The sequence below is a fragment of the Pagrus pagrus genome (genome assembly GCF_965226575.1).
Source record: "Pagrus pagrus genome assembly, chromosome: 21".
Lineage (NCBI taxonomy): Eukaryota > Metazoa > Chordata > Actinopteri > Spariformes > Sparidae > Pagrus > Pagrus pagrus.
In genome coordinates, this window is record NC_140208.1 from 18,253,694 (window position 1) to 18,374,559 (window position 120,866).

Genomic DNA, 120,866 nt, shown 5'->3' on the forward strand with positions numbered 1-120,866 from the left:
GCTTGTGCGTGTTTCTCTTACAACCGCTTCGACACGTGGAAAAATCCAAAGGTAGACAACCCTGCGGTGTCTAGTTGGGTTTCCCAGCTACAAGTGGACACCCACCGTTTGGAGGAGGGCCTGAGTACACGGTCAATTCCCTCAAACTTCCAGAGAATCTGACAAGCAGGATCTGACATATTGTTTGCGATGAACAGACAAGTAAACAAAGCTGTCGTGCCGAAAGTGTTTTGGAAATATAGTTTTGTGTAATTTAATTCACCAAAACCCCTTAACATGGTCACATTACTGGATTTCCCTCCAATAAAACACAAAGAGCACAGATCTCAGCATACAGTACATGCACACACATACACATTCAAAACAAACCAACCACTAAACTGTTGTCTACATCTCTGCCTCATAATGACACTGTTTGTGCATCCTCATAAGATGAGGAAATTGCATGACATCAAGTCTGATTGGACCCATGTCTGTAATTGTCACGTCTGTGTTGTTGCTTTTGGAAGTGTTTCTTTATTTTTTCATCTTTGTTTCTGACCGTCTTACTTGTAAGTTGTGCTGTTCAGAGGATTATGTGTGGGGTTGCAGAGGAAGCATCTTTGTTTGCAAAAACAGTGTGATGCAACTGAAAATAAGATAGATACTTATAGAGACTTATTGTACCAATTTAGCATTTTGCCGACTGCTACTGTGTGACATAAGCACGGGCCTGGACAAATGACAATAAATTATCAATGCAGTGATACATACAAACACAGTGTTACATAAAACAGCATGACTCTCCACAGAGGAATTAAACATTTAAACAAAACCGAGAATTTATAGAGGAAAACAAATAACAAAAGCAAATGTGAAATTACATTTCAAAGTGAAACAAATGACAAAACCCAAGGGAAGTGTACAATTATGTAAACCCACCATTCACACACACAGACACACAGGCACTGTTTACAGTAATGTGAGTCAGTAATAATCCACAGTGGAAGGTTCAGTCGGCCTCTGAAGCAGTCGGGGTTTTCCAAAGTCCACAACATCATCGGTGTTGGAAAATTACTGAAAAGCACCAAATGTTTTGGTGTGGAGTTCACAGCCAGGTGGTTCAAATTCTGTGGAAATCTCTGTTTTCAGCATGAGATGTGTCAAACCACTCTCAACCCTGACCCCAACCCTGACCACAAATCATGTGAAATCAATGAAGTAAAGATTCGATAACTTGGAGTATCACTCATGTTTCCTGAAAGATTTATTGGGAGCCATGAGCAGCTAAATTTAACTGGCCAGTGTTATCAATGTCGGACCTTTCAGTACTGTTCATATGACTGATGTGGGAAAAGTCTTGGGCTGTGAAATTAAAACAATGGGCTGAAAGAGACTAAAATGTTCAACGCAGCTCTGAGGGGAAATGTTGATAAGAGGTCTTAATTGCCTGCGGGCTGATCACTCTTGAATGGTAATAATAATAATAAGTTTATTTGTAGAGCACTTATCAAAAGCTGCGTTACAAAGTGCTACACAAAAACACAATAATAATAATGAAATAGAGCCGTGCAAGACTTAAGAAAAAATAAACCTAAAAATGCCTTTGTAGGAGATCCTGTCGATAAAAATAAGTCTTATAAAGTGATTTAAAAGAAAACGTTGATGTAGCCAGCTGTAGTTTCTCAGGCAGGTCGTTCCACAGCCAAGCTGTTCTCCTTGTCTTGAAGCGTGAGCTGGGAACAGTCAGCAGGCTCCTGCCTGAGGAGCTTAGGCTGCGCACATGTTGGTAAGGGGACAGCAGTTCTGATATATATTCTGGGGCCAGGCCATGAAGGGCTTTAAAAGTAATAAGTCAAATTTTAAAATCAATCCTAAAACAAACAGGCAGGAGTAGTGTGTTCCATTTTCTCGGTTGTTGTTTGGAGTCTCGCTGCTAGATTTTGATATAAAATATTTATTTTTTTTGATTAGTGCAACTCAACAGTTCAGGAAAGACTCCTGTACACTTACTCTTAAAGATATAATATGTAACTATCCCGCATTAAAATGCTCAAAACAGCAGTACCTGTGTTTACATTTTGTTGAGTTTGTGTACTTACATTACCCCAAATGTTTCCAACAATGTTCACACCCATAGAAAACTACAAGCTTACATCAGGAAGGTTATTATCAGCAATAGTGGTTGTTTAACAGTGTTCAACACCAGCGGAGCAAGTGTTTATTCGCCCCAATCACCTCTGTGAATCACTGCTGCAGTCAGGTTGCTAGACAGGAGTGAAGTGAAAATCCACTTTCTACTTAAGTTAATAGGTAATCCCTGAGCGCTCCTCCCATCTGTAAATGGTTGCACGTCAGAGCAGAATGCGTTATGACTCTGGGTGTTTATTCCTCCAGAAGTTCTGGCTCTGCACTTGGCTCTCTCCTCCAGAGCTGACCAGGTTTGAACAGCTGCAGTGGCCCTGCCCTCCCCACACAACACTCTTTTGTTTTGTTTTAATAAAGAGACCCTTAGTGGCAAAAAATTCATATTGTGTGTTAAAAAAAGAGCCAAGCTGCAAGACATCCGAGAAAAGATCATAGTGTGCATGGTCAAGATCCAATATATTAAAATATCCAAACATTTAGTGGTTAAGCAGTGCATAATTTGCAAAAAGGCATCATGATCAAGACTCATTTATTTAGAGAATAAATCCAAGTTTATTTTCATCAACAAAATCTCTTTCAGTTTGGGAAAAGTGCCCTTCATATTAAATTAAAAATAATCAGTACAATATATTTTCATTGAAATAGCGTCAGTACATTACAGTAATTAGACAATTTACATGGTTTAATTGAAGTGGCACCTCTGAAGCGTCTGTCAAATTAACCTGTCTCTGGCCTGTATTGGATTACAGTTTTAAAAATAATTTGAAGATGCAGAGCCAAGAAAGCATTACAAGTTTTCCCCGTGTAGCAGCTTATGGATGGTCAGAAACAGTGAATACGGTCGTATAAACTCAGATTTAACTGCAAAAAAACCACCACTGTGCTTACAGGACAGCTTTCCATCTTTCCAGCCGGCTGTTTGCACTCACACCAGTTTCCCTGGATACCGGGGGCATCAAAATACAGGCACAATGACAAATACCAGCATCTGTGTGTGTGTGTGTGTGTGTGTGTGTGTGTGTGTGTGTGTGTATGTGTGAGTGTGAGTGTGTGCGTGTGTGTGTTGGGTCAGTGAGGTTCAGTCTGGGCGGTAATGTGAGACCAAGATGAAACACTCAGCCATCAGCACATTCCTATGGGCCTCGGTTTTCTTCAGCATGGAGAGAGAGAGGAAAGGAGAAGAGAGAAAGAGAAAGAAAGAAAGAAAGAAAGAAAGAAAGAAAGAAAGAAAGAAAAACAAAAGAAAGGAAAAGAGAAAGGACTTCAGAAAGACGGGAATATTACAGAGAGAGAAAACCAAGCAGCAGTAAACATGTCAGCTACTATAAATGATGCAGTTGCCTTCAGGGCCGTTCGGTAACAATCATAATCTCACAGCAAAAACTCCTCCACCTCTCATTTGTATAAGTCTGTATACTGTTATAGTCTTTATATAATGATATGCTTTACGGAGGCTCTGCACAAATCGGCCTTCAGCCCCGCCTGCTTCATGATGGTGGTTAACGGAGGAATTTACTTCCCACAAATATTGTCTGAAATATCTGTGAACCAGACTAGAAACAACGCGCTGCCTTCAAATCACTGTTGTGATGTGGCCGCAGAACCATTTAATAAATCTACTTAAAATCCTGTGCACCCAGACTTTTGTTTGTTTGTTAAAAATTCTTCATTCTTTGTTTTTTTATATCCAGGTCAACGAGTGTAGCTTCAACATGGCCTCTCAGACAGTACAGTTTGACTCTATACTCATTTCTGCCCATGTAACTGTATTGCATTAAGTATAATGACAGCCTGTAATGATAACATTTTATTTCTGAAGTTTGTGCTTTACCTTCTTTACACTCTATTAAACTTATAGAGATAGTCAAAGTTAACAAATCTGTTGTGGGTGTTTATTCCTCCAGAAGGTCCGGCTCTGTCACGACTCTCTACTCTGAAGCAAGCCATTCTGACAAGGTTGATTTGTGAGGGTGGTCTCTGTGACACAGTTACCATCTTAACGACACCAAATACTCACTTGCTAGCATGGACAAAGTGTTTGCTAACAAACTAGCTAATAGGTGTAAAAGTAGTTGGGCTTTTATCCACCAGTTTTTATGTGCAATTAAAATATATATATATATATATATATATATATATCGCAAAATCTTTACAGTGAGCTGGAAAAGTTTGTGTATCAATCAAAGCAAAATGCAACAGTGCAAAGGCGTGGCACCTTATTAAAAAGTTAGCGCAACATGCTGTTTCTCTTGGTGAACAAACTTCTAATATTCCCATAATGGTAGTGAGTCTTTCGCATATTATGTATATGTATATTTTTTCACATTATTTTCTTGAAATTTGGCTAAAGCCCAGCTAGATTGTACAACAAGTGATTCCAGTTGCCATAAAAGTGAACACACTAGCTCTGTAGCCAAATGTAGCCTCGCTAACTACAGCAATGTGTTGCTTTCACAGTTGTCTGTATGTAGATGCTAGCGTAGTGACATTACAAGTGGATGTAATACATTTTAAAGTGCTTAATTTGTCATATATCATCCAATCTTACACTCATGCTAACTAGCTAGCTAGGATCTGTGCTAAATTAACTTATTGACCTTTTGCAGCATGCTATGTTTGTGCTGACCGCGCTAGCTGACTGTATTACTGACAAGTGCACATCTGTTCTTATTCAGACAGTAAATACCAGAACAGAAATAGAAGAAAGCCTCCAATCTATCATTCCTCCACATAACTCAGCAGGACTCAGAGACAAAAGCTGTGACCCCCCCCTCCCATTGACTTTGTAGTGCTACATATTTTACCATTTTATTTTAAGTGTTCGAAGTCTGTCTCAAAATATGTCACAGTGGAACAACAGAAGTAGTGTCATGATATGCATACTTGCCAACTCTCCCGATTTCCCCAGGAGACTGCAGTTTTTCATTGCCCTCTTCCAGTTTCCCCCGGGTCACAATTCTCCTTTATTTTTTACCATTTCTTACCATTTTTCACACTTTTTCCCCTTTCAGTTATCAGAACCTGTTTCTGGCGCTGTACAGTGTGCAGTCTGTTCTGTTCTGTTGCCCCTTGTCCTCCTCAGTGAGTGAGAGACGGCCAGAGACATGGAGAGGAGGACGAATATCTAGGCAATTGTCAGAGAGAAGGGTACCTGTTTCCTACATACATTTGCATGCAAATTCTGATTATTAATTCATTCATTTAGTGTCCAAAAAATCTATTTCTTGCTCACCAAAGATGATACTTTTAAGTGATTTTTCCAGTATATAGGGATATTGAATGAATGAACTGGGGATTGATTTTGGACAAGGTTGAGGGGATCCATGACTTGTCTAGTAATCAATAAACTGAAATCAAAATACTCTCTTCATGTGCAATTTTCTCTATTGAGGACAAACCTCTACTTGAAAGTGGAATGCAGGAGATATGGTTTGTTAAGATTTCTATTTCTAAAGTCTTGCACTGAAAATGGGTCAATCCGCAAAACGCTCTTATGTGTCATTAACTTCAGTGGCAACCTGTTCCTGCTTCACTTTCTATCTTCAGGACAAGCTTCAAAGACTTGGCAGTGACTGTCTTGGGAACATTCTTAATACTTTTTGACACTGACGATAAAAGCACAAATGTGTTGAAAGTGCATGGGCTTTTAAAAAAAAAAAATCTAAATAATGTGAATATTTTCACAAAGTTAATGCTGTTCTCTCTGCCATCTCACTACATTGAGTTAGCTAGATACGCATAACACTGACTGCAGGTTTACCTTCTGCTGGCACGAAGCCGCCTGCTGAGCAGCAGGAGAGAAACAGAAACAGAGCAAACGCTCCAGGTATTTTATTTTATTTTCGTGACGACAGCAGTTTTTTTCCCAGTAACAAAGTACTTTCATGAAAAACTTTTATGAAAAACTGACTATTGCAGAACTAACGATTTACGTAACTCGTTACAACAAAAAAGTAATCAGAGTACTCTAACGGATTACTTTGTAACAAGTTACCTCCGACGCTGTCCTTTCAAATAATCCATCTCAAACGTCAGTGGCGTTGGAGAGTGTGAATGGACGATTGCACGCCATGTTGTTCAACACATTTTCATAAGAGCCCAGCAAGAATGTGATGGGCAGCTACAAACTTAAAGTGGTTCAATGTGTGGCCTGGATACACTGGCACTAAAAAAATCCTCCATTTGGAAGCAGCCAGTAACAAAGACATCATCGTGAGGCTGTATTTCCATGGGTTTATACCAGTGGAGGATATCAGACTGTATCTCCGTGTAAGTATCTGACCTCAAAAGTAAAGCTTTTAATCTTTATGCCCCACAATTTGCGACTTAACGAAGCCTGACCTCTGCGCTTATGTAATTTGAATTTGTTGCACCACGTCTTTTTTCGGTAACCACTGGCAACCATGCAAACACAATGTGACAGACATCTCTCTCCATGATCAACATAATAATTTCAGGTCATTATGGTGTCACGGTCAAAGAATGCCACTTCAGAGCGCTGCAGTTATGAACAAACAGGATGTGTGTTTTTGTGCTACAGTGAGTACAGTGTTTGTCTCTCAGGAGCATTGTGTAAAAATACACTCAGATAATACTGAAGTTCACGGAGGAGGAGAGGAGGGGTTGGTGGATGTGATGCTGTTTTTCTTTCTTTCTGCCTCGTTCAGGACCGTCTGCCTCATTTTCTCCATTCTTTCTCCATTTTTTCTGATTCAGCCCACCCCTCCAACATCCCACATCCTTCTCCTCCTCTGCATGCAGCGGGGGGAAAAAACGCAGACTCCTCAGTAATTACCCAGCTGGAACTGCTCATGAGGGCTACTCTGACTGTATTAAATTCATAACTGACCAGAGAGACAGATTTCGAACACTCCTCCGTCGCAGTTTGTGTTTTTATATACATTAGGTTACATGTGCGACACCTTGATTGTCGGCTACAGAGGACGTGGGAGGGGCGGGGGGGGGAGGCGCTCGGATACACTTCACCACGCTTGCTTTCGGGTCCAACGGTGACGTTATTTCCTACCTCATTGCTGTCTCTTTTGACGATTTGGGAGGTAGAGGTCGAAAGGTTAGAGTTAAGCTCGTGACCGGAAGGTGGCCAGTGGTGAACCCAGCACGGCAGTGGAAAGAAGTATTTGGGGAAATTCACTGGAAAGCACCGTTCCATCCAACAGAAAAAGAAGCCTCAAGGGGATTAAAGGATGAGGAAAAATCCTCCACAGGGAGAGCACTTTTCTGGTTCTCTCATCCATAACAGGCTAGCTGGGAGGAAGTGAATGAAACTTAAACTGTCTGTGTCTCACTTTAACTTCGAAAGGATTCAGTTTTTACTTGTCTTGTCTTGGGTTACTCAAGTACACAGTTATAGATATAATCTAAGATTTCTGCATTGTAATGTCTAAAAACTACCAGGCCTTTGTTATATATTTAGTTGAGTTGTGTACGTATATTATCCCAGATGTTTTCAATAATGTTCAACCAAGAGAAATCCATGAGTTTAAGGGCTCACATGTAGTTTTTCCCCACTCTAAACAGCCAGATTACTTTACTGTACATCAGCAGTAAGCAAGCAAGCAACGTCGTGCTCTGAAGTCAGTCACTGAACTCAGCACTCACCTAAGACTCTGGTTCTCTCTCTCCTTTTTACCCCGTCCTCTCTGTAATGATGTGAAGTATATTTCCCATTCAGCTCCAGTCAGCAGTCAACATTACAGTGATCAGTCAGTACCCGACGTTGGAGGTCACGTCTGCGTGTCACTGCTGCATTCAGGTTGATAAATGGGAGTGAAGATAAATACAATTTTCAATCCCAAAAGTTAAAAAGTAATCTCTAAGTGCTCCTCATGTTGGCAAAGAACTGTGATTCTGGGTGTTTATTCCTCCAGAAGGTCCGGCTCTGCACTGGACTTTCTCCTCTACAGAGGGAAAGCTGTGAGCAGCTAACCAGCCTTAGCGTCAGAAATTACATATTGTGCGTTTAAACCTATTATAACTGATTTTTTGGCCACCTATGGGCAACAGACACAAGCTGAACTGTGAACTGAACACTGCATATTATCAACTTTGAAGTTGAACTATTGACAACACTGAGCTGGCATAAGGTAGCATTAATATTAATTCCAACGGTACCTCTCATTTTAGGTTTGATTTTGTCTTCACCAACTTCTGAAGGAGAAGGTTTTTTAGCTGCTCAATGCTCCACTGTGTTCACCATTTAGTCGCTAACTTTGTACGTCCAACGTTGATGCTATGCAGCTTTTGTACTGTGGGTTTATCAGAGCCCCCCCCCCCCAAAAAAAAATCTTCCTGCTGTAGCCAAAAATGCTGCTGATGAAAACGGTGAGAGCGAACCCAAACTGTAAGGTGCGGCCCAGAAACCAAAACAAAAGGTTGGAAGACGCTAAAAGGCTCAGTAGATCTGAGAGGAACTGCAGAGTTTTTTGTGGGTCTGTCACTATGAGTGACACCTTTCACATTACAAACAGACATTTGATTCCTTGTTGATATAAAGAATTTGAAGCGTGCAGCTTTAAACATGAAGGAGCAAACATGTTACTGCTGTCAGACTCTGACATTATTTATCACATTTAATGCCCCAACATCTTTTGTTAGTATTTTTACTCTGTTTATGAACTTGATAAACCCTCTATGAACTTAAGAGATTATATGTAAGTTTCTGCATTTGCCCTAATTGGATTAAGTCCAGTTATTAGTGTCCCAGTGAACATTCTTGTGGATTTAGCTATGTAAACAATAGATATGGTTGTGAGTGCAGAATGTCTGCCTCTTGCACAGCAGACATTCTGACGTGCCATGGGTCCAGTTCCAGGGTCCTACTGTCAAAATGAATGTGTGGGTATGTACAGGGCTAACTATGAATGGTACAGTTATTCACTGTCCAAACCTGCAAGGGTGGAGCTGCAAAAGGGATATTAGACAGGCGAGACACTGACTCCTGTATTACACATGGGACCAAGCAGAAATCACACACAGAGACTCTCTGGATGAAGCTTGGAAGTCAACCTTTATTGATAATGTTTAAAAAAAAAAGTCATGTCAACCAACAAGAGAAAATCATATACGTCTTTCATATTTGCTTCAGTACTGCTGTTTATACGTGTAAAAAACACATAACATAACATATTGTATCTCATCTTGACTAGGAATGACGGCGAAGGCCACTGCAGCAGTTCCCCTCCTAACTCTGATCCTGCATCAATGCCGCATTCATTCTTTCTTAGGGGTCAACCGAATTAACACACAAAACAAAAACGTCTTAAGTGTGTCAAACAGTAATTCTTTGAAACCTAAGAGGTTCAGCAATCTGAGCAATCAGTGGAACATCTACAGGCCACATTTGTTTGCATTTCCATCAGAGCAGAGATAGAAAACAAGGAAATGCTGAGTCAAAAGTAATTATACTTTGTGTTTCTATCTAAATGTGTAATGATGTGGCAAATTCGATATTAACATTCACTATCAAGGCGTCATTGATAAATCCGATGAGATGATGACATCTGCTTTAGTTTTATTCCTCAGAGAACTTCATTCTCTCGGCAACATTGGATGAGCAAAGGGAGGAAGTGACACAAAGGTGCAATTTGATGGTGCAGGAAAATTAGGATGTAGTACAATATCATTGCGTTGCTGGGTTAAAGAATCTGTAAACAGTTAACGTTTCTACGGAAAATCTAATTCCTAGATGTCTCACCTTAAAGGTACCACCGCTAAACAAACGGGCATGTTGCCTCAAATCCAATGTGTGACAGGTGCAACACCTTGCCATATAAATGAGATCTGGTGTAGTTAAGTATAATTATCGTTACCACAAGTCCATCACCAGCATGGGAAATGTGGTCAAAAAAGATGCTAGAAATTGCGAGCAAAGCATAATTGTAATATTTACGTCCAATTTCTTTATGGTAATTATAACAAAGCAGCACAATTTGATGATTGCGACATTTGAGGTAGTACCTTGTCACAAAAACATGTTCTACCTCAACTGAGCTGTGTTGTGATTTTAACATTTTCGGTGAAATATGAAGTTAATCTTGGACACAACATATGCACCTTTTCTTTTAGTGCAGCTTCAAGGCACTGAGACTGATTCTGAATGCTTGTAGTAACACAACGGTACACGACATAACTGAATGACGTACATCAAACTGAAAGTATAAAAAAATCAAACAAGAAGAAAATTCCAGAAGGCACTGGATATAAAAGGAATACCAGCATTTTTCAACCTCTTTTCTACACCCTGAAGTTAAAATCTCAAAGTTGTTTTCGTTTCTAGTCATTGCTAGCCTTGCTTACAGCGTCTTTTCAGCTGCTAGCAAGGAGCTTTGGATCACATAAAACACACAAATATATATATAAAAAATATATTTTATGTTTTTTAATTACGGAGCATTAAATGTACCTGGATCACTTTTAGTTTCAAATGTTTTTCAGTGTAGCTGAGAGGTTGACAAACACTGGTAAGCCATATATGACTTTTAACTGGCTAGCTGTTGTGTGTCTAAATTCTGCGCACAGTGTCCGTCTTGGCGGTTGGACACCTTGTCGATATTCAAGTACTCTCCTCTATTTCTCTCGGGGAGTAAAATAAATTAGATGCTCTTTGAACTGCCCTGCAGTTGCAATGTGACAGGTGATGATAAACTGAAGACATAAAACACACATATTGGTATCAAAGTACAGTATGAGGATTGTGTATAAAAAAACAAATGTGAGGAGAGACGTTAACCTGATTTCTGGTTGCTTGATTTCATACGTTTCCATGTCCAAAAAAAAAGTTGCCCAACAGTCTATGTGCGCAGATACCAAAACAAAAAAATAAAACAAAAAAATATACGTATATTGCTGTACTCTAAATTCAACTACATGAAAAGGGTGGTTAAGGACAAAATCCAAAGCCTCAAAGATATCGACCAACATAACATTCAAAAACACATCTCAAACACATATTGTAAAAACATACCTTCCACATGACGTCTGTACACTTCCCTGTCACTGAATGGTACAAAAACTGAACCACAAAATCGAGTAACTGTATACTTTGTGTTACAGGGCTGGAATTTGTTGGGTCAGCATGTTTTCTAATAGAAGAAACATCACAAAAAGGTGAAGAAAAAAATCATTTTGGCATTGAGAACATGTAACAATGTCCAAAATTCTTTTTTTTTTAGCAAATCAGATATGTTAGCAACATGACCAATTGAAATTGCTTTCACCGTCACAGCAATGGACAAACAAACCAATCCATTCTTCTCAAAGTTCTCAGATTTTCATGTACAACCTACTTTTCGCCTTAACTCTTGACAACAATGGCCAAACTCAGTAGTTGATAAAGACAACAAAGAAATTTCATCCATTGCATAATGCTTCTGTGGACTTCCTGTCCCTACATGCTTTGCTGTCCAGCAACAATCCTCCCTGATCTCACACGTGCCAACAATAAGTAAAATATTTTCCCCGAATAACCCCGTTCATCCTCGGTATGGGACAGAGTGTCAAGTCAAACCGCTTGTCAAAATCAAGCAGATAGTCATGGCCTGTACAAAATGACTTTTTCCAATTTTGGGGGGTGTTACATTCTTTACTTTGTGCCTAAAAAATGGAACAGAGAGCATTCAATTTCACTTCTTATTGCAAGTTTCCCTTCTATTCCAACATTTTTTCCCTCCAGAGTTTATCATGCTTGACATGCATGATAACGACAACGACTTGAAGGTCGTCTTGACACTCTTTCCCATAAAAGAGGAGGAGCACAGGAGGACTGGGACTCAAAATACTGCTGGTCTTTGGCTTATAGCAGGAGTATCTGTGGCAGCGAGGACCACGACCTTCAAACTGAAGGAACTGGTCAACAGAGCGATAAGTCTGTGATATCAAAGCGGGTGCGTTGGGGGGCGGGAGGGGTTTGTCTGTGTGATTCAGGGTCGAAGGCTGGGTGGGGGACGCGATGGCGGTGGACATGGTAGCCCCGGGGGTGTGCGGGCGGGCGGTGGCCCTGGTGGTAGCTGGCCTGATGGTGGTGATTTGGGAGGAGGGCTGCTCATGGTGGGAGATGAGGACGCGGTTCGGGTCACAGGGCGGTAGTCTGGTGGCGGGGGTGTGGGTGTGTGGATCGGGGTGCGAGGTTGGGCCTTGGCTGCCGCTGACTCCTCTTTCACTCTTGTGAAGTTGATGCATCGACCCTGATGGAAAGAAAAGAGACAGAGGATTAAAAAAACAAGTTTTTGCTCAAACCTACAACCGATTTGATTGAAATACCTGCAAAAGCAATGACATTCTCATCAGCCTCAGGGGTACTTTTAGTACCAATTCGCAAACGTTAGCATGCTAGCATGCTAAACTAGGATGGTGAACGTGGTGGACATTAAACACCCACATGTTAGTGTTGTCATTATGACCATGTTAGCATGACGTACATTGTAAACATTAAACCTGCTGAACACTTACATGTCTCTTAGACTTGCTGGTGGTAGTGTTTCAATGATTGTGTTAAAAAATCATGATATTTTTTAATCAGTGAGGGATTTTAAAAGGATTTCAAGAAAAGTTGAAAGTATGTACTGAATATGTATGACATTAAAGGTTTGATTATGAAAAAATAACTGATATCTACAGTAAAAATGTACACACAGGAAGACACTTTCAGGTCCAAACACACACAGGTGTCTCATCTGATGCACATCTGGGCTAAGAAGGCAGTGACAATGTGTGTACTGTATATGCGCATATGTGTACAGCCAGCTGGTGTTCCAGATTACACTTAAATCCCTGCTTTGACGCCCCCACTCCGAATGATCCAGGTTAGTCCAATGTTCTGTCCCGAGAACTGTGACTCGCTTACCAAAGTTCAGTCAGTCTCATCAAGAGACCATATCGAGAAAAAACAAGATAGGGAGGGGTTGGGCTTAGCAGCTGGGGCTGGTGGGTTTGTGTGTGTGTGGGTGCGGTGTGTGTTTCGGGGTGAAATGTTGGAGGATTTTTAACAGTGTAAGGTGACTCATCAGACTGTAAAACACATGAATTTGTCACGGCAGAAATCACATTTTACTCCTACGTTACTCGTAAAATATTGCACGAAGCATTAGCCTCACCCGAGTTCACAGAGGTCGCTGTCACCATAGTAAACTGAGAGCTGCACTGTAGTTGCATGTGGTTGGCAGCCAGAGTTGAGTGAAGTAATGTTAATCTGTTAATAACCAGTATCAGTGATTGGAGCTGCAGGACCATGGTTGGTTGGAGTGGAAAGTGGAACAGGGATTGATGTTCCTCAACAAGCTGTGAGAAATGAGCTCAGCTCAGTCCATCTTAAAGAGAACTTCACATACTGCACAAAGTGTTGTACTTTTTTGTTTTAGACAACTTTTTATCTGCTGAAAATGTCTAAAGCGCAAAAAACAATGAATAAATGTGAGGCAAAGGCAACTTTGAAGGGAGTCTGGACCACGTTTGGACCTACATAGTCGTGTAACATAATAGAAGAAAAAGAAATACACAATGGAATTAGAGTCAGACAGAGGGAACGGGGATATTTGAAGATAAAAATAGAAAACAATACCAGAAAGAACAAAAATGAACCTAACTGAATTGAGGCAACGCTCCAACATCCCACTCTAAACTTTTGGCCTCTACTTCAGCGACCACTCTTGTCCTCTTCCATTTAGAGGATTCTCTACATCTACCGCAGACAGACTCCTCTCTAACACATACATACAGCCACATGGAGGCAACACTCGGCATAAAATCTCATTTAAAAACAGCCACAAGGGACACATTCCGATCATCCCGACGAGTAAATTAGCTGCTGCGAGCAAAATACAAAATGTTGAATAAACAGAGTAGAAAAAGACAAGAATCTAGCAGCGACCAGCAGTCTGGTCTGTCACCACTTATCCAGTCTGGCATTCCTAGACATCGATAAAGCCAGAATGAGGATCTCATATTCTTGAGAATTGTTTCTTGCCTCATATAAATACCCACAAAGAGCGTTGTGTAGAGACTGCTTCCTTTGTGCAACACGCAAAAATATGCTAAACTAGACTAGCTTTCAATCCCACACAGGATTTATTGTGAAACATTTTTCTTTCTCAGTTGTTAAAGCTTAAGCTGGTCCGGGTGACTAGTTGAACCACAGTTGTGTAAAAAAAAAGCATTTAGTTCCACAGAATAGCTTCCAGTGTTATTGATGGGAAATGTACAGAAAGGGGAATTTCTTAATGTTTTAATATGAAGAAGCTCAGCTGGAAATGTTCTTATGACACTATTTTGTTTGTTCATTCATACAAAATCAGAGGTGCAGAAATGAAAAATCAATGGAACTTGGACTAAACAAATGAGATGTAACTTAATAAATAGCGAGTCTTAGAGATGGTGCTAGGCAGGCTAGCTCTGTGCCTTGTTTCTGGTCATTGTGCAAAGTTAAGTTAACTGGCTGCCGACAGTAGCTAGCTTCAGCCTTAGCGTACAGATACAGGAGTGATATCTCATCTAACTCTTGACAAAAAAACGTGAATAAGCGTATTTTGTTGAGCTTGTTGAGCAAATAACTCCCCGTTGTTGCTGTTAGATTAATGAACTTTATCTAAACAAGACATAAGGTGTGAACCTTATTGCAGGTTTATCAAAAGCAGTTTGATACCCACATAGATGTTTTATTTTAAGCCCAGCTTGGCTTCCTGTACATCATTCTGTTAGCACCCAGCTGCGGTTTGAATCTATGAACATTTTCCTGGATTAAAGAAAACCACGCTTGCTCGTTCTTTCTTGCTGACCTCCTCCACTGTCTGCAGTCTTACCAAGGTCATAAAATTGTCTAGGCCTGACCAGATGTATATGTCTATGTGTGTGTGTGTGTGTGTGTGTGTGAGACATGGTCAGTCAGTTGGTGGAAAGAGCCCTGGCAGTTGTCTGACTTACTGTAAGGTATTACCTCATGTCCTTTAGCCGGCTAAATTCTTCCCTGGAGAGGCTTGTGTTTATGAGAGAGAGAGAGAGAGTGTGTGTGTGTGTGTGTGTGTGTGTGTGGACCAGCTCTCCCTCATACAGTACACTCTGACGTCAGCGTAATGGATGTGGTTTGGTGACACACACACTCTCATAATGCCTAACTGCAAATTCAAATGTAGATAACTTAATCCTTGTGAGGTTCACTGTGGTCTATCATGGGCAATTTATGTGGTAATGTGTTTATACATATAAGGTACACACACACACACACACACACACACACACACACACACACACACACACACACAAGCATAATGCATGAACAAACAAACACACGCAGCCACTGATGCTGTACAGAGCCTATGCTAAGCAAACGTGCAGAGGGGTTAGTGAGTTCATTGAAGGGAGAGAAGAAAAGTGTGTGTGTGTAGTAAGGGGACTACAGGAGAGGAGATCAGGAATCATTGGCAAGAATCAATGGTGATATGCTGCTGTTGCTATGTTGCGATGAAAATTGACGATGGCAACAGAATGAGCGATCAAGAGTCCGGACTGTACTTGGCCTCATGTGAAGAGTGAGTGTTCCTATTAATTTGAAAGTCTTCCAGCTTTGCGAGTGAGACTTTCCTCTGGTATGGGTGGGACTGCATGTGGCACCAAATAGCTTTTCAGGTAACACATAAAGTAAGGAAATAGGTGCCCCGTGCTTGTTTCCACTCTTTTCCCTTTGAAATAAAACCTTACACTACCTGGAAATGAGCCGGCCCGCTGGCCTGGGAGATGTTTCTGTCGCTTCGTTACAAACCACAAATGACTTGAGGAGGCGACATCATTTGAGTGGAAAGAGAGGCTCGATTTCTTCGAGAAAATAAAGCTTGCGTCATGCAGAGATTAGGTAGGCAGCCATCACTAAAAGCTGCTCTGGGTAAGTGAAATTTGTTGACTAAGGAAATCAAATCCGAGATCTTTTTTATCTGACTGCCAGTTTGTTTTGGTAAAGATGTAATCGTGAGCTAGTCGTGACTTTTTCTCAGCTCATTTGTCCAAGGGAAAGCTAAAAGCAAATCTTGCCTCTGTACTTGTTTGCGCTGCCAAGAAAACACTCTTAAATGTGGAATTCCCGTTAAAAAAGATCATTGGAAATTTTCTGCTAATAAGGCATGATTTTAACTCGCTCTTGGGACCGGGCTTGATCAGCGGGAAAGTCGGCAGTAGGAAGAAGAGGGAAGGGGAGAAAACAACTGGAAAAGAAAAGAACAGATAAGTGATGGCAGGAAACAAGGAAAAGGGAGTAAAGAAAAGCAGATGAAAAGGAACAAGATGCAGTTATGTTCCCAGGGTGCATTGCTTCCCAAATGTATCTTCTAAGGGTTAGGGGTTTGACACAAACACAATAGCAGGCTTAATGTGTGTTAGAAAACACTGAACCTGTGAACATAGGATTCTGGGAACATAGGACCTTGGGAACTTAGAACCCTGTGAAGTTGTACATGCTAACATGCTCACAATGACAATGCTATCAGGTATCATGTTTACCATGTTCACCATCTTACTTAAGCATGTTAGCAACACTGGCTAATTAGCATCAAACACACCACTAATGTGGCTGGAAACCAAGCAGCCTATGGAGAACTTGAAGTTTATATTCCTTATTTATATGGTTAACGTTGAATTACAAAGTGCCCGTTGAGGCCAGTGAAGATGGGAATTATAAGGAATCACCACATAAACATTAAAGTGACTTTACTGAATGTGCCAGAGGGGTTTAAAACATCCCTAGAGAGCTTTCTGTACTCGGTGAACTCCCATCTCCTCTCCACATTCAAACCAAACTCTTATCTGTGGCTTTCTGATACAAAGACTCCGGCATTAAAACTAAACCATGTGGCTGATCTCTGAAGATGAGAGAATTTTTACCAGCTTACACACACGAACACATCAGAAAACACTCCTATCGAGCTACAAGGAGTGTGAGCTGTGGTTCTGCTTTCTATCCGTTTTATGGTGTCTAATGTGAAGCAGGTGTGAGAGCGAGGCTGGCTCAACAGGATGGAGATGGGCCAACGGAGGTGTTCGCCAGCAAAGGAACACCAGGAGTGAATGAGACGGAGAGACAGATGGAGGAAGGGAGGGCAAGTTGAGTAATGGGTACAGATGACTGAAGCATTTTTAGGCTCGAAACACAAAAGGCCCCGTTTTTGAAACATAAGGTTGGATTTTTAAGGATTTTTTATGGCTCTGAGGTAAATATTCCCACACAAGGATGGATTATCACACACTTGAATATACTGTATTATCATCATTTCTTTTGAGAAGCAGGAGTTCAGAGGACTGATATAGAGTTTTGTCACATGGTGCGACACTAAAGATAAATATTAGCAAAAGTGAGTGGTTTATCTGCCGCTCTTACTGATGTACCACCTCAGAGGAATGTCAATTTTCATATCATCCCTTTTAATTTTGGCCAAAAAAGAAAAGAAGTTACTTTTATCCAGTACCCAATGGACCCAACAAAAAGGATTTGAGAAAAACGTGATGCATGAATGAAAGTGGAAAGGAACGGTGAAAGAAAGAAGAGGGCGATGCAGCTGTGGGTCACCACAGGTATAAAAAACTACAGGAGGGAGGAACAGAAAGCTTAAAAGAAGAACTGGGGAAATAAATTTGAGAGGGTGTGGGTGAAAGTATTTGATGAAATGAAATATTTCCATGGTGCACCGCTGAGACACTCACATGATCCCCAGGCTGGGGTCTCATCAGAGAGACCTGGTCGTACCCGCGGCGGAACAGAGCCCAGATAGCGTCCAGTTTACCCTGAACAGGACAGAGAAGATGGAGACTTTAAACAGCTGGCAACATCTAGACACCAAACTCTTCCACACTTGAATCCTGAATACATCCTATTAATACTGATTCTATTGCATCAGCAAACATTTGGTCTGTGGTGCTCGGTCGCGTTCCTCCGAAGCCGAGAGTCTGCAGGTTTTAATCCCAAACAAACACCACAGCAGCTGATTCCACTGATTGGTTCCTTCCTCTCGGTAGAAGCAGTGCTGATTAGTCACTTGGTCAAATCTTGGTTCACGTCTGATTAATTGAAGACACATGAACTTAGAGGGGAACTCCCGTTCCTTACATAAGGTGTGAGATACTGCTGCCGTGATGCATTTACTGGAAGCAGAAAGTGCTGACTCCTGAGCCTCAATGACAGGAAGTACATATCTTAAACTAACCACAAGTAATTAAAGGATCTTTAATGTAGAAATACAGAAGTGCACTGGGGACCCAACACACAGTGACTAGTCAGTGTATAAATCCACCTTTTCCTGACACTCACTGTAATGTATGAACAGTGTAGAGTTTCACTGAGTCACTGCGGTGCTGCTTTAAGGCCTTTAAAGCTGTAAGGTAGTGTACAGATAACAGTGTAGACTACTGTATGAGAGGCCAGTGTTGCTACACAGAGCTGTATTGTGGTGTACGATTAAAGCCCAAACAGCACTGACGCCAAGTCTAATGAAGTCTCTCTGTCTGGAGAATATGTTATATTACTTTGGCTATGTATACACAGTGATAGTCGTGGAATTTTGTGCTTATGCAACTAATTATACATAAATATGACCAGAAGAGACTTTATTCCTCCCTGCTGTCTTGTGAAAACTTAGCAACGCCACTAGCGGTGCTTTTATCAGGCTACTCTGCGGGTTTGAGAAAATTCCTCCAACCTCAGTTATTTGAAACTCAAAAATGCACAGCGGTCAATCTGTAAACACTGCGCATTTCTGAGTTCCTGAAAAGCTGATGTTTTGCTAAAGAGCAGCAAGGATGGACTCAAATGTTCTGTATGAATAAGTCCACTAAATGGCGACATCCTAGTGCCTCACTGTCTGTTGGTCCTGAGGGAACCTGAGTGTGTATTTACCCGGATGGGCGTGTACCACTTCCGGTTCTGCGGCGCCTTCTTGTTGTGAGATTTCTTAGGTTTGGGCTCGAAGGGCTCGTACTCCTGCTCGGGCATTTTCACCACAGCGTTCTTCGGCTTCTCCAGCTTTGCCCCCTCCTCTGTTGAGCCCTTCCCTCCCCAACGCACCTACACACAGCACACAATATATAAATATACAACAAAAAAGAAGAAGTGAATTTAATCTAAAGTGGTTTTCATCATTTTTTCTGTAATCTCGTCACCTCCATCCTCTTGATCCCTCCAATTCCTCTTCCTCCGTAATATGAAGCATCCACAGTGGGCCACTTCTTCTTGGGCAGGCCGTCTTCATCATCTGACTCCTAAAACACAAATAATCATAATAATAATCATCTTCCATATATTTTCTAACTCTTATTCAGAGGCTGTTCATCATGAACACTCACTGCAAGTCTCTTAAAAGTGTCAAGCACTGGCAAATACTACTTACTGAGGACACATGATGGAAACCTTTGATGTGTGTATAAACTGCTGCTAATTATTGAAATGTAAATAAAATAGTTTTCAGGTACATTCTTTTTGATACTTTAAGTTATTCTTGCAATATTGCTGGTATTTTGGAGTACACACGCTGTAAGTCTGTCTATCTTTATGAAGTGGCTCTCTAAGCAAACTTCTGAAACGTCACATTAAAGAAAAAAACCCCAGAGAAAATGAGAATAAACTACTTAATGCAAAGCACAGATTCATCACAAATTGGTGGTATAGATTCCACAGTGCATGGCTGTTATAAACAGTAGATGAAGTAGAGGTCGTGAACTCGACTTCTTCTTGGCCATCTGCGAGGGAATGTGGGAGTTAATCTAGCAGTTGGAATCTTATGGTAATATCAGGGAAGACACTGACAGCTGAAACAGCAGCTGCTTTTTCTTTGTCTCCTTCTTCTTCTCTTTGGGTGGAAACAGCTGATCAGTGATGTTAAATGTCAGAACTTATTCAAAACTTCTTAACTTATTTCCTCCTTGCGAATTTTGCAGTTTATATCAACCTTTTCTAATGTGTTACTTCAAAAAGTGCAACAAAGTACATACGGCTACTGACTCAAATAAATCAACTGCACTACACTTCCTGTGTTTAGTTGATTGTGACGAATAATTCATTATTGTTGCTTTTAAGAACTTTACTATACATATCAGACAGACACATTTTCCTGTGGACTTGGTGAGTAAATATGTTTGTGTTTTGACTCACGGGCTCAGGAGGAGGTGGAGGAGGAGGCTCTTTGATCACCTGTGGAAAAACAAGTGATATGACATTATTTAGCTTTTCACAAACACATTAATCACATCAGTTTTCTCTTTGTAAGGACTCCTCAGATGCTCACTGGTCTTTCGGAGTTTAGAGGACACCCGCTGAAGCTTGAAATAATTGTAATTTAAGTGTTGCTTTTTATAATCGTCCACTTCCTGAATGTAGTGCGAGTTTCTTACCACAGTGCAGCAGAGCGGCCAGAACCACCACATGAAGAGCAGGGCCAGCAGGAGGAACAACACCAGCAGGGTGATCAGGAGGATGGTGCCGTCAAACTGGAGAGCACACACACGCAGAACAGTGTACTAGACATTAGGTCTCCTTTAAAGATGATGGTAAACAGGAAGTATAATCATACTTCTATGACGGACTTTAAAGGCTAAGAGAAGCCTTCTGATTCCCTTTCTGTGTCAGTTCTGTCACTATAAATATTCATGTTTTTGTTTTTCTGATGACAGTGGTCCGTGTAAGTCGTGTGATCCCTAAGTGAATCCATCAGTCACTTTGCTCGCTTTAATCCAGGCAGGCGTCCTTGAGTCAAACATGGTTCCCATTACAGACCACAGATGAGGATCACATGTGGTTAGACTTTCCCCTATCTATCTTGTGGCAAAGACGTGGGAGGATTTATCTGAACTCAGCAGTGGGGTCCGTCTTAGACAGACCATCACGGGAGCCAAATGACTGTATCTTAGAAATGTACCCATCAGCACAGTTTTCTATAACAGCTGACAGGCAGAATTTGCGAAGTAATGGTTCAGCAAACATGGCAAAAGTTTCAACAGTGACCACATCTGCGTTTTGTCATTCCCACATATACAATATGTGTGTTTTCTTGGCCTATATGCATATTTTGTGGACTAACTACAAAAGCTAAAACTGTAGAAAGTAGCACTTTGGGGGGATTTGTGGAGGGCGTTGCAGGGGTTTGTTTTCATTCTCCACTTATCCAGACTTTATTGCACCAGGCCAACTCATCCCATATAAGCAACTTGTCGTGCCTCCTTGAGCCTGGTGTGACTTCAGCCTATATGGTTTAGTTTAGTGGCGAGAAGCAGCTAATTGCAATGGTATGTCTAATTGAGCTCTGTATATCACGAACCACAACACAGCCTTTTAAATTCACAGTATTTTCATCGATGTGATGTCACACGGACTGAGGGGGAACAGCTTCAAAGAGCATGGCCCTTTTTTGCTCAGTGGGATTCCTCTGTGGCTCCGCTCCATATGTTCCAACATGCGTTTTTATTTTGTTAAATTGCTTTAAATTGTCTTAAATTGCATCTTGCTTAATCTCGGTTTTACAGAATGAAGCTCCACCCTGCCTCACACTGACACAGCTATATATGCACCTGGGAGCTACAAGAGTCTAAATGGCTGTTACAGGATGTTTCTCTTTCACTCGCACAACCGATATGTTGAGAGTGAACCGGCAGCCTCACGGTCATGAACCTGCTTCTCTGACATTTGTCTCCTGCCACCTCAGGAGGGTTCAGCCAGTCTTTTTTTTGGGTGGATTGCTACTACTAACCCCTGTGGTTTGGCGCCCCCAAAAAGAGGGGAAAATAACAAACCTGAAAGGGACGATGAAAGAGATAAAGAGGGTGAGGAAACTGACTGCAGAGAACAAAACAACAGACTTCTAGGAAAAGAGATGAGGTCGGAGAGGGCTGAAGCAGCAGAGAGAAGTGGAGTGGAAACCACATGCAATACAAGAAGACCTGGCAAACCTCTTATATTAAAAACATACTTAATCTCAAGAGGAAATCTATTATTCTGTTTTTAAAGTAGAGAGCTTTATACGATATTCTCAGGGATTTTCAGACATAGTCTATATTGTACTTTTCTCAAATATAATTATTTATAATATGGTCTTTTCTTGCTGTAACTTTTTTATAATTCAGAGTTCTGACCAGGACATTCAAATTACATTATTTAATTAGATAGCAGAATTTGCCTATTTAAACAATAGAATATCATGAACAGTGTAATCCCAAAAAAAATGTCATCATGTAAGTAATCAACTGGGAAGGTTTCATGGTGATATGGATGAGTGAAATTTTTTTTTTTTTAACCTTAATCACCTCTGCTTAAAACAGTATTCATCATCAGATTAGAGGAGACAACACTGGCATAGACAATAGATTGAACCTACTCAGGTGCAATGAGTTTACATTTTTATTTCTTACTGTTTTACAAAAGGAACTGTAGAGAAAATCCCTTTCATTTGTTTTAGCCAGCAGACATTTTTGAGAATATTTGTAAAATTAGAAGAGTTTTGATGCACACTCATATGATGCTACTGAACCACACGTTGAATGATAAATTATCTGCAGTACTACTACAGTTTAAAAAAATCATATGAAGGGAAATCTGTAATCTTATTCAAGCTAACGGTGTGTTTTATTTGGTCTTCTGTTGTTATGACTTCTGGGTAAACATCATATGATACGTCAGAGAGCGAGGAAGGAAGTCAGCCAACGTGACTAAACATAATATAGAACATGACCTGTCTGAGTGACATCAGAAATATCTCCAGCTGCAATGGTTGTTGTTAAACAAAGAAGACAACAACTCCCATGATCCCACACTACTTCCCTAGATCCTCAAACTAAGTCGTTTTGTTGATTGAGAGACCCCTAACAGAAAAAAATGCATACTGTGCCTTTAAATGCAGGCATAGGGGACAAACAGCTGCCACTTACACACTCTGTGGTGGTGATGTGAACGTTGCTGCTGATGAAGGACAGACCGTCGTTCATGCTCACTTGTAGATAAATCACCCTGAAACAAAACAACACACACAAACAGGATGAGTATGTTCTGAATCTTCATACTGGGATGTAACACAACAAGCATGTTTGGAGCGGTTTATTTAGTCTGAAGCATTTCCTCCTTCAGCTCAGTTTGTTTGACCAGAATGATGTCATTTGAACTTGGGTTCACACCAAATAACGTCACCGAACCGCCTGCAAACTGTGAGGCGGTTTGTTAGAAGTGAGAATATGAACCATCAGGAAACAACCACGAAACACCCGGGATTATGAGCTGAGAACAATGTGATGTCTAGACTGACGCTCGCATTCAGCTATTTAGTCTAAGGTTACAGACGCTGGAAGCAGCTGCCAAAATGTCTAACCTGGCAGGAGAACATGCTACCAGAACTGTATCCAGAATATGAGCTACTTGGTGAGTCGATTGACTGTTGTTTACGAGCCCTGTTTAACTTGTAATTGAGCAATTTGAACCCAAATGAACCGAACACAAAAGTTTTCCACTGTGGTTAAGAACGAGAGAAAAAACAACAAACTGTAGGTGTGACTGTGTGACCCACTGAGCCACACAGCAGGCACGGAGGCCAACGAGGGATAGGTGATGGACTTGAAGAAAATGGAAATGGAAAAAAATAAGACACAATCTGCTGATTGAAAAATGTTGCTTTTATGAATCTGGCAGGTTGTGTGTTTTTCCAAGACATGACACCATGATAATTGAACTCTCAGGAATGAGAACAATCTGCCACCTCATTAAATGCAGTCTATGCCGTCTCAACTTGGAGCTACCAAATTATTTCTTTGTGGAATCTAAAATACAGCAAAGAAAGACTTCAGTCAAAACATGCTTCTGCCCATCCGTCGGTCCAAACCTCATCCACATCAAAACACCTCTCAGGAATATTTCTGGAGCTGTGAGTCTTTCTTGCTCATCTGAACTCGTCCTTCTCCGAGTGGGGAACAACAATTCTAGGAATTTCACGTGACCTCCACGGGCCTCTTTTGGGAGTCTGTTCTCGTTCAGATCTTCAAAACATTCGGATGAAAGGCATGCGTTTTAAACATGCCCCCCCTCCGTTCTTATTTGGTGGAGGACCAGGTGGATGTGAATGAAGTCTGACAGATGGAAAGCAGGCTGTGTGACCGATAAACCTGTCTTTACTCTGACTCAGAGAGCTGTCTGTCTGGTTTGAAGAAAAAGGAGGGCGGAGGGAGAGAAGAGTTGGTTCAGTGGATGAACTTCATGAACAACTGCATACCATAAGTTCTGAGAACAAACAGATGGGAACTAGGGGATTGGAACTTCTTTGGGTCTTCAGGCTAAAAGGGGGTTTGTGTTAATGCACAGTACGGGTGAAAAAACATCCTTCAGATTTAAGTGAAAAATGATGTACGCAGATTAGACAACTACAGAGTTTGGTATAAAAGGAAGAAGTAAAACAGTAGTGACAAAGCATTGGAAAGCATTTCATGATGAATTTAGGTTTTTATTACCAAAGCAGCACCATTTAAAAACCACAGTGGATCTTAATATTGTTGTAGAACAGGCTGATTTATTTTCATTGTTAACAATTCCCAACCAAACATCAAAGGCAGCAAATGTGTGAGTCTTTCGGACCTCCCTATCCTGTCTGCGGAAAGGGAGGTCTGTCCGCACTAAAGACATAATTATTTTAAATTAGGTCACAAATATATAATTTTGTTTTAAGTTATTTCCCAGAACAGCTGGGCACTGGAGTTTTTAGCCAAACAGGAATAAATATAGTTTTATTATTTGTTGGGGACTATTTTCAGTGGAGGATGAATACAGATTTGTTTCTTCTTGTGAGTTTGTATGGTTGATGAATGTGGGATAGAGTCAAAATAAAAAACAGTGCTCATGTGTTTTTCCTTTAAAGGCAGCTGGATTGATGGATGACGCCCAGCGAGAGAAGCGATTGTTCATTTGAAAACAACAGTGGAGGTTAGCGTAGATGCTATAACATCAGTTACATCAGAACTGGAGAGGATTTCATCATTGAAAGAAGAGCGAAGATGCAACCGAAGGCTTTTCTCAATGGAAAACATGTTTTCACTCTTCTCTTGACTGGCTGTAGTAAGAGTTTGATTTACCAACTTGCTCTGCTGGTAGCTTTCTCCCACTCCGTCATTTGTTTTGTTGATCTGATTGGCTGAAGTTAGCCAGTGATCGATGGTAATAGGCAGATGGTTCGTCCAATTAAATGCCAAGTATTTTCTGAAATGTCCTGCCCTTTTCTAAACACTGTCCAAGTGCCTCTTACCAGATGGTTCTGTGTAACAAACAAACATCTGGCGCGTCAGGTTACATTGTAATGAAGGAACATGTTTCATTACTTTTGGACAACAATATGACGATGCGCTACATTACTGGATATTTCTGTCAAACAAAGCCGAGAATCCTTAAACATGACCTGGACAATCTAAAGGACAACTGTATAGTAAAGGTGTGATGTTACTGAGAAATATAAACATCCTCTACACTTCATTAATTCAAAAGTTTCCAAAAATAATGATCTAGTCTGGGTGCAGCTCATCAAGAAGCCATTAAACTTAAGTTTTTTTTAATTTTTATTGATGATTAAAAGAAGAGAAAAGGCAGAGAAATGGCAATGCTAAAAGAGAAAACTGAGTTGGTCTGAAGAGAAGAAAAAGTCAAAGAAAACTGACCAGTGTGAATTCAAAGGTGTGGAGGAAACAAAGTAGCGGGCAGGAAGTTTTGGTTGTAGCGCACCCTGTCTGACAGCTGTTAAACAAGGAAATAAACCAGACAGGGCTGGCTGTCCAAGCATGAACACACACACACACACACACACTTGGATGGGACACTAGAGTCCGTCTGCCACTCATTAGGTGGTGTGGGTCACCTTATCTTCTTCCTTTGTATAACTGGCCACACATGTCAAGTCCAGATAGTCACAGAGACCACATTTTATACTCAAATTATCAGAAAATACATCAGAATGCAAAGCAGCAATCACAAAAGTTGGGTTTTTAGTAAAATGTGGCACATTTGCTAGTATAAATAAATCAGTTTCATGACATAAACGCCTACTAATCAGTCAAAAACCATCTTTATTAGTTTGGGGATTAATGGAACAGTTTAAACACGTTCTCTGAAGTTTTTTCCACCCTGCCGAGAATCAAGCTGCATGAAAACACATGACCACACACTTGAAAGACGAGGCTAGCTGCTGAACAGCTTTGATCAGCCAAAACTGGACAAGGTGGCTGTTGTCAGAGAGTACGAGACTGACAGGGGATGAAAGAGGGAGTTTCTTTGTGACGGATACGAATAAAAGACAGATACACGCAGAGAAAAAAGTGCAAAGACAGGCAGGCAGGAAAGGTGGGGGGCTGGAAAACAACCAGCGAGGCAAAGCAGCTGGTGAAAAGAGCCACGGTGGCACCGAACGTGAAGGCAGAGGTGGGGAGGAAGGAGGAGGGGGAGGGGGGAGAGATAAGTTGGGATCGGAGAGTCGGGAGGTTAAGCTTTGCTGGGATCGGATGGAAAGTTTAAGAGAGTGAAGGCGAGAGCAGAAAAATATACAAAGGCTTAAAGGGAAGTTTGTGGCACATGATGTACCCTCAGTTTTATGACCCTTCTGCCAGGGTATCGATTAAAGCTTCAGAGTTCGAATCATCCGTCCAGGTTGTTTAAATCTTTCCCCACTGCAGTTAAAACCATATCCTCTCTCTGTCCACACACTGCCAGTGCAAATATTGAATGTTAATTAGATTTATGACTTCAACTAGAGAATAAAATGAAGGAATTTGTACCATGATGACAGAAGTCTGCTATCACCAACACAAATACAAAAAGTGTCTAATATTGGCTGTCAGGCCTTCTCCTCCAGGGCTGAAAGTCTTTAACCACCGTCCACTGAACCTTCTCCTCTGTGGCCTGTTGTACTTTTCTTCCCATAAAGACTTTGGTTTGTGGATTGTTGATGTTGGAACATAGCTGAGCTCTAAAAAGAGACTATGGCCAGCTGATACAGAGAGACTCGGCTAAGGTTGGTTACACCAGAAAATTGTGTGACTGTCATGTGGTTGTGTCAGTTGTCTTAGTTTTCACATCCCGTTGCCTCCCTCTTCACCCTCACTGAGCCAGAAAACACTGAAGTGATTGAAACAAGATGTATTTTAATGCGTAAATCAATAGACCTGATACTAAACCAACAAATATAACCTACTATGATCAGATCTTCTCCCACTTATCTCAGTCTAAAGCCAGCAGTGTACTAAAATGTTTTTTTCCTCACAGGCAAAATGGCAGATCATCAAGTACTACATTTTTGTTTTGATCAGAACAGAGATGATCATACAGTCCCATCAAGAGTCGACAATACAAGGACACCATTTGTAGCCCTAAAAGGCTCAAGGATTCACCCTGCAGCACATACTTATGCAAAGTAAAGGTACAAAGATGAAACAAAAGTACAGGCACATAGAAAAAGAGACTTTTAACTTGTGTATGGTCCATGTGGACATTGGTTAACGGTAGTTTGAAAGCCCTTGAAGCTGCTTTTATAGATTTCTTAGACACTTGAAGGCACCTGAACAAGCTTTAAACACAAAATTAATATTATTATCATCTTATAAGGTTGTTATTGCTAAAATGTTTATCAAACAGTTGCCTGTGTACACATTCAGCAGATATGTGTTGCAAGGATGAGTCCTATAACCAGGAAATGGGTTAGCATTTTTGCACTTCCCTTTGTCTCGAAGTCAATGTGTTTATTTGAATAGACTTTTGGTTAGATGCCTGGCTCTTGGAGAAATGAGTCAATGATAAACAAAAAACAAAACAAAACATCAGCTCTTTTTTGTGTCATCCCAATTCAAAACCAAAGATTAAGAAAGTCATGGGATGAGGATGAGGAAGTTTCTATTCTAGACTTACTTGTGTCTAGTCAAAAACCATTTGTCTCCAGTTGTTTTCACTGCTTTGTTCTAATTCAGGACAGAAGCAGGACAAACGCATGGAGGGTTTACCACTGCATGTGCTGGCACGGCTACAGAGCCCCTTATATTTTGCTAAGCCGTACTGGGATCTAGAAAAGAGGAATGCGGCCATGGATAGGGATCGTAAAAGGAGCTAATGTATGGCAGGCTTCTTACGGACTGTGCCCATACACACGTGTACGCATTCATGTGTTTCTCTGTGTTTGAAGCAAAGAACGTGATCTAGGGTGCACGTGGATGTCACTTAATGAGAAATATACAGTGAGCGCTTCCCCTCAAGACAGTTGAAGGAGAATCTTTGAGAACAATAAATCGTAGAAGAATCAAGAGGCACTTACTTCCCAACTTCATCGATGACAGGAGCTGGACACAGTAAGTATGTGTTTTGTACAACAGCCGGCTTTTCATCTACGTGGAAAAGACAACATTTTGATGAATGTACAATCCTCCAAAGTCGACTTCTCAGTCTGAGCTTTCCAAAATGGAAGACACAGATAAACTACACTGACAAAAAAAAGACTGATAAAAAAGAGACTGACAAACCTTGTAACAGACATGTTGGGTTTACATTAGAAGACAGAAAAAAGGGAAGCGTGGGTGTACTTACTGACTGTAATGGTATCGTTGATTTTGAAGCTGCAGAGCACCTGGTTGATGTTTCTGGCATGGAGAAAACCATTTCCTCTCACCACCACTTGGAAAGACTCTGGTTACATGACACACATCGATGTTTTACATTTTAGACTCCTCGCCAAGAAAAATGACATCTTATACTGTATGTGCTGTACATGAGGCTCATTTTCATGTTGAAGACTGCACAGTTACTGTACATCTACCCACCTAGTGTGGTTAGAGGGGCTTCTGAATGGCTTGGGCCTCTAATACAGCTTATTTGTCAGAACAATAACATTTAAACTGTGTTGCCAAGTAAAAACTGTAGCAAGTTCAAATAATATTAAAAACAATTGTTGGACATCAACTTTAATAGTTGCAATGTTGCCTGCAACACAGAGAAAATATCTAATGCAAGAAATGCATTAGGATGAAACTGAGCCTGCAGGACAGAACCAAACAGTACAGCACTCTCTGCAGTAGCAGACCAGCGACTACTATTTAGTTTCGAGTGAAATAGTTTTCCTCTTGAAGGGTGACAGTTATTCACTGCATAATAAAAGAAAAAGCAGATGTGAAGAATAGTAAAACTCCTTCTGCCACTGCCAAAAGTGTTTAATCAACCCCTGCTTTTATCTGTTCATTTGAGCCTTTTAATGTCCATTTAATGTTGCTTTAACTGTCATAATCTTTCTCTTGGCAGGACACTAAAGGCTGTTGTCTACTTTACATTTCAGCTGCAGCCAATCTCGCCACCGCCACTCTCTCACGGTCAATCCTTTTAATAAGATCCTATAATATTATCCCTACTGCAATACTCTGTCCCAGTAGATTTCCTGTTAGTGACCTGGATGCCCATATATGGGCGTCTTTCAGTCTGGGATTGTCATTACTGAAGTGAGAGAAGGGGAAGACAGGGCACTGAGTTAATGAAATTACACAGATGAAGAAATGATGGGAGGCTGGCACCGGTGTGGGTGACTCACGAGAGACCTAATTCAGTTAGTGTTTGCGTGTATGTGTGTGTGTATGTGTGTGTGTGTGTGTGTGTGTGGTTTTAGCTCCCCACCTCCTGCACACACACTGGACGGTTCAGCTGCTAAAATCTCGATGCAGGATTTCTTGATGATCTGAAAGGGAAACGAGGAGAAAGACATCATTTATTTTATCTTCTTTTTTATTAATGCTGGCAGGTTTGTCAAATTCTACAGTTATAAATAACGCGAGTCGAGAGTTTAATAAAAAATGCTTTCGGGGCTTTCTATGAATTAAGTCATTTCCTTAATCATACTGTATCATTGTCTCACTTTTGAAAACTTTCCTCTTCTTGCAAAGCTTATTTGGAACACTATGGTCACATCAGTAAAGTATACTTCATCAGAACTGCTTGTCAGGTGGTCAGATGGCTTCGGAAACCACCTCCCCCCACATATTTTTGACGTCAGTACTGTAACTTTCCGAAACCGACAATCCTAGATTGACACGTACTTCTCTCAAGTTACTTTTCATACGAATAACTGAGAGCAACACTATGAATATTGTCCAGGAGAGTCTTAAAATGTGCAAAGTTACAGACATAGTTGAGTGATTACTGCGTCCTGCCTCTTTGTGACAGTCGTCTCTTAGTACACAAACGCACCAGTATGGTCAGACAGCACGACTGATGAACTAGTTCACTTCAAGCATGACTCCACCCTTATTCTCACCACCTGAACGTTTGCTAAACGGCAACAGTTAAACTATATCCTTGCAGACGTAACGAGGCACGGCAGAGCTGTCAAGCTTTGAAATCTCCACATCCCAAAGCCTACAGCAAGGTGCTGTTTTAAAACTGACACTACTTATATAAGGAATTTAGTGGGTGGCCTTTTATTTTAGCCTTACCAAAACCCCAAGAGCAGAAAGTAAGCTGCAGTCGTTAGCATGGCTAACTAGCTTACTACCGTAGAAACCTTACCTCTGAGGTCAAGGAGCACTTCTGCAACTAGTTTGTGGGTCTATAGTTCATTAAAAAAAAGCCATGTTCATGACCAGGATAGCGTCTCCCTAAAGCCAGTCCTCATGGCTATTATTATCGCTTAGTATAAAGTTAGCTGCTATGTCCTTATTATTGTATTTGGGGACTTTTACACTGTAACAATCCAAGCCAAAGTCCACATATAAAAAGCCTTTTTTCCCCTTGTGATGTTTAAAGTGAAAACATACTGTTTGAAATAACAAACATGTATGATACTTAAGTTCTTTGCAGACAGTGTTTCAAGCAACTCATGGGGCTTAGCCTTAAATAGCTAGCTATAGTTGCTAAAATCTGTCTGTGACAGTTGCTATTTCAGCCAGTAAGATTGACAGTCGCCGACCAGAAATGAGACGCTGGCTTTTGTCCATCTCTGGATTATATAGCAGGAAACCACTTCACTGTGACAAACAGACAAAAAGGGAAACTGTTGAAATTATTAGTTTCTCTCAGGAGAAACACAAGTAGGAGTGGGGTGACCCTGCCTGTGCTGTCCTCTCTATTTATGTGTTTCATAAGCCCAGGCCACACAAAGACTTGCTGTACTGAGATAGCGGGCTATAATTAAGCAAAACTTCTGAACTTGTGCATTGTGAGAACCAATTAAGTAACTGGATTGATCGGCTGATGACAAACAAGGCTGGAAGTAACGTTTTAAATACACTCATATTACAGTCACTGAGTGAGCTTTCTGTGTATTCATAGTTTGTTTTTAAAGTCAGTTCCGACACTCGAGGGAGTAATAAAAGGTGATTGTATTAACACAAGACAGATTGAAGATAAATGCATGAATGTGGACGTTTGCACGACCTGTTTCTGAGCCTGAGCAACAGGAATGCATCCCTGCACAGAGAAGAGTTTATTTACCGAATCAATGACTCCCCGGAGGGCATGGAAGCCGCCCAGCACAGGAAACACATGCTCGATGGTGTCTGCAATGGTGGCCAGCTAGAAAAGGGGAGAGAGGTGGAGACAGAGGTGTGGAGGGAGGAGAAAGAGGCGACGAATACATTTACTGAATAAGTACATTGTAAAATTAAATCAACATATTGTTTTTTCTGTAACTGTGGTTGAGGAGACACCTCTGTCATTCAGAGGTGGTCGACACTGAGTGGTTGATATTTGATATTTTAGAACAAGACCAAATTGAACTCAAATGTACTGATGTGAAGGTCAACCTCCACTCTGGTCTCATATATCTTTTTCCATTAAATACAGGAAATTCAATCATCCCCGTCATCATCATGTTGAAGCTAATTGTTGCGTATTATTCAGACATTTTCTCCAGTCCAGCCTCGTGTGTTGGCATCTGCAGAGGCCAAAGAGGCAGCTCTGGGTTAAAAATCACTTGGATCTGCTTTCAGGAAATTTTAAATTATGGGTTAGCCAAATTGCGAAGGGGCCACTGAATACACACCACACAACATGGAGGTAACAGCATTTTGGATGCTCCCACGACTCTGGATTCCTGAGCACATGTGGTATACAGTACATGCATGGAAAACTGTAACTGGCCTGTAGATTTAAAAGATCATTACAAGGATGGTTAGGGAATTGTTTTTATTTCAAACCAGATGTATAACATGTATGGAACATAAGTGTGAACCGGCCAACCATACCACACATTTATTGCTCTGGCATGGCCCTTACCTGTGTCTCATTGAAGTCTTTGACACCAACACAGTACACAATCGCTCCAAGAGACCGGGCTCTCTCTGCCTGTTGGAAAAAACGAGGGAATACATCTGTTACTTCCAGAAAACTGGCACTCCAAGCAACACTGAGGGTATTTCTGCATCTGTTAACGCTAGAACTGCAGCAGTTTAGGAAATCGGGCCTCAGTTTGAAGTCGCTACCTCTTGCTGTGCCGTGATGAGCTGGTGCTCCTGCAGCTCTCCGTCTGTCAGTGCAATAATCACGCTGGCCGTGCCTGGAAGAAACAGACAGGCTGTAACCTTCATCATGATTCGTAACTTAGAAGTAGGTTTTCATATGAATGGGTTATTTGATTCTTACCAAAGTTCTCCTGGTGTATCTGCTCATTTGCCTTCAAATCAGAATACAATTTCATGGTCAGATTGTTGGAAAAGGTTTCACATTTAAGTTTAATTTTGATTGATTAATTCTTAGTGTCAAATAACATGAAAAAAGCCTCACAACAAAGGCTTACCCGCTGCAATCCAAGGTGCATGAATGTGTCTCCACCAGGAATCTCTCTTTTCAAAGCGTTGAGTCCCTTTCTGATGTCCACTCTGCAGAGAAGAAAGACAGCTGAGTTGGTTCTGATAAATCTAAACTGCAGTCTCTGCCTTTGTTTTTCTCTCTTCTCTACACAATTAGCACCATGTTCTCTGTTTAGCGTGTGGTCTATTATGTCTCAATTGCTAACAGACATTTCCACGACATTTCCACCTGATGCTGTTTATTTCATTCACTGGAGCACTAATACAATCTGAAGACATCTCTGTGGGAGCTTCACTTCTCATACACAAAACTCACTGACACAAAAACACACTTGAGTTTTAGGCAACAACAGAGAGCATCTGCTTTCAATCTGGTTGCAATAGTTTGAGTTTACTTTATGACTGACTGTTTGTCTTGTGTAAGAGCATTCCATGCTAGAATAACATTTATTTAAAACATAAAGTCGGCTTCAGTCGTACCTAATTCAGTCAGTTGTACCTAATCAATTACTCGAACCAACAGAGTTTATCAGCCCTGATTTATTTACCTGTTTTCCGTCAGTTTCATGATGGTGGATGCTCTGGAGGAGAATGTTATGAAGGACATCCTCAGCATGGGGCTGGAAAAGAAAAAAACCTTTAATGTGCAGCACTAAAATCCCCACAGATTAAGCAATTACTGATGATACGTGCCAAAGACTGAAGGAAACTGCCAAAGACAAGATTCCACAGAATTTGGCTGCTGCGTTGTTGGTGATTTCCCACCTTGCAAAACATAGAAGTAACACCAACATTTCCACATCATCTGAGACTAATCAAAACACTGTGTCATTACTTTCTTATAGCAGTACTGCAACATATTGTTTTGCTCAGAATGCTCAGAAAATAACTGGCAGTAACCTATCATGAGCTTTACTTTTCATGCCAGACTTAAAATGAGTTGGACTCCTTTTATTCAAACAATAGTGGATTAAAATTACTTCCTTTCCTCTGAGCTCACTCCAACAGGTTGTGTATGTATCCGTTGGGATTGCAGCCCAACTCACCAAGACACCAAGTGACACTGTGCATGATTCTGTGCCAGTGTGCGTGACAATGACTTCAAAGTTGATACTCAGACTTCGTCACTGAATCCTCAGATGTGGACACGTTTGTATATTTTTGTTTATCGTGGATAAATTACATTTAGTAAGGAATTACATGCATGTAAACAAACACGCAGCTATCTGAAGTTAAAACTGTGTTGTGTTGTTTGTGAGAGAAAGTAAGTTCATGCAGATTTGCGCTGAAAAGTTCTCGTGTTTGTTTCAAACAGAAACTTTGAAGAGGGTTCCTCCTTTGTTATGGCTGAATCCCTGCGCTGCAGGTGTTGTTGTGGTCTTCATGCAGTACGGACAAAACAAAACCACCCACGAGCTGGAAGCCATTTGTTGAAATAACACATTTTACAATGCATTCTTGCTGCTCTAGAGCTGCATTGTATTAGTGGTAGTGTAGTTCATTGTTTTGTCATGAGAGGATGCAAGTACCTCAGTCATATCTACAATATCTTTATTTGCTTCATTACAAGAGAGCCCAAACTTTTTCTCTAGATAGGGCAAAACTAGAAACTTAATGGTGGGCCACGGGCCAAAAGCAAACACTTATTGTGTTGTATTGCACTGTGTTGTATTGCTAAGATCCAAAATGGTACTAGGATACAAAGTTCCCTTAACTGACTTCCTGTGCAAAGTGTCACTCTGCCTGAAGTGTTCAGATTATAAAAAATAATGACTAATCAGGGGTTTTGCATATTTAAAGAGTATTTCATATATGTACATATATAGTACATGTATGGTCATACAAAACACTACTGTTTTTCTAACCAAGACAGAAAACTTTATAAAAGGAAGTCAACAGTCAAACTTACTATAAAATGTGATCTGAGTTACATTTGGGTAAAAAGATCTGAGTTGAGACACTTAAAGCTGCAGTGTTATGTTTTTTTTTCCTAAGCATCCATCACTCTTTGCCGTCCTCTCATTCTAAAAAGACTGTAAAACACAGGCTGCTCATACACATAGACCTTCCAGCCTGTAGTCCCTGCTGGTAACCCCACTGAAACCAGACGTCAGCTCAGCTACTGCAGAGATGGAGCGAAACATCAGCCTGGATGCTGAATGACTTAGCATATGGCGAGTTGTAGCTGTAGGGACAGATTTTATTTTACTTCACCGGGGTGACTGCTGTGTAAAGTGTGTGTTTCTCTTTAGTGATCTACATCTCAGGGCTCCAGGAAGTCGAGCACAGAGGCAACAAGGCTGTTGAGAGACCTACAGTCCGGTTGTGAAACCTCTCAAATGTTACAGTACACTGTCCAACTATGTAGTTCTACGTTTTTCCAACATATTTGATGGGTTAAATGTGTTAACATGAAGTGCCTTACCTTTTGAATTTCTCAGCTAAATTCTCCACAAAGTAGTAGATTTCATCCCAGTGATTCTTCACGCTGCCAGACCTAAGACAGGGGAATAAGACGTTAGACATTTCTTATGTCTAAGAAATAAAATTTCATTGTAATTATAGATATACCACCATCGCTGAAATGACTTGAATCATGAGTCATGTACAACAGTCGTGAATGCACATAGAAAGTAAAAGTACATAACAATAAGAGCAGAAATAAGCAAGAATTATCCCAGAGTAGCTTTGCACTTTTCATGACCGTGTCAAAGCAGCATAGGTAACCTTAATGAATGGCTGTTATTAGCATGGCTGGAAGTAGCTTGAATGACTGCAGGAGTTGTAAAATATAATTTCTGTATATCTGTGAATTACAAATGATTTGTTCAGCAAGAACAAAATACCAAGGCTCAAGCTATCTATCAGACACACATTAACCTCCATATGGTAGAGCAGTCAAACCAGAAAAGTACAGCTTTGTTAGCCAAAAACAACAGGGGGTAAAATCGTTAGCTCCACAACAGTAAGAACATGCTGTTTGCATCCTGGGCCAAACACAAATGTTTTACTTGTTACTGTAACTTCACTACCCATCAAAATTATTTGAGAAAAAACGTGTTGATTTTTTTTTTGGAATATTGCTTTACAGTAATTCCATATTTGCTATCAATTGCTAGCTTGCTATTTAGCCGTCGAGCTAGCAACAGAGCTAGTACATCCTTTATTGTTACTAAACCTAAATTTAATAAAAAACTTGGACCATCCTGTTCATGTATCACAAACGCTATTACAGTAACAACTTTGATCAATCAGCCTGCGCTATACTGGGACCAATAAGTGTACTGTTGAGATAAAAGAGGCTGGCACAGTCTGGTGTGTAATTTAGCACCCCTCATGTCCTGAATGAGCCCCTGAAGGCTAAGGAAACAGGTCCTGGTCTCCCCAGGGACCCCTAAACCTGGACTATTATTAAAAACTCCCTATGGAGTAACCTTCATTTCCTCTGGGCAGACTTTGTGTGTGAGTGAGCCTCTGTGTCTGTTTGTGGCAATTTAATTAAGTGTGAGCATTAAGGGAGAGGACTTCCGCCATGATGTGACCCAGTCAGCAGGTCATCCGTTAGCTAACGAGGGAGCCAGAGAGATGACACATGGGAAATGAGCTAATTGACTCTGGTAAAACTGGAGAAGTGTTTAGAGGATGAAGCTTACTTAGAATAAAGTGCAAGGCTGCCTGAATGTTATTCTAGGTACTGACTCACTGATGTAACGGCATTAGACACTGGAACTGGCCAGCATTGATGTGTTGTATGGGGCAGCAGGTCAACACCATTTTTTTATCCACATGGATTAGTGGGATTTCAATTTCTTGAACCGTTTCCATTTACTTGCAGTCAGCTAAGAAGTATTTCTATGAAATCCCAAAATATTTTGAGAGCTACAACTTCATTGTTGACCGCAAGAAAGCACAATATTAAGTGTCATTAAACAGTAAATCATTTTAAAAGTCAGCATTTCACTTAGGAGTTCAACTCTGTATCTAACAATAGACCTGGGAATTTGTCAGTTTGTATCAGTGTGTATAGCAGTTAATGGGAACCAGACTAAACACTGACTGTTATCCTAGCTTACCTTTTAGTTGTGATAGCAACCAGCGTGCTCCGAAATCTGTTTGAGAGTCATGTCTAGCCATAATAAACAGAATGAATTATTTCTTGCTTATAGGCTTTGTATACTTTGGTCAGAAAACATTAAGAAAAGCATGAAAACATTTGTTCTGTAATTGAGATTAGTATCAACAAAGTTTAAATATCTTTGGATATTTGAAGATACAGGAACCAACAGAGCCTGAGTCTTGGGAGTTGCTTTGGAAAAAAGGACCAGCTACAAGACCAAAGCTTGAAATGGAAATGAATTGTGACTAATGTTATTTGCCTGCCAGTATCTCTGAGGTTATACCCTACAGTGTTTTTGTGTTATTGCTTGGAAGCAGAGGGGTATTTTTTGACCAGGCTGGGGGGATAGACACAGCCAGGGACTACCAGGGACTTTTCCATCATGTATCAGACATTTAAGGCTATTTATCCTGCCAAACAGGACTCTTTGGTTGCTTTGGTTGGTAGACTGGATAATGTATGAAGAATATTGTGTTTATGTGTTCTTCTAATCCCACTAATTTCACTTTAAAGAGGCGTCAAGGAAGCTTCATTTACTTTTAATTAGTCATTACTCTTGCAGATGCTGAACTTTTGTGCCTTTTGAATAATTTCAAGGGGAAATCAGCACAAGCAACAGTAGCCGTCATAGTCGAACGGGGAGCCAGCTCATCAACTTCATCAACTTTAAATCCAAGGAAAACAAACAGATTGATTGCTCAGACGAAGGCAAGCTGTTAAGAAAGAAAGCAACTTTAAGACTCTTGAGAGTGAACAAAGCATTGCACAAAGCTAGAATTTCAAACTGGGACCCTACCAGTGGGCACTGATATTAAAGGAGCTGTACCAAGTGCAGCAACTTCGCTGCTGGACTTTAGTTAAATATTGGGCATCATAAGCCATCAAAGGCAGGGAATGCAACATTGAAATACGTAGAATTCGGGACTGTCATGAACTAATCAGCAAAAACAGTATAACATTGGCTAGCTAGCTAGTTAGCTACTGAGATATCTCCATTCCAACAAGAATTGGGACAACCCCCCCCAGACGTGAATGCCCAAACGGAGGGGTAGGCCTCAGGGGTGTATTGGGATTGGGCCCAAGACTTTGCAAGCTAGAGGTTCAGGTTTGGGTTCCCTTGGGCCACCCATGCTGGTAATATGTAGTCCCTAGACTCCAAATACAACAAAAGCATCCACAATAACATATACATGTTATGTAAGTTTCAGTGTTTGTGACTCGTCTAGTCTGAACGATACGAGCTGGTCAACAAAACATCCAACGTAAGCATTTTCTCAGCGTTGATGTTGATCTAATGACATGACTTGTCCTCCCACATCAAGGCTTTAAATTCCTGTGAAGCTGACTGAGCAAAGAAAGAGGACAAGACCTTACAAGCTAAACCAAACCCTCCCAAAATATAAAAAAACTTGAGGTGGTGGAGGAGAGGTGTTTAGCTTGGATGTTCAACAAAATGTGCAGCGCAAACAGAAATAGTCAGACAAGGATCACACACACACACACACACACACACACACACACACACACACACACACACACACACACACACACACACACGGCCTCTGACCTAAAGGAAGGGCAGCAGCCAATTTCTTTTGTAACTTGTTCCATTACAGCAACGTAGGGGAAAGAATATAAAGTCTGCTGAGACTTCTCTGCAGCTAATAGTCTTATAGAGGTGCAGCGAATCATTTTTCAGTATTTACTTAACATCAGGGTGAATCTGAGGACTCCCACCTTTGGTTTTCAAATGGTTATCTTTATTTCTGAACCACAATGGCTCTTGTTTGCCTTGGAACACTTCAATTGTCTGAGGTAGCTGCAATCGTGGGACCGAGGCCTAGCTTGCAGTTTCACTCACCTGTCCAAACAACATTGGGAGAGGAAGTGGGCCATTTCATTCTATGATTCTTGATGAAACCATTTTATGCGGTGCCTTTTCCCCCTCAATCCTTTGATCTAATTTTAATGGCCTGGGTTCAGCGGTTTGGGATTTGGACACATAAGAAAAATAAAGGATTGGAGAGGGAGGAGCGTTACAATTTGCCGACAAAGTGTTAAAGCCCAACAGCAGTTTGAAGTTATGTCATAGCAAATCGTCAAAGCCGAGTGACAGTGTTTTTCTCGATTGGATGGATTCGCTGAGCAAGATGGAGAGCATGTGTCTGGCTGTACGCCATTTGAGTGCTGAGAGAAAAAGAAACAAAAGAAAAGGAAGGAAAGGAAAGAGCTAGGGAAAGATGAGGAGCCTTATCGGTGAGATTACAAGATAATGTGAAAAATCTGTTGGCTCTGTTGCACACTTGACTGCCAGAGGAAATAAGTGATGATTCAAAGAAAACTCCAACTGGAAGGCCAAGAGCTTCAGCCAGCACAGCTGGCAACTGTGTCAAAACAGCCTGAAGCACCACCACCAGCAGATAACATAAGCAAGGAGTAAAAAAATCATTAAATCACTGACTAGTTAACATATTTATGTTTGTTTTTAAATATTTTTATAGGAACGATTCATTAGTGATAATACTTCAGTGTTGCCAAAAGGCCAGTTTTCATCTTTTTACCCAATTTTGAATTAATTTGATTTTGAAGAAAAAGCACAAAACAATTGCAGAAGTCAGGAGGGAAGAGTAAGCGCAGGAACACGCAAGTATATGAACGCAGACGCTTCAAGCTATAATCTCAGATGTTGTTTTGTACATGAGTGTCACCTGAAAATTGTGATGCTATGCAAGTGTGAGTGCTGAAGCCTGTGGTTGCTTTAGCATGAAACAAGAGAAAGCTGACCCCTTATGTTTGAGTCCATATGCATCGCCTCTTCTCCCCTCTTCTTGTCCTTTTTTTCCCTGTGCTATAGCAGTATACATGGATACATACATCTACTACTGTGGTCATGTTCACGAGGAGCACATTTCTGGCTTTGTGGTGTTATCAAAGCAGACAATTACTGAATAACAAAGTGATTAAAAGGACAAAGGTTGTACAGTAATCTGACAATAAATCAGGAAGATGACCAACAAAGCATGCAGTGATTAGGCTTCTGATTGGGATAATAACACACCCTCTTATCATCGATCTGGTTAATCTGTCCTGAGCATTTCTTTGAGTTATGAAGGTCTAAGTTGGGGAGATGCTACATCATTGAGGAGTTTGTATGTTAATCAAGTATGATGGATTGAATAAAATTCTCCTTAGAGTATGTTAAAATAAGGCAATAATTTATAGACGTACAGTAATGCTAGATGGTGAAAACTGTTTACTGATTATTAGGATCATAAGGCTTACAGAGGGAGTACATTCAAGGTTGAGTTTGTTTGCTTAACTGTCTGCACTTCAGCTGTGATGTTGCCACTGGCTCAGTCAACTTCAACCCCAGCCAGGCACCTACAGCCTCTTGTCCCAATGAGCATCTTCACGGCTCTTGTAACAAACAAACATGCTAAACCAAAACCCAGCTTACATTCACCTCTAAATCCAGTTGTTCTCACGTATACAAAGTTGAGATATGTAGTTTCCTCTGCTGCTACTTTAGTACTTCTAACATTCAGTGTAGTGATCTACTGTTTCCAAACAGCTCTGGGCACAAAGGGAGGTCATACGCGTCATTACTGTTCAACGATGCCCAACAGACCGTGTCAAGAGGAGACAGGAATTTGATAGATGTCCCCCCAGGGTCTGAGAAGACCTGAAGAATAAAAACATCTTCAATCTTTCTTAATAATGCATTTTTCTGCTGGCTGGGTGAGATTTCAATGGCTGGATCTGTAGAAAATGACTCAGATGGTGTGTTTGTGTTCGAAAGAGTGTGTGTGTGTGTGTTGAGGAGAGCACAAAGAAAAACAGAAAAGCAGTGAGACAGACAGAAAAAAAAGACAAGAAAAACAGAGAATAGAGAAATAGCAACAACAGAACAAAGAGGCGGGACACTACAAGTATAGACCACATTATGGAAATGCATAAAGCAATGAAGCAGAGCAGTCTTTGCAGGACCGTAACAGTGCGTTTAAAGTAATATGTACTTTGCATTTATTAACGTTAAAACACAGTTTGACCAATGGCCAACCGTATAAAATACGATAGCCTCACATTCTCCACAGTGCTGTGTCAGCTGCATGCATCACCACTCTGGTATGGAGAAAAGCTTTGTTAAAAGAGATTATTTATACAAGTCTGCAACTTTAAAGCTTTAGTCAATATTCTTTATATTAACAATATGTCAAATTGTGTGTAATGTCAAAAATGTTGCTCATACTGACAAAGACACAGCTCTTTGAAAGTGTTATAGCAACTTTCAGCTAATTGTTTTGGCTTCACTGCTCACAAATTTACTGTGCGGTTGAGTGTCATTGTAACAGGCAGCTGTTTTCAGCAAAAATCAAGCTCACTGTAAGCTACTGGTCCACGACCAAAAGGCAGTTAGACGCAGTTAGTGATAAGCTGGTGAAAATAATGGCATATTTAGTATCTTAACAGATGTTAGGAGTTGGTATAAACCTAAACGAAGCTGACAGGACACAGACTTCTGGACTTTCATGCTGGTTGGACGGGTGTAAATGAGAAGCTGTTTGCTAACAATGATTCATATCAACTTAAGGGGATAGATCAGTAATATATAACTACTGTGTTTACAGCTTGTTCTGCTACACCCAAAAGAAAAGGCGCTTCAGGGGCCCTCAAAGGACAAAACAGTTTCATGTTTCAAAAGCGCTAACTGTGCTAAGGGCCCTAAAGCGGCCATTTTGAACGACAGGGAATTGATGACCGTCTGCAATCCTGTAACTACAGCATAGGATATTACAGCTGAAGCATGTTTGATATAAGCCATCTTTATTTTCTCAAGCGTGCCCAACTACCCAGCAAGCACTTCTCTCCCAGAGGGCGATGGCATGACAGCATGTGGGAAAAAGCCCCATCGGTCTGAGAGCTTAGTGGCTCTCAGCTTCGTTCTCACGGTTCAAAGTGTCGAAGAAGGAACAAAAAAAAATCCCAATTCCACTAAGGAGGCTGTCTGCAATTCCAGCTGGGCCTACCCACACCACCCCAGCCTGCAGCCAATGGTGGGGCTCCAATTTAACTGACTGGGCACAAGGATTTGTTTGTTTAAAACCACTAACCTACTTTTACAGCCATTGCAGAAGTCAGAGTCTTTACTGCGTGATTGCTGAGCTAATGCTGCACGTCTGTTCCAAAACCGGGAGGAATTGTTTGGAAAAAAGCGAGCTAGTGGAAAGGCATTTGAAAAAGTGTGTCAAATGAGACAGATTTTTCATTATCTGATCATTTAAAATGTACTTTCTAATGTTCTTTCAGTCAGCCATGTATCATTTATTACCATGAGGTTTTGAGTTAAAGTACCATTCATCCTCTTTAAAACCTCTTGTCTTGTTTTTGTCCCTGAGGGACTGAAGACAGCATGATATCATTTAACAAGACATTTCTTCCTGCTAAAAGCACCAAAGCAACACACTACAAAAATCAAAATGACAAAATACAGAGACAGTATCATTCCACAGCTAAGACGTCGTCCACAGCAAGACATCATCAAAAATATTTATGGACTGCAGCTGCAGTTTAGTTTTTCCACTGACTTGCCAGGATTCAGGCTGCGTGATCCAACGCCCAACCTGTGTGCCAACTTATGACTACATCAACAACAACAAAACCATTTGCAGGCCAGCTTAATGTTCTCAGATTATAAAGACAAGACAGAAACAGCTGTGATTCGGCCAAGGTCTGTCATTTGTGGCAGCACTTAAGTGGTGCGAGAATAGTTTATCTCAACATCTTAAAACAATGACACTGCAGTAGTAGGACAATGATAAGCATGGATTGAAGAGGTAATGGGAGTCTGGGACAAATGGAAAGAGCTTGTGGAAAAAAAGGATTAAAAAAAAACAGGCGAACACAAAGGGAAAGAGGCAAAGACAGCTTGTCATTTTTCTGTTTGCATCCTTGTTGATCTCTCATGAAAATTGTAATTAACAAAATACGACTACAAGGTTAATTCTCAGCTGATGGTGTTATCCATACATTTTGGCACAGATAGCAAAACTGGAATTATTTTGTGCATGAGCATGCCCACTCAGCATAAACAAGACCATTAAATGCAGTCCTGATTTAGAGGTGAACTTAAGCATTTGGTCTATAGGTGAATTCCTTTGTCTCCCATATGAACACGCCCAAACCATTCCTCTGGCTCCGTGTTCCATATTAAACAGCAAGCTGCGACCCGCCCGCTCCTAGTCAGCAAATATACATCCTTGTATGTACATATGCAGCAGTATAGGGCTTAAAACTAAACACCAAATAATCTCAATGGCTATTGGGTCTTAGAAAGAATAGCAGTGGGATCCATAAAGCGGCACCCAAAACATGGCTTTAGGACCACATATCTGCACAACAAATGACATTCACATCAGCCTCAGCTCTAGTGTGTTTACTGGTACAAATGTTAGCATGCTAACACACTATACTAAGATGGCTGACATGGTAAACATTAAACCTGTTATACATCAGCATGCTAGCATTGTCAGTGTGAGCAAGTTAGCTTGCTGCAGGTTACAGTAGTGAAGAAATCACTTAATTGTTGTTGCATGTTTGATTGAGGAGTAACTCAGGAGTATGATGTCACATCTTTAACTGCGGGGTGGTGGGGTGTGGCTAAAGCCCATATAGCACATTTTACTCAATGAAATCATCTTGGGTTGGAATTGTTGTTCATGTTTTTTCTTTTTTTCCAATCAACACTGTCATTTTCATTAGGTTTTATTTGGAGGCCTCTGGTTTTGTGTCTTTTTGCCCATGGCCAACATATGTGTAAGCAGTCTCTCATTTACTCCCAGCATCTGTATCCTATTAGTCAATGGTGCCTGAGTATTAAAGTCACAGTTTAACACCAGTCTGCTGCTGGGACTTGAAGGGAGAACCTCTACATTTATTTGTTGCAACCTTTCTGTCCTGTCACTGGTTGTTGTTTTGCTACCCCTCACCCCTATGAAACCTACTTGGAATTGTAACAACCCCGCTTTCCTTCAGAATATCATATATACTCCTGCAGGGCATGGGGCAGTTGAGGATAGCGGGTCTCGCTATAACCCAGATTTTCCAAACCCAGTCCCAGATGTCCAAAACTGGCAACCAGACAACCATTAGCTAGCCTCTCTAACCTTCAGACTGCAGCCACCCATGTGTCTCAGAGAGCACTGTTCTACATGTTCAAGCCATGACGTGACATCATCTGCCCAAGTGTGCAATAAATGCCTTTGGAGTCGACTTTATGAGCCAACGCAGCAGTTATCTTTCCTCATTACTTTGAAACTTACTGCATGACTCCTCTCCACCTAAAACACAGTCCCCAAAGTGTGTTCTTCATTCTTAATGAAACCAAGCCATCCAAATCCTTCTCCTCTTTAGCTGAACACTAGCAACCCTCTCTGCAGACATGATGCTGGTATTGGACAAGATAATGTTAAGTAATGTTTTTGAATGATTAGTGCCAATGTTTTCGATCATGCTAGCAGCTCTTGGGTTGCAATTTCAGGGCTGTCCACCACTTTTGTTTTATTCTCGCAAAGCTGGCGTAAAGCCCAGGATGCAGTGACGGTGTCAATGCAAAAAAGTTGCAGTTAGGTAGTAACTAATAGATCGGAGGAACTCGTTTACGTTCATACCATTAGTGCCCAGGTTAATGTTTGTGTTACTTGCCATGTTCAGCATGTAGGATGCTAGCCTGAGGTTGTTGCAGTTTCACGTATAGATGTAGATTTTGAAAGTATGAACACAAAGATTATGGGGGGGGGAGAGAGAGAATGGAAATAGTTATATAACAGCAATATGGCAGACTTACCCTCAGTCTAGCCTACATCCGGTGAGTCAGAGTAGGCCTACTTTGGTCCTGACTGAAATATCTCATCAAAACTGATGACATTCCCATCAGCCTCAGCTGTATTTTGTGTTAATAAGCAAATGTTAGCATGCTAACACGATAAACTAAGATGGTGAACATGGTAAACATTATACTTGCTAAACATCAGCATGTTAGTTTGTCACTATGACTATGTTAGCATGCTTACATTAGCATTTAGCCAAAGTACTCACAGAACAGCCAGTGTGTTAGTTATTCTTCCATTATAAACACAGCTGGTTAAGGTGCGGTTAAGGCTTTACTTTACACCTTGCACCATAATAGGCACACTATCCCCTGCAGGGGTGCCAGTCTAAACGTTGGCACCAGGTTAGATTTGTATCAGAATTGTCTGATAGCAGCCAAATTCCTGGTGACTGGGCTGACACCACAGCAGCTACTACTAATAAAAACAGCTACAACCAGAGGAGTAGCTAATAAGTGACATCCTCTGTGGCCACAATATAAACAACCTCAGCCTTGTTTTTCCCTCTGCTAAGTGCTCAGTCTAGTCATTGTGTCACTCACTCTGAGTGAACTTCCTGTCCTACTTTGCATGGCTTAAAAGACTACTCCAAAAGAATGAAAGATTGGCAATAAAATCGTCTGTGTCTCTTGTTATTGCTTCAAAATACAGTGTGTTGAGCACTCTTCAGTGATTTACAAAAGGGTGCTTCCAATGACACAACCATGCAGGGTTGAAGTCTAGGTGAGCAATAATGCAGTAGTAGTTATTTGTGTCTTATGTTGATGATGGAAGGACTGTCACCACTTTAATACCCTTTATCCTCTGCTATTCTACATACTGAAACACACTTCATCTCACACACTTTACACCTTCCATATGGATCAACCAGGCCAGAGAGTTCAGACCGTGTCTCATAAAACCAACTCAGGCCTGAGGGATGGAGCTTGGGGGGGCGGGGGTCTCTAATGAGCTTCCTCTTGTTTGAAGTCCACGACCAATGTCTGAACCTTGTTAGTCACCCCTGGAGTGGGCACCAAAGCACGCAGACGTGCTAACAATAGCATCTGCCATTGTGAAAAAAAGAGGTTGTTTCTTTATTTGCAGCATGTGTCAGTGTTTACCGCACAGCACAAGCCAAATGCAGCCCTCCACATCTGGGGAGCAGTCCCACGCTTTGTGTCCACCTCTACTCTGGAGCAAACACCAGCAAAAATGTCAAAGGTGCTGTCACCAAGCACTGAATCCCACCGGGGGCCACGAGTGCTGAAAACGTAAGCCGTTCGGATGAAGCCATCCATCCAGTGGCGTATGCGATTTTTGACAATCATCATTGATGCTAATCTGCACAAAACCTCTCACTTCCCCCTCTCGCACCCTCACTGATGAAAAAAACAAAACAGGCCTTTTAAGGTGATGCGTGCAACATTTTGTTCTCCAAATTGGGACCACATTTTCCATAAATGTAGTTGCTTCCTGTCCTTTCTTGTTTCCCCTCCCTATTCCTGGCATCGTTCCATCTGTGCAAGATGTAGGATAAGAGCTGATACAGCTATGTGCTTTAAATCCGGGTTCGGGTAGCCACGTCTAAAGATAAAACTAGTGAGAAAAGAAAAGCCACAATAAAGTTTATATTTCAAATTTGCACCAGTGGCTTGAAATGAGGGTGGTTTGTTTTGTTCCACTGATTATTGTCATACTTATGTCTCTACAATGAATGGAACAAGGTCTTAAAATGTCTTTTTAGTGTTTATTGAGTTTGCAAATTGCCAGAACACACAAGTTTGTTGAGTCAAAGGGCATCAAGCGTACAGCAAAGGCTCTAAAAGAAGAATCAGGCGCTCTGGGAAGTTCAGTCCTGCTTTCCTCTGACATTTTATTTTCTCCCCAGCTGAAGTCCAGCGCTAAGATGTCACACAACCACAACATTTTTCCTACGTGGGCGTTCAGAGAGTGGAAATGAAAGAGAGGACGGTGAGCAAGTCACTGAGCAAAGAGCAGGGGGAAAAAAAGTCCCTTAAGCAAACAAGGCAGGGGAGAAAAAGCACAGCCTCGTTGCACTGCTGTTTTTTTTATGTGAAGAAAAAGGGGGCAGCGGGGTTTTTACTTGCAGAGAGATCATCCTCGTATCATCCCTCTTTCTGCTTATTCAGCAGACTGTACTCTGCGAGTCAGCCTCCTTTTCCAGCGTCACCGAGCACGCGCACGAGAGCGCGCGCGGCCAGATGCAGCGGCTAACCTGATTACGTTAGCCAAAAACTTATAGTCCACTTCTGTCAAGTCATGTCAGACGCTGAAACTTTCATATAATTATCGCTAAGTTTGGAAAATAAGCTTCCCTCTCATCCTTAGTTGAAGTATAACACAAACCAGTTAAAAACAAACAATAAAACCCTTAATAATAACACAAAAAGTAGCCTAAACGCAGATGTTAGCTTGTTTTTTGGGGTGTTTTGCTAACTTTTTTACACCGGGGAAGCTGCTAGCCTGCAGGTTAATGGCTGGGTGAAGTTCCCACTATGTCTTATAAATAACAGTCGTAAAGCTGTTTTTCTACTTACTTATCGAGCACAAAATAGAGGTCGAAAGCTCCCTGACAGGAGCTCTCCTCCTCCTCTTCGTCCTGCGGCTCCGGTTCGGCTCTTGCAGATGGAGACGAGAGCAAAAATAATCCGAATAAAACCAGAACAAGACGCATGTTCAACAGAAATCTCGCCATGGTTGTCCCTCGCGAAAAAAAAAAAAGAGTTTATTCCTTTATGGGTGTAAAGAGGGGGAAAAACAAGCACAGTACTTCGGTGTCTTTACATCCCAGTGACAGTGAAGAGGCAGAGATGCAACAAAGACAAAAGAAAAGGATGCAGGCGATGCGACCAGGAGCTCAGCTTACAATCATGGCCACCCGCATCCCGGTCAACAAGCCGGCTGGAGAGATGCTCTCATGAAAAAAAAAAACACAGTTTGGTTTATTTCAGGATCCTCATCCAGTCAGCAGGAACAAAAAAAGAAAAAAAAAGTTTCAAAAACAAACTTTCTGCAGAAACAAATCCAAACCCGCGTCAATGGGATGATTGGATACAATGATGGAGTGGGTGGCTCGCAGGATCAAAACATGCATAAAAGTTTCCTTTGAGATTCTGGTTGAAGTGTGAAATGAAGCTGGGTAATGCAGAGCAGCGTTGGCGCTGGAGGAACTGGGAGCCCGGGGGACAGCCTTGGCTGAAATGGACCAGGTGTCATATTTCAAACTGAGGAGGAGAGAGAAAGAGGGAAAATGGGTCAACATCTCATTTTGCGCCTCCCTCACGTGGCAGACTGGCGCATTTCTGCGGGGAACCGGCGCAGAGCAGGATGGGATGATGGCTGTGAGATGCAGGAACTGTCAGATCAATGCTGGCACACATCAGTCTGATAACCTTTGACCTAACCAATGTGTGCGTTTAACCTCTCAGCATTTAGTCCTCATTACTCACTGCATGTTTGTTTGCTTTCTCTGTGCTGCTGCCCTCAGTTAATTACAGCAGCAGGGGCCATGTACATCTACATCCTCTGTAATTACACCATCATAAACCAGAGGCTGTAGTAAGAGCAGCTAATATATGCTGATTGGCACGTTTACACAGCACAACAGTCTCTACACTTACACATAATGTGTTTTTGTTGTTCTTCAGACCTATGGAGATGACCCAGATACTGTTAATCACTTAGGAAGTATGTTATGGGGTGAAGTCGGGAGGATGGAGGAGGTAATTGAATAATAAAGATCATGTTTAGAAGTGAAACTTATCTCCAAAGAAACTGGCCACCTTAATAGAAGTCTAGCTTCTTTGTTTATTAGGGAATTAAGGTTGGTCTGAAAGAAATTGACATTAATTGTAAAGGTCCCGTCCAGTGTTTCTATTCAGCAGAAGAGTGGAGGGAGTAAAATCTACCAAAGCACAGCGGCTGATAGCTTTAGCTTTTTGTATAGTTGAACTTAATATACTCTTGACCTGAAAAGTGATATAACTTAAAGGGGCACTATGTAGTTATGGTGAAGAAATTCAAGCTCAGAATTTTAACACTTACAACTCAGAAATCTTTATCTTTTCCGTAACTGAATAAACAAGCTGTTCTCAGAGGAAAATAAGGTCCCCAGAACACTGTTTGGAGCTAGAAAGATGGCAGGGTCCGCCACATATAAACAAAGTAAAACAGTATGAAATTGCGTTCAAGGTCAGTTTGTTTATTCAGTCGTAAAAACAAAGATAATTAGTTTATTTAGTTTGTTTAGGCATAAAAAAAATCAGTCAATGAAGAATTTCCTCCCGAAAACTACAGCTGAGCTAACTAGCTAACAGCAGTGAGCTGTAGTTGTAGTACGTAGCAACAGCTAGCAGTTACGCTAGCAATATGCTGTCCTGCTTGTTTTGAAATTGTCAGGTTATCAGTTCTTACATCCTTGAGATTTTCACAAAATCAAACCTTTACTGTTGTTTCTATGTTAAATTAAACTCAGAAACTACAAATCAGAATTTACAACATAAAAATTGTTTTTTATTGTTCGTGGCGGAGTCCACCATTCCTGCTCAGGATTTAAATTGCCTTTGTATGCAGGAGGGGTTCACAGTTACATCAGAGTTGTATTAAGTTTCCGCCTGTGTAAACTGGCCACTTACTACTGCTATAGCTTCAAATTAAGTGTTCAAGTGGCGAAACACCAGGTGGCTTTTATTGTGAAGAAGTAACAGAAAACCCAATACATTTTTCACTGTGATTAGCGCTGCACAAGCAACTACAAAAATGCTAGCTCCATCTGCTGAGGTTTGTAGAGTCTTCTTCTGAGAAATATTTGTATAACTGAACTTTAATCTGTCATTTCTAAGCAAACCAGAATACAAACAGATTACTAAATAGAAGCAGCCTGCCTTCTTCTTCTTATGATCAGTCCCATTGTGAAACCTTAAGCTTCGGACCCCCCCACCCCCTTCCACACACACAAACACTGTGCCCCTAAACCATTTGGCCCCTGTTTATGGTCTTAACACATGTTGATGCGTGGGGACTTTTCCCCCACCTAACTGATCCCTCCCGATCCTTGTGGTGTACAAATGAAAGTCCAGCACTTACCAAAGCCCTGTTATTCTGTCTCACGTTCTCTCATACATACAGTGTCTTTATATACACTAGCCTACATACATACCACTGTACAACACAGAGTCCTGGCCTGTTTTTTATGGTTTCTTGAGTGCATTCTCACAGATTCCTCTCATAGTCAGTCTCAGATTGTTCTCGCCACAGTGTCTGTTTTTTGGATAAATCCAAACAAAACCAAATTCCAATAACATGGCCAAATTCTTCAGGGAAACTTAACCCACTTTACTATCTGGGTGCATATTCTGAATTGCACCACAAAAATTATAGTTCCAGCAGATTCACATCAAAGTTATCCAGTGACCAAATGCAATATGTCTCTCTGCACAATTAGGGTCAAGTCTATTAATTAATGACACAAATGGGAAGCTTCGCCATTTGTTCAACAGCTTGAGAGACACTAAAAGTTGGTGTCATTTTATTTTAAAATCAGATAAGTTGAGGAAGTTATTCGTTATTTTACATTTAAGATGATAATGAGACATTTGAGAATTTTTGATACCAAAGTTTGCTTTTTTTGTGGTGTCCACTATGCACAACAATAAAAAAATAGGCTATTATGAATGTTTTTGTAGTTTGTCTAGCCCCTGAAACATGGGATCAAAATGATTCAAGACTAACTTTTGTTCGGATCAACATGATGCTTTAACTCCGGACCTAAACCACTGAAACCACCAAAACTGTCACGGTCAAAGCCAATCTTTTTCCTGCAGTCCTTGACATAATGGGCCTCAAGCAAAGCATAATATTCACCATTGTACTGTAACTGACAAAAGACAAAGTTTGAAAAGCTGGAAAACAACCCCCTTATGAGAAAGTACTTGTGGTGCAGTTCAGTTTCAGTTCAAATCTTCAGTTGCTGGATGATCCTTTGGGAACCAATACTTTGTCTATTGTGGCACAGATGTAGATGTCCATATGTTTACTCCATTGTTTTTGAACTAATGCTACAACTTAACAGAGATGTTTTGTTCTCTCTCCAGCCATCGGTTAATGGCAGTTATAGGACAGATAGATGATTCATAAAAGGACTTTTGTATTGTAAACCTTTTTTTTCATGTCTTTGTTGCCTCCTTGAGTGAAGTAAAACATGACCAAAACACACTTTTTATATTTCAGTTGTCTTCTTTATTGTGTCTCACCACTGTCATTGATACAACCAAAGCAGGCCCACATGGCATAATGGACATACAGTATTCCCCAAACACAATGGGGGCATCACTCGGTGGTTTTCTGACCACAGCAACAAGTGGATTACTTCACAGAGGTCCCAATTCCAAATATCCAAAACAATACATGAATGGCAAACTTAGTTTGAAAACCCTTTTTATGTGTGTTTACTTACTTTCTTTTGCATGTGACTTCTCAAAATTTAAATCTTTGAAAGCTGCTTTGATGATGTTATGACAACTGATCTTTGACACAGACTTCTTCAGACCCACTTCACAAGAGAATCAGCTCCCCAGCGCCACTCATTCTCAAAACCTTTAGCAGCCAGAGTAACATTCAACACAAATAAAATCTAGAGGTAAATCCTACTGTTGGAACGTTTCTCTGCATTACGAAAGGCTAAAAGGCTTAGGTTTGAGGTGATGAATAACAGATTACGCTTACTGTGGACTTAATCTACATTCCTCACTTCTTAAAACAAGTCTAGATTCTAAATCTTGAAACCATTTGGCTGCCAAAGCAAAAGTGTTGAAACCCTCCCACCCGGCTTTGTTCGGGTCATGATTTACTTCTGGCCCGCAAAGTGCTTGTTTAAGACGGTCTTGGCATACTCAAGGGCATCATCAGCTGGGACGGGTAGGTGAGGGGCGATGCCAGCTCCTTCCCATCCTGGCCCGAAGGTAGTGTCGGAGTGGACAGTGGGGATGCTGAGGAAGATGTCGGTCTCGCCGACACGGAAATTCTTGGGTGGGTGGGAGGACCCATTGGTGGTCTCTCCCATGATCATGGCGCGGCCGAGGTTCCTCATGATGTAAACGAACTCCTCCGCTGCACCGGCAGTTGCTTTGCTGGTCAGGATGATGAGGCTCTTCTTGGAGCCGTACCTTTCACCTGATGAAGAGGAGAAAAGGAGGCAGAACACAGTTAATGAGGCAGAGAAGTGATGTATGCATCATGAAAGGGTCAATTTCTCTCATCAATCAACGCAGAAAACTGATTAGCATTGAAAAAAATGTCATTTGTTTGGCGAACCAAAGATAGATTTAAGAGTGACTTGGTCAACCAGGATGACTTTAAAGACTCATAACTAATTTGTCAAGTTTGAGGCATTGCATCCGTAAGGCCAATCGGCTCATCTTGAAAAGCAACTGATTTTTGGCCATTTGGGGGCAGAGGAAACTTACTGTAAACACGACACTGATCATCTTTTAAGATGATATGCCAATCTTGTTAGCAAACTGTTTCTAATTTTATACCTCGGCAGATACAGAGCATTGTTAGCATTCATCTGGAGTCATGCCTCTGGCCAGTACAACTTTCATTTAAGCTTTGTGTTTGGTCTCCACCAATTCCTTAAGGAAATATTGGGCTCTTTAGCTGCTAAATGCTACACTATGTTCACCAGCTAGGTGCTAACTTTGTTGGTAACAGGAGTCTTGGGCACTTTATGCAGTAATTTACATAACAAGATTTTTTCTTTATTACCGGTGAGTTCAGGCAGGGTCCGGAGCTCTGTGGTGGTGCCGGAAGGTCTGTCGTACAGCTTGTCCAGCACAATCTGCCTTTTATTATCAAAGAAGTAAGAGCAGAAGCCGGAGATGGCTGTTGTTGGGCCACCAATGTTATTCCTGCAAAAAACAGTTGGAGAACAATCATAGAAATGTTAGATTCATGATGAAACTGAATGATCCTGAGAACGGTGTTAATCGTGGCTCGAGTGCGGTTATATGTTCAATGAGTTTATTGAACAACTGATCAGCAATAAGATCCACCTTTTTCTCCAAGACTCAGTTAATACGATTTGTTGGTGGTCCATATTTAAAAATGATCTATAGACTACAAATAGATACATCCTAAAAAGCAATGCTATACTTAGGCTGACTAAGTAAACATGGACTGGTGAGCTTCAGCAGCTTTAGCGGTTGATTTTTTTCTTTCTCCTAAATGGACCTGTGCATTTTTAAAAGAAGCTTCAACTCACTCCGTGAGCAGGATTACCCACCTGAGGTCAATGATCATAGCGTCAGTGTTTACAACTTTGTTCCAGACGTGCTCAACAATAATTTGGGCGATGGCCTTGACCTCCTCGAAGTCTCCGAACATGTCAAAGCGCAAGTAGCCAATGTTGTTCTCGAATATGTCAGTGTGGAAGGAGACTTTGATCAACTCAATGTACATCTCTGGAGTATAATCCTGTGGGAGAAGAACATGCAACAACTCAGCATTTGTAATATAATGTGACCAATATGTCTCACTTAATATAATCAATAAAAAGTCATTTTTTCAGCAATTGTTCATATTTATATTTGCCGCATATTACAAATTTCTCCTACCCTCCGTATACTAAACATTTTATCTAGTGCACTGCCAAATCCTCAGTTTTAATCTAATTTTAAAAGTGTAAAAAGCATTTTGACAATTACATTGTTTATCCACTCTACCTACAGTAATCACATCACAGTAACCAATACTTTTACAAGCATTTTGAACACCAGATAATTTTGAGCTCTGTGAGTGAAAAACTCCTAAATCGAAGCAAAAAGGGAACTCCATTTAAAACAACAAACAAAATTTTTCTGTATTTGAATATTTAAAAGCGACAATAAAATATACTTTCAAAGGCAAAAATCAATAATCCACTGTTCATGGGTCTCACCATGGGTGGCAGGGCTGGGGTGTTCCTGGTAGTCTTCAGGCTCTTGTCCCCGGACAGGGTCTTCAGGTCAGTGGACAACTTTGTCTCTAGACTCTCCTTGGAGACGATCATGTTGTACTCGCCGTTTGTCAGGAGCCCTTTCAGCTTCTCTGCAACATCAGCCCCGATATTTTCAAAGGCGTAGTTGTCAGCTATCAAGGTTGCTGCTCCCTCAATGATGGTTGGAACCTCGGCGCGGAGGTTGACAATTTTGATTGCGGTAGCGAGGGCATCCTCGGCGTTGACCTCCACATTAGGAGTCACACCTGTAACCTCCCAGGAGGAGCCAGTGATTGGGTTGATTGACTTTGCAGTTGGCACCGTAACGTAGAAGTCAGTGTCACCCACCTTGATTTTTTCAAGTTTCACAGAGCCCCCGGCAGTCTTCTCGCCCACAATGGTGGCCCTCTTTAGGTTCTGGAGGCAGTAGGCAACATCCTCGGCAATGCCTTTGGTGTTCTTGCTGGTGAGGATAATGAGGGGTTTGGTGGCGTCGTATCTTTCCCCCAGCAGTGTGTCCATAGAAAACAACTTAGTGGTGGTGTTGGAGGGTCGGTCATACACGCTATCAATGTGAATCTGAGGCTCGGCTTGAGTGAAGTAAGACACAATGTATGGGATCCCTGAGACGTCCCCGCTGCTGGTGTAGCGCAAGTCAAAGATGAGAGCTGAGGTTGGCAGGATTTTATTCCAGACCAGGTCTAGGAGCAAAGGACCAACCTTTTCAGCGACCTCCTCACCAAGGATGTGATCGATCCTCAGGTAGCCAATGTTGCCCTCAAGGATGTCGAGCTTAATTGAGGTCTGGAGGACGGCAATGAGCTGCTCTGGTGGCAAGGGAGGCATCTGTGGGGGAACCACGGGGACGTAGTTTGGCTCAAAGGAGACCATCAAGCGTGGGTCGCTGACGGTGGTCTGGACTCCAGAACTGAGGACATTAGCCAGGGAGTCACCGTCTGGGATGTTCAGAATCTCTGTGTTGCTGCCGGCTGCTTCAATCGCCTCCTTCATCCCCACCAGCTTCTCTGGTGAGCAGTAATTGTCCATGACGATTTTTGCCATATCTATGATGAGGTTTGGGGCAAAAGAGGCATGGATAAAGGAAACATTTCCCAAAACTAGCAGAGATGCCACCAGGAAGAGGGCTTTTGCCATGTTTGTAAGTTTAGTTTAAAGTGAGTAGATGGAAAGTGGAGGCTGTTCAGCCGAACCTCCTTCTCCGAAGAGGTTCTTTGTCAAATGGCACTGTTTTGGCTGCAAGGATCCTGTTAACACACTCATAAGAGGATTTGGCCCATAATAAACCTCTAATCGTATTATCCTGAGTACTTCTGTAAGACAATAACAACCTTGCCAAGTAGGTGTAGTAACAAGGGGGTGTTGCCAAAGATGGTAATCTTAAATTTATACAAGGTATTTTGAACACTCATGTATTTAAAGTTACCTGTGTCAAATAAGGTGAGCTTTGTAACCGACAAATATCTAGACAGGGATTAAGGGTGTCAAAAGTATCCATCTTGCTAAGTTTAGTCGCTGTTCACTTTAAGCCCATTGGTGTCAGTATTTTTAACTGGGGTCACTGAGAGTCACTGAAATCACAAGAAAACGTTGAAAACTCATCTTTAGCATTTACAGTAATTCAACACAAAAATCAAAGCTGATGTGTGCCCTAATGAGGAAATGTGCTTGTAAATGTCTGGAGAGTAAATCAACAGTCAGAACCACTGAATTCTTTATTGTTTCATAAATGGTGCACATTTAATGGCATTTGTTCAGTTGGTGGTTGCCTCCTCTCTGAGGTGGTGTTGAATTGAGAGCCAGTTAAGATTTGTTTGGTACTTGCTCCCTCTGCTGGTGGTTTTGAAGTTAATAAACAGAAAATTTGAATGAAACATCATTACAGCATTCAGAAAAAAACAAAGTGAGAAATAAGTAAAGAAATACAAATATTCCTACATAACGACACAAATCACCATACTACACATTAACATAATGATCAAATCATTTGGTGAACAGAATATCTACCTTATAATATGTGGCATTTAAAATGAAAAGAAATAACACATACTGTAATATTAAAACAGAAGAGTAAAAGGCAACTTTACATAATATAAATGAAAGTATACAGCTGTGGTGGGGTTTGGGGTATAATATCATTTAAATTAAAGGAGTGCAATGTAATCTACCTTAAGAAACATATTTTTGGTGAATTATTTTAAGTTGAAAGTTGTTTTATTCACCAAACTAATTCACTTTTCACACTTAAATGGCATCCTCTTTACTGGATTTAATATGAAAGTAGATAAGTTGATTTGAGGTTTGACCCTATCAAAAGCAAATAAGTTTCCTTTTGTAATGAGATATACATTGTTCCATACCCATTCAGTATACGTCTCTCTAAATGAAGGCATCAGATAAAAACCTTAAAGGTAAAAGTAAATTTCAGAGTGGAGACAGCTTGGAGATACGGTAAATGTCAAACAGGATTACAAAGATTAATTTCTCCCACCACACTATTTTTGTGAAAAGGCCACTGTAAGCAACTTGAAACCAAAACCAGCAAAAAGAAATTCTTGTGATGACACCTCTGTTATACAAGATGACCTCCAACTTATATTTAATTATATTAATTACATAACTGCCTTAAATTAAGTTGAATTAATTATCCAAAACAGTACTCAACTATTACATTTCATTTACAGGATAAGATTATTCTATGTACTGTAGCTGTGGTCAGTGGGACAGCATGACTGGTTCATATCCAACATTGACTACTAGGCCACACAAAGAAACTGGACTTTGACACTGAGCTGGTGGCTAAACACAAGACAGATTGACAAAAGAACATAGTTTTCAAAGGAAATAAGAATACCAACACGAGGAATTATTTTCCTTGCTCTTTCTTCAACAGCCTTGCTGCAATAATTCTCTGTGCTACAGGAAGAGCGTCAGTGGCCTGGGCAATAACATGAGGCTCAACCCCTGAGACACTCCACACTTTCCCAGTGATTGCACTTAACACAACCTGGTTAGGGATGGAAGCGTACAGGACACTGTCCCTGATCTGATAGGTTCCACTTGATAGAGACCCTCCGATCGTTGGTTCACCAACGATTGTGGCCCTTTTCAGGTCCTTCATGGTGCGAGTGAACACTTCGGCTGCTGACCCTGTCATATGACTGGTGAGGATGTAGACGTCTTTGGAGGACCCATACCTTTGACCCTTAACCTGAGGCAATGTCATGACCTCTGTCATGGTGTTTGTAGTGCGGTCGAAGACAGTGTAAAGATGCTGCAAAGGTTCAGCATCGAAAAAATAGGTGCACAAGAGAGGAATTGCTGTTGAAAATCCACCGGTGTTGTACCTCATGTCAATTATGAGAGCATCTGTGTTGACTATCTTGCTCCACACTAATTTTAACAACTGAGGTCCAGTGGCCTTTACCACCTCTACATCTGCCATCATGTCAAACCTTAGATAGCCAACATTACCTGACAGAAGATCAATTTTAAACAAAGCGTCAATCATGTATCCGACTTCTTCAGCAGTAGGGATCATTGGGACATCACGAAGCGTCTCGGGCTCGACATCGCAGTGGAAGACATGGAGGCGGTGATCATCTGAAGTCTCTTGCAGGTCTGCCGTCAACTGAGATGCCAAAGATTCAAAGTCAACCACTGACCTGTATAATCCCTCAGTCCATTTCCTCAACAGTATCTTGCTGACCTCTATTGCGACTTCGTGGATTGCATAGTGTTTTTCCAACAGTTCCCCGGTTCCCTCTATAAGGGACCTGAGGCCTTGGTGAAAATCTGCAATCTCGTGAGCATGCTCCACAGCGTCTTCGGCTAGCACAATAGCATCAGGGACCACACCACCTCCCAGCCAGAATTCACCATTGTTGTCAAGAAAGTTGATGAAAGGGACAGTGATGGCAATATCTGTTCCCTCAATTTGAAACGTCTTTGAATGCATCAAAGTGCCAGATGTAATTTCCCCAATGACTGTGCCACAATGTAGGGACTGTACAAGGTAGGCAAACTCTTCGCCAACACTTGCTGTGTAGTAACTGGTCAACACATAAATTCCACGTTTGGAGCCATAGGATGGGCCTGTGATGTGGGGTAGAGAGTTATATTCTGTTGTTATGTTCTGAAAACTGTCATGTATTGTGAAAAAGTGACGCTTCTGGGATGGGTCCTGCAGATAGGACAGTATAAGAGCTAGAGATGTAGAGGATCCACCAGTGTTATAGCGTAGATCAATAATCAGGTTATTAGTATCTTTGAGGGGTTCCCATACCGTATTAGCCATGAGCTCTTCAAGTTTAGCCTCTGCAGACAACTTGACAAACGTATCAAAGCGCAGGTAGCCCATATTGTGTGGGAGAATTTCCACTTTAAACGTTGTATCAACCAGCTCTCTTAATAATTTCATATCATCTTGAATGTTGTAAAGCTCTGGATCCTCCTCTCCTGTTGCAGCATCGTCTTGCATGTATTTGATGATAAGTCGTGGATCTTCAGACACAGTCTGGAGGTCATGATTAAATCTGACTGCCAGGTCCTCCTCAGATACGACAGAGAATAAGTCTGTAGATTGCAGGAGTTGAAGAAGAGCTGGAATTCTGTCGGTGAAAGCATAATACCTCCTGATGATGTCAGAGATACTCTGTATAACTTTTGGAATGGTACTCCTTACAACCAGAAGGGACTTGGCTTTCGTGACAGCTTCCTTGGCGATGACACTGACCGTTGGGGAAACACCATTCACTTCCCAGCTCTGACCTGTGATTGGGCTAACTGATCTTGCCACAGGAACAGTTATGTAGAACTCCGATTGAGCGATTCTTATCTTTTGGACTTTAACTGACCCACCAGCAGACCTTTCTCCAACGATGATGGCCCTCTTTAGGTTTTTTAAGGTGTATGCCACTGCCTCAGCCGCCCCCACAGTACGCTTACTGGTCAAAATAATCAAATCTTTGTTCTTTCCATACTTGTCCCCTGGTATTGATGGCATGCTCCACAGCTCCCTGGTTGTATTTGAGGGCCTGTCATACACAGTGTCAATATGAATGAGGGACTCAGAGTCTGAGAAATAGGAGATTATAAAAGGAACTCCAGACAATTCTCCAGCTGTGCTATACCTCAGGTCCAAGATGAGTGAGGATGTTTGGGCAACTTTATTCCAGATGTTGTCCCTCAGCAGAGAGCCAAGCTTTGCCGCTGTCTCCTCCCCAATTATCCGATCAATCCGCAAGTACCCGACATTGTTGTCCAGGATATCCAGCTTGACAGAGTTTCTCACCAGCCAGATCAGCTGCTCTATTGGGAGAGACGGCAGCATCTGTGGCACCACAGGGACAAAATTTGGCTCGTATGTCACAGTCAACCGGGGATCATTCAGCGCCCCTTGTACTCCGACTGTGAGCACAGCTGCCAGGGTCTTCTTGTCTGAAATCTGCAGGATTTCTCCGCTGTTTATGGCTTGTTGGATGGCCTCCTGCATCCCAACCAGGTTCTCAGGGAAGCAGTAGTTTTCCAAAAGGATGTTTGCCATGTCTAACACCAGGGCAGGCTGGAACGATGAGTTGACAGATAGAGTACATAGAAGAAGTGTCAACAGTAGTGGTGGTGAGTGTTGCGCCATCTCAAATGTCTTCATCATCTCCGATGGAATAAGACTCACTCTGTCTTCTCTTTCACTGGGCTGTATTAGTTCATATGTCTGCGTTGAGGGATGATGGTTTTTGTAGGAGGGAACACTGTCATTGCTGTTTTTTTTTGGAAAACAACATCAACATAAGAGGCTTTTGTCCCAATAAACCTTTAATCGCATTATCTGTGGTGCTTCAGCTAGCAGACAATAACAGACAAAATAAAAAAATGGCAAAAGGGAGCCTGTGCAGTTTCTGACCTTTTCCTACGCAATGCATGTTTGGTTTCTTACTTTTATTTGACTCTTGTCTTTGTCCAAGGGGCTTAACGAACTTGACACAATTTAACATTTTACTATTGTTGTCTTATTTATGCTTGAATTACAGTCAGCATTTTTTTTTATTCACCACATGCTATCCTTTTTATACTAAACCCCCCCTCAACATTTCTTTTAGATAAACTGGTTTAAGGGACAGGTGATTCAGGATATTATTGACGTGAAAGCCTGATCTGAAACTCTCACGCTCCTTCTCCCTCACTCTCTCTCTCCCTTGTCTGTTATAAAAGCTTATGGTGGTGTATTTTAGTGCGGTTGGTAATCTTTAAGGGTCATGTCTGGGTCGCTCCACTGGTGACATGATTACACAGTTTATGGACACGTGGCAAAGCCTTCTTAAAACACATGCAGGATCAGAATTGGATGAAAAAACACTAACACTGGATATAGGAACAAAAGGTTGATTGGAAAATCTTTATCTGGATTGAATGCTTAAGTATTTGCTCACTTTGCTTTTTATCCTGCCTTGGTATTTTTCACAGTATTGCATTTCTGTGCTTAATTTTTTGTTTTTATTAAGTTTTTTTTTTTTTTTAAATGTATGTAGTTTAATTCGGTGGAGGAATGACTCTGTTATATGCTGAAGTGTACAGTGATCTATACCTTGAGCTTGAACTTGACATCAGTAAGGACTAGCTCAGGACACTCTGAAACCGTGATCCAGACAATTTCGCAGCTCAGAATTATGCAGCCAGACGTGATCTCCGTCCAAATGCTGGACAGTGCTCAGCTAATCTTAACGTCTTAGCCATTAATACCGCCTCATGCCTTACATAATATAATCTCCTTTGCCACTTACACGTACACCACTCAAGACTTGTGTATCAAATATTAGAACAGGCTACAGCAATGGTTTGGATATTGAAATCCCTGAACAGCTAACTTCCTTGAAATATTACTCCAAAATGTTAAGTGATTTTCAGCTGTACGAATGATCCGTAAAGGCATGGCTGCACTCGGCTAAAATAATCTCAATTGATAAATTGCATGTAAGTGAACAGATGAATTTATCAGCTACATTGTAGGCTAGCTAGCTCAATAAGCTAGTTAGCATACTGTTTTCAGTGTTGCCTTTGAACCTGTTCTAATGTTTCTATGTTAACAAGGGGTTGAAAGAGAGGGGAGTTTTCCTGAGCTCTGAAGTCTGGCCCACAACCTTTTAATTTTTATCTGCTCTCATCAGCTTCATTTCCAGACACAGCAGGCACCCAGCACCAAATGGCAGGCCGAGTTAGCAACTAGCTTGTAAACATAACAGAGCATTTAGCAGCTAAAGCGATATATCCCTCAGCAGCTGGAGGAGAGCGAAATAGAATACTAGACTTACATTAGATCGGTGAACAGAAATTTTAATGCTAATGTTGCTCTGTGGCTCCTCGATGTGTAAATAAGCCTTTGTTGGCTAACACGTTAGCCATATTAACTTTATGAGGCGGTTATACTGCCCGAAGAGGACAAAAGTGAATCGATACTGGCTTAAGGTTTGTCAACAGACATTCCAGACATTTTAAAATGGCATGTTAGCAGAGCTGGGGGAGGGGCTTTTTCTTTGCTTGCTTTATTATTGGGGCTATTTAGAGACAAGAGAGAGTTTCCACATGAACTTGTCCCCCAGTTGGTTTTGTGACAGAGGTCCCAGCTCTGATAAGGATGTGTCACTGACTTCACTGACTTCAAATATTTACAAAGCTTACTTCTCATGGTGCTGTAACATTTTGAAAGCAATACGAAAGGTCAGTAGCTACGTACTTTCAGTATTACACCAAGCACATGAATTTTAGATTAATGTGTCAGAGGGAGGTCATTCTAGTTTATTGTTAATCTCCATTTTGTTGCATTTTGGGTTCATAGTTAAAACGGGGTAAACAGGAACTGTGTAATCGAACTTAATAATTGATATTTTTAAATTTATTGTATAGAGTAACACCTCTAAGGGCAATAAATGTTGTTTGGCAATGGACAACTTTTAAATGGATGATGGGCTATTCATCAAATGCAGGTAGCAGTCCGGGCAAAATTAGGACGTTTTATTAAAAGCCCTTCACACCAACACAGGTGTTATTAGTTATTCTGGTTAATTACTGGTAGACTTTTGACCAGGCTGATGTGGGTGGAGCTGTGATTATCTGAAGTTACCAAACTCTGATGAAACTCATGAATTGACAAGAGAGTAAGGGCAAAGCCAATCATGCACAAGCCCCCACAGTCTGTACAGGACACAAGCTTATCTGCACCAATTTTAACAGAATCGTCTGCTTTAAAGTCATTTGACCCGCTATTGTCAGTGCCCAGTCACTGCCTGGGTTCCAATGAGGCACAGTTTTTTTCGCTATCATTGGACAAGCACTTAGCTAAGTGCAGCAATTCAATAATCCCCACTGCTCCTGGATTTACAAGTGGAAACATCCCAGAGAAGAAATGTATTGATGATTGAAATCTGTAGAAATGCCTGAGAATAATACACATAAGTTGCTTTCGCCTTTCAGAAGTATGAACATCTTATATATTATTTCAAAATATTTTAATGTGGGAGTAAAAACAATGATAGTTTTATTGCCTTTGGAACTGTGTCTTGCCAATAAAGCAGCCTTTTAATTGTTAATTTCTTGTACGATAGATACAAATTAATCTCAGGTGTGATTGGTGACTGCGTTGCAGGTTACAGTTTACTGTTTTGATGTCCAATTTTGTCATTCTTCAAAAGATAAGAGTCTTCTCAGATGTGATTGTCTCCCCCTAGCTGCATCTTTGTGCTTCAACACCACACGTGACAGCAGTAAAAACACATGTAAATCATAAAAATAATAATGGTTGAATTACATTTGGCAGATTTAGTTCCTAGTGTTGTTAGTGTTATATTATTAGTGACATCTTACAAAAAATATGATGTGAAAAAGGTCAGTTCTAGTGATTGTCAACAAACCACCGCAAATGGACAGCAAAGTAATCACAGCTGCACTGATATCTAACCCAGTTATCCATCACATGGACAACTATTGACATATGACAAAAATATTCACACACTGACATTTGCCTCTGATAAATGAAGTTAAAAAGAAATCACAATTTCACTTAGTATGTAAATTCTTGAAATACTTTAAAAAAAACTGAGCTCTGTTTGGTTAAAAATTAAGCATTTTATTCTAAATCAGAATAAAAGTGAGCAACTAGCACAGTTTAGTCAAACAACTTTCTATAGAAGTTATTAAGCTTCAAAAATACATTTGTGAGAGGGATTTTAGATGTTTCCCAGACTGAACCTGCACATGAAAGGTAGTGTTTTACTGGTTGGAGTTTCAGCCTCTTGGTAAACACTATAATCACCACCAGAATTTAAAGGAATTTGACAGAAGAAGAACATCAAGTCATGCTGAAAAAATGAGATGAGTAACTACAAACTACAATTTAACTTTATATGAAGAGTTTTATTCATTTCAAGGTAGAAAGCCTCAGAAACAAAATGTAGACATCATGAGACATACGGTACCACAAAAACTCTCTAACAATCAAAAGACTGAAGCTGCAGGGTTAAATTGTCATCAGATTCTAGATGACTTTAATTAATAGCAGAGTGCATAGCATAGCATCACAAACTGCTGCTCTTGTGGTGGATGCAGCATCAGCAATGTAGCATGCATGTATAAGCTGACCATTCTGTACACGTCTGTATGGCAGTAAATATATTAATATAAACAAATTACAAATACTATTATAATGTACAGATTTACATAAAAAAAGCATGCTGTTTGTTGTTTTGTTTGACTTTTTCATGAAAATAAAAATGTCATATTAAAGTAGTTAATATCCAACCAACCTATAGAGTTGATTTTTCTAATATTTACTTTTTACCTTTTATTTTACTTTACTTTTTACATACTTTTGATATGTTTTACATTATTTCCTACATAAAAATACAGTTTCATAAGTTTTATTTATACACATCAGACCAAGGCAGTATAAGGTAAAGCTTTTTTATGTACATAACCAGTATTAAATACGAAGTGTAGAGATATCTGTGTCCTTTGGTTCTCTGCTTGGTGGCTTTAACATGTTACCATCGTACTGCATTCCAGAAACATCATTATTTTTGAACTTCAGACTATTTTAGGAATAGCATAAACTGTAAATGCCACACAGCATTGTTTCATAGCTTCAGTGTCAAAAATATAAATACAGTGTAGTTAACATTAGCATTGCATGACCTTTAGCATTTTCTTAGCCATGCTAGCTCTAGGGACCATGAAGTTGACAATTAAATCCTCAGCTAATGGATGAATTGCTGTGGTACAGGCATGAATGATCCCCAGAAGACACATTTGATTAACTGTGATCCCCTGACTTATCATCTAGTGCCATAATCAGGTCAAGACTTATTTTGGTCCAATACATTTAGGTTATAGCTAATCAGCCTACCTGTAAAAGTAATCTGTACATTGTGTTCAATGTTGAATGCTAACATGCTCAAATACGATCATGATTGTGGTAAAAAATTATACCTGCCAAATATCAGCATGTTAGCAATGCGAATGTGTGCATGTTAGCATTTAGCTCAAAACACTGTTGTGCCTTATTAGTTTCACAGAGCTGCTAGTATGCGTTATACTTGTAGTCTTGGTATTAAGTAACATTTACTGTTGCATGAGGAGGAATTATTTATTATTTATTAAAGAAAATAGCTTAGCATTAGCTTCTCAGGTAGCTTGCTCTTTTAAATATGTAGTAAGAGGCATCCATGTTTCCTCATAGACTTGGGCTACTTTCCCTCTGCCAGACTGAAGGAGGTCATGAATATCAGACTGACTTGAAATGCAGCGTTAGAACCATCACAATCACCTGTGCTGCCAGCAGAGCAAGAAAGATTCACTCCGACTACCTGCAGCCACACTCTGCCACCTTCATCTCCTCATAAAGGTATCTGATAGTGAGCCGTCCGTTCTCCTGATACATGACTGTGATCGGGTCCAGTTTGATGGGAACGCAGCACGCCATGTTGGCCTTGCTGGGGTCCCTGATGTTCATCAGCGTCTGGATGAGGGCGTGCTTTGATGGGGTCATTTCATCTGTCAGTGGGTGGTAACAGAGGCCTCGACATTCGAAGGCATCATATTCTGGAGGCGCCACGATCCAGCTGTCCCAGCCGATGTCTTTAAAGCTGACTTTGAGAGAGGCCCGCTGGCAGTATTCCCTCTCTGCCTTTCTTTTCCTTCTCCGTGGATGCTGAGCCTCCAGGATCTGGTTTGGAAGCTGATCTCCTCTGTTCCAGTCGGCGCCCGAGTGTAAGATGGTTTCTTCTTCATGGAGGATCATCTCTCTTAATTCCTTCTTCGTCTCCCTCCTCCTGCTACCCAGGTCATCTGAGAAGACTATTAAAGCCGCCGAAGTGTTATCTCCAACAGACACGCTCATATTAAAACAGCCTGCTCCTGCTTCTCCACTGAGGGAAGCCCCACAGTCCTTCCGATCCACCACCACATCAAAAACTGTTGCGCCATGGCCCGACCTGACCCAGCTCTGAATAGCTGTGGTCACATCCAACGTCTCCCACATGCTGCAAGAGCCGGAAACCTCTTTGCCAACCAGTAGTTGGGATGTTGATGTCAAATCGTCGTATTCCACGTCATAGACTTTGACGGTGGCCTTGAAATCGTGGGAGGTGACCCCTGACCTTGGATGTGGGAGGAAGAAGAGCTGTAAATCAGCAGTCGTGATCTTTTCATGGCTGGGGATGCTGACGTTGAACTGGAGCCGGTGCTTTGACTTTGTGCCATTCGTGACAGAGAGAGTGATATCTGTTGGAGAGATACAAAGAGGTCAGAGTTTTCCTTTGAAACCGAAGCTGAGATTTGAACAGTGCGATGTAGGGTCAAACTGAGATTTAACTTAATTTTGTTCCCTGAGACATCAGTATATGCGTCCTTGGTGTTTCTTTTGACTTGCACTAATTTGATCAGAAATGTAATAATCAAAAAAAGGGATTTAGTGCAAACATTACCAAGCTAGGCTAATGAGCTTTCAGTTTATGAAGCTAGTTAGCCTAGCTTGCTAGCTTCTACTTTCCGGGTGAGACACAAGCTTAATCGTACAATGGGTCTTCCCAAATTGTTGGATTTTGTAAAAGTAGAGTGCTTTATTGCTAACAGTCGATAACCAGCAAATGTGGCCGTCTTGAAAAAAGGGGAAAATGCTCTCCCAGAGGCTTGAAGCTTAGACGATACTAATTTTGGAAAAGTATGTGCAATAGCTGCAGTAGGTTATAGTTTAAGTCTATATTTTTTTAGTGTATAGAATTCAAATTGTAGTTCAACTTTAACAACCTCAGGGTGAATCACTATTGAATATGTTTCTGTGTGGGCCATCTCTAGGCGTTGGGAGTGTTTGGTTATCATGGGACAATAAATTAATGTATTGCAACCATCCATTGACAGAAATGCTCTTGGATGCTTTAGAGCAGTGGTTCCCAACCTAGGAGGGCAAGAAAGGGACTTGAAATTGTGCTACACGATATTATAGGTTATTTTTTAAACTTTCCCACATTTGAAGATTTCTAAATAAAATAAAGAAAAAGATCCTTTTGATCACATTAACGAGGGGTTGCATTAGACAGTGATTCCTTTGAAAGGGGTCACAGGCCAAAACTGGATGGGAACCACTGATTCAGAGCTTTTTGTAAAGTAAAATTTACACACAAAAAATCCCAAACTGAACAATTTACCAAGATAGCCTTAACTTATTTCCAAATATTTGTATCAGGTCTGCAGAATTAAGTCCTTAGGTAAAGAGTTATCTTTATCAACAAGTAGTGTCTCCCTCCCATTAGCTTGACAAATCATTATTGCACATCATACTTTTAAGGTTACACCCTGTTCACATACCTTGGACAGTGAAGCTTCGTATGACATCTGACTGAGGCATCGTCGAGCTGTCCGAGGCGTACTTGTCGTAAAGCTCCATCATAAACGGAGGAGGGTAGATCTTGCCGTGCTCCTGAGGAACATCTGACAGGTTGAGTTGTCTCAGAAAGCCCTCCTTCATGGTTCCCAGGAGGTTCTCCATCCTGGCGTCGGTGTCTTCCTCCTCCAGGAGATCGTCCTCTGACAGCTGAGTGTAGATTTCCCGAGGGTCCTCATTCTGGATGTCGTTACTGAGAGGTTTACAGGTGCAGGAGCCGATAGAAACCACCAGACTCAAACAGATCTGGAACAGGAATGATCTGGAGATCCGCATTCTGAAATGAGATTCTTCCTAAGCCACTGAGCTGGCATAAACTTTACCTTCTTCCCGGGCCTGAGAATAGACTTTGCGATGGCAAGGTTTGAAAATGGAGCTCCCCAGTGTGAGGGCCACAGTCCTGATGTCCGCTCCCATGCTCCCAGAGTAAACAGGGGGACTTGTGTCAACCAAAATAGTAGCTTGGCCATGCTTATCACTGCCATTGATGCCTTCTTTTAAGCTTTGTTATCATTAGAGGGCTGGCTGCTAATGAAGTCACTGTAAACACTTGACTGCGATAATGAGGGAGGCACTGGAAACTGTGAGGTTACTGAAAAGCAGACATTTCCATCAAATGCCATTTCCCAGCTTGAGGGTGAAACTGTTGAGTTCAGTGGAAACAAAACACTTAAAAGGAACAAAACAGCACATTGCATTCTTCACCGCCATCATTGCTACATATTTATTACACATTAGTGTTTCCAGCCATTTTACACTCCCAGATCACGTCATGTTCAAGAAACCAAAGTGTGATCACAACCTATGACTTTGATCCCTTTAACAGCAGTGATCAAGACGATGATATTCTACGTAGATTTCTGTGTTGGGCCAAGTGGAGCCAAACACTCAAATTTATTGAACTTACAAAATGCTGTTGACCACTGCTTAAACTGAAAGGGTCGAAGGACAGAGGGTAACACTATGCTGTACTGATTATAAAACCCACTGTAGCAAATTATAATAAAACTAATAAAGAAATAAAATTGACCTGAAAATGAAGTAAAAGATGGATGGAAAACTAAATACTTCTATTTCTGATTCTCTCTAAAAACACACTGACCTCATTAAGGCCAGACAAAAACTAGGGAGAATTTTGTGACGGGATCACACCAGCTGCGATGCCATGTTCGCGTTCCGACCCATGAGAACTCTAATATATATAAGAAGAAGAAATATAAGAAATATAAAAAAGAAATATAAGACTGTGAAAATACATAATTTTAAAGACGATTTTATAAAGCGGTGAGTGGTTTCACACAAAAACACCCACAAAACTTTACAGCAAACTGTGACTTTCTTGGCTTTGAAAATTCTTCACACATCATATATGTAATTCATGGCAACTCCAACGGGATAAAAAAAAAATGTGTCTCTCTCCATTCACTACCATACATATTTTTTTCCCAAATAAGATCCCATGAGGTCCACTGGAGGGGGCGTGACATTGGCTCTCTATGTAAACTACAGGTGATTTCAGACAGCAAGTGGTCTCTGCCACAGACATATAGGCCTATATATAGACGCCTCACTGAGCGGGTTGGCCCGTTGCTGCGATACATCGCCGCCATATTGGATGTGGCAGATCTGCCCCGTGAACTAATACAAGTCAATGGAGTGAACTTTATAAAGGGCCCTTCTACAAAGTGCTATAAGTTAATGCCTCTGATTTATCCATTCACACACATATAAATATAAGTTTAGTTCATGGGGCAGATCTGCCACATCCAATGTGGCGGCGACGACAACGTACGATTCAGCGCTCAATGTGGCGTCTAGGTTTATATGTCTATGGTCACTGCCATCAAGCAGTTCTGTTCTGTATTTTGAATTGTTGCCAGCAGCTACAAAGAGCTGGCTGTCGCCTAAAATGGAAGGAAATGTTTTGCAGTATAACAACATTACAATTTATATAAAAAGCTTTGCTGACTAGTTTATTATTCCAGATGGATAATGAGACTTTGAAGCTGATGTTGCTCCAGGGATGTCTCTCGTCATTGTTCTCTGATGTTGACGAGGTGTTTAATTTAGGGAACTCATGAGAGCAGCAGCAGTCCAGTCTCTACTTTTCAGTTACTATTCAAAACTATTCATGATTAGGTATTTCATGATGAGGGGAATTTGCTCTAGCTTAACTCTGTTATGACTCACTGTGTGTTCTGACTAACTGTGTGTTCCAACTTACAGTATAGATTTGTCACAATTAAAATGAAAAAGATATACTTGTGGTCAGGAAACACGTAAAAGTTTTGTCTTTTTTCCTCACAGCACTTCTCAGAGACCACCCTGTCGGTCAAGCAGTATGAGTCGTACTCTCAGATTTCTCCTTGGACTTTCCGAAAGAAGATTTGGGTGTCTATGACTAACTAATCTAATCTTTCTTCCAAACAAACAAGAAAGATAGAATACGTAACTCCCTTTGCAATTCACTTACAGATTCACTTAAGATGAACAAGCAGACACAGAGTGTTCGGAACAACACGTGGGAAAACGCTCATGGACTGAATCTATAAAATCTGATAGGCATGAGAGCTCATTTCACACCACTGGCAAATGGAACAAAGGACATGATGGTGGTGGTCTCCACCATAACATCCAGCATGCCCTGGATGGATGATGAGATCTGTCCCTTGTTCCTGTGGGGGGTCTGAGCCCGAACCACAAGCCAATGAGTCTGGGGACGTTGGCCCGAGTCCGGCCTATCTTGGAATTTCACCCATGCAGTCACTCAGTACTTGGTTCATGCTGGGTTTCATAAAAATGCTTTCATTGCGGCCCTTTTAAGCGTTCCTCTCTATGGAGTCAATCAGTGATGAAAGGCGACGACAAAATCTACTGGCATGGATACAGCAAATAATGTAGGCAAGCAGGAGGGAAACAAACACAGCAGGGTGAAGTGGACTGAGAAAGATCTGTGGTCGTATCACTGTAGGCCAAACTACTGGGAAAATATGCAGAGAGTTTGGCTAATAACCCATGGTTTTTGGTGGCTGATATGTCAATATTATACTAAGACAGGTGATGACCTTTGTTTGATTCCAATATTTAACACAACATTTTTCTTTTTTCAAGTCAGGAAATGGAGATGTGGCTTAAAACTACATTTAGACCATCAAGAATCTGTATTTTTTGGCAATTTGGCACCCAACAGTTACGGATTGCAATTTATTCATACACCAATGTCATGAATATGAATACCTTACCTGTACACATTCATTTGTTATGATTACATTAGTTATTCCGAAACAACAACTACCAAAAATGTAAATCAGACATACTTACCAATCTAATTCCGTGAAAGCCAAATGATGGGAAACTATTTTTTTCTCTTTTTTCTAGGTGTACATGTAGGAAATCTTACCAATTATAATCATTCTGTTTGATCAGCAGCTGAAATGATGATGGATAGCGGAAATCTGGAAGCACATCAGTGATATTTTAAGGTAAAATAACATATTTGATAACCCGTTAGCTAATGTTAGCATTCAGCCTCTTCCATGCTAACATTACCCTTTGATAATCCAATACTTTAGTTCCAGGTTTAAATAAATGTGTCCAAGACGGGTGTTGATGAGGATTTTAAAATCAATTGACTGCTTTCCTGTCCTACTGTGTAACACCATCAAAAGGTTATGCCAGCTAGAAGGTGTTTGGATGCTAACGCTAGCTGTTGTCGTTTTGCTGCCTGTTGATGAGATTAGTCAGAGGCAACCAAAGCAGTAAAAGTTTTGGGCTGCAAAACCAAAACAGCGTGCTGAACAGCGCTAAAAACACTTCATAGGGTGATGATAATTTTCTGGGCTTGTCGAGTAATTGATTTAACTTTTCCCATCGATTATGTTGATATAAAAATACTGACTAGCACAGCTTTCAGGTGGACTCAGAAACATTACATTCCTGCCTTCATGTGAAAAAATTAAGTTTAATATAATCAAATTTCACTACAGGTTTTCCAGACTTAATTGTAGCTTTGACAGACAAGGGAACATTATCGTACTCTACACATTTGACTGGCCAGTTCCTGTTATTTTCAAGATTAGTATTATACATAAATAAACAGAGATAACCAGCTTAAATTTAAACAAAATATATATGCAATCTAATCTAACAGGTTCTATAATGTATGGGCAAGTATATGTCTAGGCATATGCTTTATATACTGTCTATAAAACCTCAGAAAGTAAGCAATTATCTCTCACTGTATGTACAATTCAGTTTATTTCCTTACCAGGCATACATTATGTTCATGATATGTTAAACCACACATCACACAACTGTTCAAATACACTTTTAGCCATACAGTTACAAGGTTGGATACATTTATCCCTTATTAATTACTATGGAAATCCACTATTATTACAAACTGTACATGTCACCTTTGATAAGCAGTATTCATGTATGAAAGGGAAACATTGAATGGCCACAACTGTCTCCTTCAAAATGTTTTTAGTCCCTTAAACTTTCCCAGAATGCACAGCAGGTGGCAGCAACGCACCATTTTCCCCTCCGTGCTGTAACATGCAGCAGACACAAGCGACTCAATGCTTGTAGGACATCAAATCTTATTATATACAAGATATAAACAAATGACTAAGGAAATGTAGTTCAAAGACAAAAATGACCTCTCATGCATGATTAACATTTCTTGCTAATATACGGGAGGTATTCAATGACACTCTGTGAGACACATCACTTGAGAATAAGTACCATTTAGTTGGCATTAGTAACTACAGTATTTACACGACAAGGACTGATTAATTTTGCAGGATGTGTCCCTTCGACCCTCCTAAGTCTGTGAGTCAATGTGCAGTTTGTCCAATATTCTGTTGAATCCTTGAGACAGGGACGGGCAACAGAAGATACTGATGCCAGATCAGCTATCAGAAACTGTTGAAATTGAGCCTGGTCATGTTAGAACCAAATCCAAACCCGGTCTGAGTCCAGGACAAGTCAAGTCTTCTTGTCTAATATTAATACAGGCAAAAAAAAATCACTTTATAAAAGTGGAAATGTGCTGAAAAAGGAGAGAAGGGTCAACAGAGATGAAGATCCACCGGTAGGATTTTTGTACTTTTACTTCAACGTCCAGTAACACATAGAAAATTTCGGACCATGACTCAAAACTGCCTTTAGATACATGCAGTGTGGAGGAAAACACATTTATTAAAATTGTTAGATAAACAGGAAAAAAATGGAGTCACATCCGATGGACCAAGACTCAGAAGAGAGTTCTCAATCGAGACTCCAGACCAAGAGTTGTATCAGTTTATCCTCAACTGTCCTCATCATTACTGTCCTCCCCGATGTGGAAATGCCCTCCTTATATCTGCCCAGTCTACATCTACGTCCTCCTCGTAATCTTTTATCTCTATTGATCGCCTGTCCTGGTGGCTCCGGCCCTATCGACAGGCGCAGGTATCCACAGACATGCCGGGGTAAACCTTCAGCACCATATTCCTGGTTGGGTCGAGGAAGAGAACGCTGAGGGGACTCATCTTCTCTGGGACGCAGCACGGCTCAGGGACACCCGGGACGATCCCCACAGCTCTGACGATGCTCTGGATGGTGGCGTGGTTGGAAGGACGCACCACCTAAGGAAAGGAGTGACAGTGAAAGGGGTTAATGTTAATACATCGTAGTGTACAAAACAAAAGATGCCAAAGAAAGCACGACAGATATCATTTTGGATATGGTTAAACTGAATATCCTGCTTTCATTAGATATTTTTGACACCATGTTTGAGGGATCACTGCCAAAAGTTTGTGTGTGTTTATATATATATATATATATCTACACCGGCACTGACCCCATAAATCAAGTATTGGTCTGGCTCTAATGCTGCCCAGTTGCCAAGATAAAATGCTAGCAGAAAATGTTTCAGAAAACCTCTAATACATCCACATGTACTTGTCATAGGCTTTGTATCATATTGACATTTGCACCAAACTTGTCATATCATGTCCATGTTATTACCTTACGTTCATATCCGGAGGTGAAGTGGACTGAGTAGTAACGGAGACAAGTACCCTGTCTCAGTTACATATCTTTACCACAAGCGTGATTTGAGGGATAGTTACAAAAAAATGTTGACCGATGTTTAGATATTGGAATTTCTTACTCTCTAATATCAGTGTCGGCCCTAACAATCCAGCACTGGTCAGGCTCCACTTCACATGAAGTGAAAAAGTCACCAAGAAGTGTAAAAGAAATGTATGGATTAAATATATTTCGTTGTGTAGCTACTAAGTTTTCATTATATCTGCCTTTTCCTTTTCATGTGCACTCATCGCTCTAGTTTTCAGTCTGTGTAGTAATGAATTTTAATCAAATCTGTCACATACAGCACTCATCTTTAAAGTCTTCACTTTCTCAGTCTGTCTCAGTTCACAATTCAGTCTAAAAGAAAAGACTCCATTTAAAAATACAATAAAATATACTACAAAATCATTACATATTACAAGACATGCAACTGTATCTTCAGCAGTTTCAGTTATATAACCCTGACAGTCACATCAGTGGTGCATGAGCAGGGTCTGTGTTGTCTGCATTATCCTCTGACTCACTTTAGGAATGGGGAATCCACAGGTCCCGGCGCAGTAGTAGGCATCAAAAGACTTGGGCGCCAAAACCCACTCGCTCCAGCCGATGTCAGCGAAGTCCACCCTGAGGTAGCGCCTGGAGCACACCCTGGGCTCGCTCCACTGTCTCCTCCTGGCCTTTTTCATTGTCCTCTCGTCGAAGCTCAGCACCTGGGGTTTGCTCAGGCCCTCGTGGTTCTCCTGACCCTGCTTCCTCCCCGGTTTCACTGCCGCTTTGGCTTTCGCTGGGAAATACGTGTTCTGCCACAGTTCGTGGTTCTTCAAGGTGTTGTACTGGACCTCCGGGATGTTGTTGGTTTGGATCTGGAGATGAAGCTCCCTCCGGATCCTTGAGGCTGAGGGGGATGCATCCTCCGCCACAGGGAAGGAACCGTACCGCTGGAGCGACATGGCCACGCTGTTCGGCTCATCTATAGCTCGATCGTCAGCGTATAACAAGATGTACGGCAGGTTGGCGGGAGAGAGGCGCTCTTGGCCGTGAGGACTCCTCTGCTGCACCCGAGCCGGCCCGAACCCCATATCAAACTCCACGGTGACCACGAGCTCTTTAGCATCCCTGGCGTGTTTCATCAGGGCCGTTACATCCCTCGCTTGCCAAGAGCCTTTCTTGAAAGGAGCCAGAGTTATGTTTCCCAGCGGTGCTGCAAAAGCTGAGTTTGGGGACGATCCATGGAAGAGGAGCTGCGGGGAGGTAGGATAGGGATGCTGGAGGCCGCCGGATGGGTGGCGAGGCCTTCGGAAACGCCACGGTCGCTGGTTGTGGCGAGGGCGCTTGTAGAGGTAATGAAAAGAGGCGGAGAGGATGAGTTCTGAATCTTGGATGGACGACAGGTTGAACTGGAATACGTCTTTGCCGTGGACGACTCCTGGGGAAAAGACGTTAGAAGGAGAATGAGTCGATCGAGTAGAAAACAAAGTTCGTCAAGTTAAAGAACTGAGGAAAAACAGCCTGTTTTCATCCTGTCTGCTACGCTTTTTCTATCTGATCTACTGGCTTTAAAAAGGACTTTAAAAAGTGATGTGCTTGTTGGTTCAAACACAGATGTTTTGTCTCCATCATCTCACTCTGGCATGTCTGACAGACACAAATAAGACCCTCCAATATATCTTCCGCAAAATGTTGCTCAACACATCTGACCAACATGAGCAGCAACATGGAAAATATTAAGCTCAAGTGCCTTTCCCTCACGCACGACCAAAAGCCTCATCCTGAGATCGCTGTGCTCTTCAAGTTCAACCTCGTCTCGCACACTTCCACCACAGCCTGAAAGACAAACATTGGATCGGTCCAGTAGGTCCGTCGCAGCCATATGGAAATGCTTATAGGAGAAAGAGCTCCTCTGAGGCTTTTCTGCTGTGCAGCCGGTGTCTGAGTGTGATAATAAGCTCTTGTCTAACACCTAGGCTGTTGCAGCTACCGGATAACTAACAGGGCTCGAGACTTAGAGTCCCCCAGATCACTGAATCACAACACTGACAGAGTAGAGAGGGGAAGATGTTTGGCACAAAGGGGCCCGAGAGGGGCTGTGTGATTGACAAAACACCTGCGTTTAACATTTTCATGATGTCACATGGATTAAATATTTAAGATGAGGTATTTTTTGAAGTTCAATGCGAACTTTATGCCTTTTTATGTCTGTAAAAGGTCCATCTGTGATGAAACGTGCAACAACAATAAGTAGAAGTGAGAAAACAAAAGTGAGGGGACACATTTAAAGGCATGAATCTTAAGTAACATAAAAACTGTTTTAAAGGTGCAATATGTAGTTTTGTGGAAGAAACTTTAATCAGAAGAGAAAAATCTGCATTGATTGTTTGTTGTTATGCCTAAACAAACTACACTAACTGACTGACTGACATTAAAGGGGCACTATGGGGTTTTGGAGAAGAAAATTCAAAGTCAGAATTTAAATATTTACAATATTATTGAGGTAATAATACAAACTAAAATAAACAAGCTGTTCTCAGAGGAAAATAAGGTCCCCAGATCACTGTTTGAAGCTAGAAAGGTGGCAGCATCCACCAAATATAAACAAAGCAAAACAGCATGAAATTGTGTTGTCCTTTAAGGTCAGTTTGTTTATTCAGTTTATTCAGTCATGAAAACAGAGAGCGTTTGTTTAGGCAAAAAAAAATCAGTTAGTGAAGATCTTTAGCTTCTAATTTAAATTTCCTCCCCCCCAAAAAACTACATAGTGCACCTTTAAAGGACAACACAGTTTCATACTGTTTTACTTTGTTTATATGTGGCGGACCCTGCCACCTTTCTAGCTTCAAACAGTGCTCTGGGGACCTTATTTTCCTCTGAGAACAGCTTGTTTATTCAGTTAAGGAAAAGAGAAATATTTCTGAGTTTGTATTATTACCTCATTAATATTGTAAATATTAAAATTCTGAGTTTGAGTTTCTCCTCCAAAACTACAGAGTGCCCCTTTATGTTATATGACAATACATTGTTAGAGTAGAAGAAAAGGTTATTACGATGGTTCATTTTTACTCTTCATTTTTGGAAAGAAACGTTTCGTCTGTTTTCTAGAAGCTGTGATGTTTCAGAATGAGCACCAGCTGAGTATTAGGTTCATTATTATGACTTTAGTGGCACAAAAAACAGCTTCAAAAGTACAAATTAACCAAATTAAAAGGATAAAAAATGTAATTTAATTAATAATTTTAAACAAAATGCTCAGTCAATATTGATTTGTTTATTTATTACCAAAAACTTGAAGATACCTGTAGGATCTTTAAACAAACAGAGAGTCATTTACACACAATAATTTATGTATATTGACACAAAATGAAAATTAGACTTCCAACAGTAAAAAGTATTATAAACTCACTCGGGACAGCTTTAAAGCTCCTCACGGTGTTTCCGTCCCTCTGGCTCTGCAGTGGCTCTTTATTGTACTTCTCATACACTTTAAACATGTTGATGGAGACCATGTCCCGGTTGGCGCTTCCGTGCGCAAAGACGCGCTCCTCCACAGCCGGTGGCACATCGGCACCTTGACGCGCGGCTTCACCGAGATCCTCAGACACCAGTTTACCCAAGCTCGACTCCAGAATCAGTAATAAGTGCAGAGTGTGAAAAAGCCGGCTCGCCATGGTTGAACTTCTAGGAAATGATTCCATTAAAAAGAGAAAGTTTCCTAAGACGCGCTGCCTTTCTGTTCCCCGCTGGTTGATGCCCACCCAGACTTCAAGCCGGTATCCAGGTAATCCGTGTCAGACCCGCACTCCACGGTTCACGGTCTACAGCTGTTTCTACAATGGGAGGAGAGATGGGGGAGGACGCATGCATGAAGCCCTGCTGCTGGATGACAGATGGTGACGCCTCGGAGCGCACAGCCAACGAGAGACACGCAGCTTTGTGAAGGTGAACCGCTGACGAGTTTTGATCAACAGCAAAGTTAAGAACAGAACAGAGCAGAAGAGCTTCACGTTAGAAGATTAAATCTGTGCTGTTAATACTCCATCACTGAGAGGAAGAGAGAGGGAGACATGTGAAGGGATCAGGTATAGTGTGGCTAATCAAAGAAATTCAAAGTTCCTCTGAGGTTTTAAGCTTTTCAAGCTGCAAAGTTTAAAGGAAAAGTTCACCCAAAAATGAAAATTCAGTCATTATCTACTCACTTCCTCCATGCTGATGGAAAGTCGAGTGAAGTTTCGTAGTCCACAAAGCATTTCTGGAGCTTCACACCAAAACAGAGCTGCAGCATTCTCCTAAACAACAGAAGTAGATGGGGACTTGTTTTAAAATGTAAGAGAATCTACAGAACATGAAGATTAAATGGCTCCATACAGCTCGTCCCGCATCATTTAAATTTCTGTAAACCTTGAGAACTCAAATTGATTTAAAATGACGACTACCGATTTTAGCTTGGCAGCTAACGTGAAGATTTCGGCTTAAACTAGAGTGTAAATAACTTCTATGTCCACAACTTGGGCTCTCGGGGCTTACAGCGACTTGGATTACCCCAGATGAGCTGTATGGATGTTTTTTATGTTTTAATGAATTAATAAAATTCACTAGCAACACTGACACGTGGCACCAGGTAGTGGCAGGGTAAAACTGAACCATGCCAAATTTGCATTGCTTGCAGCTTTTTGGTGTAGTGACAACTCCCAGGGTTAGTTGGTGAACTCAGCCGGTGGGCTGATAACATCTGTTCCATAAAATATCTGTCTTGAATAAAAGTTCTTGACGCAACACAGCATGAGCTATGATAGCCTCAACACTCTGTCAAGAAGAAAAAATATAGCTTTGTTTAATTTACCTCACCACCTCTATGAGCAAATCCACTAATTGTGACGATTCCATTGATATTAATGGATTTTTTGTTGTTGATAAAACACATGCTATAACTGTTTCACCATATGCACGGAAACATGTTCGTGGCTGCTGCCGGTGAGCTGAATACATCCACGGTCAGTTGTGTTAGCTGCCGGTGTCTGTGCCGGTCTTCTCACAGATACATCATAAAATACTGACCTGAGTGGACCCTGGACATACCGTACATCAGTTCCATCATTTGCTGCAATAAAACTCCATTCTGATGGCTGTGCTTCAGTGGAAAAAAATTCCAGTATACTTTTAAAACCACGAAACAGTGTCCAGAGTCTTAACTGAAGATGGTTATCTCAGCCTCAGGAGAGCCGATAGCAGCAGTGGAGGAACCGCCTTGCTTATTTTCAGGGTCTCCTCTGCTCTCTCTGCTTCTGATGCGGCACAATAGTTTCCCTGTGAGAGATGGCAGCACGCTAGAGGTACCACGGGTCAGACAGCTATTAAAATACCTCCTACTGGTCCTGAGGGGGATCACAACGGGCTCTTTGACACCGCCATGTCTTACATGAGAGATAAAGGACTCTGCTGGGACTGGGATCCCCTTCAGTAAAACACTGGTGTGTTTAAAGGTCGCGCTGCTTCAATGAAGGAGCCAGATAGCATCTGTCTCCACCCAGGGAGCTATCAAACTCTGTTATCACTCAGCGTGGGGCTGTCTAATTGGTTCTAATGGGGTTTGACAAACGAATGTTGCTCTTGTTAGTTTACTTTTGATGCTGTGATGTTTCAAAAAGCACTGATGTGGAATTGGGGAAGATAAGTTCTGTTACACTGAACTGACTGTCAGACCCTTATTTTTAGACTGTCCACACCAGTAGAAGCAATAGATTAAATTCAATGCCTAAAACAAGCTCTGCTGATGTTTTACTGACAAGCAGGGTCTTGTGGTCACGCGTATAATGCCTCCTCTCTCTCAGGAGCGAAGGTAACAACAACCAAGTCTCGATTTCTAACTGGCCTCTTGGGACCTGAGGCCTTGAGAGTGGTTTAACGTGGTTATAGTGCCACAAAACCTCTTACAAAGGAGGTCAAAGAAGATGGTTGAGGGCACAGAGAGCATGACTTTGATATTGGAGACGCCGGTTCACTTTAATCTGCTTATAACAATCAAATTTTTTGAACATGACCACAATCTCTTCCTAACCTTAACCTAGAAGTTAAACTACCTAAACCTAACCAAACCTGGTGGCAGGCTAGAAAATATCTTTTTGGCTGCAGTTGGTCAAATCCCACATGGAGCATTAAAACCGTATGTAATATGATCTAATAATTGTGCTTTGTGTGATCTTTAATCACTGTATGTAGGCATCATGTTTATAAAGAGATTTATGGTCTACTTCATTAGAAGTTCAGCTTTATAACGTCTGATCAGGCAGAGCGGTGAAGTTGTACTTGCATTAGCTGACTGATATTTCAGTCATGCTTCACAGTCGCTGGCTAGTAACATCCAATCAATCCAGCTGTTTACTTCTGGCAACTGCATTAAAGCTTCAAAACTCATAAAAGCGGTGTTCGTTTGTGAAAATGATCTTGCTGAACAAAATGTGTAAGTATTATAAACTTGTGTTTGCCGCAGGGCTTATTTTCTGCAATAATCCAAAATCAATTCAGAAATCTCAGAGGCTTTTTTTCTTCCGGGTTAGCCAAAAAAACAAAAAAACAAAAAAAAAACGTCATCCCTGCAGCACCCTATAACCTGATACTTGCTACTGTTACTCTGCTCAATCTCTATTATGTACCAATTCGGGGATCTGCTCTCAGTTGAATCTTTATACCAATAAAGCAGTATTGATTGCCCTTGCTCTAAGAGACGAACCTGACCTGCCTCTGATCATTCATATTAGAAGACTACCACACTCCATTGTGCCACCCTGCTTAACGGAAATACGTCAGCCATCAAGGCCCCAGCTCCGTGTCGACTCCTCTGGTGAAGCAGCTGTAGCCACTGAGCCAAAACTGCTTCACCACAGTGATTAGCCGCCACTTCAAAGGTAATTTAAGCCCTCATGAGTACTTGTCACACCCGCAGCAAACTTCATAAGACCCCTCGCTTAACGGCTTTCCTGCAACAGGAGAAGTGGAGAGAATGTCAGAGTGGACATTTGGAAGGACAAGGCTCATAATTTGCTGAATTGAAAACTGTTATATCCAATGAGCATAAATTCTCAATGATCATAAAGTCACCTCATTATCGTGGCTGGGTTTGCAGCCAGAGATCAAAGGAGCGCGTCCAGGCTCTGTGTCCCGCACACGTCAGCCTGGATACCAACAGAGCTGCTAAACAAAGTAAAGAGTGTATATAGAGAAAAACAGTCCTTATTATGTGTTTAAGCACACGTATTAAAACAAGCTCGAGGCTTTATGTTCCACGAGGGGAGTTTTTATCTTGTTCTATGAATAAAACGGTTGAATAGATGCTTTTAACCTTTTTCTTCCTCGGAGCTGGAAATATCTCAGCTCATCATGTTCTCTGCGTTTGGATAGTTAAAGGAAAAAGGACAAATTTGGGGTATATTTTTGGGGTAATATGCTTTTTAATGACTGTACATTAAATTAGAAGTGAAGTCCAGCAGCCGCTAAGCTTAGCATAGCATAGAGACAGGAAGCAGGAGGAAACAGCTCCAAAACTCACTAATGAACTTTCTATATTGTTATCTTGTTTGCTTAGCCGGTACAACAGAGTTGTGGTTTAAGGGGAGTTAGTCTACATTAGGGGTGTCACCATATACTGATGATAATCATGATATTTAAAAACTGAAATGCCGATGTCAAGTTTAATAATACACATATGATAATATCGTGCCTCTTTCAGTACTCGCATTGTCACAGTAGGTGGCAGTAATGCACCTAATGGTTGCCATCCGCCATAAAAAGGAATGAAGAAGAAGAAGATACTGTACATTAACTAGCTAGCTACTTCGACATATATTCAAACCGCGAAAAGTATTTTAACTAAGTCACAGATAAAAAAGCACTGAGATAACTATATATGTACACTGTAGAGATGGTACTGGAAGCAACATATACATCACGCTACATTGTGCAAATGGAGAATAGACTTGTGCAGTCTAGCTGAGCTAACCAGCAGCTGATGATAGCTTCATATTTAGCATTCAGACACGAGAGTGGTATCAATCTCTCCCTAACCCTCTCACAAAAGAGAATATGTTCGTTTCATAAAGTTTTTGAACTATAACATTAACATGTACAAGTACATCATACATCAGTATATAATTTCTGCCACTAGGGGTCACTCAATTGAAACAAAACAAAAGATTTAAGAAGCGTGGGATCATGGGAGTTGTTATCATCATTGTTCTGGACAGTCAGAGATATGGAAGGACAAGGTAATGTTTTAAAAATGTATTCATGTTACGTTTACATTTATGATATTTACGAACATCTGCTGACTTGCTGAAGTTACAGAGACAGAAACATGAAAACGCATTATCATCATTATATTGAACAAAATGACAGATATCTCAGGGTTTGAACGTTGTTGGAAACATTTGGTAAAATGTAAAACACAACTCAACATATTACATAACAAAGTTGTAATTATTTGTAGATTACAATGTTACATACTATATAATTAAAAGGATTTCTGGAGGTTTTTTCTTTGACCACACAGAAATGGTTGAGCACCAGTGATGTTGTACAGTTATAGAAGTACCAGACCAAGAGGCAGGCCAAAATTCACGTCCTCTAATACACATTGAGACTCATTTAAAAATTTTCATCTCACAACCCATGACATCATGGGTGAGTCACCTCTCCTCCACCTCCTCCTTCGCCGGGTAAAATGGGAAGTGTAGCCCCCCAAAATATGCTCTCATTCACAGAATATTTGCCTGGGGTGCTCATCAGGACAGGGAGGAGGACAGACGAGCCCACCATGTTTCTTTTGGCCCGAGACTCCATCCTTCATCCTCCCCCTTTCCCTCCTCGTCTTCCTCCCTTTGACTTGTTTTCATACTGCTGGCCGGGGCTGAATGACCATTCATGCTCGCAGTCGTTGGATATGGATGTTTGTGTTTGTGTGTGTGTGTGTGAGAGAGTCTGAGGGGCATGACACCCCTTCATCTCATGTCTGCCAAGCCGTCCACCGCACACACATACACTCACCATGTCTGGATTCTGTGCCATACCTCCCTCATAGAGAGCCACAGTCATGCCACTTCAGCTCACATCAACATCACTCAGCTCGGAGTGACAGGTCCACACACAAACATGCAGCCCTCTCGCTCTCTCCGGGAGACATCCGGTTGTCTCACGCATTACAGTCGCAAGTAGCCGCGGCAGTGCCAGCTGAACGAGGAACGTCTGCTGTAGTTAGAGGGGAAACTTGTGCATGACAAATTTACGACCGCAAACCGCCGCAATTTGCCAGACTTTACGGTGAAAAACCAACAAGCGACATCCGAGCGGAGTCACAGCACATGTATTTATTCATGCAGCACCTGGTCAACCCGCTGACAGAGGAGTCATCAGCGTCGTGTGTGTGACAGACAGTCAGAGAGCATGTGGTGTCTGGTGATGAATGTCAGTTCCTACAGGAAGTATTTCCCATTTCACAGAGTTTTCTCATCCAGAAGACTTCGAGTTGCCAGCGAAGGATCAGTTGCAGAATTATCTGTGTACAAATATCTGTGAGAAGCAACGAGAAACACCAGCTCACCTGATGTGGGAAAATCTTTTCTTTACTCCTCCAAAACCCTGACTTGTAGCTTGGCAAAAGTCAGCTTCGTGGGTCTGGACTAATTGTTTTGGCTTTGTTAGCTTTGCTGGCTAACAAAGTGCAGACATGGCACTTTAACCAACCACATGTAAAATGAACTGAGCTTATTAAACAATGAGTTCACCCAGAAATGAAAATTCAGGCATTATCTCCTCACCCTCATGCAAATGGAAAGTCAGATGTAGTTTCGTAGTGCACAAAAATTTCTGGAGCTTCACAGCAAAACAGCGTCGCAGAGTTCTCGTAAATAACTGAAGTAGCTAGGGACCTGTTTTAAAACATTTAAAACCAACTGAATAAAACATAAAATGACCTCATGCAGCTCATCCAGTGTAATCCAAGTCTCCAGAAGTGCAGAGACCCCAAATTGATTTAAAAAGACTTGACACACTTTTTTAAGACAAAATCTTCACTGTAGCTTCTACGCTAAAAGTGTTAGCAATCATAGTCAACCACATGTCGGACGTGGAAATAATTTATATATATATATGTGTATATACATATATATATATATATATATATATATATATATATACATATACATTTCTGTGTATTTCAAACAAGACAGTGATTATGAGCTCATCAGATGTTTAGATTCAGCTGATTTTCACTGAAAAGTATCATCTTTGGTTTATACTGATTTTCCGTAGTTTGTTGGTCATCTTTTTGGACAACTCAAATAGCTCTTGAAGTAAAAAAAGAAATGTTACTTGCACAAATGTATTTATGTAATCCAATTACCCAATTTAGATGAGCACTGTTAATCCAAATTGCAAAAGCTTCAAAGGAAAACTACAGTTCATGACAACTTGTGCCCTGGCGAACAGTTTTATAGGCTTAATAATATAATATAATATAATATAATATAATATAATATAATATAATATAATATAATATAATATTGTGCTCCCAGAAATAATTGCTGAGATCTGACAAAGTGGCAACATAGCTAAAAATAAGTCAGGAGAGCACAACAGGCTTGAGTGTTCAGGCAAACATGCTGACATGCTGACAGTTTGGACGTTCTTAGCATTTTATTCGGAGGAAAGGCACCCAGGTGAGTGCACCCATGAGGTAGCTAATAATAAAATTGCACAGCTGACTTGTATGCACACAACTCCGGGAAAAAAGTCAAGGTTGAACCAGGAACTCAGTCGGGGTTTATAGTTTGGGAAATGTTTTTTGGTAATTTGTAATTAATAGTCACGGCAATGATTTCTGTCAGTAACGCTGGAATTTCGTTTTCCAGAAAAGTGTTTAGCCTGGGGGTTTGTTTACAACCTGCACGATCACCAAACCGTTCTGGCAAACAGGTTTAATCAATTCTTGATTGAATGTGTTTGAAAGAGTACAAAAAAAAAATGTACAAACGTGATATCTGTACAGTGAAGACAGAACATCCTCTCTGCTGCAGTTAGCACTAGTTATGCTTGCATTTTGACGTTTTGAAACAGATGATGGACCGAGTTAATTTCTCCACCCAACCACAGTGGCGTGAAGTTCTGCAAAGTGTTATGGTTGGTTATCTGGTTTCAATTGCTTGTGCTGGAGTTCACTCGAGGTGATGGGGTACAACATCTGTACTTTGCCTTTGTCTTACAAAACTCATCATCAAGTTACTACATCTAAAACAGGCCCAGACGCTCGCCTTATCTGAACATCAACTACCAATAACTCAAGTTACTCAAGCCTGTACGCTGTGTGGGTGCTGCACTGCGCCCTCATGGTTGATTTCTGCCATTTTTGTGTTCTCTCAACATTATTGGCATCTTTTGTTTCCCCTCCCCTAAAGTCAGTGACAGAGTGATCAGTGTAAAGATGTGCAATATGGGAAGCTAAACTTTTAGAAACGACTTCCTGCCGCCAGAGAAGACTTCCACCGCAGCCACCGGAGGGTGTGTTTCAATTCCCAGAAAGCCCTCACCGGTTCTCTGAAGTGTGCTTGCTTCTCGCTCGGCCTCCCCGCTGTCTGCGCCCCTCCGTAGATGTCAGCTTGACCCGGTGCCACGGGGCTGTCAGAGCCACACATGAGGACCTGCTCATTTATCATCCCGCTGCAGACAGTGGGGCTGATGACTAACCGAGGTAATGAGCTGCTCTCGGCTGTGCGAGGGCTTCCCTCCCGAGATCCAACTAGCATGTGCAGGATCCAAAACCACAAGAACCCCAACAAAACCCCACACAGCACCACCCCCATGTGGCTCCACGCAGACAAGGCCAGCAATCAGCGTGATGGATTTCAGCCCTGACACGCTTTTCCTCAAGCGGCCCAATTAGGAAAATACTTTTGTGGGCTTGTTTTTTTTTTTCCTTTTTCTTTAACAAAGCTCAGTTCTCATTGTGTCTTACCGTCTGATCCTGATGGACTGCTCCGTCCACCAGAAGATGGATTGACTTTAAAGAGGAAATTTAGTTTCATTATGGTTAGGAATAAAGAGTTAGGGGAAATCCCTTAACGCAGGGGGAAAGTGAGAAACCAGATCTTAAGACGAGAGGTGCTGAAGTCACAAACCAAAGACAGACAGGCTTGAAAAGTTGCAGACAGACAACGCGCACTGTTTGAAAAACGACTTTGCGGTGCCATCCAACAGTGACGGGTCTGAGGGACTCCCACTTAGCTCTTACTCTCACTAATCATAGGAAAACATGTCATAGGAAGCCTTTTTACAGCTGAGGCCCCCCGAACTGAACTATCTCTAAAACAAATGTCGGTCCGTGACTGTGTGACGGATGAGCCTCGATGTCTCCCACGAGGAGAGCTTTCATTAGTAAATGGTGATCACTCTCCTCCGCTGTTTGCAGGACTGCAATTTTCTCTAAGCGAGTTGTTTTGGCAATCCCTCCTCCAGAGGCCCCCGTCTGAGAACAATCATCCACAATGTGTTTGTCAGTTATTTGAAAAATTGACAACGATCTCAAATTGCACCTATTATTCACATCTCAGGCTCCTGGAACAGCTGTATTTTAAAAGCCAGCCATGATTGCAGGTCGCTCCCTGCCAGTAAAGGGTTTCGCAGCACCAGGCGCTCCAGTCGATTTCACACTCCAGGAGCCGACCTGCGCCCGTACTTGGCTTCACCTTGTTAGCTCTCTCCTTGTTAACTACCTCCAGACTCAGCTGTTGTTCTGTCCACTCTGAAATACGGCACATAAAGTTTTAGATTCGGTTCATTTGTTCAACAACGCCAGACTGAGTCTTGTGTTTTTACTGTTACTGTTTAGGCTTATCGCTCGCACGCAGAGGCGTAGTTTAGAAGAAGAGAGCGGACTTCTTCACATCCAGATGAAATACGATCGTGTGAATGCTTTTGATTTATACGAGCGCAGGTTCAATACATTTCCGAGCCAGCTGAATTTTTTGAAGCCCAGAAACAGGCTCAAACAACGTTAGAACATGATGGATCACGGTAAAATGTTTGACGCTCTCGATGAAACTTTTATTTCACGCCAGCTGAGTACTGTGTGTCGGCAGGCTCAGCCTCCTCTCATTCAGTCAGTTAGTCCTGCCTGGAAAACCTTCTTTCATGATGAGGCTTACAAACACACATTACATGATGATGCTTTATTTAGGTTTTAGGGTTATTTTGTTTAGTTTGTGTACTTCTTCCCATAATCAGTTCCAATATCTGGTAGTGTACTATCATTGAGAAGATAACCTGAACCAGAGCCTTACAGATACCCACCAGTATTTGTAGTCACCTCACCTTACCTAACTTAACCATTACTGTACATCCTGCGAGGTGGAGCTGAACCACCCACTTCTAATCAACATCTTTTCTTAAAGTGATCGTATAATCCTAACCTGAAGAGGTATGTACCGTCACTTCAAGACAGGTCAGCTGGCTAATACCTGGTTAAATCAAATCTCCTCACCAGTTGCTGGGTAGACCATCCATAACTGCTCGGGCCAGAGCGCGCATCCATGAGGCTGTAAAAGAGCGGCGCTCCCATGTGATTTCTCGTGTCCTATAGCAGCAGGGAAAAATGCTTTCTCTCTCTGTTTTAGCTTGTTTGGTAATAAAATGTTCACATATTTTTCTAAACCCTGCAAAATGTTGACTAAAGCAGCCCTTCAAGCTCAAGTAGGCATAAGCGTGGTTATAATGGTTATTAGAATTAGAATATTTATTAATCCCCGGGCGGAAATTGTTTTTGTTCCAAATGCTCCATGCAAAGTAGAAATAGAAATATAGCATGAATGGAAACAAGAGATAAAGATAAAGATATAAATAAAATAGTGAAGTAGACAATAAAAAAATAATAAAGTAGACAATCTGTGGCATAACGTATACTGTATTAAAGGAGACCTATAATATTTCTTTAGTTTTGTTCCCCCTCTCCAACAGAAAACACTCCTCCTGAAGTGCCTGAAACACCTCGTAAGTGGTCCCGCCTTTAATTTCGGGACCACGTCACCATGTCACGCATTGCATAATTTATATTCATGGTAGATGTGAAGCTAACGGGAAGGTGAAACCACGACAGAGCCAACCTGGGACACAATGAGCGGTGCCGGCTCAGGCGTGTGTCGGCTGACCAATCAGAGGAGACTGTGTATTGTATAGGGTGGGTTCTTAAAGAGACAGGAGCTAAAACAGAGCGTTTCAGATAGAGGGGGAATACAGAGCTGCAGCACTGGACCGTATGAGAAAACTGCTTTTCTCTTTGTTTTTTTTTAAACATTAAAGCATGTTAACTTATTCTAGTAGAAACCCTGAACATAAGCATAATATGTCTCCTCTAAATGACTGTTTTTGTGTTCAACTTTTTGTTTAGTCAGCCTCAGTTCGTGTTAAGTTGGAAAAAGGCAGCAGTAACACGATTTAAAGTTGGAGCCGAGCAGATTGAAAGTTATCAGACCAAAACAACACAGTTCATAGGCTGCAGTTTGGTTTGGCTCTGCGTTGTGAAAGTGCCCTCTCCGCACAGGAAGGCCCCCTGTTGTTTATGCCTGTGATGAGCTGAGGAAGGAGGAATCGGCCATCGAGCGCCGCGCTCCGTCCTCGCAACTATACATCACTTCAAGGGCTACCCTGCAGGAAGGGCCATTTTCCCATCATTCCTCAGTCAGTGAGGCCGTTACTCTGCACATTAATGGACCAAATGGACCGACGACTGGCACCAAGCGCTCTCCGTCCTCCTCTCCCCCCCCCTCACTTTATTATCCAGTCTTTGTGTACTTTCTCTCCCTTTCCCAGTCTGCTCGGTCCTCTCTCTCTCCTCACTCCCCTCTCTCACGTTCTCCCTCCATCCTGTTTTCAGCATTTTGTGCTTAGCTGTCGATAAATCACTTGTCATATCACTGTGACGTACTCCGGCCCCGCTGAGGCAGCCTGTGGTGTGATTTAGCCTCGAGTTGATTTTTCGTGCAGAGTGATACTTCGTATGTCAGTGCCTCTGTCAGTCGCACACAATTCGGACACAGTGAGTTTTCCAGCCAGCACTGAACTTTTTATTCTCTTTTCATGCGAGAGAATGGAATTAAGTCGGTGCATTACAGACTTCAGTTTTTCTGGCCAGGCACATTGTTTTCCTTGGCCGCCGCACTTAAAGTCTGTTGAAACGGGCCTTTTTTTTTTTTTCATGTCTATAAATGGGCTCTTTTCATGAATCCATGAGGGAATGCTCCCTTTTTGAAGGGATTTAAGAGGATACTGCACTATACTCAGTCAGGGGCCCTAGATTTGTGCTCCATATTCACACACTCCATCATATTGAGGCTAATATGGTATGGCTGGGCTCGCTGTATATGAATTGTCATGGTATTTATCAAAATGGCTTGCCAAAGTGCTGCAGACGGGAACAACTGGAGTGGTGATGAGAGGGGTTAGTGAATTGCTTCCTGTCTCTGAGAGCTGATGAGTGAAGGAGAGAAGGAGGCGGCAGGCGCAGGACAGACAACAGAGATATGAACCAAACCACTGGAGTGAAAGGAGGAACTGCAACTAAAGGCTTTATGTTTTACAATAAAAATGCATTCGTCTGCACTTGAGACAATATCTCGGCACCTGCAGCAGAGATGACTTAAGTGCCATATAAAAGAATGACGTTGATCGTCGCTGACCAGCTTGTCTCTGACTTTTAGAAAGCGCAGCAAACAGTATCCACACCACAATGTTTTAAAAGACCCTATAAAGCCAATTTAAGGCCCTGCAGGTCCAGTGTGTAGGGTTTAGAGGAACTTAAAATGAGCCTTTCACATCTACAGCGGGAGCAGGTCTTCTTCCACATAGTCCGCCATGTCGCACCGCCATGTTTCTCATGTCAGTCACCGATTTACTGATAACGAACTGTTACTGTTACGAACGGTTGTTGTGAAGTTAACTTTCGTTTGTCAGAGTTGTCCAGCAGTCGCTTTTATCTCTACTCCAGTTAGCTTGGTGCTAGATGAGAGCGGGACAGATTGGTGGCAAACAACAGAAAGAACTGCAGTTTCCGGTGAGTTCTGCAGTCAGTCAGAGTCCGAAGCAGCATTTGTTGCTAGCTAGCTTACAGTTAGCATCCACACAGTTGGCACATTGGCTGTTCTGAGTGAATAAACATGACGCTCAGCAATTTAAATTCACTGAAGTGAAGCCGAAATCCAACACAACTCGAAGGAACATGAACACAACTGTAAAGCTCAGTATATCGCTTTAACATAAATTGTGATTTAGGTGAAAGACTACTTTTTAGCTGGGAGGTCTGTGAGGTTGATAGGGTACACTTAAGATTATGGACGGACCAGACCAGCTGTATCCCCCTATTTCCGATCTTTGAGCTAAGCTAAGCTAACGGACTGGTGGTGGCTTTGGCTATACTATACAGATATGATCAACAAGAAAGTGAATAAGCATTTAGCATGCACTTTTTCTACTCATGATAACGTATAATATGTGTTCTTTAATGTTAGACAGTTCTGTATCAGTTGTTCTTCCAGTGAACGCTGACTCCAAGCTCAGTCTTACACTGTTGGCTTTTCTCCTGGGAAAAACTTAACTTAATACCACAAATGGTTCGACCCTGCTGGGAGTGCTCAAACTGAAAATGTCCGTTCTCGTGGAACTAAAGCTCTCAATACAAACATCAACTAAATTGATGCCATATTAAGGTTGTTTAATGGTAAGTTGACCAGAGTTTGGGTGGTTTTTGAGGTTTTGGGGGGTTCTTTCTCTCCAAGAGCAAAACGACTGAGGTGATATTATGTTACCGGTGTTTCTGCCTTGAGGCAGTCAGATTATTTCTGCACTCAGAACGTTTTTTGTAATATTAATAGTCCTTATTATTCCTCCTTCCTATTATCTTTGGTTTAGTTAAAGTTACCCTATAACTGCTAATATAAGTGGCCAGGTAACGAAGAAGTGTTTTTATTTTATTTTATTTGATGGCTTGATTGAAAGCAAGAAGTTTTGAACAAATTGCAAACGTCTATGTTTCTCCATCAGATAAGTAGCAAATGGCTTCGTGATTGGCACAGTAATGTAAGAGAAATCACCACAGCGGAAGACGTTATATTGTAAATGTCCTATTGCGTCTATTTACAAGAGCGCTATTGACAACGCTGATGAGGTTTTAGGGTCTTCAGTCCCATTTCAAAGGTGGAGAATACAACCACTACCCCTTGTAACTCTGTTCTGAGGGGCAAAACGACGGGAAGGGGTAAACATTGGAAATGGGATTGGGTCTTGGACTTGGTTTAGTTTCTGGTTTGCTGTCAGCACTATATTGCTAAAGAGGATTGGGATTGGTGCATATGTATACACATGCTTAAATAAAGATTTTTATCCATAAAATACCCCTGCTGATACTTTGGTACGGTCATTAAGGTGTGCAGCTGTGCCTTGTATCTACTGCACCACCATCATACTGAAAAAACCCAGACAGAATCAACCTCTCAGGTATTATTGCTGCAGTGCTGTAATGTCAGCCGCTGCAATATATTCTGATTGTAAACTTCTAATTGTGTGGTCTCCACTTTCATTGACTCTAATTAACCGGGATTTCTATTATAATAGACTAAACGGCTTGCATGCTTACAATGACTACACACATATAACTTTGTCAATAGGCCAGCAGTGACTTCAACTGAGCAAATTTCTGGTTCCAACTGACTTATTTCTGTAACCACACTCTTCCACCACACACTGCGCGGTTACAGCCTCTCAGGTTGCCGTTAATGATCATATGACCCAGTCCTGAACCTTTGACATCAAATCCTCCAAATGTAGTGTGATGTGATTGTAAAACTTGGACCGCTGCATTTATCAAATCACAGTGAGCTCTCCCTCTGTCCATTTCCTTTCTGTCCTCCCACCCTTCATCAAATAACACAGAGGAACTCCCAGCTCGCAGCCCACTTTCCTTTTATTTCTGGCTTCCTGTCAGTCAGTCTGTTTTTCTGTGCGTCAGGTGTCTGTTGCTACTTTTTGCCTCCCAGTAAGAAATTTGATAACGCTAGTCTACTTAAGTTTTTTCTGATCAACATTTCATTTTAATGTTTGAACGGATGAGACACTACAGACAACAGTGCAGCACACACAGCATTGTAAACCCAGAGTAGTGTGGTGTTTCTTTGAGCTACAATGCTCTCCAATGGCTAGAGCCTGAACAGACTTCTTATTATATAGTCCTGCAGTGCACATTTCTCACTGGTGTAAACCCAAACAGCAGCTGCCAGATGCTAAAATCTGAAGGCCAGCTCAGTTGCCAGAATAAAAAGTTGACAAACATTTCTGCAAACCAAGGATACGTGCAAATTTGTAATTTCAGTACATTGCCGACATTCAGGCCGTGCCTGAGTGCACCAACATGCATTTCTCTAATGGTCACCAGATGCTAGCTTCTCGAAAACCCTGACTGTATTGAAGTGAATGGGAGAAGCCGCAACTTCTCTCTCAAAATACAAAATCAGTAAATTCAAAAAGGTTTTTGAAAAAAAATTAATAAATTGTAACTATAGTTTATTAAAAGTCAATTATTTACATGTGTTTTTAAGATAAGTTGTACACCATTACATAACAGGAACAACCTTTGGCTTGTCAGTTTATTAATGGCTTTGAACAGACCTATGAAGTACTTGTAATTTAGTTTTGGTCTCCACCAACGCAAAAAACATTGAGTATTGAGTAGAAATGACAAGTTGTGATTTGTTTGTGACTGTGAAATTGCTAAGCTCGCTGTTTTCCCGTTTTCAGTCTTTATGCTAGGCTCACCTAACCAGCTTGTGGCAGTAGCTTCAAATTTACTGTACAGATATGAGTCTACTGTTGATCTTTTCATGTGACTCATCTAACCTGACAAAAATATCTGGTTCCTACGCTGCTAAGTGGTTCAATATAGCTAGTTGTGGCAGAAAAGTAGGGTTTTTTTTGTAGGTTTGTCACTATGAGTGACACCTTTCGTAGACACCATTAGCCTTTTACTCCATTGTATATATAAAAACATATACAAGTGCAGCCTCGAGAGGGCCTTGTTCAGGGGTATGTTGAAAGGCGTGTCAGATTTTCACATGGTGGTGGTGCTTAAATCGGCTCCGGGCCATGGTTTTAGTTGAGAGGCTGTTAAAAATGTAACTCTTGAGCTCCACATCCCTTTCTCTGGTCAAAAAAAGTTTATTTTCGTATCCAGCCGACACGGGCTCAGTTCCCCTGTCATAAAACGTGAAACTGAGTCACAAAACTCAAGACATCTGAGATAGATGTGGTGCGGTGCACACCAGCAGCCATCAGTGTCTGCTGCCGCCCCGTTAAATCCACAGCTTATCCTTATTTATGAGGACAGGTAGAAGGGGCTTAGAAAAACAGCAGAGATGACAGAATGTGAATATCAGATATCGGCGTTGAAGCGTCGCTCTGCGGGCAAAACCAACATCCGTGTGGAAATGACCCAGACGCACTTCTTCATCAGACGTCCAGAATGAATCCCAAAACCCGACATCTGAGGGAACCTGAGCCTGTGTGTGTGTGTGTGTGTGTGTGTGTGTGTGTGTGTGGTGGGGGGAGATGAGAAAGAGAATGATACAGATAGCAGGAGTGTTTCTGATTTGTCAGCAAGATTGATTCTCAGGCTTGCGAGCCAATAAAAAGGTTTGGTAATTGAGTTAAGAATGAGACAGAGAGAAGGGAAAAAAACCAGGACAGAGAAAGTTACGCTAGAAAAAAGAGGAAAAAAGCACGAAGGTAAAGAAATGAAAATGTAGAGGTGTAGGGGACGAAGAAAAAGAGAAAGTGAAAAAGACACACAACATGAGCCAGAAAAGGAAAAGACAGCCGGCTCGGCCTCATCTCGTCAGTCAGACAGGTTCATGAGTGATAGCAGCCAAAGGCCTAGCGAGCGGCCCCGGCCCCGCCATCGTACGCCCTCTGCTTTATTTCATCATGAAAGTTTTATGCGTGGAAAAATAACATGACACGGAGCCAAGCTGCTCGATGGTCGAGAGAAAGGAAGAAAAAAAACCTGAGCCCTCTGAGACAAAAGGCTTCTGTTGTTTCTAAATCAACGATAATTTGCGACTTGGCGGACCCCCGCCCGTAGGAAGCTTGCGGTAGAAAGAACAGAAAATGAGTCCGGTTATTTTGTTCACATTTGCCATCTGAGGTCCAGGGTTGTTCTTTATGCAAACCTTGTGGTTGAGCCTGAAAGTTTGGATTTCACCTCTGCCCCCTCTAACACCCACACCCCTCCCACCTCAGAGCACTTTCTGACCAAATGGGAATGAACGCAGCGATGACAGCGAGTCAGAGTCACTCCTTCGCCCTGGGGTTTGTCCACATCACAGCGGAGGTCGATGTAGAAGCCTTCGTCTTCCATTTGTCCTCGGAATAATTTGTCATTTTATGCCACAAAACAGAATAAACTCAGTGTCTTTTAACTTCAAAGTCTTCAGACCTCGAACTCTGAATTCTTCATCCCAGCGATGAAAGAGGTGACAGGAGCAAAAGTGCAAAGGTAAAGTTAGAGATAGGATTTATTCAGTGACAGAACATTAAATGTTATGGATCCCTGCGGGCCTCACAGAAGCAACAATAACACAGAGTTTGCCGAAAGCAAACAGAAAGTTATGAAATGTGCCCTAAATGTCCTGTTTCAGCAGACATTTAGGTTGAATTCACAATAAAGTTGTTATCTTATTTAGTTCTATGGGAGAAAAAAAAGATTGTCCCAACACAACTAGAATAACACGCAGTAGATCCCATAGAGCTCCGCCAAGGCCCAACGGTCTCCTTTAATTCAATCAAGCCTCATCCAATATCAAACTCAAAAGCCCCGTGTCACTTGCACTTAATTCAAGCTCAGCAGATCCACAGTAGGAACAAATATATATAAAAAAGTCCAATTCCACAATGTTGAAGAAAGAGAGAGAAACTTCCTGGATCTGTCTCTGGATCCACACCAGAAGTTAATGGGGTCTATTAGATGATCTCTTATTACGATCCACCCTGAGGGAAACGTGAATGGCTCGACCAGATCTCATGGCCATCCATCCAGTAGCTCTGGAGATTTGTCGGTCTGGTTGACAGACCAACTGACTGACCAGAAGCCCCAATTTGCAGAGCCATGCAAAAAATGGAAATTAATGCTGCATTCACGTGGATCCAGGAAGACAGCAGAGAGCAAACTGGATATCATTTTAGTGGAGAGAGCGAGTAAGCAGACAGAGATACCAGTAACGTCCAGGGTTAAAATAACTTTTTGCCGTTCTCCGTGATGAAATTTACAACCGCTTGCTACACACAAAATAACTGAAATGAATGAGGCGTGATTTGGAAAATTGAGTTGTGAAAGCAAGTTTGTGACAGGACTCCGAGGTAAAGCAGACAATGAATCAACACCAAACATGACAAGTACAAAAAACAACAAAGCCAAGAATAACACGATGAGGCACAAGTACAAAGGAGGGTAGTGAAGACAGACCACAGTGTGTTGTGTGTGTCTGAACACACTAGCTTCTGATTGTACAAAGCCGAACAAGTTTAGACACAACTTTGAGACAACACAGGAGATTTTCATTTTTTCTTTTTGCCCGTTCCCAGGGAGTTGTAATTTTTGTGCAGGGAGGCAATTTTGAGGAAATCTGTTGAAAGCAACAAATGCTAAAAAATTAAAGATGCATGCTGCACTATTATTGCTTCCACTACTATAAAGCTGACTCATTTAGTAACTTAAGTTACAGTTCTGTATTACAGACGATGTTTAAAATAAAATCTACAGGAGTCTGCAAGCAAAAGTCATGCGTGAGGATGGAGAATTACTGGAAATATTGTTATCTACAAAAAGGGGCCTCTGTGAAAAAGCTTGGGAACCACTGGGTCGTAACTTGTCACATTCAAAGTGTCAACATCTGCTGTTGTGAATGAAAAAAAATAGTCTTATTTGGGCTAATATCGTACCGAACTTCAAGTTCTGAAATGTACATTAATATGGTCTGAATAGGAAACGTAAGCAGCTACGGCTCCATGTGAAGTTGCAAACCAAACAGAGCCTGTGTGAGCGAAGTGGCCAAAGATAGAAAGGAAGATAGAAAAACAATAACGGTCCAGAGAAGTGAGAGAGAATAGCACGACAGAAAGCAAATATTTTGCCATGCTCCGCTCTGCATTCAGCAGGAGGAAAGGCATTCCTGCATATACTCTCAGCTTCAGGACGTGAAATGAGAAAATTCCATCCATCGCTGTCGATAAAGACAATGTTATTGCAAGACTCACAGGGTTGGGTTACATGATGTTTGTCTCCTTGGAAACAAGCCCATTGGAGAGGCGTCAGGGTTAGCAGCCGAGTGGAGATCAGAAACAGGTGAAGGCTCTCTCTCCATCATACAGTCGCAGCGCTGTATGCTGCACAAGGTGGGAGGAAGCCTCACGCCAACAGCGACTGTGTTCGACATGGTCAAAGACCAGTTGTTCAGTGCGTTTTTCTGGGTAGCGAAGCATTTGCAAAAGCATTCAGACAATCATGAAACACTAAAACGCTCCACGGAAACCCAGAGAACTTGGATAAAGTTATGTGACTATAAACAGCTCTCAGGTCCTTGTGGCAGAGACAGAGTGCTGACTGTGTGGGACTCAGCTGAGGGACCGCGAGCCTCACCTGAGTGCCATCGATCTCCATTTACAGGAACCGTGCGTGCATGAAAGCCGGGTCTGGACTTGATTGGGAGGCGAGCGGAGAGGCGGCCAATTTGTCATCATTTGGGTGACAACTTGTCTGACTGACATGCTCCCTCACTGACCTCTCTTTGTGCTTTGAACTGATAACAGAACTGGATGTGTGCGACTGTGTGTGAGGAGGGAGGGAGAGAAAAATGATGAGGGAACAGGGGGACGTTAAAAGAAAAAAAAAAGAGCAGGGTTTCTGGGTTAAGTGGTAAAAATCCAAACTTTTCCAGACATTCACGTGTTGATTTCATTCAAAGATTCTGGTGTTCAGAAAGATATGCGTTGATGCCATTATTGCCATCTGGACTTACTGGACCGTGAGAACTGTCAACAGAGCCCCGTGGCTGTTTGATAAGAGAGAGATTCTCATTTTCATTTTATCACATTGATGAACCGCTGTGGAATATTTACCACTTATGAAGCGACGAGAGTTTTACACAGCAAAAAACTTAAAGCTGCACTAATCAATATCCTTGTAATACCAGTGGATCATATGACTGTGTAATGTAAACGGTTGGTCATAATGATGAACCCACATAGAATTTTAACCCAACTCCTCTCAGCTGCTCGGAGCCTTTAAATGTCTTTTGGCTCATTGTTTTGGTTTCATGGCTCGCAACTTTAATACTTTGATTCACTCTTACGGCTCTCAGCAGCGGGAAGCTGTTTTCAGTGGAAAAGCTCTGATAAAAACACTCAGACAGGCTGGTGAAGCTTTTACTAGCTAATAAATGCTTTCCTAATGTTAGCTCTGCTGGATTAGAACAAGGGCGACATGTTTTCAATCTGGTGAGAGAGTTAATGCTGGACTTACCAAACAACAGACGGATGAGATTAGCATCTAGCTAGTGATCGTGGCTAAGTAATGGCGATGTATATGCTTAACTAAGCTGGACTAGCTAAAGGGATAGGCCTCGGACAAGATCTTTTCCTCAATATCCGGTAAAACCTTACACAGAAACATACTAGCTACATACGTAGGCTAAAATGGACTAGTCAAGTATGTAAGCTTGACTAGCTAAACTGGACTAAACTAAATGGCCATGCGTTTTCCTCAGTATCTGTTGAAAATCAAAAGAGTTAAAAGGAGAGTTAATATTGGAATTATCAAAACACAGGAAGACAAGATTAGCAACTAGCTGGTTATGGTGGTTATGGTGGTACTGGCTGAGTCCATATATGATTAACTAGCTAAGCTGGATAAGCTAATGTTGTCCTCAGTATCTGGTGAGAATTGAAACAGAGTTAATATTGGACTTACCAAACCACAGACAGATAAGATGAGTGGCTAGCTGGTGATTGTAGTTCCAGCTAAGTACAGTACGTATATGCTTAACAAGCTAAACAAGACTAACAAAAGTGATATGAGGTGAGAACTGAAACAGGTGAAAACGTAATATAGCAGCAAGTAAATGCTTAGTTAGCTTAGCTGGATGAGCTAAAAGCCTATGTATTTTCCAGAGGGATTGACAAGACCTAAACAGATTAAGAAGAAAGCTAATGTAGATATCGTATTAATACTTGCCCGGTGGCCAGTAACAAGACTTTAGTTGAATAAATAGTATTTGCTAACATGTTATCTCAACTTTATGAGGAGACAATGTCAATTAATGTAGGTTTAACCTAAAGTTTCTGGTAATGGCAGACTGTACAGTCCACACAGGGAAAGGTCCAAAGTTGTTTAAATTGAATTTGCTACAAAAATAACATTTTATTATATTCCCACCTTGTATATAACATAAACTGAAAAGGGAACCTAACTCGAACTGACCACCATCAGCACACACAGTTTTTGATGAAGATGATCAAAGTTTAACCTTCAACCTTGTTTTCTTTACGGGAAGCTCCATTATTATTCTAGTAATTGTTGTGTTTTGTTAGGAAATGAAAGCTGTCGGCTTTTGTTAGCATCATGGCGCAGAGTCTTAGATCTGCTTTATGTACGCTCACAAAGACCGTGACACAATTTCGTAGACACGTTAATTGAATAATTGGCTGCGTCGCTCAGGCCTCAAGAGAGATGGAACCCAGTCAGCACGTGTGTCTCTGTCTGCATATCAATTCACAGAGGTACAGTTATATTGTACGTTTGCTAAAATATCCACAGTTTCACATTTGTAACATCTATCATTTGCCAAGATTTCTGAGTGTGCAGCTAAATCACGCAGCACTGTTTTACTGTCTGTTATTAAATAAACACATGTACGCGTCCCTGTACTCTTACTCACGCTGTAATATTTCTAACAGTCAGCATCTAAATCACTGGAAAAATGAATCGGCCTGGTTTTCATAACGCTGCAGTCGATAAATAAACCAAATCTGAACTTGATTACCAGGAGTAATGAGTTGCTCAGTTTCAGAAGCTGCTTTTTTTATTTTATTTTTACAAGCAATTGGTAGCTGAGCAAATAACCCTGCACGGGGAGCTGGCCAGGTACACAAGCAGGCAAAGATGCAGACATTGTGAAGGCTGAATAATTACATCGCCTGAAATGTTCTTTTGGCTCAAAGCGTGGATTGGAAGATTAGCTCCCCAGAGAGAGGATTTAAAAGATCCAACTCCTCTAACCCTGCTGGCCAGGCTTGAGGACTACTGCTGAGGCAGACAACGTGCAAGAAAAGGCTCTTTCTCTAGATTTGAACCGTTTTCATTATTTGGAGAGGCAAACAAGAGGCAGGTATGTGCGCCAACAGTTTTAAGAGTTTCCCACCTCTTTAAGTTGCTTCACAGGTCTTTTGTTGTTCTCGTGGGCCAGCGTGAACAAGTAAAGGAGAAGCAGAGGCAAAGTTCAGCTTTGACCGAGCTGATCCATGGTATGGATCACTGACTCGATCAATCCTTTGTTTTGTTGTTGTTGTTGTTGTTGTTGTTGTAGTAATTCTAAGAATTACCATGACCTGGATGACTGAGAAGCTTGTTGTTGTAGTTATGGTTTCAGGCTGTCCTCAGACCTCGACCTCTAGTGGCCGTAGTATTTATCATACCAGCAAAGGAGGAAGTCAGATGGGAGTGGGAGGTCGGGGTGGATTTATTTTCTCTTTTTTGATAGAAAATGGTCAAACAGGAGTTGATTAACTGGCTTTTAATTAATAAAGTCTTTTTTCAAAACCAAACCATGAACTAGATTTAAAAAATGAAAGAAAAAAGTGACATTAAAGGTCCACTGTCGAGGATTTAGTGCCACCTGGCGGGGAGATTGCAGATAATAACCAGCTGAACAACCCTCGTCTCAGCCTCCGCTACAGTGCCCACCAAAAATAAAATATGCTAAAAGCCCTCTTTAGAGCAAGTGTTTGGTTTGTCCATTCTAGGCTACTGTAGAAACATTGCGGTGCAGCATGGCAGACTCTGTGGAAGAGGACACTAATGAAAACACAATTATGAATATTATATTCCATTTCTGCCCCTAAATGCCCCCGAATTTGTACACACTAGACCCTTAGATAAATTCTGGCTGCGGCCCTGATGACAGCTGCAGGTCATCAGTATTTGCATACCCAGTGTCACAATGTTTGGAGGGCAATAAATCATAACCGAAGTTTTTCGAAACTGCACTGCACTGAACAATGTCCTGTCAGCAGCGATGAAATTCTTGTCGAAAAATATTTCATGCAAATCTGTTTTACAGAAAAGACGCTAACACTGTGCTTCCTCTTTAGTCGTCTCAGGCCCAGGGTTGTTTGTCTGAATGTAAATGGTTTGCAGATATTGTTTTACACTCGCTACAGAATGAGCGCATGAGGAAATGCATGTTCTGCAGTGGGATACGGAGACAACTGCTTTCCTGCACGGTTCTGTATGGTAACGCGTTGAACAGTGGTTCTTTGTTAGTGGACCAAAACGCTCTCCCTGTGCGTTCACTGCAGGATGCAGTCCTCAGTATACACACACATATATACACTATGGGGGCTCAGACATGAGAGTAATCGCCCTCCTATGAATGTTTAATAAGCGAGGAGTGGGGCCAGTGAAAATTCACACACACAAACTTAATGAGGGGTGTCTCACATGTAGTGCTCCAACTGGAGCCAGGAATGCTAGGAGAGGGAAAGGTGTGTGTGTGTGTGTGTGTGTGTGTGTGTGTGTGTGTGTGTGTGTGTGTGTGCGCATGTGTGTATAGGTGTTTAAAGGTGTGAATCAAACACTTAACTAAGCTGCTCCACTCATGCTTTCCCGAGACCTATACAAACAAGTTAAGCTGCATGTCATATTCCTGCCTACTGACTGTGTGCTGCAATAGATGTACACAGTAGATTACAGTAAATAATTATACTTATTAGCCTTTTAGTGTATTCTGATAATATCATATACTGTATTAAAAGATCTAAACTTGAAGTTTTAGCATATCAAGGTCCAAAATGATTTATCGTTATACAACACAGGGTTGCATCAGGAGATGAAAGTTTGCAACTCCATCCAGCAACAAGATGGTGAAGATGACATCGTCTGCATCTTCATGTTAGAAGTCCGACATCTGGGAAACACTGTCCGCCCACTTTGTTTGACTGTGTTTGAGCACCGAGCATCAATGACGTGAACACTGATTCCACCGCTCCTTGTCGGGCTTTTGTCCTGCGCTCAACGCGGTCCCCTAGTCAAGTGCAACAGCTTGATCCGGGACGTTGTGGTAGAGACAGGTCTCTGTAAAGGTGTAGGCACAACAGTCCCATTTGTCCATTTCATTTTCCTGTGAGCCGATATCTGCCAGGTGCAGCTTTAAATCTAAGCTCAGCATGGTTCTTGGCTCAACTGCACTTCCCTCCTGGGGCAGTCACCATGTAAGGTTGGAGAGTTGGAAGATGAGCAGTGGTCATCTCAAAGTCCGCTGCTTTTAATCCAAACTTCCTTCTATTAGTCAATAGAAAGACGTTTTTCAACAAACAAACGGTCAACAAACGGAAAACACTGTTGTTGTAAGTGCCTTTTCTAGGGACCCAGAGAGTTGTTTTTGTGATAAGAGGAGAAAAGAAAAAAGGTGAAGAAAATAAACATGTGGAGGTGGATGTTGCTCTTTTTCCTCCCTTTTGTTTGTTTGCAACCTTTTAACACCCTCGCTGGTCTTGATTGGTGTTTGCCTGTTTGGTACACAGTGCGGTGACTTGTGACGTGACTCTTTCAAAGCACATAATTAAACGTTCATTGGAATCTAAATACTGTAACAAATTTAGATTGAAGACTGCCGGCAGCTAAGAAGCTCAACACTGTAATCCATTGTGGTCAAATTTTAAGGGAACTCCTAATCATAACAGGAAGAGGACGCTGATCACAGCAGATGAAACAAAACGTTTTGAGGGTTACTGGTGACTGCAGATGGTGGAGAGTAAAAACCCCCCGCCCTTTTCTTTTTTTTAGCTCAGTCACACAAGGTAACGTCTGTGCACAAATTATTATATTGTGTGAATGCGATGTGGTAAATGAGTTTAAGTTCTGGTATGTGTTTAATCCTAAAGAGCACCTCACCACCACTTCCTGCATGACTATCACCCTCCACACAGTAGCAGCTCTGCACAGTTGCGGTCAACCCTTCACAACACCTTATCCTGCGGAAGACAAGCCGGTTTCATCCGTCCCCGAAGCGTCCGCTCACGTCTCCTCCTGTCACAACTTTTTGATGTGTATGTTTCTCCCCTTCGGGCCCGAGCTGTCTGCAGCACTCAGGGTGTGTTTGTTGTTTCTTGTGCTTGCACACACCAATTAAGGTTAATGTGATAGACATGACTTAAGCACATGAAAGCGCCTAAGGTTCCCTGGCAAAATACTTCAGTGGAAAGGTACTCCAAGTAGGTAAGTGTGTGCATGAATGTGTGGGACACGCAGGACCCGAGGCAAGCCCCGGGGTTGGAACTTGTCAACGATGTCTGGAGAAAGCCTCCCTTTGAAATAGACGCAGGACTTATTGTGAAATGTTCTGTCAAATTCTGCTTATCTGATACACACACACACACACACATATTTGTCCATTTTTTACCCCGTTCAGTCTTTTTCTTTGCAAATCAGGGCCAATAAAGTGTTGCGCTATCAAGCTAACTGCGTTTAATTATCAGTTTTTCTTCTGCTATTTCATAAACAGCAGTTCTGTGTTTGGCTTTCACTTACAGCAGTCGCATTTTTGGCACGCTTTTATGCAGGCCGTGAATGTTAGCAATTATGGGATAATGCTAAATGCTAAAATGTGGTGTATCACTATCAGAAAAGTCCAAAAAAGACAGCTCAGTAATGCCAGTTCACAGCAATATCGATCCACACATGTAAGATAGCATGATCTAACGTTAGAAACAGACTCACTCGCTCATAACGATGGCAGACCTGTTGATTGTTTATGTTTGTCATCACCCTGTAATATATGACAAGGGACACAAAATATAAAGACAATGTGACAAAAGTGATTAGGGATGAGTGACCTCAAGTGCTGCCTGCACAGACAAAATGCTCTATATGTAGGATTTAACAACTGAAGATGTTGTATCCATCTGTGTTGTCTTCAAATCAGCCAGACTAGTTTGATAAAAACAGTAATTTTACGTCACACAACATTGGAGCTGCTGGTCTACTGCTGCCTTCATCGGTCAGTATGTTCGTTACTTTGGTGTTTTAACTTATCAATACATCTCAACTGACTGGAATGGAGGTCTGGGTCAGTCAGCTGAGATGTACCTAGTAAATAAGATCTCTCTAACTACATTTCAGCATTTGTCAGTCCCTGTTCTGTTTCGTCTGTGGTAAGTATAATTTCTATGTAATAATATAGCCGTGTCCCAATTTTTGCATACTGGAGCATATAATTGCAAATTAACGTCGCTATTAACGTTGCTACTTTAACTTCTGCTGCCATGGTTCTCTATGAAAACAAAACAAAAGAATAAACACCCACAATCACACTGGATTCTGCTGATCCAGAGACGTTTACCGACGGGAGGAGAGCTAAGAGATTACTTTTTAAACTTTTGGGATTCAAAAGTGGATTAATCTTCACTCCTGTTTATCAACCTGACTGCAGCAGCCATTCGCAGAGGTGAACTCCACTGATAGATGTTTTTAGAGATTTTAATGCAAAATTCTCACATATTATATCTTTAAGGCTCCAGCAGAAAAGCTCATTTTAGCTCAATTGGACTCCACCAACTCCTGAAGGAAAAACTTGGCTTTTTAGCCGCTAAATCTTTCACGGCAATCACTCTCTGACCTCTCCGTTTACATGACAAGTCTGTCTAACTTCTCGGTCACTGTGCTGTCCACACTCCCAGCGTGAGCTCATCTCAGGAGTTCTTTAAAATCACACATGTAGACCCACCACACATGCAGGAAGACGGTGGTCCGCTGCATGATGAACTGCAGCGCCCTGTGGGAAAGCGAATCCCACAATGTGTGGAGCAGATTCAGAACTAATCCAAGTTCTCACCTATTTAAAGGAAACAGATCACCACCTCAAAGAGAGGGCAAAATCCCCACTAATAGCGGCAAAGGCCTGTGGCACACACACACACACACACACACACACACACACACACACACACACACACACACACAGAGAGAGAGAGAGAGAATAGACAGACAGTGATGAATTGTATGGGAAAATCCCTGCTGTATGGATCCTTCAAAGGCAAAAACCTGCAAAGCTCTTCAAGGCAGATCCTCACAGCACTCAGCGAGGTTTCGCTTTCCCCCAGTAAAGAGAATAAGGTTCGAATGAAAGCACTGGAAAGTCATTCAGACACTTTATTAAGATCTCAAGTCATAAAGCCACTGGAAAGCCATCGGATCCACGGCCATTTGGACGCCATGTACGATGGACAGCCATCAAAAAGCTTGATGCATAGCATACATCTGGGATAGTGCTTTAGTGCTGAGTCTGCCATACTGGAGTCCAGTTGAGAAAACACTTGCAGAGGTGAGTTGCACCCAGTGTTCCCTGTAAGCCAGCGCTGTTTGGTCCTGGAGGTGTTCTTCCAACCAAACAATACAGCTGCTCGGACTTGAAAAGTTTTCCACAGCACTCAACTGAACTCGAGAACATCGGTCACATTAGAATTTGAATCGCGCCAAAGAGCTATTGGCTTCTCATCACGTCACCAGATAGTCATAAAGTGTCAATGTACTGAATCATGTGTGGGTTTAGAGACATCAGCATAGACATGTCTGGACCCACTGTCCAGAAAAATAGAAGAAAACAACTATATCCTCAATGGAAATAAAGTTTTACTGCAGTTCTCAAAGAAAAACACAGAGTTCTGTATCGCAAAAGACCACACTTATAGCTAGAACATGTAAACTGCTACCACAAAATCATTATGACACACTCACTACGGTTTGTAATTTTTCTTTTGACAGCAGCCATGAGGGAAATGTGACTGTGGAACTGCTCACACTGCAGACAGCCAACCAAAATGTTATGACCCGCCAGAAATCCAACCGATAGTCCGTGAGCCAGATCGTTGATCATTAATTGACAATAAGTCCCCCTCACACTGCTGGTGTGATCATCTAGACTCTAAAATTAGTTGAGTGCAAGTTGAGGCTAAAGTGAGCTCAATGCAAAAGTCCGCCAGGCCTTAAGAGCAGGTGTTTGTTAGCACATTGTCGACAAATTTCACACAATTTAATATTACTGAAGACAGGACTATAGCCAGGACACTGAAGAGTCCAAGTGCACCCTGAGCCAGGCCCCCGACACTTTGACTCCATAACATAATGGACAACTTAAAGGTGCCCTATAAAGTTTTTTTTGTAAACAAACACAGCTATGTTTACATTTAACAAAACAAATTGTGTAAACATGAAACATACGCTTGGGCAAGTTTTTAGATTTTTTTAAAAACCTGCCTGACTGGACGTCTTTTCTCAATGTCATTTATGGACTAATTCTGGCTGTCAATGGACATCCAGATCATGGCCTGGCCATGTCAATAGTCAGGCCATAATCTAGACATCCACTGACATCTAGAATTAGTTGAGAATAGACGTTCATACTGGCTTTGATCTGGACGTCCACTGACAGCCAGAATTAGTCGATAAACAACATATAAATGTCTATACAACGTCCAGAAAAGACGTATAAAAAACTTTCATTCTCCTCCCCAGAGGACGTCTTTTAGACGTGATCTAGACCACTCTTTGCTCACTGGGTAACTACAAACATGGCTGTTGTTAGTACTAATCGCTGTCAAGCTAGCATGTTAGCACTGGCTGCCCTTTCTCTTCCATCATGCGACTAGCTCACTTATAGATAGTCCAATCTTAAATAGGGGCTTCATAGAGACCTCTAACAGCTGCAGATGGATTTTTTTTATTTATTTGTCAGAGCAATTTAATTTTGTTTGGGCAATTCTTCACGACTGTTAGTCAAACACAAATATATTCAACTTTAGCTGAAGTGTTTGATATGAGAATATGAGCTCTCACACATGTGCTCAGATTTATGACGTGATGTCAGTTTCCTCAGTGGTACTGTAGTAACTGCCCCGACTACAGACCCTTTTTTATTGCATCCTGTTGTGGTTAAGACTTTGAAACGGGGTCTTTACATCTTTCCAGTTTCCATTTATTTATGAACATTGATATACAAAGCCCGCTTGACTTAGGTAACAATGAACAATGTGTATTTTATCATTGTCAATGTTAAATTATTTTTGTGTGGTAAGGCAGTTGTAGTGAAGATTGATTTGAAACGTCTGCGCTGCATTCACACAATGCAGTGGCATAATGTCAAGTCTCAGCATAAATACAAAAATGAATGGAGCCATTCAAACAATTTAAAACACTGTGGTGTTCTTTGGAAAATGCAGCAGTAATGTAAAATAGAAGTGGTTTAAAACATTGGAAATATATATAGTATGGTCCTTTTAATACAGCTCAAGTAAAAAGTAAGATTGTCTGAGGTGAAAACTACAGAAATGCAAAATAATTCCTTATTTTTCAAAACATTTGAGGCAGTTTAAATAGTTTGACTCAGTCCTGATGTTCTCAGTACATGAAAAAAAAGCTTCGTCATAATTACAGTAATTAGATACTTCAAATTAGTGACTTTCCCTCCTTGTGGATGACAAACATTCTTATGGTTTCAATTATGTCTGCTATGCATTTAAGTATCCTGTAGATTTGTGGTGCTTTCTGAGGTTAAGTGCTCATGCAGACAGGCAGCACCCTCGCTAACTCAAATACACTCACACACACCGAGACAGACGCACAAAGCTTTTACGCGCAGCAGTGATGTTTTTACAAGCTGCGCACACACAGGGAGAAATTCGCACTTCGGATCATTAACGTGCATCGTGCAATTATGACATATATCACAGGTATGAAGGCAGCAAAGTGTGATTCAGAAGGATCCAAGGTTCCTTTTGAAAATGAAAACACTTTGATTTTATCCCATAAAGCACAAGATGCTTTATTTTTACATGGTTCTTCTTTTTGATTACCTGAATGTACGATGTCTTAATGTGCTAGAATATTAGATTTTGGTACATTTTGATACTATACCAATCTTTACAATTAGTATCTGTGTAAAATTAAGTGTTTTATTTACAGAAGAAAACCAAAAATCTGAATTTCTGATTGGAAAACAAGTCACCTACTATTCCTCTGTAAAAATTTGACAGAAAGGCAGGGAAGATGGTCGGTGTCAACATGCCTCAGTAGCATCCTTTAACACTTCCTCCTGCTCTCTTGGGTTACACAGCTGTCCAGTAAAGCCATCCTCTTCCTATCTCTGTATAATGCGTCTTTTTTCACTCTGGAGCTGTGTCTGTGTGTGTGGGGCTTGTAAAGATGTACTTTTACCAGATGCTCTCTGCCTCGTAAACCTCTGCCCATTTGTCCCATTGTAGCTCAGCTCATTTAATAAGATTTGCATGGCTGAACATGAAGTCAACAATTCAAGGAGCTGCCCACAAATATGTGTGGTGAGTTCAAATTCAGCAGAGACTTTTACCTACCACAGCTCCTGCACCTACAGCGTGTCCTCCTCTTCCATGTGCGCTGAAAATGGTCCTGTCTGTTTTATCAAAATGACTTTTCCATGTTTTGACAGTAAATCTGGGCAACTTAAGCTGAGACCCTGAACTTTTTCATCCTGTATGCTAGGTAAGGTTTTATCTGTGACATGACACCAACTAATATCTCAATATCCTAAGTGATTTTGTTGAGTAACTACTTTGTACTCATCTAACAGAAGATAATTTGTATTTATCTTTTTCAGTGAGAGTTTAGCCTGACAACTGTGGCACTAATGTCAGCAAGCTAGGCTAACTAGCCTCCACTTTTCAAGCTAGCTTTCTAGCTTTGATTACAGGGCTTATTTTCTCACACAAAGAGCGATGAGAATTCAAATTTCAGTCCATCTGTTAATATAGCTTTATAGTGAAGTCAACAGTTCATATTGTGATAATTAAAGTGGCTCTTTAAATCTAATTCTTGTTGCCTGTTTGGATATTTTTGTACACTTTCAAAGGAACATAGTTAAAGGTGCAATATGTAGGAATTTGTTGAATTAACAAACAACACTATTCTTTAATCTTCTATTCTCTCCATCTCATCTCATACTAATGAACAAAGTGCAGCACACTTTGTCGTACCTTGCCCTCCATCTCAGACATTGTTGAGATGGAGACGCTACATAACATAAAGGCATCCTCCTGTCTGCATTGTCTGATAAAATGTGTCCCTCAAGGATATGAGAGGTTTTAGTCAGACAGTAGAGCGTCCATACAGTATTACCAGTGTGTGACTGTTTCCGAAGCACTGTAACAACATACGGAACAATAATATTTTCACATATATAGTTATACCAATGAGATTGTGCCATATGATTATATATATGGACATACATTGTGGAAATTACTTCTTATTCTATTTTTACAAATACATCAGCATATACTATACTTTCTATACATACATCCATCTACGTCTGTCCATGTAGTAAAGTTAAAGAACCATATAGTATATCTTTCATGTGCGGCATTATGTAAAAACTGTAACTTACTTTTGTTGTTGTGTAGTTCGTAAAGTACTATATTAACAGTAATGTGGGATATGTGTAATTGATAAAAAAAATTTCCAGTAACTTGCCCGACCCTGGTCATTACATTCTACAGCGTAGCACTTTATAACTTAACTGTAATCTCAGATAGCAGTTTGACTTCACTTGTTGTCACTGAGAGATTAATGACTTTGTGCATCAATAAATAACGATGCAAACAAATAAATATAAAAACATATAAAATCATACAAAGATAAGATGAGATACAATCTTATTCAGGCACATTTTCAACCCCAAAAATCTTCTGGGTCTAATTTCTTCTTCCCAGTCGTACTTTTCTGGAAACGAAGAGGATATTTTTACAGCAGTATAAACATTTCCTGAATTAAATGACCCATCACTGTCAGCCTATGGATTAAGATGGTTTGATTTCTTGGTGAAGCTAACTTGAAATTACCTCAAATATTTTGGCAGCTAATTTCACTATCCCGTCCAATACGCATAGCTGGAGCAACTTATCATGCAGGAGCCAATCATAATTCTTGCTTAACAATTTCCAGATAGATGGTTGTGGATTTTACAAAAACTTTATCACAATTATGGGTCAATAAATCCGACTTCTGGCGATCTTTGAACCCTGTAACATTCCTCATTCCTTCATGGCCTCTGTGGCTGTTGTCTGTGTCTTTCCTGACTCCTGGGGGCCGGCGGGCTGGTATGAAGGGAGGGAGGGTGCCGGCGTTCTCGTTAGCATTTGGGCCATTTAAAGCTGATTATATGGAGCTGGCTGTGCCATAAAGCTTCCCTTCATGAGAGATCACCCGGACAAACCGCATGTCCGACTGTCAATATGACGGCTGTTGCCTGGCAGGCCGAGCACAGTTTGCTGGAATGCGAGTGTTTAATCAGAAGACAAATGCCATATTTTGAGCCGTTTGTTTTTACGGGCCAGCGGGGGTGTGTGAGTGTGTGAAGTAGCATGAGAGAGTGTGTATGTCCCTTTGAATCTGTGCTGAGGTTATATAAACATGCATTAAGCATGACTTTCTCTTGTTTTTGTGCATTTACTGCATATGTATGCACATGTTTGAGAAGTGAAATAGTGGGAGAATGTTAATTGTATATCAAAAATGTGTGTGTGTGTGTGTGTGTGTGTGTCCACAGGAGAGAGTGATTAGTAATGCATACACTTCTCTCTTTGATTTTTAGCATGTCTGGAGAGATGTCGTACTGTGTACTAAAGGGTAACTTAGCATTTATGTGTGTGTGTGCTGTGCCGAGGGCCCAACGTGGCCACCCATGATGATCGTGGCGCCTCGGAGTAACACAGCTTGAATCAACAGCAAGACAAAACACATTTGAACCCCGCTGAGTTTCTCTGTAAGGGGCCGGTTAATGGTGCCGTCCTGAAAATACAAACAGCACACAAACTCACGGCTCGACACACAGAAGGAACCATTGTGTCTGCCCTGCATCTATCCTGCTTTGTCACTTCAGCCTTCAGCTCAGAAGAATGTTATTAATATGAGAACTTACGCATGAAGGACCTTCATCTCTTCTCTGTGGGAAAACTGACCCCGATATGACTAACATCCTGACCTGTAATTTATCACCGTGTTTACTAGAAGAAATGCAGCACAGCATGCTAACAGGCTAACGATACTTTTTAAACATAACTTGAGAGAGGAGCCGGGGGGTTATCTTAACTCTCAACCTGTCTCCGGTTGATGTATTAAAACACCTGTAGGTCATTTATTTCAAAGACATTTGGGGATTCCAGTTGGTGTGTGACTGAACAGCAAAACTTTATGCACATAACAGCAAAATTCGTCTGATGGCTCGACAGTATTTTTCCTATAGTAAATGGCAATGCAGTGATGGGACAGTAAGTCAAGTCTTTACCTGCTGTGAAGACATGTTTGTGGAGGAGATATAAGATATTATCAGTTATTGCACACCCCTTTCTTTGCTTTATCCCTGGCCTCCAGGAAGTGATATTTATTTTCCTATAGGAAAAGAACATGTGTCCCCCAATTACAGAAACAAACAACAACTAAGTTGTAGGAGAAAGTTTAGTCCACGTCCATGCTTGCTTGGTTGGTGTCGGTAATGTTCACTTGCGTGTGCCACCTGCCAAATACAAATCCACAGATACAGTATTATGAATGGTTATTATGACCCTGAGCAATGTGTTTTTTACGCATTGTCATTGAAAAGCTTCATGAAAGCTTTAACTTCTTTGTATTAAATTGTATTATATCACTTTTTGGTGTGGCTGTTGCTTTCCCCGCCATCTGGGACAGTTGCATTTGGTGAAATGCATCTGCACAGCTGACAGCTATGACTTATGGCCCAGATTCGTGTTCAGCGAATGTGCACTTGAAACACATTCTGAAACTGCTCCTGCATTTAGTTATAAGACGTCAAGAAAAATAGAGAGTTTCTGTCTTGAAGAGAGCTAAAAACCAAATTGTGTTTTTGATTTGAGCGGGGTTGCTCTAACAAGGGACATCTGTCTTTAACAACATGCGGAAGGCCATCTGAGCTCAAATCTTACCGAACAAATAATAAATAAAGCAGATTTGCACTGGATTAAAATTATACTCAATCACGGCAATTACTACAGGAGAGCAGGGCTTTTGGCAGACAGTTCAGTACGAGACCATCTTTTGTTCCAGTGCCTATGAAAGATGTAGGATAAATAAATGTATGATGGTGTTTTTCCTTAAACACATCGAAGGGTCTGAGGTCGGTGGTGCCAGGTAGCCTGGGCTGGCTTCTGTAGATTAGACTTGTTATGTCTTCCATGGTTATAACATGTTTTTTTCATACTGCACAGCTGCGTTTTGTTCTGTAATTGATTGTTGATTACTTTGATTCGAGACAGGCTTGTGATGACGGCCTGCAGGAATAAATAAACTTAAATCCGAACCAGCGTTTCAACAACAGCTACCACTGCCGCAGCCAGGGACTGAGAGAAAATATGCATTTAAATCAGTTCCACACTGAACATATAAACAGTATTTAGCATGATTAGATACACCAACCCAAGGAATGGATGTGGATGACGCCCGGCTTTGTTGCTCCGCTGTTGTCCAAACCATGAACTGCGCTGTTGATGTTTTTCTACACTCCGATAAGGCCCGATTCTGGCCGAGAAATGACTCCCGACTCGAATATCTCCGTTTGAAATTATCCGGGTCAGTTAGTCTTTATCTGGGAAGCTGGCCCAGCATGCTCACTCACCACCCCTCCGTTTCTGAAGTGGAGAAACAAATAACCGCCTATTGGAAATGTGTTTCCCCAGTCAACAAGTTCAGACCCTTTACAGGAATACTCCTTTTCGCTTCCCACCAGATCCGTGCAACCTCTGATTGTGTTTTATCTGAATGTGTGCGTGAGTTTTGTGCAAATGTATGTGTGTTTGTGCGGTTATTGGATGCGTCCAAACCCATGTCCCGAGGTCGAGTCCACTCCAAGCCACGAAAAGCATGAATCAAAAACCACCGGAGTTCAGCCAGATTCACAACAATGCTGACCATAAATATTGAAAGGAAGACACACCCAAAACACTTGGAATGTCTCGTGTTTGTGAGCGTAACCTCGTAGCTTCGTGAACAATATTTTATTCATGTATAATCCTGATGTTGTTCCTGTATTTCTTCTGCTAACTGTCAGCATCACTGGATCTATCAGTTTGTTTTCCTCCTTCATAAGATGCTATTTGTTTCCATTCAGTCTTGTCCACCATGAAGACCAGAGTAAGAGAGGCATAAGCCATAACAATAACCATAAAGAGAGCTTGTTTATCTTCACTTCACTGTGCTGAGTTGTGTTTTCATATCAGTGCTGCATGACGTTAGGCTCCGCTTCCTGCCGACCACTCGATGCCCACAGGAAGAAACAGAAGCTCAGCACGAAATGATCCCTCGCAAAATGTGTAACTTTATGGACTTTGGCACATCTTGGATCCAAAAGTGTGATTCTTCTTTTTAAAACTAAGCCTGCAAATGTTATCAAGTCATTACGAGATAGGTATTGGCCCCGAATGCTGTGGAGATGAAATAGTCCATGGGAGAGGCTATTCCTGATGAGTGGACAAAAAGACTAAAGCTGGTTTTATACTTGACGCGAGGCCTGAACGGTGCTCCCAGCTAGCAAACCTTCAACTACGGTTGTGATTTGCTATGATATATCTTCGATGGCTACGTGATAGGGTCCAAAGCTACACCGCAACCTCTTCACGACACCTATAAATACAGCTTATGAGTCTTTAGCCATGCTAGCAGCGTAGTGAGGCTGTAGCCTACTAAGGCACAGCGGGCTTTCGAGGCTAAATGCTAACACCAACGTGCTAACAGGCTAACAATGACATTTGAAATGTCATTCCCAGCTACGTGTAGCAACTGTGGCCTGATGGTTGAATTAACTTAAATATATTCAATAATCCAACACATGAGCAAAGAAGATTGAGACGTTTGTGTGTGTAACGTTAGCTAACTGCTAGCTAGTGGTCCGCATTTCTAAAACTTGTCTATTAGGCATATTGTTACAGTAGCATCTCTTCTCATCGCTTACACTGTCATCCTTAATTACATTTAGAGGAAGTACTTTTCAAGCCTAAAGTTGTTCTTTTTCAAATTCGAAGCAGATAACGTTTATTAGGATCACTATCTTTAATTAGCGTGTTAGCGTGCTAACACTTACCAATCAGGACTAAATGCAAAGTACAGACAGCCTAATGGAAATGCCATTAGTTTTGCAGATATCTGGTTGTTAATCAAAGTATTGGACAATCTAAAATTTTGACTTGATGGTGGTGCTAGAGAAAATGTCACAGCATTGCCAAAATTATTACGATCTATCCTCAGGGGGGCACGAATGTCTGTCATGGCAATACATCAAATAGTTGTCGAGACTGTGGAGCAAACGAATGACTGCTGATGACATCTCTAGAGTCATGCTGCCATATGGATAAAAAGTTGACAGAGGATCATTGTTCCATATTGGATTACAACTTCTGTAATATATCATGACAGACAGATAGTATTATTAAAGCATACGTTGACCATTGACATTATGAAAAATTCATGAACTCGTTCTTCTACATTCTGAAGTTTTATTAGCAGTTATGTTTTTTTATTCATACTTTATCTTCTTCTTTATAGCATCGGTCTTTAGCCATGCAGGACAGGAGTATAAGCCAGGTCTATAAAGTTTATATTTAAAATATGCTTTAAAAAAAAGTGAATGAACAAAAATATGTATGTGCATTGCAAAACAGACGACTCTAACTTCGAAAAGCAGACGTTCAGTAAATGGGCTGTATCCCTCCCTGACACTGATACCCTTCAGCAATGTAAAATAAATGGCTCTGGTAATGTCTATTCAACATTTCTCTTCCTCTCCCTCCTGCATTTTTACCAAGCCAGGAAAACCACATGCGCAGTCTATACGATCTAGCCCATATCTAAAGACAATACAGGCTAGCCTTCCGACTGGAGCGCCAATAGGGCTTTTGAATGGCAGTCAAAAGAGATCATGTTTTGTATCCCATTTAGCGGTTTGGGAGAGGAAAGACGCTGGCGGAAATCAAAGAAGTGTCTTTGTGGAAACAAAGATCATCTGTCTCTCGTCTTTTCTCCTTTGACAGGAGAAAGAATGTCTGAGGGTTGTGATTAATGAAATTATGGCGAGGGCGCAGTAAGTCAGGAAACATGCGCACATACGCTCTCACACACAGTAAAACGGAGCCCGGGCACCTGGAGGAGGCACGGATATAATATCCTTCACAGAGAGACGAGATGACACATTTTGTGCAGTGAAACGTTAGCCCCCACCAGCCGGCTCAGCTGTGTGTCCTGGGGCACTTGTCTTTGGCAGGGAAACACACACACACACTTACACAGGAGCTGGAGGAGCTTCAACTGTCATCAAAAGTTGAGGATGGAATCTTAGTTAGTGAGAATAATGGTGTTATTATTACAGTGAGGTAATGGCAGATGGAGGAGCCAATGTCACACACGCACACATCCATAAACACACATGCCCATGTACACACAGTACACACTCTTAGCCGCTTTACACCTGTCTGTGTAGACATGGAGACGAAGACACACCTGAAACTAAACATACACAGACGTGTACACACAAATACATAGAAACACACACACACAGGCGGATTTCCATCACTTTCAGGGACATTAGTAGACTTACATTAATTTCCAGGAGGCTTACACTAACCATAAGTATAAATACTACAAGCCTAAACCTAACCTTGCTCTAACCTTAAACCAAGTCTTCACCCTTAGATTAAATGATTTATGTTCGCTTGCGTTTTGTCCCCTTAAGGAAAATGGGTCCCAACAATGTGACTGTGTAGATTTATGTCCCCACAACGTCAGTAACACACGCCTACACACACACAGGCTGTAATGGAAATATAACTTTTAACTGCCGCACACAATTTTGTGGAACTTCACACGACATCCAGAGAACAGAGCAGAGAGCAACTGAGCGCGCTCACAACCGCACACTGCCGGTCTTTAGTGGGAAGCGTGCTGCGCTCCCCTGCAGGAAGCAGAACTGAGTGTAAATGTGACAGATGCCGAGTTCCTCTCACCACTCTGTCAGTACTCCGCACATTATTTCTGTTTATATTGGATGAATTTAAAGCTTAAAAGCGGCTATAGAACCACAGGTAATCACATTGGTTGACCTAAACCTCAGTGGGTGGAGCCTCAGAAACCGCAGCCTGCCCTTCAGTTGGCCGTGCCGGTGTGCCACATGAGGCAGGTATGATATACAGTATGAGAAATCTTTATCAGTCGATGAGCTGGTAGTTTTTTTCATGCTTTTTTTTTATTGTCAGCGTAAGCATCATTAACAATGTGAGTGGAATAGTGTTGGGTTTCAGGGCACAACCACAGCGTGTCAGGGCAAATTGAAAAATGGAGGGGAAAAACGTAAATACAAATTTTGGGAAAGAAACTGGGACACCATAATTAACTCTCTGGCTTTCAAGACAAAAATGGCAGCATGTTCCCTGACAAGTGTTCATACAAAACTTTCGGTTTTAAGTATTTATGCATTTATCCCCTTTCCCTTATCTTCTTTTAGAATAAAAAAACCCACAAAAATAATTATAATCTACCCTGAAACCAACAAAAGTGATCACATAGATTGTCGTACTGGTTGAAGTGAACCAGAGGAAAGAGTTCTGATGATGGCACACATACACGCACACACGTGCAATTAGAGGTACACGTGCACATCCATGCATTTAGACGTACGGACAGGAACGCGCACAATAACAGGATCCACTTTAGCAATCTGATGGTCTGTCTGCTCTGATAATGGCCAAGCGATCGCAGACAGAACTAGACTGATTCATCTTTAATGATGGACACACACACACACACACACACACAATAAGATGCAGTAAATGTCCTATACAGATGAAATAATGTTGAGGTTAAGCCATTGTTTGGAAGAAAAGCAGTTAAAGCTTTGGTCAAGTGCCGTCTCAAATCCTGAGGATCGTGAATGACGTATAGGTGGTTCTGACCCCTCAGCTGAGAAGCGCTGATCCAGACTTTAAGCTGTGGGACCTGTAGAATGCAGAATGACAGGCTGTGATATTGACACCAGCTGAAGCTCTGCACTGCCATCTTCTGGCTTTGCACACACTGTGATAAGAAACTGCATTTAGATCTCATCAACACTGGCATTACAATCAACAAATTACAAGAACTGGGGAAGTTAATGGAGAAAGAGCAGATTATAGATTGAGACACTGAGGCAGAGGGAGCTCATATTCAGAGAAGCATAATTATCATGAACCATCAAGGACTGGATTTCCATCTCTTTAGTGTAAGCATGTATGAGTACACGTTGTATAGACATTCCTGTGTACTGCAAACTTCATACCAGCGAGTTGGCAAATGATAAAAAGCATTATAAACATGCAAAATCTCTCGTAAAACATTTACTCAAAGCAGCCTGTATGTGAAACACTGACATTTTGTAAGTGACATGCTCTCACAGAACCCAGTTAAGGTTGGGAAAAATCATGGTCTTGTGTAATTTAGAATAAGTGGAAATATGACATAAGGAATTAGGTCATTTATTTAATTTTGGCCAATACCAAAATACCAAATTGATTTTAAATGTATTATTGACAGCCTTGATGCATGTTAAGCTTGTGCACTCATAAGGGATGTGGGCTAACAATTTTAGCTTAGCAGCGACAGTCAAGATTTTTGCCAAAAAATGGGAGTGAATACCGTCTTTTCAAATCAATTAGGGATCTCAGGGCTTCAGCAGACTTCACGCTGGACAAGCTGTATGCAGCCATTTTATTTTATTTTTTTCGGTTGTTTATAAAAGTCCCCATCTTACGTTGTTTGTGAGAATGCTGCAATGCTGCTTTTCTGTGCAGCTCCAGAGATGTTTTGTGGACTACGAACTTCACCTGACTTTATGATCGGCGTGGGTGAGTAGAAAATGTTTTGGGCGAACTGTTCCTTAAAAAGTTCATATGGTAATCGTATTTATATGACAAACAGTTAGGGAACAACCTGCAACATTAGCATTCATTTGGAGTCGTGTTTCTGGGCATCTGATGACCGTAATATTCACTCTCTTTTAGCTCTTATTTTGGTCTTCACCAACTCCTAAGGGAAATATCTGGCTCTGCTAGAAGCTCTGCTGAGTTCACAAGCTAGTCGCTTACTTTGTCTATCTAAGTACTGAGCTGGTAGTAAACAGTAGGTTTTTAAAATGTATTTGGTGAAAACAGTTGCCTGCTTCTGCTGTAAACTCACTGTAAGAGTGCAGAGAGTGAACCAAACCAGTAAAGTTGTTGGCAGACAGTTAAACAATGAGCCGAAACTCACTGTGAAAGGCTTCACTTGTGAAGAGAATTGTCAAAGTCATTTGGTACATTTGGTACTTTAATAAAAAAAATATATTATAGCACCATGATGGTACTTATCAAGGAAGAGGAGAGCATTTCCACATTTGATTGAACCACAATCGTCATATCATCACCTTGTGGCAACAGGTGGTTGTTCACCGTGTCCTTCACATGACTGTGTCCAAAGATCCATATTCCAGCCAACATACATTACAGACACAACGCTTTACTTATCTTTCAGTAGGTTTTTATACAGCATATTTCATACTCTTTCATCCAGGTTCCCTTCCATGGTTGTATTTACGGGGTCTGAGGTCAAGATTCATAAACGATTCACAACATGCTGAAAAGATTCTTTGTATCCTCGAAGTTGCCAAAAGGAAAAAGCAACAGGAGACAAAATAACAGGTGGAGACAATTTGACCCAAAGGTCACGATGCATTATGCACACAGTCGTCTTCTATTCTTACATGCGTGCATCCATCCTTGATTCAAGCTCCAGTCCACCTTGTAACAATCTGCGCATGCTGTGCATCAAATCATCCATTCCAAGCGGTGATTGAAACAAGATGGACATCACACAGGGAGGATGATTTGTAAAATACACTGCAACAAATTATTTACAGGGATCTGTGCCACCCAAAACACATTTGCAGGGAAAGAAGCTTGAGTTTTTACTGGGACGAATGAGACTTTTATGAGATGTGATGGACAGATACAGAGCCGAGATTTATGGCTCTGGCATGGCCTGCTCATCCGCAGGGATACATTAAGGAAAAGACGGGAGGGTGAGATAGATGGGGAGGAAGAGGATGGGGTGGGGGGGCGGAAGAGATCGCAAAAGAGAAATAAACTGGAGGAAACAGAAGAGAGACAAAAGAGAAAAAGAGTGCTGTGAGGATACTTGAATTCTTTTCATTCCCTGCCATTATTTCAGCGTCATATAAAACATCAGTGAGGTTTCAGTACATTCCGTTGCAAGCTGAGGTCTCAAGTCTCAAACCGGAGACAAAAAACTACAACATCTTTGATTTGGCCTTGAACACTTGACACTGACATTACCCTTAGATCTTGCATTGAAACAGATCCCACATATTACATTTCCACATTCTGCAGATAAAAATTATTGGACCCTTGTTCAATTACACATCTCTACAGATGATCGCATGAATGTGGCTGTCTGTTCCTAAAACACGTGTCTTGAGCAGAGCTGCTCTAAGAGCAGAAATGATCTTGACGGCTCGGTTAAAACTCAGTCGGTGAACAATTATTGGCTGAAACAAAAGAACTACAGTTTTTAGGGAGCAAGTTTTTCCAACATATCAATGTCAGTTTCCAGTAAAATGAGTCGTAAAGAGTAACTGCTAGAGGTAATAAGTCATCTTACTTTCTTTTCCTCCCTTAATGGTTACTTGAGCAGAGGTTGAAAGATCAGTTTAGAAAGAAGTGGACTACCAAGCTCCAAGGTGCTGTATATCTGGTAAAGATGAGAAACGAGACATTCTGACTGAAAACTGCTGCTTTTTTAACAGGATATATCCAGGATATGGACTCTTCAACAATAATAGCTATCTGTCAGAGGGTATTGCTAAAGCGCACACATTAGTCATACTTTATTAATTACACAAGACATAGGCCCAATCCCAACACACCCCTTGCCCCTACCACTCATCACTACCCCTACGTCTAGGGATAGGGTATCCAGATTCCTGTTGGGATAGAGGGGTAGGATGAAGTGCAAGGGCTACATGGCCTCCAAATGAAGATTTTTCACATTTCCATGTATTGTTCTCCTTTTCATTATAACAAGCATAAAACAATTGCGACCAGTTTGCTGATATCTCAATAGATAACTAGCCAGTTATCGTTACATTGTTATTGCTGATTGGTGCATCACAGTTTTAACGTATTTCAATGTTGCACCTCTGCCTTTGATGGTACATGAAATCTAACTAAGTCCAGAAGTGAAGTTGCTGCAATTGGTACAGCTCCTCTAAAATCAGTGCCGACTGGCAGGGTAGGAGCATTGGTTGCTAATGTTAGCCGCTAAGTGCTGCTAACATTATAGGCCGGTAACAAAGAAGTATTCTTTTTTATTTGATGACTTGATTGATAGCGTGATGATGTGAGTGCATTTGCGATGCTTTTCTATTTCCTTCAGATGAATGGAAATGGCATTGTGATAATACCAAGATTGCCGTAACACAAGACAAATCACCACAGCGGCAGACGCCATGTTGGAAATGTCGGCTGATGCTTATGACGGTCTTGAAGGGTTGCCCAATTTCATAGGGGAAGATTTCAACCACTAACCCTTGTAACTCTGTTCTGAGAGGCAAGGGTTCACTAGAAAACTAGGGGTAGGGGTAAAACTTGGAAATGTGATTAGGCCATGACCTGACGTTGAAGACTTATTTTTTTTATTTGTTGAATATATGTACAGAAATGTTTTGAGAAGGCAACCGTATTGAGAGTTAGCTTCCACCACATAAGGGATGGTACTGTGTAGGCACTAATAATCAACTATCTCCAGAATCTCTCACCCCACCTTTGATGTCATAGCCACATCTTCTCCCTCTGCTCTTCTTCTTTGACGATGACCCCCGGCTATTTAAAGGGAGCTCACTTGGACAGCGTGAGAAAGGGATGGCGGCTTTGGTTTTGTAACCATTAAAATGGAGGAGGCGGTGGCTGCCAAGGTTAACCACCCCAAAAATGATCGCCTGGCAAGAGCAGAAATTGACATTGATACAAGGCAATGTCATTGAGAAAATTAATATGGGAATGTCTGGTCAGGTTACTCAGAGGCAAGGATCCATGCATCATATTGTGGCTGTCTCTAGCTTGGAAAAGAAAGATATCGATTCCTTGGCGGTGCAAGAGTCCAATGATCAAGGAAACTTTGTAGAAGTAATAAAACTCCGGGAGGAATTTTAATCCTTACTCCTCCTCACAGAATGAAATGATTGAGTGTTGTACAGATGAATTTGCTGCAAGAATTTTAAAGAGATGAAACAATAAAAAAATGTATGCAGGGTTGGCTCATGAGGCAAGGGACAGCCATGTTGAGCAGCTTGCAGTTTGACCTTAAAGGACGGTCAACAGCATTTCCTCAAACTTAGCAACTGCAAGAGTTTTGATGCGCCGTCAATCATATATGCAGTCGATCATGTGCTAGAATCCAATGGACTGAAAGGTCTTAAACATGTGGCTCAAGCCTATGAAGGAGCATTAGTGGAGTGGATACGAAACATCCCAAAGCAGTGTATGTGCTTTGCTCTGCACATGAGCTGAATTTGGTGCTGTGCCACATTCTCGGGGCTGTGCCAGACGCTACTGATCTCTTTGAAACATTGGAAAGTGTAATTTCTCTTCAGCATTTCTCTTGCGAATCATCAGACGTTCACTGACATGCAAAAAATTCCGGGCTTGCTGGAGAGTGAAATTGTTCAGCTGTCCAAAACCAGATGAGCATGCCAGCTGCGTTCAGTAAATGCTTTAATGGTCAATATAACAGCGTCCTTGAGGTGCCTGGGAGAGATTGCAACATATACAGCAGTTGGGCTGTTATCAAAACTCTCCAGATTTCCCAGTATTTACTTGCTTGCGATGTTAAGGAGTATGCCGTTCACTAGAGAGAGGCTCTGTAAGTACTTTCAGGAGAAAGATGTGGTCCTGGCACGAGCAACACAAAGATGCTGTCATCAAACAATGAAATCAATGGGGAATGATGTGGACGTCCAGCCTGAGACTAATGCTGAGAACAACAGCTGGTGAAGGCGCCTTCATCAGAGGATTATGGTCACGTTCCACTATCCATTTCCCACGATATGGATGAGCAGCCATCATCACCCACAGTTTGATCAATGCATCAACTTCATTTTGATTTTTGGTTCATTATCAAATAGTTTCAGTGCCTTTCCGGCAGTAACTCATAATGCTGTCTGTAAAGAAAAGCCACATGCAGCTACTGTATTTTAACTAAATTTGTGGTTTTGATTTGGATGATTTTAAATTAAAATAAGATGCTATTTATATGTTTGTTTTATTTTTAACTGTCCATCAGCTTGTTTGCGTTTTTTCTGTCATCCATTCACAGATGACAACATTGTGGGTGTCACTGTTTTGTTCAAGACCCGTGCAGTACATCCTCACATCACAGTTATAAGTTCTACATATTTTTGTAAATACATTTTCCAGAATTCACACACTGGTGTCCCTCCCATTTTTGTCACAGTCACAGTCCCAAAATTTGGATCCATTTGAACTGTGCCATGAATCACAAAATATAAAAAATATAAT

The 120,866-nt window shown here is 41.3% G+C and overlaps 5 protein-coding genes across 7 annotated transcripts; all 5 read right to left on the reverse strand.

The window, feature by feature from the left end:
• Nucleotides 1-9,135: 9,135 nt before the first annotated feature.
• Nucleotides 9,136-48,074, reverse strand: antxr1c (ANTXR cell adhesion molecule 1c). Its single transcript, XM_084342429.1, has 18 exons — nt 47,436-48,074; nt 35,318-35,389; nt 33,441-33,512; nt 32,880-32,961; nt 32,726-32,756; nt 32,566-32,639; nt 32,360-32,428; nt 31,577-31,657; nt 29,765-29,825; nt 28,691-28,789; nt 28,422-28,491; nt 23,029-23,107; nt 20,503-20,598; nt 20,264-20,302; nt 19,276-19,374; nt 19,013-19,180; nt 17,824-17,904; nt 9,136-12,329 (listed from the first exon to the last, which is right to left on the reverse strand). The coding sequence occupies exons 1-18, from the start codon at nt 47,591-47,593 to the stop codon at nt 12,066-12,068; spliced, it is 1,695 nt and encodes a 564-aa protein (XP_084198555.1). The 5' UTR covers nt 47,594-48,074; the 3' UTR covers nt 9,136-12,065.
• A 3,065-nt stretch (nt 48,075-51,139) lies between these two features.
• Nucleotides 51,140-55,072, reverse strand: rbp3 (retinol binding protein 3). Its single transcript, XM_084342009.1, has 4 exons — nt 53,834-55,072; nt 53,180-53,370; nt 52,663-52,805; nt 51,140-52,068 (listed from the first exon to the last, which is right to left on the reverse strand). Exons 1-4 carry the CDS (start codon nt 55,025-55,027, stop codon nt 51,743-51,745), a joined length of 1,854 nt encoding a protein of 617 aa, XP_084198135.1. The 5' UTR covers nt 55,028-55,072; the 3' UTR covers nt 51,140-51,742.
• A 1,684-nt stretch (nt 55,073-56,756) lies between these two features.
• Nucleotides 56,757-59,525, reverse strand: irbpl (interphotoreceptor retinoid-binding protein like; the record flags this gene model as incomplete). Its single annotated transcript, XM_084341790.1, has 1 exon — nt 56,757-59,525. The coding sequence occupies one exon, from the start codon at nt 59,523-59,525 to the stop codon at nt 56,757-56,759; it is 2,769 nt and encodes a 922-aa protein (XP_084197916.1).
• A 5,214-nt stretch (nt 59,526-64,739) lies between these two features.
• Nucleotides 64,740-67,094, reverse strand: gdf2 (growth differentiation factor 2; the record flags this gene model as incomplete). The annotated part of the gene is made up of 2 exons (XM_084341610.1): nt 64,740-65,659; nt 66,743-67,094. 2 exons carry the CDS (start codon nt 67,092-67,094, stop codon nt 64,740-64,742), a joined length of 1,272 nt encoding a protein of 423 aa, XP_084197736.1.
• A 3,962-nt stretch (nt 67,095-71,056) lies between these two features.
• gdf10b (growth differentiation factor 10b) lies at nt 71,057-78,311 on the reverse strand. Of its 3 annotated transcripts, none has more exons than XM_084341408.1 (5): nt 77,946-78,311; nt 77,087-77,176; nt 76,294-76,717; nt 73,421-74,322; nt 71,057-72,448 (listed from the first exon to the last, which is right to left on the reverse strand). In XM_084341408.1, the coding sequence occupies exons 3-5, from the start codon at nt 76,583-76,585 to the stop codon at nt 72,257-72,259; spliced, it is 1,386 nt and encodes a 461-aa protein (XP_084197534.1). In that variant the 5' UTR covers nt 76,586-76,717; nt 77,087-77,176; nt 77,946-78,311; the 3' UTR covers nt 71,057-72,256. The 3 variants fall into 3 exon arrangements, with proteins under 3 accessions (XP_084197534.1, XP_084197532.1, XP_084197533.1); XM_084341406.1 differs by having other exon boundaries at nt 76,294-76,837; XM_084341407.1 differs by having other exon boundaries at nt 76,294-76,931.
• Between the last annotated feature and the right edge of the window lie 42,555 nt (nt 78,312-120,866).

Coding starts and splice junctions, on each gene's coding strand:
- antxr1c (XM_084342429.1), bottom strand. CDS start 47,593: ATGGCGAGATTTCTGTTGAACATGCGTCTTGTTCTGGTTTTATTCGGA. Junction 29,826..31,576: donor TCCGGGGAGTCATTGATTCG/GTAAATAAACTC, acceptor TTTCCCTTTCAG/ATCATCAAGAAATCCTGCAT. Junction 19,375..20,263: donor CTCCACCTCCTCCTGAGCCC/GTGAGTCAAAAC, acceptor TTTGTGTTTTAG/GAGTCAGATGATGAAGACGG.
- rbp3 (XM_084342009.1), bottom strand. CDS start 55,027: ATGGCAAAAGCCCTCTTCCTGGTGGCATCTCTGCTAGTTTTGGGAAAT. Junction 52,806..53,179: donor GCTATGATCATTGACCTCAG/GTGGGTAATCCT, acceptor TGTTTTTTGCAG/GAATAACATTGGTGGCCCAA. Junction 52,069..52,662: donor GACCCTGCCTGAACTCACCG/GTAATAAAGAAA, acceptor CCTCTTCATCAG/GTGAAAGGTACGGCTCCAAG.
- gdf10b (XM_084341408.1), bottom strand. CDS start 76,585: ATGGAATCATTTCCTAGAAGTTCAACCATGGCGAGCCGGCTTTTTCAC. Junction 74,323..76,293: donor GAGCTTTAAAGCTGTCCCGA/GTGAGTTTATAA, acceptor TCTTTTCCCCAG/GAGTCGTCCACGGCAAAGAC. Junction 72,449..73,420: donor GTGGATTCCCCATTCCTAAA/GTGAGTCAGAGG, acceptor TCCTTTCCTTAG/GTGGTGCGTCCTTCCAACCA.